Source organism: Pleurodeles waltl, chromosome 7 (assembly GCF_031143425.1).
Source record: "Pleurodeles waltl isolate 20211129_DDA chromosome 7, aPleWal1.hap1.20221129, whole genome shotgun sequence".
NCBI classification, from domain to species: Eukaryota; Metazoa; Chordata; class Amphibia; order Caudata; family Salamandridae; genus Pleurodeles; species Pleurodeles waltl.
This window is the reverse complement of record NC_090446.1, coordinates 1,428,246,025-1,428,390,203: the sequence shown is the minus strand read 5'-3', so window position 1 is coordinate 1,428,390,203 and position 144,179 is coordinate 1,428,246,025. Positions and strand designations below refer to the sequence as shown.

Sequence of the window (144,179 nt, the reverse complement as noted above, 5' to 3'; positions counted from 1 at the left end):
CTGGGTGGGTACTGTGCTGGTGTTTCTTGAGGGGGAGGCTCTATGGTGGTATGGGACTGTGCTTGGGTTACCAACTGTCCGGAGATCCCCGATGGGCCAGGCTGGTCATCCAGATCCAGGCGTCCAGAGCTGATGTCATCATTGTGGGCCTCTTCTGGGGGGGGGCTGGAAGTTGCTGGCACCTCCTCTCCGGTGACGTTGGGTGGGGAACCTGTGGGGATGTAAATGCAGTGTTATTGTTTCTATGTGTGTCATCTTGTGCATGGGTGTGTTGCCCTCTATGGTTGTTATTGCCCTGGCAGCTTTGCCTTGTGTGAGTAGTGATTTTGTGGGCTAGGTGATTCTCTCTATTGTGCATGCTTTAATGATGGGTGTCCATGCATGTCTGTGATGGGGGTCCATGCATTGGTGTTACATGCAGGGCTTGGTATTGGGATGGGTGGGTTATGATGGTGGGGTGTGTGGGAGGTGGTGGAGTGATGGGAGTGAGGGTAAGGGTGGGGGTATGTGATGGCATGCAGGTGGGGTGTGTGAAAGTAGTAAAGAGTTGACTTATCAGTGTCCAGAACTCCTCCTACTCCTGCCAGGCCCTCAGGATGCAATATTGCCAAGACTTGCTCCTCCCATGTTGTTAGTTGTGGGGGAGGAGGTGGGGGTCCACCACCAGTCCTCTGTACATCTTTCTGGTGTCTTGCTGCTGTGGAACGCACCGCCCCCCGTAGATCGTTCAACCTCTTCCTGATGTCATACCTTGTTCTTGAATGCTGTACCACGGCATTGACCCTGTCCACTATTCTCCGCCATAAGTCTATCTTACTTGCAATGGATGTCTGCTGCACCTGTAAGCTGTGCCTCTACCCGGATGATTTCCTCCACCATGACCCTTAGCTCCTCCTCTAAGAACCTGGGGTGTCGTTGCCATGGGTGTATTGTAAGTGGTGTGGGCGAGGGTGTGTGGGGTGCTGTGATGGGGTGTGTGATGTAGGGTGCGTGGATGGTGCATAGGTGATGGTGGTGTGTGTCTGTGGTCTTGCTATCTCTCTTGTGGCACTTGTTTGCAGTGGTAAAGGGGTGTGGGTGCGGTGATAGTATGTCTGTCATGTGTGTGTAGTTTGAATTGTCCAATGTGGTGTAGTTTTATATATGTGCGTGTATTTTGAGCGCAGCGTTATGTACCGCCAATGGTTTAGCGCCATTGAATGTACGCCACGTAATTTGTCGGTCATAATGCTGTGGGTGTAGTTCTGTTGGCATAACGGTGTGGGTTTTGCTCCCACCAGTTTATCACTGACCTTTGGGATGGCAGACTTATGTGTGTGGCTGTATAGTGACGGATTGCTATGTGTGGGTCATAATATGGGTGGCCGTAATCCGCTGCGGCGGCGGTATGTTGGCGCCAGTCAGCATGGCTGTAAGCGATACTTACCACCAATGTCATAATGAGGTCCATAGTCAGGGACTGCGGGGAGGCCTTGAGGCTTCCCCCCTTGGTCCCAGATAGCCCATAAAGGACTAAAAAAAACATCAATAGCTCAAGTGTGAAGGTCACAATGCTTCACACTGAACATTGAGGGTTCAGGACCAGGTATGTTCCTGGTCATTTCCCTTCTTTATTTTAGTTTTTAACTACAAATGTTTAAGGTTCATAATTAAAGGCGATGTTACTCTTTTTAAATGACAAATACATTTTTCATTTCAAATTTTACAGAAACATCTCATTCTACATATATCATTTTACAAAGCCTAACAAACTGTCTCCCCCTCGCTTTTTCTCCCTCTCTCTTTCAATCACTTTCTCCTACTCACACACCCACTCAGACACTTACGCACCCACTCACAGACCCACTCAGATACTCACGCACCCACTCACACACCCAGTCAGACCCTTGTGCACCCACCAAACCCCAGTCAAACTCTCATACACTGACTCACAGACTGTGAGAGGATGGTCCTGACCATCTGGTCTTCCCCGTTTTTTTGATCACATGGTTTTTGACCTTTTACTGTGAGGAAGGCTCATAATCGGGGGCTCACCCAGAGTAAACATATGGTAAAATGGATTGCACATTTTTACCACCGGTGCCGCCTTGTTAAGGAAAGGCTGCGGTGGCACAGCAAGAGTAGGAGGCCCTGGGCTGGTGTCATGTGTGAGGGCTACCCGGGGAGGATTCCTGGTGTGTGCAACCCAAAAACTGCACTTAGGTAGCCTGGTGCAGAAAGAACTATACAGAGTGGGTGATGACCTGGAGTAGACCTCATGTGTGGGGATAGTCAGTGTGCTTACTGTCTTTTCACTGTGGGAGCACTCCATAAAAGAGTGCAAGAGTGGCTTAGGGCTTAACCCAGGTCCCCTAGGGCTCACAGAGACCTTATTCACATCAATTTACACTGCAACCTATATGAAAAGAATGATGCAGTCGGCTACAAAAGCATAGTTGTACAACTTATGGGTCATTCAGGAATGCCCTCTTACTCTGACTCAGTTTTAGGGTCAATTACTGCTCCATCCACCTGCTTGAGCAGGGCCTTGCATCAATCTGCCAGCTGTCAGCCCCTACCAGGAAATAGTTCAGAGATGCCCTGGAAGGAATGTCAGGGAGGGGGAGCTGAGTTTCAGAGCACATTTGGCCCTAGCTCCAGGACAACACCATTTTGAGTTATCCCAGAAGATGCAGGAAGGAGGAGACTGGGCAAGGAAGTGGTGTGGCACTTCTGGATTGGCCAAAGGTTCAGGCCTACTGGACACTTCTGCCCCCACTTAAAAGGTCTTGCACAGGGGAAAGCTCTCTCTTTTGGCTGTGCTTCACTGCTGGATACTGGGACTGCAGACAGGCGTAATGAGTAACTGGTAGGAAGAATCCCTTGGCTGCCCATTGGGGCAGGGACATTGCCCCTTAAGGACTGCAGACCAAGCAAGGTACGTGCCAGGGCCAGGTAAGCTGGCCCCCTTATCCTCCCTGAGAACTAGTTGGGGGAAAGACTTGGCTGGCGCAAGGGGAGCGTGCTGCCCAGAAGAAAAGGAAGGCACCAAGAGGAAAGGCTGGAGCACAGAGTCAGTGAGACTGGATCTCTACCATTTAGGAACCTTCTAGGCCAGGAGGCCTAAAAAACGTTCTTCTGGTGGTCAGGGCTTGCCACCAGGAATAAAACAACAGCAAGATCTTCAAAATCAGGCAGAGAAGATCTATGATCTTTGACCGAATTCAGAGCCGGCGGCAAATCGTATGGAACTTTGCTGCTGCTCTGGTCGATAACCCTGGAGCTGCCCCCAAAAAGAAGTAAGGCTGGGGGATGCTGTTGCACCCCCTGTGAAGATGTGCTGAAGGGCCTCGGACCCCAACCGAGAGCCCCCAAAGAGAAGCCTCCTCTGGGACTGTTGTCACGCTCCCTGTAAAGTTATGGGCAGGGCCCCAGGCCCGAAGTAAATCTAGGGCGCACCATCACGTCCACCTGTGAAGAGGCTGAAAGGAGCCCCGGATCACATCCCGGGGGCCCTACAAGGAAGGTTAATTTGGGGCACACCATTGCTCTTCCTGTGAAAAAGAAAGAAGGGGTCCCAGACCCCATCTCCGGGTTCCGCCATGAAGTGAAGCTGGGGTACGCTGTTCGCCCCTGTGAAGATGCCCACCAGCTGAGGGAGGTGCCAGAGGCTCAAGACCAAGCCAGGGAGCACTGCTGCTTTTCATGTGAAAATACCCACCAGGGCCCCTGAACCCATCCCACGGCTCCACAAGGAGCAGAAAGTTAGCAGCACCATTGCACTCCGTGAAGTTGCACAGAGAACCCCTGGACCCCATCCCCAGGAAGGTAAGGAGGGGCCCTAGACCCCATCCCGGGGCTCGATGCGACTTGAGAGGAGGGGAGACTGCCATCACACTCCCCCAGGTGGCCCGTCCAGCTAAAGCTCACATGTCTGCCCACAGGAGCAGGCAGACACCAAGTACAGGGCTGGCTCCTGCTGCAGCACCTGGAGGTGCTGGTCATGCGGGGAGCTGGTTGGAGTGGTTGGGGGTGAGCTCCCTGAGCCACACCCTGATGTCACTCATCCGAGGGGCTGTCTGAGTAGGATCAAGACCATGTCCACTCACATGAATTCCAGGTTCTGCGGGAGCAAAGAGAATTAAACCCTCACCCCTAAACACTATTCTCTCATATCTGAAATGAACAGGGAAGGAGTGAATAGCCTCCTTGGGAAAAGGATAGGGATAAGGGAATTGGGAAGGGAAGAGAAATAAAACACTAGTTCACTAAGTTGCCTAAGGGTTTTGTGCAGGAATTCTAAGACCAAAAACAAATAAAAAACAACAGAACTACAAATATCACAGAGTCTTTCAACAAAATCACAATAATTATTGCACTCAATTGCTCATTTATTAAGCACGCTTTTGTAACTCACAACAGAATTGTTATTAAATCAAACTTATGAATTTGTCTTTTGTCTTTTGTTATTCGTTTTCACATAATAGAGTCACTCCAAAACAATCAGAATACATGTTTATGTTTGCATAGATATTGAGTGATGCTTTCAGGAGTTCACAACACTTTACCTCAATGCTCCTTTTAAAAATACTTCTCAAACTGTCTTTGGAAAATAGTCTTGTATCACTGGTTCCTCAGAATAGACAAATGTCTTTCATAATGCACCAAAAGGTCATTAACCTCAAGAAGGCTGAAAACAGGGAGATGAGAGGGGAATTACTCACAAGCCTACTTCTCCTGGAATGTTTCGATTATTTGAGGAAGATGGAATACTGCTTATAAATTCCCCGCCGCTGCGAAAGTAATCCGCTCCAGAGAGGGAAGCTTCGATGAAGCCTCACACAAAAAGATGACTCCTGAAAGAATCACAGAACTCCAGCTGAACCAGGAACACCTGTGAGCGAAGGAAGACTCAAAGCCAAGCACAGGAAAGACCTTGGCAGTTCTGTTTATAGACTGGGGATGAGTCATCAGACACATGTCATCTTTTTTTATACATGCTGATTTATTTTGTGAGGGAGTAGCCATAGGCGTGCATGTGTGAGAACAAGTCCTAACAGCTGCTCTTCAACAAGGGTGCAGCATGATGGGCTTGTCTGTGTGGGACCAGACACTACCCCAAAATCAATGGGAAACACGGCGCAAGGCAGCAGAAGATGAAGTGAAGCAGAGTGGCTTTGCCCGGGCACAGCAGGAGAGCCGCTCATTCAATATGCATCCTGGACCACAATGCCTTGCGAGCCACAACGTCTCATAGAGCCCAGTTCTCAGCTCATGGCGGCCACAGGAAGATGGGGCCTTCACTAACGAAGTGCCCATGGACAGGGGGAGCTGTAGAAGTGGCACAGCATCAACCCCAACACAAAGTTTGTGTCCTCACCCTAGGTTTGGTGGGACAACAGAATTATAACCCCCCAAAAGGTTCCAATGCAATCTGTAGTACAAGCTTCTTGCAACTTGTGTTATTTGCTTGTGGGCTGGTGTTTTCTAGGTGTTTTGAATGGTATTACATCAGGGTAATCAAAGGTAAATGGAAAGCAATCTGAAATTAATCTAAATGTAAACCTAATCTTCAAAATTATTTCAACATCTGTCTACATGTTCCTTGTTAAAGTTAGTTTGAGTAATGAGACTGACAGCCCCCTCCTATCACAGTAGATGTACTTAATTGCCAGATTTAGGTGTTCTCACTCCAACTTACACTCAAATATTGCATTGGGATACTAGGAAATGTTGTGCCATGTGGGTTGTCGGATTATATTTCCCATTGGGGGAGACAAGAATGATTACACAATGTCATCTAATGGTAATTCCATCAGTTTGTGTATATTTGTAAATTGTTGCATATTAATGAGTAGTGTGTGTGTAATATATGTACTTTTACTTGATCAAAAGAAAAAGCACAGAGTGGACAATCATTTATTGAGTGTCATGCTTGTGTGCTTGTGAATGGGGATTACTAGCCCACATCACCTCCTTTGCAGAGCAGCCTTGGATTGCTCTGCATTACTACCCTATGAGAGTCACAAGGTACAATCGGGTGTTTGGTTTCCAATGGTGGTCAGGTGCGAACCCATAACTTGTGCAGGCCACACAACTAATGACCCACCCTGCAACACAGATCCACTCAGGCAGTCAGACACCCATTCACAGACCCACTCAGACTCTGATACACCCACTCACAGACATACGGAACCCCTCCTGAACCCACTCACAGACCCGCACACACACACACACACACACACACACACACTGACACACCCATGAAAACACTGATGTATGGACTCTCACAACCACTCTCACCACCAGATACACCCTCTCACACCTATTCTCACACCAAGAGACCCACCACACACGGGCAAAGAGCAATGCTCAGCATGGGGATGGGCTGTTAGGGGTGTTGTCCATGGGGTCTGGTTGTAGGCCAGATCTTGCGGGCAACCTCCACTGCATACTAGTGAAGGTTGTGCATGGTGCAAGGTTGGGCGGTTATATGGGGTTGGCCCCAGTGCCTGGTTGCCTGCCAGGCCCTTCTTGGCAAGCACAGCTGTGCACAGCCAAAGACAGTGCGCACTGGTGGTTGGATTAACGTATAGTAATGAAAATTAGTATATCTTAAAAAAAACATAGGATTTGACTGAAAAAAACAAAGGCCATTATAGATAGGAAATAGAATTCGAAATCCACTTAAAAAAACAAAGATTACAGGAATGTTATAGTTAGACACACATTGTAAACGTACAAAACCATTGAAATTCAGCAGTTATAGTTAAAGTTTTCTCAATTAACTATGACTTGTGCCCCAAGGTAACTATAACTCTGGCCGATGTCAGCCCAGGAAACCCCATACCCTAGGGCCTGCGTTAATAAATATATTTTCTGGAGGCGAGGAACCATGTGGTCCCCCTCCCCCAGGCCAATCTCAGCCCTGGGGACCCCAGGCCCCAGCCTTCTAAAATTTTGGGGTGATTCCCAGTCTATGAGGCCCCCTCACAGTAAAAGGTCAAAAACCAGGTGCTCCAAAAGAAAAAAATCTGGGTCGACCGAGATAGTCAGAACTGCCCTCTCACACTCTCACTTGCTGGAACCATAGTATATTTTGTAGGTGTGACTCATTTTACAAAGCCAAAAACAGTATTACGTGCCACCATAATGACGGATGCCTGACCTACACCACTGAACATAGGGGAATGCCCCTGACTGCCGGCGGAAGTCGATAGGGCGGTAGGCAGTCTCAACCATGGCAGACATAGCCATGGGCTAACTTTGTTGCCTGTGTCCATTGCGTGTCATAAGCTGTGTCTGTCGGCAGTGACGACCGCATACATGGCAAACATGACTGCCATGTTGTGCAAAAATATTTACTTGATTCCTGAAAGTGCTGCAAGCACCACCTCCACTACCTGTGCTGCTGTGTGCAGCCTCTGGGATCAACCATTCCATGTCACACAGTAAGGCACCTAATTCTTACTGGGACCTGATTTAATCATGCTCATTATTCCAATTGCTGAACTTTTTAAAAAGCCATCACTCTTTACATCAAGAGAACACCACAGACCCTGGGCACACATATATGTACAATCTGACACAACATAAACTACAAAACACATATATTACATACATCATTAAAAATAATTCTTGTTCTCTTGGTTCTCCTGAATAGTTTCACTATAGGTGTCTAAATTATAAATCCATAAATTAGTCCACCAGAGAGGTAGTCAACCTAACCAGGAGAACAAAAGAAAAAAAAAAAAACATAACATCTTTCTCCTGTCATCTAAAACCATTTGTGCAAATAAGTTATTTAATTTACCAAAAGAGCCTCTATAATAAGTCAACAAATTTCGGATAATGTTAGGCCTCCTCAAGAGAAAAGAGAAAAGACAAGAGGCACTTTGCCTCATAGAAAATGTAAATATGTATAGTCTTTATCAGAGACATAAACTGCTTTATCACCAACTTTCCGCAATACAAAATGGTGAAAAGGGAGGTGCAAATCACCCAAAACTGTAAAACATGACTGCCATTGCTACCTAATATAATCCACCATTCTCCCACTGTGTGCTGTCCACAGAGAGGATGTAGAAAACGTACATGTTCCTGGAGGAACTATTTATAAATAAATCATCAATACTGTATAATGGTCAACACCAACCAACTATCAGTACATTATGTAATTAATCAATTGACCGTGTATTGTTATTAGAAAAAAGTATCTTGTTTATTTACATACAAAAATCAATCAATATTACATCACCAGCTTTTAAAGTTAATAGCCAGTAAATATAACAGTATATCTATAGAGTCACACTGGCACCCCCTACAGTCCCTAAAAATAGATATATCTATACATAATTCATGGATCAGATTAAGCAGTCAACCCTCCTAACCATACAGATATGAAACTTCACAGTCATACACAATTTTCATCCTCATAATTCCAATGTTCAAAGAGGACTGAAGCAAAATATGCAGTAGTTCTGTCAGTGAGGACACTCTGTCATAGTTACGGTATCACTTAGCCAGAAAGGTCCACAAGACCATCCTCAAGACTCAGGGCCAGAATATGACTTTAGCGAAGGGGATTACTCCATCCTAAATGAGATGGATATCCTGTCCACCGTGTTGCAAGTTACATAGGCTATAACAGAACTTGTAATATGGCGGGCGGAATATCAGTCACCTTTGAGATGGAGTAATCCAGACCGCCAAGGTCGTAATCAGGCCCTCAGTGTCGAAAGGGAACAAATCCTGCAGATGCAGGTACAGACCACAAAAGTCATCCCACATACACAAATGTACTACCAAAACAAACAATTACCAATACACCCAACAAATATGTGCATTGCTTGCCCACAGTTCACCAGTCAATACCACAAAGACATCCTAATAAACACAATACATAATGTGCCATACAAGTCACCAAAGTGCCATGCTAATAATATAGCTGAAAACTTGAAACATGTCCATTCAAAACTCATGTCAGGCAAGTACCTAGTCAGAAATCAATCCAGACAAGGTTCAAAGATACCATATCCATCTGGCCAACAATCTAGAAGAGAGACAAGCACACCGAACTCTTAAACTATCAGGCTTAGCTGTGAATCCAACTCCCTCTACTTACAGAGAGGAGTCGGACCAAATTAGAAAAAAGAGTCCAAAGATGTCTCACACACCACATTCTCTAATGTTACAAAGGGTGTAAAAGAGAGTATGAGATGAAAAAGTCCCATGACACCTTGCAGCTCTATTCTATGTTATCCTATTTTGGGTGATATACAAAGTGCATGGCTACCCAAGGACTTCCCACCACCACCAACCTGAATACAGGAAAATGTCTGTGATACCCTCAGTATATTTAACAAACAGCCATTCTTTTAAGTGCCTCCTGAAGCTATCCTTATTTTAGATTTTGTTGATCCTTAATGGGAGGTCTTTCCACAGTTGTGGAACAAGATATGGGAAAGACCTGCTGCCAGCCCTGGTTTTACTAATTCTAGGTATTGTGAATTGCATTGTATTGGAAGCCCTTAGCATCTTGCGAGAGATATATGGCTGCATTGGGGGTGGAGCAGTTTTTGGGCCACATTTATGGTATGTCCTTCGAGTAATACAGAGGGCCTTGAATTTTATTCTTTGCTCAAATGGCAGAAAGCTGAGTGAGGCCAAAGCACTCACCACTGATTGATGCCTAGGGGTTTTCAGTAAAAGACGTGTGCCATCATTTTGTACTGTCTGCAGTCTTTTTATGACATAATGTTGAGAATCTAGGTAAAGTGAGTTTCCATAGTACAGTTGTGAGAGGACCAATGCCTGTACAGCCATTCATCTGTTGGAGAATGGGCAGAGGCCTAATTTTCCTCAACCTCCTAATCATGCCAGACCTGCTTGATGCAACTGGGGGCTGTCAAATCAAATGACCAGGTTTTTTTATTGACATTTTGGGAGACAGAAGACTTCCTTGTGAGTCTGGCCAGGTAACCTCAGACCAAGCATGAAAGTTATTTCTCATCACCATAAGTTTGTTTTTTTCACCATTAAGTTTCAGGCAGCAGTTTGCCATCCAGTCGGCCACTTGTTTTAAGCATGGTCCCAACTGTGGTTGTTTAGCCTGTTTACCAGGTGTAAGCAACAACACCAATTGTGTATCATCTACACAGATAATAATCAAGTGGCCAAAATAGGAGTACATAAAGGTTGAACAAAGTAGGGCTAATGGAGGAGCCCTGCAGTACCCCACATTTCAGTGGAAGGACCTTCAAACTAGAGAGAAAGTTGCACTACTGACACCTTCTATCCCCAAGGAAAGAGGAGAGCCACTCCAGTACGATATCAATTAATACTGCACTTTTCAATCTCTGTCTGGGAATTGAGTGGGCTCTAAGGACAACACAAAAGGAGTGTCCCTACGTAGAGTTGGGAAAACAGATTATGTGGCTGTAGCTTACCACACCAATATTCCTGAAGCATTCCGCTTAATCAAACATCCTATTTTACTCAGACTGCTGTACAAAGATCTGCCTCTCAAACGGTAGGACATCCTGCTAAAAATGAGCAAACCAGGAACAAATTGATTATGCTGTACATGGAAAAAAACACAAGAGGCCATCTCACATTTCAAACTAATTTGGAAGGTAATTAGATCGGATGGCCAAGGGGTGAATTGCTATGCCAATAACCCACATATCATGTGTGAGGTATCCTTCTTCATAGAAAGTGTGTTGAGAGCGTAGCCTGCTCAAATGACAATTCCCATGAAACTGTGCCTGGCTAGAAGCAACATGGTGGTCATGTCAAAATGTCTGGCCTACTGAAACAGTATAGATAGTGAGTAAAGGTGTACAAACTGAAAAACAGATATAAGCTCAGTAACCCACATATGAAATGAAGTATTCCAACATAAGTAAAGTAGGTGTTGCCATATTACTCTAACATGAATACATGTTCCTCTTCAGAATTATGTGCCATTCACAAAGACCAGTTATGGTATTAACATTTAAAATCATGTGACCCAGAACAACTAGGACTGGAATTTTGTGAATGTATAGTGACTGCTTCTCATTATTATATTGATGCCCTTATTTCTTCCATATTATTCAATCTTGACCTAGCTGTATTAAATTTCTCTATCATTCTTGCTTCCACCTTTGATAATATAATAGACATCGGTAAGCCAATAGACCTGCTTTAGACCACATACAAAACTGCCAAAAACAAATAATTTTCAGAGTGTTTCAAGGATTGATAATCTTCAACCAGGCGTGCTCACTGAGTGCAGTATCTTATTTGTAACCTGCACTGCAAAATACAGGATTTTACTACTTGGGTGGTCCGGCCAATATAGATTGTTTTGCAAGGGCATTTGATTGTTGTTAATGAAATAACATGTGAACAATTTATACACCTAAAGAGTCCCACTATCAGGGGTAGCCCAAGCGAGGGCAATCGTTACTGTGACTTTTCAAAAGATCAAAAAATAAGCTTTAACTAGATGCTGTTGTAAATTCTTCCCTCATCTTAAAAAAGGGTTTTTCTGGATTCTGAAATCTGAAACCAGCCCCTAGTTCTTTTCAATTATGTGTTTCATTTTTTGTGTGGCTTCAGAGTATATGTGAGAATTCATGTGCAAGCCCGTCTGGCCTTATTTGGTCTTTTATAATTTATTTGTAAGGGGACACGTTAGAAGTTCGATGGACTTTTCGACTATGCTTAGAGTGATTCCACCATGTTAACCATCATTACTCATAATCTAATCAACAGCAATATAACATGTGCAACTAATCAAGTTTCAGAAACTTTGAGTCAGTAATCTTCATGCACCATGACCCATATGGCCATGAACAACCACGCCTTTTATTAAAAGTTAAACAGTTTATTTCCCTATAGTAACAATGCTAATATCAGCTAGATTAGTTTTAGAACCAAACAATATGCATATACGAACAACACAAGCTGGTCACAGCATTGAAAGAATTTTAATTTAACTAAAACATTAATGATTAAACATGCAAGAGTTATAGTACAAATTAAAAGCATCAATGAATATACAACAGAAAGAGCATACATCTAGATTTAACAGATGAGCAAAATCATTTCTTTGTTAATATAATTTGTCAGTACATTGGGTTTACTAACTAACCCTCCAATTAGAACAGCATGTTTGGACTTCATGCAAAAACAATAAAGTCAAAACTTAGTTTTGAATTCATCTAACTAGGGTTCTATCAACATTAGCGGTTGGTACCTAGAAGAAAGAACACAATCTACAACATCACAATAACATTTCATAAATATTTTTAAAGGATCAGTAACAGGTGATTTCTTTGTCAGTTGGACATCCTTCTGGTCAGCATCAGCAAAGGGCTGTGAAAGGGGAATGGTTCAGCCATGGTTGGGCTGTAAGTTAACTGAACCCTCTTAGAAAGGACATCAAGCTAAAGAATCAGCATCCACCACTAACAAACTAAGCAATGAAGTTAAAGTTAGAAAATAGAAGACATCAGAAACTGCTCAGCTCCTTGAACGGGACGTGATCAAGACCAGAATAGAAAGAAATGGCTGACTGCTCTGCAAAGTGTAGTCTGGATACAATAAAATTCAGAAAGTATTTTCTCACGCCATCATTGGTCAGAATATTATACGTTATCCGTAGAACCAATAGTCTCTAAACTTTAAATCTAAAATATAACTGAACAGTCTTTTACACGTAGATGATTGTCTCCTCTTCTCGCATTCCAATCGTCAGGTAACTTTTTAGTTGAAATCCTAGCTGAAGTCCATTGTTAGCTCCTGGGAACATCTTCTCATGCATCAAGTCTACAAAGTATCAACTTCTAGTGCAGAACATTTCATCAAGCAATTCTCATGAGAAAGTTTAAGACACTTTCAAATCACTTGGTCATATTCATGTGAAAAATGAATAATATTAATTTCTCTGCTTTTCACAAAATATTTCCGAACATTTATGTATGCCATGCACCGAAACATAAAGCTCTGTTGGCTAGGCCCATACCTCGAAATTTATCAATTATTAACATTAGCTAAACACATACATAGCATCAATTTATTAGTACGATCCACTAATACATTTTATACTACATGTGCACATCATTTAGACTATAAGTGTGAATTCTTCATTAATTCTCGTGCACGTTATTAAGGCCACTCAAGTGAGCATTCTCTAAGACACTATTTTCTCTAAGTTAGCCTAGTTCATATAAATCCATAGCCATTAATCAATGTAAATTCATTAGTAATGAGTTCATCTTTCACACATGTTGAGGGATCATTAGATACTTTCTCTTAGGTATTTGTAAAGTTTCTTGAGGGGTGTGCTATGTGTGCTTATGAGAAGCTCTAACTAGTTCTCCAGGGAACCCCTCTCGATCAGTACATCACATTTCTGAAAATCATGCAAAATTGTGAAAATCATCTTGTCTATATGTACACATTCTCTGCATAGGGCAACTTTTCTTTCAATGGCCTGGGATGTCCACTTATGAAATTAAGTTAAAGTATTGCTATCAGTAGGTTTAGTAGAGACTGACCACCAAATGATTCTCAATTACTCCAATAGATAAGTCAAGAAAATTAATGTTAACCTTAGACTGGGTCATTGTGAACCTCTTATCCTGTCTAAGATGGATTAACCATTCATGAAAGCTATTAAGTGTCGCGAAAGAGCCCTCTCAAATCATAAGGATGTCATTGATATATTAAAACCATTCTTTGATAGAGCGATTAAAGGGATTTTCCACACCATAAATCCATTCTTTTCTTTAAATATGCCATAAATAGTTTTGCCACCACTCGAGAGAAGTTCCAACTCATGGCTACTCCCTTTTTTGTAGATAAAGAATTTGTAAATAAAGCTGTTTCTTGAACCTAAAACACAAATCTTTGAAGCAAATGAAAGCTAAATGGACCAAAAATTCAATGGGTACCAAACGGGGTCGCTCTCTCAAATCAATGACTTCACATGCAACTGCAATGACTTCCTCCTGTGGGATGTTTGTGTGTAGTGACTCTGTTAGAAATGGGGTCTTTGTTGGCAGTCAGGTTACCCCCTGTCCAAGCAAGGACACTCACTCTAGTCAGGGTAAAGGAGAATCATCCTCAATTAACCCCCCCCACCTCCCTCGTAGCTTGGCAAGAACAGGCAGGCATAATTTCAGAAGCAATGTGTAAAGTATTCGTACCAACACAAACAGTAACGCAGTAAAAACACTACAAAATTACACAACACAGGTTTAGAAAAATAGGTAATATTTATCTAAACAAAACAAGACCAAAATGAAAAAAGTCAAGATATGAATTTTCAAAAGAATAAGAGTTTTAGGGCCAGATGTATCAAAGGATTTTACCGATTCTGTGTCTATGGGAAAATGTGTTTGCACATATGGCCCTTAATCCTTAGAAAACAGTGAAAATGCTGTTATTTCACAAAAGTACCTGGGTAGCGTCAAAATAAAGCCACACGGCGAGCATGTGTCGAAAAAGGCCAGTGATGCATCAATTTCTTATCCGCAAGCAAGAACGTGCATTGTTCCACCTTCGTTTGGGTCGGCATGCGTCGTTTCTTCTCTCCCGCTAGAAGGCAATGCATCGATCCGGATGGGTACCTCGGGTCCAGGCAGGCTTTCCATTCATTTTCCGTACCCAGAGATGTTGCGTTGAAAATCCGGTCGCACAGTATCACAGAACTGGGCTGCATGGGGTTTGCGTCGGTAACAGCCTCCCTTAGCGGGTGTTGCACATCATTTCTCCAGCCGCTTTGTGCCGATCTTCCAGCCACGATGCAGGTGGAGCGTTGATTTCAGCCGTGAAACCCGTTTATCAGCTGCATCTTAAAGGATGCATTGAAAATCACCCCACACGTCGGTCTGTACGTGGAGTTTCAGTTGTTGTCTGCCAACTTCACCTTTCAAGGGCCGAGGAACTGGATAGGGCACCACTTGGCAGGGCAGGAGTCTCAGCAGAGAGTCCAGGTGCTGGCAGAGAAAGTCTTTGATGGCCCTGAGACTTCAGAAACAGGAGGCAAGTTCAGTTCAAGCCCTTGGAGATTCTTCTCAAGCAGGAAGCACAACAAAGTCCAGTCTTTGTCCCTTTTCACAGGCAGAAGCATCAACTGCATGATAGTCCAACAAAGCACAGTCACAGGCAGGGGCAACACTTCTCCTCAGCTCTTCAGCTCTTCTCCCTGGCAGAGGTTCCTCTTGATTCCAGAAGGGATCTAACTTTAAGGGGTTTGAGGGGCTCTTCTTATACCCCTTTCTGCCTTTGAAGTAGGCCTACTTCAAAGAGAAGTCTCTGTTGTTTTAAACATCCTGCCTTGCCCAGTCCAGCACCCTGACACCCACCAGGGGATTGGAGACTGCACTGGGTGAGGGCAGGCACGGTCCTTTCAGGTGTGAGTGACCACTCCTCCACTCCCGCCCAGCACAGATGGCTCATCAGGATATGCAGGCTACACCCTAGATCCATTTGTGTCACTGACTAGAGAGAGGTGCAAACAGCCAAACAGACAGAGAATCCACAAACAGGCAGAGTCACAGAATGGTTTAAGCAAGAAAATGACTTACTTTCTAAAAGTGGCATTTTCAAACACACAATCTAAAAACCAACTTCACTGAAAGATGTATTTTTAAATTGTGAGTTCAGAGAACCCAAACTCCACATGTCTTTCTGCCCCCAAAGGGGACCTGAGCTTTAATAATATTTAACGTATGTTATCCTATGAGAGAACAGTGAAAAACGAATTTGGCAGTATTTCACTGTCAGGACATGTAAAACACATTAGCCCATGTCCCACCTTTAACATACACTGCCACCTGCCCAGGGGACTACCTAGGGCCTACCTTAGGGGTACCTTACATGTATAAAAAGGGAAGGTTTAGGCCTGGCAAGTGGGTGCACTTGCCAAGTTGAATTGACAGTTTAAAAGTGCACACACAGACACAACAGAGGCAGGTCTGAGCCTTGTTTACAGGCTACTAATGTGGGTGGAACAACCAGTGCTGTAGGCGCACTTGTAGCATTTAATATACAGGCCCTGGGCACGTCTAGTGCACTTTACTAAGGACTTACTAGTAAAACAAATATGCCAAACATGGAAAACCAATTACACCTAAACTTTACATAGGAGCACTTGCATTTTAGAACTGGATAGCAGTGGTAAAGTTCCCAGAGTAACAAAAACAGCAAAAACAGAGTCCAGCATACATCAACAACCTGGGAAACAGAGGCAAAATGTTAGGGGAGACCACGTCAAGGATGCCAAGTCTAACAGGCTCTATATCAAAAGTAGAGAGGATATGAATATTTTCAATGAGAATCATTCCCTGTATTCTATTGATTAGGACCATACAGTCCCACATAAAAGGTTTAAAAAACACAATTACATATTGTGCTAGAATTTCAAGCAGGGATCCAAAGAGTAGGGGGACTGTCCATACGTTTATGTATTTTGGGGAGAATGTAGATAAATGGCATCCAAGAGTCTTTCTTGTTAGGAAATTCCTACTTATTACTGCATAGCCATCCCTCATCCAAAGCATTGTTATTTCCTGATCCTGGATGGCCTGAACTTGTGATTTTACCTGGTCCGGTATGACCCGATATTCACAGTTGGAGCTTTGTGCTTTTTGATGCTATTTTTACTGAAAAAAGCCTGCATATCTCTGGTTCTACTGACCTGATGTTTTGCATTTTGGTCTTGTTTAATTAATCAAACATTACTTTATTTTTCTAAACTGCTAGGGGGTCTTTTTATGGTTTGTTTTCACTATGTTACTGTTTGAAATGTTGCACAAATTGCTTCTGAGTTAAGCGGTGCCAAGGTACCTGAAGGATGAGCATAGGTTAATTAAGGGTTTGCTTGTGACTTCAACCTGAAAGGAATTGTGGTTGCTGCTTGAGAAGGGCTACACCTCCTTAAAGAGTATCCACATTTCTTACACAAAGGTACAATTGTTTGCGAAAGGGTAAGTGCATGGATTATGCTGAACTGTTGAAAGATGAAAAACAGTATACATAATTTTGAATAAAAACATTTATGTTATTGTAATATTCAAGTAAGAAATGCAGGAGTCAAACTTCTTTTTTTGATTCACATTTTTAAGCATAAAATAGCAATCCATGTACAAGAAAAGGCTGGCATACACCTGATCTATATTGTAGAAATGTGATTTCTAAATATTAAGTTTAACATTCTTGTGGGCTATACAATCTATTTAAGACAAAAGCCGAAAGTTGTATGGTACACAGGTTAATGAATCAGTAGCATAGAAACATCTTGAATTGGTGTCAGAGAAAAAACAAGAGGTACATTTCAATGTAAGTATTTAACTGCAAAAGGCATATATGCACATCTACTATATGCATAGGAGTCTTGTGTTTTGTAGGATGTTAATAGAAAAGAAAATAACCAAAAAAATAATGAAAAAACTGGGAGAGCCAGGGCATATCTTGGGAAGTTTGATACATACTTGGTTAATATGTGCATTTACTTGTATAATATAATTGGGTCCTGGTCAGTGGGGTTGCTAAGTCATTTAAAGTTGGCCATATCATTTGTGAGATTCACTCAATGTATTGGTGAAAATTAGTTGTGAGTATGGGACGGATTAACGCAACATGGTGCAAATAGAAGTGATATAGTAGGGTGAGTATAACCAGTGTTTCAAGTCTTGCCATCAACGGTGGGTGATTGAGTTCTCTAGTGGCCAGTGGTCACCTTGGGCTGCCAAAAAGGCAGTTTGATAGTGTCCTCAGTTTGGTAGTTTACAAACACCTTGTGCATAGTCTAGACTAAGGGTATTATATGCTATTCTGGCACCTTTACCATTCCATGAGAAAGCTGATTGAATTAATAAATGGTGGCAATAAATGATGGTGGAAGGCTCATATGAAGCATGAACATAAGAACCTTTACAATAGGAGTAATTATCATCTTAAGAATTTTTGGGAAATAACAACATTTTTATTAGGAGTGATTATCGTCTTTAGAATTGTCATCCTTTGTTGACCTTTTCTATAGCTTGAGATTTATTATGTTTGACTGATTCAGCTAGGTCATTGCTAACCTATGTTTCTAGGTATTTACTGAATTTGGGCTGCCACTTGAGACCGGAGTCAAGAAGATGAGCAGGTAGACAGTAGGGGTTAAGAGGTAAGACCTCTGTTTTCTCTTTCTTAAGTGTGTGTCTGGTTACTGCGAAAAATTGGTTGATTATAGTAATGATGACTGGTACAGCTTCTGTAACACATTACATCAAAGTACACAGTTCTAAAATAGGAGGTCCCACTAGGTTTACTGACCATAGTCCGGCATACTTTTAAATGCTGAGTTAAAAGGTCTTTAACCACCTAGATTCTTGGTGGGAGCAGTCAAAATGCAGGATATGTAGTGCCATGGTTACCTGTTTATATTAATGAATTTTCAGTAAATAACATTGCACTAAATAGTTGAAGCCTCATTGATGAATACAAAGAGGATAGTATATGGGTCACCATAAGGACTTGGTGAGAGCTGTCGGAAACACCTTGTCTCACTCATGATAGGTGTGAGGGACTGTGCCCCCTCCACATTACTACCTGAGTTACATTTACAAAAGTACTTATAACACCAGACACATTGAATAACACTGAATGCATTGATTCACTATGACACAGTAAAATATGCCAGTTTATGGATACATCTTTTTGAATGTAAACCTTATCTTTGAATTTTTCTCATTATAGTTTTGCAGCAGTCCTACGGCTCGCATTTTCCCACGGAACCCTGTCCTTAACATAGAAGGGCAAGACAACAAAATTTATCTGTGCATGACAACACAGGCCCTGAGATGAGTTTCTGCATGTGTTTTGATGGCAGAAAAACCACACTGATACACCAAGTGTGTGCATGCAATCACTGTGTGTTCACACCATTACTTTTATTTTTACTAATATTGTATTTATGTGTGTTGTACGAATCCTACAAATTTCTCTTTTCTTTCCAAGTCAACCTAAAATTAGGGCTCCTAGGCTCATATTTAAGTTTCCTTTTACATTGTTATACATTACAGACACACTCAGGGTCTCTGTAGTGAGGTCTAGATTTTTGTTTTCTGTCCTGGACAAACAGCACTTGATCCTTCAGTGACTTCCATAGGCGTGAAACATGGCAACCTACACATTGGGATAAAATAAGTTCCTTGTTTCTCTTTTTTCCACATTTTTGTCATGGCGAGTGCACTCCCACCTTCACTTTTAACCTTGTCTTGGCATAGCCCCTTTACGTATTAAATAAACATATATGTTTGAAGGCCTATAGCCAATTTAAACATTCACTTTCCAGTTCTTCACTCCCTTCACTTGTGGGGCCAATCCACTTCTGCACCCAATAAACAGCATATTATTTAAAATATTATTGCAAATTCCTGTCCTTTCCTCTGCGATATCGCACAATGGGCTGCCTAGCACCAATGCAGGCACCCTTGCACAATAGTGCAAGGGTGCCTGCATTGTATTCAGGATTGTTTTTGTGCAGGAAGGGACTCCTTCCTGCACCTCGTGATGCCTCTCCTGGGGAGACATATCTTTTTGACGCATTCCTAGGATTACCAACTTGATAAATCTAGGAACGCTTCAAAATCCATGGGTTTTGCATGAGAACACCGAAGCAACATCCATGAAAACACCTCACTGGTGCAGAGTAATGTAATGCAGCGATTTGCGCTGCATACATTACTTAAGGTTTATGAAGCCACCCAGGGCCACGCAAGGTGGCCTTGCATGGCATCATAAATCCCAAGTAAGGTTTACATCACACTTGCATCACATTGCATGGTGCAAGAGCCATAGAAATCAGGTCATAAATATGGCCTTAAGTGCATTGACCAGTGGAATACATTTTGCATGTTATGATGTGATGCATGACATGATGAAGAGTAGATACAGCTTCACTACACAGTGGGCATGTATTAACTTCATCCCTGTGGATGGAGGATGGAGACCCAGAATTGAAGTGTGGGAGAACGGAGAAAAGGCTATCCAAATAAATTCTGTGAGGTGATTTTTAGAAACAGCTGCTGATTAGTTCATCCTGAGTGATGACATAGGGTAGATAGTAGGACTTTTTTAATAACACGTTATTGGCATTTTCATTGTAATAACTATGAAATTAAAAAGTATAAAATGAAAAGTAACACAGTTCAGTGTCCTCACCCAAACTGGATAGTGCTCAACCTACATGTCCCAGTATGACCCAAGAGATCCCTGTTCTGCTCTGCTCTCGCTGCTTTGTTCAGCAGGTCTCCCTGACTCTGCTGCTCATTACTGTCTTGCCACCCTCTGCTGTCCTGCCTGGTGGCACAGCTTTGTTTATATTGCTGAGTCCTTTCACATTTTTAATTTTATTTGCCTTGCGTTCTTAAAATCGGTGTTAACTATTGGTTACATCATTGTCAATTTTAGACCCTCTTTATGGTGAGTTGTGTTTTCTGTTGCTTAACCTGTAATTTAATTTTATTTAATTTGTTGTTGTTGCCTATTTTTAGTTGATTGCTGTACCGTGCAATTTTTTTGTCGGAGCCAGTCTACCTTAGCGCTTGCTCCTTTCACCCATTTGCAGCTCCTGCTTTTCTGCCACTGAGCGCTCCTCCCCCTCCCAGGACCTACTTAATGGAAGTACTAGCACAACAGTCATTAAGCAGATCCCTGATCCCTGATCTGATGTCCTCTCACTACTCTACTCAGCAGGTCTCCCTGACTCTGCCTCTTGTTGCCCCTTTGCTGCCTTCTGCTGCCTTCTGCTGCCACATCTGGTAGCACTGCTGTGTTTGAATGGCTGAGTTTTTTCTCCTTTGTAAGCTATTGTTTTCATTCTTGTCAATTTTAGTACCTCACCATTTTCATTTGTGTTTTCCGTTGTTTAACCTGTAATTTGTTTTTATTTCTCTCAATGTTTTTGTCTATTTTGAGTTGATTGCTCAATCCTTTTCCTGCCCATTCACCACTCCAGCTTTTCTGACACCCAATGCTCTTCCCCACCCCCCAGGATCTACTTAATGGAGTTATCAGTTCTACCCCATTAAGAAATCCCTGATGTGCTCCCCTCTTGCTGCTTTGTTCTGCAGGTCTCCCTGACTCTGCCGCTCATCCCTACCCCCAGCCGCCCTCTGCTTCTACACTTGGTAGCACTGCTTTGTATGTACTGTTTAGTCCTAACTCCTTTTGAGTTTCGTTTGCCATGTGTTGTTAAAACTGTTGTTAGCTACTGTTTAGACGCTTGTCAAATATAGTAGTGCACCATTGTTAATTGCGTTTTCTGTTGTCTAACACATAATTTAGTTTTATTGTACGTCTTGTTGTTGCCTATTTTTAGTTGATTGCTGTACGACACCATTTTTTCTTTGGAGCTGGCTCGCCTCACTCTTTTTCCCACCCATTCACCTCTCCCACTTTCCTGCCTTCCGGTGCTCCTCTCCCCTTACAGCACCTACTTAATGGAGGCTGTAGAGCAAGAGTGCTGGGAATGCACTGTAGGTGTGCCAAAGACAAGCCTGTCTGCACACTTCCACGTCTTGACCATGCCAGCACCAGGAACACAGGCCCTCCTGCCCCCACAGATACATCCCTAGCTGTGTATGTGGAATTTCCCATGGCCATGCAGCTGTCCAGGCCAGTCTACCACTCCACCTGAGGAGGGACATCCGCCAAAATCCAGGCCGTCGTTACGAGTTTGGCAATCCAAGGACCGGCACAGTGGAGGTGGTGGTTGCACCGCTGTGGGCTCGGCGGAGCAGATCGCCATATTATGACCATGGCGGTGTTAAGGAACACAGCCAAGTCACTGCCAGTACCGCCAGCACAGGCGGGCTGCCACTGCCAGTGGAAGGCATCTCCAGGTCGGCGGGGAGGATGTTTCCGCTGACCATATTATGAGGTTGCACACCGCCAGGATATCCACTATGGTTGCCCTGGCACGAAAAGCTTGGTGGAAACAAACACATACATACACACACTCACACACAAACCCCACACAACAATTCATACATATGCAACACATACAGGTGGAAGAAATCCATGACAAATATGTAACCCTTGACACCATGGGGTCCCTGGTGTGGATATATTGAAGAGCAATCTCAATAATTAATAATAAACAAGAGAGGCTCACTGGCTAGTCCAACTGGAACATGTGCCACAGGCACACAGGGCAATGTCCATGGCCCCAATTTGACTTGTGACTGCAAAGTGGCCTTCACATGACAGAGACATCAATGGGGCATGAAGGCACCTCAGGGACGATGGGGGGCCGAGCTGGGGGCTTGGGATTTGAGGGGGGTCAGTAGTTTGGGTTTGGGGCGGTCCTTTGGTTCGGGTTGGGGTGGGGATTTAGGTCTGGATTTTGATTTTAGGGGAGGGTGCTTGGCTTTTGCTTTGGGAGGGCTATTCTTGGGCTTGGTGTGGGTAGATGTCTTAGATGGAGGAGGAGCATGCCTAGTACCAGGTGGACTATGGGAGGACTGGGAGGTGGAAGGCAGGGGTTTGGGGAGTGGAACAGGGCATTCAGAGGGAACAGGGACTGGGTCAATGGGAAGGAACAGGGAAAAGTCATGCAGCAAATGATTTTTAGGGGTACAAGGTTGGTAATGGGAGAAGCGTTTGGGAGTGGTAGTGAGGTGTATACAGTGAGGTGCCTTGGCTGCAGGTGCAGGCGTGGAGGTCATGTGTGTGCTATGTGACTGTTGGTGTGCAAGTGTGGGCATTTAGGTGAGTGGGAGGAGATGAAGGGAGATGGCAGGGTGGATGTGAGAATTTATGTTGTGATGGTGTCTGCAGGTAAGGTGGATGTGCTGCATGTGAGTTGTGCTGAGTGCGCATGTGGTGTATGGAGAGCATGCATGGGGGTCTGCCATTGTGGTGACAGTGGGAATGAGTGCACTTGTGGCAGGACCTGGGAGTGGTGATGTGGTGACTGCAGGTATGAGTGGTGTAGTGTCTGTGAGGGGGGAAGTGGGGGAGTTTGCGTAGGGAGTGGATGTTGTCTTGTCTGCATGTGTCTGTTGTGTGTGCATGGCGGTGATCTCTTATGTGGTGCTTGTGTCTGTCCATACAATCTGGGTCTGTTGATGTGGATGCATGTTGGTATGAAGGTGTGCCTTGGATGGGTGAGGGGAGAGGGATGTGGGAATGGAAACAGGTAGTTGAAGGGGGGACGGAAGAAGAAGGACCACTGGCTGCCATCAATGAGGAGGCCACAGGCTGAAAGGATCTCTGCAGGGCAGCCACGATGCAGTGAATGCCTTCCAGGTAGGCATTTGGCTGCTGCATCTGTGATGCCAGTCCCTGGATGCATTCACGATGGTTGATTACCCCACAGAGATGATCCTCAGGAGGTCAATAGCCTCCTCATTGAGGGCAGCAGGGTTGACTGGGGCAGAGGTGGCTGCAGTGAAGGAAATGTCTACCCTCCTAGGTAAGTGGGCACAGGCAACTAGCTGGGGAGCGACAGGGAGGGTGGTGCTCATATGCAGGGTGGCAGACAAGAATGGTGCTGGGTTGGTCCCAGATGCGTCCACCACCACCAGGAAGTGTCCATCGAAGGAGGAATCTGAAGATGTAGTCAATGATCCTGTCTCCCCCGTGGAACTCCCCTCGCCCTTCATCCCAATGGTCCCCTCTGCTCTGCTGCTATCAGCCTCCTGGGTCCCGTGGGCTGCAGCTTCCTCACTCGCTGGTGCCCCTTCTCCTTCTCCTGATGATGCTGATGCACACACAGACAGAGGTGGAGAGGGAGGGTGACAGAGGAAGACAAGGTGCAATGGGTTAATACCAACCATACATACACACAGAGTAACAACATCATTATCTGCTGCTATGCCAGGGCAAGCCATGCCCTCACCAATACCTGTTAAAACAGTAGGACACCATGAGGAACTCTTCAGCAATGCTGAAGTAAACCTCTAATGGTGGAACAGTAGCTCTCATGTACTTGATGAGGGACATCTCTGTCACACTTGCCCAGTGCCTGGCACATTCTCATGGTTGTGTGTGGAGACGTTTCCTGTACTCCTTACACAACATCCTGCATTGGTAGGCAGCATGCCCACTAATCCATTTACAAATAGCACAGTGACATCTGGCCCCATTGTACCTATCTACACATACAGTACATGGCAGTTGATTGAGCACTCACTACTTACCTCTGTCAAAGTGGTAGGCTGATACTGATGGCAATGCCCTGACACCTCACGTGTAATAATGCTGATGGTAGGAGCTGGGCTCTTAAACTTTGTTGCGGGTGACCGCATAAATCCCAAATTGGAAGTAAATGCCTTCATAAATCGCTGTCTGCATGGTATGGGCACATATCTTCGTACAAGTCCTGCCGGGGTGGCTGATACCCATAGTCAGCGTGCAATGAACAATGACCTACACTACATCTTTTCACTAGTAGTCAACCCGAAAGCAATACAGGCACTACATCATCGAGGTATGAGTGTGTACTTACCCCCTTGTGGCTGCTGTACTGACCTCAAATGTGAGTGCTATTTTTGCTCTGCTGTTGTCTAGCATCACTAATGCAATTCATTGTCCATGCACTACTTTCCCTGTACTGCTTTACCAACTACAATTGTAGTGCAGAAGATAGTGGTGTCATCAGTGTTGCTATTCATCCTCTCAGTCCACAATGGAAGAATGTGTAACCCAACTGTTACTGACTGTGGAACATGCCTTTGGTTGAGATTTGCCAGCTGTGAGGGAAGGACAATTGGGTATGGATGCTTTGGAAATGTAGATCTGACATGGACATTTGGTTTGTGATTCCACCTGCTAAATCACACTAGGGATTGAGACATTGTACAGCATGTGAGTTGAATGGCCTATACTGACTCCTATGGTGGTAGTTGTCCCTGTCTTGGTCTATTTGCCGGGCATTTGTGTGGTGCAATTCTGGATTTTGCCTTGCCTAGTGGCTTCCTTGACACATGTATCCAGAATATGTCTTCTCTACCATCAGCCTTGCTGCATATTTCTCCCCCTTCTTTCAATCTCACAGACATTTGCAGGACAATGGTTTGACTGTTATGACATATTATTCAAATGAAAATCTCACTTATTACAATAAAGACACGTATGTAGTAGCTGTGCTCAACGGTGTTTAATATTATTCACAACTGCAATGGGTGATGAGTGGGGTCATGATGGGTGTAATCATCAGAGTAGTTGCCCCAGCTGTAGGTAGTCCAGGTCCAGTATCCAAGGGGACATTGGAAAATGGAGACATGGCAGTGGTCAGTAAACATGTTGTGTCAGTGGCAGACAAGGGAGAATGTTCAGCAGAGGGTCACTTCCTGGCAGCGGTCTTGGCATCAGGTCCTGCGAGATGTCTGGAATGGACATCCTCGCTTGCGTGTGGGTTCCTCAGCTACAGGGGGAGGGGTACTGGTGGTCTGTGAGTCCTCTGGCAGGGCCTCCATTCCAATAGCTGCCGCAGAAGTAGTGGGCTCTGTTGGAATGTGGCTAGTGGAAGGGCCCTGCTGGTGGGTGGAGGATGCACACAGGATGGTGGTCAGTTTCTTCAGTACCCTTGCAATGGAGGCCATGGTGGCACTGAGGGTCTGCTACTATTGCATGGCCTCCTGGTGATATTCCCTCTCAGTTTCTGGTTCTCTTGGACTGTTGTGAGGATCTTGCCCATAGTGTCCTGGGACTGGTGGTATGCTCCCAGGCCTTGGGAAATGGCCTCCTGGCCAGTATTTTGTTGTGGGTGTCCCATCCTTTGGCCGACAGGTACCCTCCCTCTGCTTCTGGTCCCCTGTGTCTGTGCTCCTGGCACAGTGTACCCACTCCCATGACTGACCACTGGGGATGGCAGCCATGTCTGCGGTGGTGCCACTGGCTCAGGATGTCGCGGGGCCGCTGGCGGTGCTTGAGGCAGTATCAGTCGCGGCAGTGCTTGAGGTTGTGTCAGTCGCGGCGATGCTTGTGGCGGGCTCTGTGGCAGCTGTGCTGGTGGTGGGCTCTGTGGCAGCAGTGCTGGCGGCAGAAAATGTGGCAGCAGTGCTGGCTGCAGTGCAGGTGGCGGCGCAGGTGGCGGTGCAGGTGGAAGTCTTCTCCGCTGTACAGGTTGGCGTTGACATGGAAAGAAGGTGTGACACTGGTCCCTCAGTCGGTGCCACCATGCCCTCTCCTGACCTGCCCTTCAGTTTCTGGCCCTTCCCCACCTTTGATGATGGCGCAGCTGTCTTGCCACTATCCCCTTTCGTTTTCCCTGACCCCTTGGTGCCAGGTGTTTTCTGGTTCTCCCTCCGGGATGTGGGCACCTTGTTTAGCTTGGCAGGTGGCAGAATGTCCTTGCCCCCACTCAGTGGCAAACTGGCAGCCCCGATGGTAGGCGCACTCCAATAGCCCGCAGTTGCTGGCACCACTGTGCCTAGGGATGTGGTGGCTGATGTGCTGGGTTGGAACCTGGAAAGCCTGTCCCTAGGGGATGGACAGGGGGGGAGGTGTAGGGAAGAGGTCAATATTAGCCAGGAAAAGCTTTTTATACACAGTGGGACAGGTAGATGGAGGGGGTTTGGGAGTGGAGGAAGAGGTAGTGGTTGTAGGAGGTGTAGGTCTGCTGAATTTGGGTGAAGGTGCATGGGCTGGAGGCTGTTGTGAGGTGGATGGCTGTTGGGTGGGTGTGTGCCTGCATTTGTGTACTTTGGGAGGAGGACCCAATGACACACTGGGAGAGGACACAGGGGATGTGTGAATGGTAGTGGGGGTGGTGAGTGCACGTGAGCGGTGTGTGGTGATGGGTGTGCTGGTGATGGAGGTAGTGGCTGAAGATGTAGTGCATGCAGGTGTGAGTGGAGACGAGACTGAGAGGGAGGAGGGAGACGTGGAGGAGGGGGACACAGTGGAGGCAGTGGATGTTGGTATGTCTGCATGGGTATGATTCTTGGTTGAGTGCCTGTGGGATATGTGGTGCTTATGTTCGCCTGAGCCACTTTTGTGCATGCTGGTCTGATGGTGTGCTTGGGATAGGCTGAGGTACAAGGGATTGGGTCTGGGTGGAGGAATGGTAGACTGCCCAACAGTGAGGGATCTCAGGAGGTCAATAGCCTCTCCACTGAGGGCAGCAGGGCTGACTGGGGCAGGGCCTGAGGTGCCTGGGGCGGAGGAGATGCACACCCTCCTGGGTGAGCGGCCACGGGACACACGCTGAGGGGCTGCTGGCAGGGCGGTGCTGGTAGGGGGGTGGCAGCTGTACCTGTTGATGCGGGGGCACAGAGGGGCCCACCACCGCAAGGGAGCTCCCTTCAGAGGAGGAGTTGCTGTCACTGCCGTCACCTCGTGCCCCCTCCGTGGAACTCCCCTTGCCCTCTGTCCCACTGGTGGCTTCAGACTCCGTTGTTTCGCCCTCCAGGTCCAAGTGGGATACAGCTCCGTCCTGCTCCGGTGCCACTGCTCCTCCGCCTGATGATGCTATTGCACACAAGAACATGGATACCACAAAAAGGTGGGGAAAAGACAGAAGAAAGTCATGTTCAGTGCATGCAACACCACTACCGTTGGCGGACACAACAGACACAGCAGTCCTCTGCCCTACGCCATGCACTTATAGTTCCTAGATTATTCACATGCCCATGGGGTACAAGGTCTAAGCCCAATTACTGCACACATGGAAGTCACAGGAGCCTGACTAGGGGTAGATGGCACTAACGACTAGTGGGGTTGGGGTTCCACTGAATCTGCCTCTCAAGGGACCTTACCTACCAAGCTCGCCTTGGCCTAGGGGAACCCACTGCCCACCTCCCCCACCTAGACACCTCGTAATGCACGCAGAATCAGAGGAATGTGACTGTACTCCCCCCTTGTTGCTGCTGTGATGCCCTCAAGCGCCCATCCAACTCCGGATACGCCACCGCCAGGATCCGGAACATCAGGGAGGTCATGGTGCCACCAGCACCCCTCCCACTTTGGGAGGCCATCCCCAGCTGGGCCTCCGCCGTCTTCTTGCTCCGTCGGTGAATTTCCTCCCATCTTTTCCGGCAGTGGGTGCTCCGTCTGTGGTGGACCCCCATGGTCCGGAAGTCTTTGGTGATGGCACGCCAAATATCCTTCTTCTGGTGGAAGCTTAACTAGAGGAATAGTACAGGTGTAAAGGAAGATCTTTACCTGTCCGGACCATCATACTCATTGGCCTAATTTCCCACCCTTGCCCTGACGCACATACACTCACCGTCTGCTCATGCCGGCCTCAGTCCCCCCCCATGTATCTTCCATCCACACAACTCCAAACAGGCATTGCCAATGCAGCATGCTCACAGTGTACTCACCTGTTTGTCTGGAGAACTGTACAGTTGTGTGTACGGGGGACGAACCCATGCACTAATTTCTCCAACTCCTCTGAAGTGAAGGCAGGAGCCCTTTCCCCAGACACATGAGCCATTGTCGCTTCCAGACTGAGGTCACAGCAGCACTTGCAGTGTATGTCCTCTCCTGTTGAAGGTCAGGTATCAGGTGAGAGAACAGACAAAGAATGGTGGTCACGTCCGCGGCGGTGTGTACCGTCACTGCCGGCGTACATCATCATTGGCTCCTCAGACCCATAGGGTCCAATGTTAACCAATGCAGGATTGCACCGCAGTCTTCGACCACCTACAGCAACGGTGTAGAAGGCCAGTGCAGTTACTGCATATCGCCTTGTCCCACCTTACAGGTCAGGCAGCCGCCATTTCAGGAGGCCACATGGCATTAATATTAACTGCATCACACCTATCTAGGCCTTGCATACACACAGTAACAGGCACTTTGCGGATTAATAAATGTGTGCAAATGACATTTTGTGATACCTCAGTGTAGGCTGAATCTCTCCTCGCTGTTCTCCTCAATAGGGCACGTCCGCTGGGGCAGGTGATGGGATGGCGGCATCCCCCGGTGTACAGACCGCTGGTGGACCTGTCGACAATGGAAGAGAGACATGTAATAGTCACCTGCAGACTTGATCGTGCAACAATCCATGAACTTTGTGCCCAGTTGGAGCCAGACCTGATGTCAGCTATCCACCATCCCACAGGGATACCCCCTCTAGTGCAGGTCCTGTCAGTACTCCATTTCCTGCAAAGTGGGTCTTTTCAAACAACAGTGGCCATTGCATCAGGGATGTCCCAGCCAATGTCCTCTAACATGCTGTCCAGAGTGTTGTCTGCCCTGCTGAAACACATGCGCAGCTACATCGTTTTCCCTCAGGTGGAGGATTTGCCTACAATAAAAGGTGACTTCTATGCCCTGGGACATAACCCCAACATCATAGGGCCTTGATACCCCCACGCAGGAGTGAACAGGTGTACAGAAACCGGAAAAGCTATCACTCGATGAATGTGCAGATGGTGTGCTTGGCCGACCAGTACATCTCCAATGTGAATGCCAAATGTCCTGGCTCAGTGCATGACGCTTACATTCTGAGGAATTGCAGCATCCCATATGCGATGGGGCAACTCCAGAGGCACCGTGTGTGGCTAATAGGTCAGGACAAGGACCCTATACAGTGTTAATAGGTGTCTGGGTATAGGGTTGTCCCTATGGGTTAGTGTGTGTCTAACAGTTGTCCCTCGAAATTTGCAGGTGACTCTGGGTACCCCAACCTGTCATGGCTACTGACCCCAGTGAGAAATCCAGGGACAAGGGCAGAGGAACTCTACAATGAGGCACATGGCAAACTAGGAGGGTGATCGAACGGACCTTCGGCCTCCTAAAGGCCAGATTCCGGTGCCTCCACATGAAAGGTGGTTCTCTCTACTACTCAGATCATTGTGGCCTGCTGTATGCTGCACAACCTGGCTTTGCGACGACAGGTGCCTTTTCTGCAGGAGGATGGTCCAGCTGGAGGTCTTGTGGCAGCTCTGGAGCCTGTGGACAGTGAAGAAGAGGAGGCAGAAGAAGAGGATATCGACAACAGAAACAACGTTATGCAGCAATACTTCCGGTGAGACACAGGGAAGAAGATGTCACTGCCTCACACATCTCATACTATTGTTTGAGCTATCAGAAGTCTGTCATTTTCACTCAGTGTATGGACCCTGACTTGTCACTTTGACTTTCCATTGAACAGATGTGGGTCTTCCGCTATATTTCCTCCAGGCCTACAGCTGAGTTTCATCGGTATGTGGACAGTTAAATTGACATTGCTATATCCCATAGTTATTGCAATTACACATTAGTGAAAGCACAGACTGACTCCAGATTGTTTTGTGATTGATGTGTGTGTATTTCTGTGCAAATAAGTGGAGGGGGTTGTAAAATGGGCAGGGGTGATGGGGGAGGAATGTCTATGACAGAGTCCAGTCTATTTGTTTCACAGGTGCAATGTCCAAATGGGCAAAGGAAGTCAAATCAAATCAAATCATAAACATTTATAAAGCGCGCTAGTCACCCGTGCGGGTCTCAAGGTGCTAGGGGGAAGGTGTTACTGCTGTTCGAAAAGCCAGGTCTTGAGTAGTCTCCGGAATGCGGAGTGGTCCTGGGTGGTCCTGAGGATGGTGGGGAGGGAGTTCCATGTCTTGGCCGCCAGGTAGGAGAAGGACCTCCCACCCGCCGTGGAGGGGCGGATGCGAGGGACGGCGGCGAGAGCGAGGCTGGTGGAGCGAAGAAGACGGGTGGGTGTGTAGAAGCTGAGGCGGCGGTTGAGGTATTCGGGTCCCTTGTTGTGGAGGGCTTTGTGTGCGTGGGTGAGGAGTCGGAAGGTGATCCTTTTTCTGACGGGAAGCCAGAGCAGGTGTCTCAAGTGGGCGGAGATGTGGCTGTTGCAGGGTATGTTGAGGATGAGGCGGGCGGAGGCGTTTTGAATTCGTTGCAGACGTTTCTGGAGTTTAGCGGTGGTTCCGGCGTATAGGGTGTTGCCGTAGTCCAGACGGCTCGTGACGAGGGCATGGGTCACGGTCTTTCTGGTGTCGGCGGGGATCCAACGGAAGATCTTTCGGAGCATGCGGAGGGTGAGGAAGCAGGAGGATGATATGGCGTTGACTTGTTTGGTCATGGTGAGAAGTTGGTCCAGGATGAAACCGAGGTTGCATGCGTGGTCTGAGGGGGTCGGTGCGGTGCCAAGTGCCGTGGGCCACCAGGAGTCATCCCAGGAGGTCGGGGTGTTTCCGAGGATGAGGACTTCCGTTTTGTCTGAGTTCAGTTTCAGACGGCTGAGTTTCATCCAGTCTGCGACGTCTTTCATTCCATCTTGCAGGTTGGTCTTGGCGCTGGTGGGGTCCTTGGTGAGGGAAAGTATCAGCTGGGTGTCATCGGTGCAGGAGGTGATGATGATGCTGTGTTTGCGTACGATGTCGGCAAGGGGGCTCATGTAGACATTGAAGAGAGTCGGGCTGAGCGAGGAGCCTTGTGGGACGCCGCAGATAATCTCGGTGGGGTTTGAGCGGAAAGGTGGGAGGTAGACTCTTTGGGAGCGGTTGGAAAGGAAGGAGGTGATCCAGTTTAGGGCCTGTCCTTGGATCCCGATGGAGCGGAGGCGGGTTATTAGGGTGCGGTGGCAGACGGTGTCGAAGGCAGCCGAGAGGTCGAGGAGGATGAGGGCGACTGTTTCACCGTTGTCCATCAGGGTTCTGATGTCATCTGTGACTGAGATGTGGGCGGTTTCTGTGCTGTGGTTGGCTTGGAATCCGGACTGAGAAGAGTCAAGAAGGTTGTTGTCTTCAAGGAAGTTGGTAAGCTGCTTGTTGACGGTCTTCTCTATGACTTTGGCAGGGAAGGGGAGGAGCGAGATGGGGCGGAAGTTCTTCAGGCCGCTTGGGTCCGCCTTAGGTTTCTTCAGTAGGGCGTTGACTTCAGCGTGTTTCCAGCTCTCGGGGAAGGTAGCAGATGAAAAGGAGCTGTTGATGATGGTCTGGAGGTGCGGGGCGATGATGTAGTTGGCTTTGTTGAAGATGAAGTGTGGGCAGGGGTCCGAGGGGGCACCGGAGTGGATGGAGTTCATGGTGGCTTTGGTCTGTTCCGTGTTGATGTGGGTCCAGGCGTTGAGGGTAATGGCTGGGGTTGTGGGTTCTGTGGTGGTCGGCTGGGTCTGGTGTCCAAAGCTGTCGTGTAGGTCGGTGATCTTACGATGGAAGAAGGTGGCGAGGGAGTTGCAAAGGTCTTGTGAGGGAGTGATGGCATTGGCGTTGGGGTTGGAGAGCTCTTTGACAATGTTGAAGAATTCTCTGCTGTTGTGGCTGTTTTTGTCCAGTCTGATTGTGAAGAAATTTCTTTTGGCAGCGCGGATCAGTTGGTGGTAGCGTTCTTGAGGGCAGTCATGTTATCTGCGGTGTGGTCCTTACGCCAGGCTTTCTCGAGAGTGCAGCAGTTTTTTTTTGATTCCTTAAGGGTGTCCGTGAACCAGAGAGGTTTTTTGGTGTTGGTCTGTCTTGGGAGGCGTCTGAGGGGAGCGAGGTTGTCTGCGCAAGGAGAAGTGTAGGAAGGGCAGTTGAAGGATGGACAGGGTGGCAAAGTGGGACAGAAGGGTAACATTCAGGGGGGTCTCATTTCCTGGCGGGGGTACTGACAATGTTCTCTGTCTTGTTCTTGGATCTCAGGGACCGTTTGCAGGGTAGTTCTCCATCTGCAGGGGGTGGGGTGCTGGTGTCGTGGTCCTGTAGCGGTGCCTCCTGTCCACTAGCGCCGGCAGAGGTGGAGGGCTGTTCATCATCCAGGCTAGTGTCAGAGGCCCCTTGTTGTGCCACAGTGTCCCTCCTGGTGTTGACAAGGTCCTTCAGCACCCCTACAATGGTGATCAGGGTGGTGTTAATGGACCTGAGTTCCTCCCTGATCCCCAGATAGTGTTCCTCATGCAGCCGCTGGGTCTCCTGAAAGTTGTCCAGTACCGTTGCCATCGTCTCCTGGAAATGATGGTACCCTCCCATGATGTTGGAGAGGGCCTAGTGGAGAGTGGGTTCCCTGGGCCTGTCCTCCCCCTGTCGCACAGCTGTCCTCCCAGTTCCCCTGTTTTCCTGTTCCTCTGTCCCCTGAACTGTGTGCCCACTGCCATTGCCCCCAGGTCCCTGATTTTCTTGGGGTGGTGGGTTTGTCTGGGTTCCCTGTAGTGGTGGACACACTGCTGCTTGACGTGTCCTGGGGACAGAGGGATGGGCCCGCTGGGTGGGTGCTGTGGTGGTGTTTCCTGAGGGGGGAGGCTCTGTAATGGCTTCTGCCAGTGTCAGGGGAACCGACTGTCCCGAGGTCCCAGGTGGGCCGGGCTGGTCATCTTGATCCAGCTGTGCAGAGCTGCTGTCATCACTGCGGGCCTCTTCTGTGGGGGGACTGGATATGTCTGGAACCTCCTGTCCGGTGACGTTAAGTAGGGGTCTTGCAGGGGTGTAAAGGCACGATTATTGCATCTGTGTGTGCCATTGTGTGCAATCGTTGAGTGACCCTGTACTCCAGTGCTTGCATTCTTGTCTTGCTCCTTGTGTGATATTTGGTTTGGGGTCTGTGTGGGTATCTGTAGTGGACATGCTTTGGTGATAGGTGTCCCTGCTTTGGTGTTGCATGCAGGGCTTGGTGTTGAGATGGGTGGGTTGTGCTAGTGGGACATATGTGAGGTGTTGGAGTGATGGGGTAAGGGTAAGGGTAGGGGTATGTGATGGCATGCAGGTAGGGTGGGGGATATAATAGTTAAGAGTTGACTTGCCAGAGTCCATTCTTCCTCCTACTCCTGTGAGGCCCTCAGGATGCAGTATTGCCAAGACTTGCTCCTCCCATGTTGTTAGTTGTGGGGGAGGAAGTGGGGGTCAACCGCCAGTCCTATGTACTGTAATCTGGTGTCTTGAGACCACGGAACGCACCTTCCCCCGTAGGTCGTTCCACCTCTTCCTGATGTCATCCCTTGTTCTTGGATGCTGTCCCACTGCGTTGACCCTGTCGACGATTCTGCGCCATAGCTCCATCTTCCTAGCAATGGAGGTGTGCTGCACCTGTGATCCGAATAGCTCTGGCTCTACCCGGACGATTTTCTCCACCATGACCCTGAGCTCCTCCTCAGAGAACCTGGGGTGTCGTTGTGGTGCCATGATGTGGTGTGGGTGATGTGTGAGGTGGTGTGTGTTGTGATGTGTGAGGGGATGTGTTGTGTGTTGTTTGAGGTGCGTGGATGTTGCGTGAGTGATGATGTTGTGTGTCTGTGGCTGTTAGTGTTGTTTCTGGTGGTATCTCTCTCTGGCCTTCTTTCGGAATTTTTGGTAGTAAGGATTTGTGGGTGATGTGGGTGTGTGTTTTATATTGGATTGGGTGTGTGGGAGTGGTGTGTGTATGTGTATCAGGTGTGTGTATTTCGAGTTATGGTTGTGTTTTGTAAATGTGTGTGTATTTTGAGCGCGGCAGTGTGTACCGCCAATGGAATACCGCAGTTGAAAGACCGCCGCATGGATTTGTGGGTCGTGATAGTGTGGGCGTATTCCTGTTGACGTGATGGTAGAGGTTTTGTTTTCACCAGTTTATCACTGACCTTTGTTGTTGCACACTTGTGTGGGTGTCTGTATTATGGCGGATTCCAAGCAGTGGGTCGTAATAGCTGTAGCGGAATTCCGCCGCTGCAGTGGTGTGTAATGAGGGCCTAAGAGTCTTACTCCATAGCATAGTAACCAATGGAAATTATGATTTTGCAAAAAGTACCTAATTAGCGTAAAAAATAAAGTGGCACAGGCGAGCCAGCGTGCATTGGAAAAGGCAGCAATGAGTCGATTCCTTCCTCGCAAGGAATGCCGGGCATCGTTTCTTCTCCGGTCACGTCAGTGATGCGTCGTTTCTTCTCACTCACAAGAGAGCGATGCGTTGATTTTTGGACAGGGCACCTTGGATCCACGGGTTAACTTGCCCAGCTATGATGCATGGAAAATCCTGTTGCACAGTGTTACAAAACCACAGGGTGTATCTTACCCTTGCGAAACTGTGGTGAATGGACGGGATGGCCTCACCCCTCTGCTCATGCTGTTAACACTTGCTTTGGTCCTGCCCAGGTCTCACCACTTTCTGGATGGAAATTGTGGTCTATCTGAGCACAGTCCTGTGGGGGCTGCTGCCAAATGATGCCAAATTTACTTTGTTACACATTATATAAGATTTTGAAGGCAATAAGTACAAAATAACCTTATTATGGACAGGACTGGTGGAAGGCAAGAGGGATACCATCAGACACTGGGGCCCTCATTACGGGTTTGGTGGTCTTTTGCCAAGACCGCCACGCTGGCGGCTGCCAAAAGACCTCCAGTAATGGTGGTATAGTGACTGCCATTCTACACCCAAATACAGCCACAAATCTCAAACAGCCAGGCTGGCAGAGGGCAGGAGAGAGACGGTACCAGCACTGGCACCACCGGCACCACCATTCCAACAACTCCCCGCCCTCCATATTACGACCCACAAATCGGCATGGCGGTCATTTGACGGCGGAAAACCATTAGTGGTGCGAATTCGCAGTCAAAAAATCACCTCCACCAGAACCTGATACCACATTGGATAGTCTGAATACCCCACACCTGACACGTACCACACACCTGCTAAATGCACTATATAACACCCCCTCACAAACCCACACAATAATTTGCAACCACAACTACCAACAGAGAGACCGATGAGCACACCAAAGGAGGACACTGCAGATTGATACCATAGGCAGCAACACACTTCCCAACCATCACATACAACACAACTGCACCACCAATACACACATTTCCACTGCACACATATACCACCAGCACACATAACCAAACACTCCCATCCCCAGCCACCCTACACACACATCACACACCCCCAAACACAACCACCATTTCCTGTCAGAAGCACCCACGTTTCACTGATGATGAGTTGAGGGTCATGCTAGATGAAACCATCAGGGTAGAGCCACAAACAGTTCGGAGCGCAGGTCCAGCAAACCTCTATAGCCAGGAAAATGGAGTTATGGTGGAGGATCGTTGAAAGGGTCAACTCAGTAGGCACCCATCCATGCACAATGGAGGACATCAGGAAGAGGTGGAATGACCTACAGGGGAAGGTGCATCCCATGTCATTCAGGCACCAGATTGCCATCAACAAGACGGGCGGTGAGCCCCAACCTCCTCCCCCTGGGTTCACATTGTGGGAGGAGAAGGTCTTGGACATCATGCATTCTGAAGACCTGACTGGAATCATTGGAGGAGTCGACTCTGGTAAGTCAACAAAACTCCTCAGGCACCACCCACTCCTGGACAGTATGCGTCCCCACCACTCCCTAATCCACCCCATCTCACACTTCTACACCCCCCATCACCTCACACCCCTCCCCTGCATGCCACACCACCTCATTGCCACTATCCCCACACAGTCTCTCCATAATGCACAGATATCAATCACAACGCCATGCACCACAACTCCCCCAATGCATCACTCCACAAATTCACATTCCCACTTCACACTGGAACATCTACACGGAAAAGCATAGCACATGCCACACCAACAGGATGTTTCGACTGCGTTCCAGCACATGGGAATGACAGCAATGCTATCCACAATCCCCAACACTCAAAGCAAAATAGAAACAATGCCACAATATGTCAAACACAAGCAATGTCTGCAATGCTGCAGCTGTCATTGCCATCACTGGGAAGCAAGTCAAGCTACACCATGCATTAGACGATAATGCGAACAAGTACATCTCCACAATGTAACACTCTCCCTTTCCATCCACAGGCCCTGCTGCCACTGCCACCCGGCAGCCAATGCCAGAGACAAACAGCCCTCCCCAGGATTAAGGCCCCATACTGATACTACGATGTGCCTGGCCCCTCTGGGACAACTGGCCAGTCCAACACCACAAGCCTAACCCTCAACGTATCAGAGTCCCCTACCCATGTGGCTACCACAACACAGCCAACCCTTCATCCCCAAACACATGTCCAAAGGACAGGTCAATCAGCAGTGTGCCCCACAGTACAGGGACCAGAGTCAAGGCCACACCCCCAAGATCCGAGGCTGGTGGTGAGGTCCAGGAGCCTGGGAACCTTCCATGAAGCATCACTTTCAGTGGAGAAAGGCATCCACTACCTCTGTCCTTGCAGGATGAAGCACTCTGGGCACAAAGTCCCCTCCAGAACCAGTGGAGAGATACATCCACTACCTCTGTCCTTGGCAGGATGATGCACTCTGGGCACAAAGCCCCCTCCAGAACCAGTGGAGAGATACATCCACTACCTCTGTCCTTGGCAGGATGAAGCACTCTGGGCACAAAGCCCCCTCCAGAACCAGTGGAGAGATACATCCACTACCTCCGTCCTTGGCAGGATGAAGCACTCTGGGCACAAAGCCCCCTCCAGAAGCAGTGGAGTATCACATCCACTACTTCTGTCCTTGGCAGGATGAGGCACTCTGGGCACAAAGCCCCCTCCAGAACCAGTGGAGTATCACATCCACTACCTCTGTCCTTGGCAAGATGAAGCACTCTGGGCACAAATCCCCCTCCAGAACCAATGGAGACTGTTATCCACTTGAGAGACTGTGGCTTTGCGCTCCCCAGGATAAAGTAATGGGCAACCCTCCCACTGAAAAGACTTAAGAGACGGTGGCTTTGCACTCCCCAGGATAAAGCAGTGGGCAAAGCACCCACTGGAGAGACTTGAGAGACTGGGGCTTTGCACTCCCCAGGATAAAGCAGTGGGCAAAGCACCCACTGAAAAGACATAAGAGACTGTGGCTTTGCACTCCCCAGGATAAAGCAGTGGGCAACCCACCCACTGTGTTGTAGTTCAGCAGCGATTAGATTAAGCATTAGCAGAAGACATCTGTATTTGTAACTATTGTGAACATTTTGCTGAATCCATTTTGTATTCATGGCAGCCATTTTCTCTGCCACATGCTGCCATGAGCTCACCATGTGCTCTGTCCTACCTTTCTGTTAACTACTCTTGAAATCTGCCTAGTGACAAGTTATATTTAGCATCTCCCACTTTCGCACATGCTCAGTAAGGTCTGCAGCTGTTAGTCCTTGAAAACTGTTAGCCCCTCCTACCTGTCGACTGTGCATTTTCCACATGACCTTACATGTATACAAGTACATATACCCCTGCGTGGGTATAAAAGGACCATGCTCTCTCAGTTCAGTGTGCTACTTCAGACATTACCTAAGGGTGCTGTTTGAACTGTAGTACCACCTCATGAGGTTAATAAACTTTGGGGGTCATTCCGACCCACGGAGGAAGCACCGCCAACAGGCTGGCAGTGCTTCTGGGGCAATTCTGACCGCGGCGGTAAAGCCGCGGTCAGAAAAGGGGAACCGCCAAGCAGCGCCGCCATGGGGATTCTGACCCCCTTCCCGCCAGCCTGGCGGGAACGGGTGTCGTGGGGCCCCTGGGGGCCCCATTAAGATTTTCAGTGTCTGCTTTGCCGACACTGAAAATCGTGACGGGTGCCACTGCACCCGTCGCACCCCTAGAACTCCGCCGGCTCCATTCGGAGCCGGCTTCATCGTTGAAGGGGGTTTCCCGCTGGGCCAGCGGGCGGCCTTCTGGCTGTCGCCTGCCAACCCAGCGGGAAAGCCAGAATGACCGCCGTGGTCTTTTGACCGCGGTGTGGTCATTCGGCGGTTCCCTCCAGGCGGGCGGCTCCCGCCGCCCGCCGGGGTCAGAATGACCCCCTTTGTCTTTTATTTCAGTTCCTGTGCCAACTTCTTCCTATATGGTCTAAGGACTTTGTGCAGAGAAAGGTGAACCCCTTGCACTAGTAGGCCTTGCTGAGGCTTACTTCAACATATTGGCGCCCGAACAGGGACTCATCGGTGACTCGGATGCCCAACGGATTGGTCGCGTCGAAGGATTGGGATCTCGCTGCGGACGATCAATGCCTGAGGAGACCCGAGTCTTGGCAACCACAGCGTTTTTCCCTTTTTTCTGATTTGACCATCCAGGTGGTGCCGGTCCTCGACTGAGATCCTTTTTGTTCATTCATCATGCAGTGACCAGTTGGTCGATTTTAGAACTTGGCAGTTGGAACCTGGACACCCTGTGATTGGTAAGAGCCGTTTTACGGCACATGCTGTGGGTTTTGATGCCTTTGTTTGGTAATGTAGTGTAGCACTACTTACTGTGGCTCTCGTGTTTTGGGTGACTAGTCAATTTGTGTCCTTTGAATTGATATATAAATTGCAATTTATATAGGCAGGTAATGAGGAGAATTTTCTCCAATTTAATTTTGATTTGAACGGCACCTTAAGTGCTACTTTGATTATAATATTGCATATTTTGCACTATTTTTGGCATGCCTGTTTTTAGCGCACTTCGTAGGATGTGTTGCTTTTGTAATGGTACCAATTTGAGACTGGAAGAATCGCAACCGGCACCCCCAGAGGGGACGCCCAATAGAGATATGTATGTTAAACATGGTCTTTCTTCTATAATGTACAGCACATTATGGAATAAATACACTTGTGCGGATCCTGAGTTATGTTGGCCTATGCATGGGTCATTTGATTTGCGAAAGATTGAGTATGTGGAACAATGTATGTGTAAGCGAAAGTCTAGGCAAGATATGTTTGACTTTGTACGAATGTGGGAGAAAGAACTGCATGGACGAGTGAAACGTGAGCAAGCCTTGCTTGAGAAAGAGCAGCGGAAGAATGTATATGTGAAAGCATTGGAAATGAGAAAGAAAGAAATAAATGACTTAAAGGAGCTAGAAGAGAAAGAATGTAAATTACAGGTAACTGGCCACTACACCGTTAGGCAACCTCTCTATCCTATCCTTAATAAACCACATGATGATTTATTGTTACTAGATCGCCTTCCACCTCCGTATGTTGTTCCTTCTGCCCCTCATGAGTTAGCTAAGGTCTCCAGTTCGGAGCAACAGAAGATGCGAGACAGTCTCTCTATGTTGCCTGCTGACCGTGAGTCTGAGCTTAGATCTATTGCTCGTGAAACAATTAGTAGCGTTGTCTCTGCTTCTGAACTTTTAGACAACATGAAAGGGTGGACGGAAAAGGTGCAGCTATATTTTACTGAGGCATTTGGCTCAGAAGTTATTGAACTATATCGGAAATATTCTGATGAGCTACAGCCCGATGATGTAGCAGCTGATCATAAGCAAATGCGTGATGGTCTTTTTGTTTTCTCCCAGGTGGCTGATGCAATCAGGCGGTTGGTGAAATTATGTGTTACGGCAGTCCGCTTGCAAGAGGAGAAAAGGGCTGTGGATGTAGTTGCACGGACATCTCAGACCGGTGGGGTGCAAGCTTCCATCTTCTGAAAAGATAAGACTATGATAGTTCACGCGCAACCCATGCGGGATGCCGCGCCTTTGTATGTTCCTCCTAAAGGATTGGGTACAAGTGATGATAAAACATCTGTTGATGCTAAGGGTTATTTTATTTATAATTGGGTGTACACTCCTTGGAATAGGACAGATGTAATGGCACTTAAAACAGCATTACCTGACCCGCAGAAAAATCCAGCCGCCTTTTATGAGGAAGTTGAGGGAGCAATTAGTTCTTGTACTATGAGTTTGGCTGACATTGATTTATTTTTCGGATTGATATTACCGCCAGGTATGTGGAGAACTGTTCGTAAAATTGATGATCGTGCAGTTTTTGGGGTGTCATGGAAAGAATTAGAACAGATGGACGGGGATAGGGAACCTGCGAAAAAGCCATATCAGTTGATTCTAAATCTTCCTGCAGCCATATTAGCTAAGTTAAAAACGATTATTCCACCTAAAAAGATAGATTGGACTGTTTTGTGTCTTGTAAGCAAAAGGCAGATGAATCGGTCTCTGATTTCTTTACACACTTTGAAGAAGCATTTCATGATTTTAGCGGTCAGTTATTGTCAGATGATACGGGCAGATATTTGTTTGTTGATAAATATGTTGCAAATCTGTTACCAGGAATAGCTAGTCATCTAAAAGCTAGTGAAAGTTCATGGACTACCTCTACTCCGGTTTCTCTTTTGACTATGGCTCAGTATTATGAACGTCAGGAATTAGAAGCAAAAGGTAGTGAGGACAAAAAGATTAAAGAATTAAAGACAAAGGTTATGTTGGCTCAAGCTTATGGTCCGCCTTTTAGAGGTAGTGATAGAGGTGGACGTGGATCTTATGGTTCTTCTTACACTCGTTTGAATTTGTCTGTTGATCAGTGTGCGTATTGTAAGAAACTTGGGCATTGGGCTGCCGATTGTCCAGCACTACGTGTTCAGCAGTGTTCACGTGGTCCGGGACAAATGAGAAATCGCTCAGGATATTCAGGACCTAGAAGAAGCACGAATAATCATGCTAGGGTTGATGCTAATGTACGAGGGCAGGATGGGTTTAACACTTCTGATAGACGGAACCAATACCAGATGTCTAACTATGTGCAGCCTGATTTCCAAGATTCTGCTTATGCATAGGATTTCCTAGGATGGGGTGAGGAATCAGTTGAAGTTCCAGTAGACCAGAGGGGTCCCTATATTACAGCACATGTTTTGGGTTCTACTGATCAGTTTCTGGTTGATACAGGAGCTACTCGTAGCGCCTTGTCTAAACAATTGATTCCAAGGGCTCCCCTGTCTGGCTTAACCATTACATCGATAGGTTTTGATGGAACACCTTCCCCTAGACCATTGTCACAACCACTTGCATTCCATGTTGATAAATTTACTGCTCCATGTCCATTTTTGCTTTCTCCAAATACACCAGACAATATTGTGGGTCTTGATATGCCCAAGTATTTCAGGGCTACAATACGATGCTCTCCTGAAGGGGTGCGTGTTATTTTTAATGATAATCATCCTGTGATGGAAAGAGTTTGTCTTGTTAAAGAGGATATTGCATTAGCTTCACTCCCTAGTACTTTGTGGGCTACTTCAGATACTGATGTGGGACAAATGATTATTCCACCGGTACATATTAGTGTCAAGGAGGGAGCTGTATTGCCACGTTTGCCTCAATACAAAATTTCACAGGAGGGCGAAGAAGCACTCACACGAATTGTGCATGATCTTATTGCAGTTGGAGTTGTTGAGGAAGTTCTGTATAATGTTTGTAACAGTCCGATTCTTCCTATTCTGAAAAAGGATACTGATACTAGAATTTACCGATTCATTATTGATTTACGAGAAGTCAATAAGATTGTGATACAACAATATCCTGTGGTATCTGACATCACAACACTCCTTACTTTGGTTCCCCCAAAAGCAACTACGTTCTCGTGATAGACTTAAAGAATGCTTTCTTTTCGATCCCTATTCATCCTGACAGCCGATATTTGTTTGGTTTTACTTTGAATAAACGATCATTTAGATTTTTGCAGAGTTCCTCAAGGCTATGCGGAGAGTCCAAGTATTTATACTCAAGCGTTAAAACGACAACTTGATTCTTTTGTTTTGCCTGAAGGTGTGGCTCTCATACAATATGTCGATGATATTTTGTTGGCGGCTGATACCCCTGAGCAATGTGAAAAGTGTACTTTGTCCTTACTTTCTTTTCTTGCTTCACACCATCATAAAGTGTCACGAAAGAAATTGCAATATTGTAGACCAAAGGTAACCTATTTAGGTCACCTTTTGTCTAAGGAGGGCCGTGCACCTACATCAGATCATATTCAAACAATTTTAGACACACCAGTACCCTCTACTCAAAAAGATGTTCAGACATTCCTTGGTCTTACTTCTTTTTGTAGGCAATGGATATTAGGGTTTTCACACATTGTCAAACCTTTGCTAGCACTTTTGACTAAAGCTACTCCAATGCCCCTCCAATGGACATATGACTGTGAGACTGCTTTCAGGCAGCTACAACAAGCCCTTTGTTCAGCACCAGTGTTTGGTACTCCAGATTACATGAAGCTATTTGCACTTTACGTACATGAGAAAGATGGATGTGCATTGTCAGTTTTAGTACAGACACATGGCTATTGGCAGCGTCCCTGTGCTTATTTTTCAGCAGTATTTGATCCTGTCACTCGAGCGTTGTCTGGGTGTTTTAATTCAGTTGCCACAACAGCTGTGTCAATACGTCAGAGTGAAGGGATAGTTTTGTCACATAAGCTGTTGGTGTTAGTACCTCATGCGGTTGATGCTCTTTTAAATCAAACAAAGACACAACATTTAACTAGCGCCCGTATAACAGGATATGAGTTGACATTGCTGGCTCGTCACATTACACTGAAGAGATGTACAACACTAAATCCAGCCACTTCGTTGCCATATCCGGTGACTCAGCCTCAGTCACAAGAAAAACATGATTGTATATTCCTTACCGAAGAACAGACAAAGGGTCGTATTGATTTACAAGATACACCCCTTTTAGACGTAGACGGGGAATTGTGGGTTGATGGGTCTTGTTTGAAGTTGCCAGATGGTACGACCTCAGCTGCATATGCAATCACCACGATACACACGGTAGTGGAGACAGCTCGTATACCACAGAAGTCAGCTCAAGCAGCTAAACTAATAGCTTTGACACAAGCATGTGAGCTTAGTACTGAGTTATGTGTGAACATTTATACAGAGAGCCGCTATGCTTTTGGAGTGGCTCATGATTTTGGTTAGCTTTGGAAGGAGAGAGGCTTTCTCACATCACACGGGATGGAGATAATGCACGGAGAATTAGTGCATAACCTCTTGACTGCATTGACATATCCAAAGAAAATAGTTATTGTGAAATGTAGTGCACACAAGAGAGTGACCGATAATATAGGGCAAGGTAATGCCCTTGCGGACCGCGTAGCACGTGATACTGCGATGCAGCAAAGTACTACTTCTATGTATGTAGTGAAGTCACAAGCTGAACGTTGGCATAATGCTAGACAAGACGTATTAGATATACATAAATCTGCTTCTGTGAAAGAACGTGAACAATGGTCTGAAGAAGGAGAATTGGATGATGAGGGCTGTTGGCGGAATAAGAAGATGGATAAATGGAAATTGCCTATAGCTTTTGTACAACCTATGGTTCAGATGGCACATGGGCTGGCACATGTTGGAGCTTCAGCAATAACGAAGTTGCTTACGCAAGTTTGGGAGCATCCAGAAATTTCCAGTACAGCTAAGAGAGTAGTACAGTCTTGTTTGATCTGTTTACAATACAATCCTGGAAAAGGGACACGTACTCCTGCGGGAGGGTTTGCTACACCAACTGCACCTTTCGAAGTTCTACAAATGGATTATATTCAGCTTGAACGCTGCAACAATTTAAAGTATGTCTTGGTGGTGGTTTGTGCCTTCAGTAAATGGATAGAGGTGTACCCCACAAAGGATAATACTGCCATTACCACAGCAAAGGTGCTTTTGAAAGAATTTTTCCCTAGGTTTGGTGTTTGCAGACTTTTATGGAGTGATAACGGACCTCATTTCGTTGGGGAAGTTATTAAGTATGTCCTGAAAGGATTAGGGATCAAACAGAAGTTCCATGCGGTTTTCCACCCACAATCAGCAGGGTTGGTGGAAAGGTATAATGCTACTTTGAAGCTGAAGTTAGCGAAGATACAGGCTTCCACATCCTTAACTTGGCCGGATGCATTACCGTTGGCATTATTGTCTATTAGGTCAGTGCCACACTCCTGACTCGGCCTTAGTTCTTATGAGGTGGTATTTGAGAGGCCAATGAATATTTGGGGAGTTCCTAAGCCAAAATCTGTATATGATATACCTTGTGTCCTGATGAATGATTATTTGGCACAGTTAACAATTTGGGCCCTCATTCTGACCCTGGCGGTCTTTGACCGCCAGGGCGGAGGACCGCGGGAGCACCGCCGACAAGCCGGCGGTGCTTCAATGGGGATTCCGACCGCGGCGGTAAAGCCGCGGTCGGACCGGCACCACTGGCGGGGTCCCGCCAGTGTACCGCGGCCCCATTGAATCCTCCGCGGCGGCGCAGCTTGCTGCACCGCCGCGGGGATTCTGACCCCCCCTACCGCCATCCAGATCCCGGCGGTCGGACCGCCGAGATCCGGATGGCGGTAGGGGGGGTCGCGGGGCCCCTGGGGGCCCCTGCAGTGCCCATGCCACTGGCATGGGCATTGCAGGGCCCCCCGTAAGAGGGCCCCTACATGTATTTCACTGTCTGCTGCGCAGACAGTGAAATACGCGACGGGTGCAACTGCACCCGTCGCACAGCTTCCACTCCGCCGGCTCGATTCCGAGCCGGCTTCATCGTGGAAGCCTCTTTCCCGCTGGGCTGGCTGGCGGTCTGAAGGAGACCGCCCGCCAGCCCAGCGGGAAAGTCAGAATTACCGCCGCGGTCTTTCGACCGCGGAACGGTAACCTGACGGCGGGACTTTGGCGGGCGGCCTCCGCCGCCCGCCAAGGTCAGAATGAGGGCCTTGGTTTCTATTCATCAACAGGTTCGAGAAGCACTTCCTGACAGATCTACAGGTGAAGGCCATGAACTCCGACCTGGTGACCAGGTGATGATTAAGTCTTTTGAAAGATCAAGCAGCTTGGAACCAAGGTGGCGAGGCCCAGAACAGGTGCTCCTTGAGACAAGGACAGCAGTTCGAGTGACGAACCGAAAGAATTGGGTCCATAGTACTCACTGCAAGAGAGTGCTACCTACCTGGGTGGAACCTGCTGTGCTGACTGATCATCAAGAGATTTTGACTACGGAGAAAGGCCATGCTATATCACCTCATGAATCTGCAGAGGTCTTCCCGGACCATACGACTTCTGGAGTATCGCGATATAATTTGAGACCGAGGAAAGAATCTGAAGATTTTTTCAAACAAACTGGTTGAGCTACCGCCCTGGGTTAGTGAAACGGAGAGCTAATGTGGCAAGGGGGGGATCAGCCATGCATTAGAGTAGTGACACCCGTCTTTGCCCGTGGTGAAGAAATCAGTGGCTGGCCAGGGATAAGAGCTACAACGATTGTTTTTAATCCATTTCTGAAAGGGTCGATTATCACTGTTGCTAAAATGAATAACAAACTGATCATTAGTACTATGGGGTTTGTTGTTGTTTTGGTGGTTACAGCAACAATCACCTGATTTGTTGAAAAGAAGGCTCCTGCTCGTGAGTTTTTTGTTGCCACTACTCCAGTACCAGAGGATCACTATTACTTTACGCTTCCCTATCAGGAGCAGAAGCACCGTCAATCGTACTTCAATAATACTTTCATTCAGATGTTGCATCATACTCATAATGCTACAAATACTACTAACTGTTGGGTATGTGGAATGATACCTGCGCATCAAAAGAAAGGAGGAACACCTTTCATTCCTCTTCCTTTTTCATACAATGGTTCTTGTCAAGCTTGGTACATGCTTTTGCTTGCATCTGGAAAACGTACAGAGGGCGGACTTCTTTTTCGCCTTAATAAAGTATGCTACCAAGACAAAGATGGGTATCCCCAAGCCAAAGGAACTAAATGGGAATGGGAAGAGTATCAACCAGACAATGTTTTAATACCATATGTCTTCACAAATATAAGAGACTCTGACTAGAAAGAACAATTTGTCATTTCTGTTACAAAAACTAAAGCAGATTTATGTATACGTAGCATTGTGCGAATTCCAGTAGGGATAAGCGATTGTACCTTGATTTTAACTATTGAGCATGTAAATAATAGTAGTTTCACAGCTTCACATAATACATATTTTGTTTGTGGTAACTATGGACTACCTGTTGGGTTGTCAGGTGTGTGTTATGTATCTTTTCTATTACCCCCTGTGTTTTTGGCCCCTGCATCATATCACCGAGATTTAAAACTGTTCAATGACATCATTAACAATAGATATAAAAGGGAAATAAGTACAAATGAGGTAGACCAAACGGATACTAGCCTGCAACAATATGTTGATTTTAATTTAGGATTGTTCCCCTTTGTGGGTGCTGCGTTAAACAGTAGGAAAGTGAGACGATTGACTAGGGTTGTGGAAGCTGTTACCAATCAGGCAGCTCCGGCACTTGGAAATATTACTGAGGAGCTCCAAATTGCGAGGATTGTAGCGCTCCAAAATCGTATGGTACTAGATGTGATATTAGCTGACTGAGGTGGTGCATGTCGCATCATCGGTAGTAGTTGCTGTGTTTTCATTCCCGATCACTCACCTTCAGTATATGATGCAATATCTAAATTGCATAAAATTGCTGCAGAAATCCACACAGAGACTGGTACTTGGACTTTTTCTGGATGGTTTTGGGCTCTTGTTTCCGCCTGGGGCTGGAAACTACTGACTATCCTGTGTGTAATGATTGCAATATTTTTCATATGCTGTATCTGTATTCAGTGTGGTCCAATGTTCTGCTCCATGTGTATTACTGCTTTTATGCCTACCAAAAGAAATATTACAGAAATGAAAGCACAACATATGTTAGATAAGGAAATAGCTGAAATGATGAGCATAAATATACAAGATGAATATTTAGATTATCCCAGAAAGGCGAATGCTGAAAGGGTTGTCTGTTGTAGTTCAGCAGCAATTAGATTAAGCATTAGCAGAAGACATCTGTATTTGTAACTATTGTGAACATTTCGCGGAATCCATTTTGTATTCATGGCAGCCATTTTCTCTGCCACATGCTGCCATGAGCTCACCAAGTGCTCTGTCCTACCTTTCTGTTAACTACTCTTGAAATCTGCCTAGTGACAGGTTATATTTAGCATCTCCCACTTTCGCACATGCTCAGTAAGGTCTGCAGCTGTTAGTCCTTGAAAACTGTTAGCTCCTCCTACCTGTCGACTGTGCATTTTCCACATGACCTTACATGTATACAAGTCTTGCTTCTATAATTGTACCACCTCCTTTTAGCCCCTGCGTGGGTATAAAAGGACCATGCTCTCTCAGTTCAGTGTGCTACTTCAGACATTACCTAAGGGTGCTGTTTGAACTGTAGTACCACCTCATGAGGTTAATAAACTTTGGGGGTGATTCTAACTCTGGCAGGCAGCGGAGGCCGCCCGCCAGAGTTCCCCCTCCAGAACACAGCTCCGCGGTCAGAAGACCGCCGCGGTGATTCTGTGTTTCCCGCTGGGCTGGCGGGCGACCGCCAGAAGGCCACCCGCCAGCCCAGCGGGAAACCCCTTCCCACGAGAAAGCCGGCTCCGAATGGAGCCGGCGGAGTGGGAAGGGTGTGACGGGTGCAGTTGCACCCGTCGCGAATTTCAGTGTCTGCTAAGCAGACACTGAAATTCTTTGTGGGGCCCCCAGGGGCCCCACGACACCCCATACCGCCATCCTGTTCCTGGCGGCCGAACCGCCAGGAACAGGATGGCGGTATGGGGTGTCGGAATCCCCATGGCGGCGCAGCAAGCTGCGCCGCCATGGAGGATTCCTTAGGGCAGCGGAAAACCGGCGGGAGACCGCCGGTTTTCCCTTTCTGACCCCGGCCAAACCGCCGCGGTCAGAATGCCCTTGAGAGCACCGCCAGCCTGTTGGCGGTGCTCTCGCGGTCGTTGAATGACCCCCTTTGTCTTTTATTTCAATTCCTGTGCCAACTTCTTCCTACATGGTCTAAGGACTTTGTGCAGAGAAAGGTGAACCCCTTGCACTAGTAGGCCTTGCTGAAGCTTACTTCAACAACTGGAGAGTCTTGAGAGATTGAAGCTTTGCACTCCCCAGGATAAAGCAGTGGGCAACCCACCCACTGAAAAGACTTGAGAGACTGTGGCTTTGCACTCCCGAGGATAAAGCAGTGGGCAAACCACCCACTGGAGAGACTTGAGAAACTGTGGCTTTGCACTCCCCAGACTAAAGCAGTGGGCAAACCACCCACTGAAAAGACTTGAGAGACTGTGACTTTGCACTCCCCAGGATAACGCAGTGGTCATCCCACCCACTGAAAAGACTTGAGAGACTGTGGCTTTGCACTCCCCAGGATAGAGCAGTGGGCAACCCACCCACCGAAAAGATTTGAGAGACTGTGGCTTTGCACTCCCCAGAATACATCAATGGGCATGGAGCCCCCTTGTGGAGCAGTGGCGTTGTACGTTCATCAGGCTGAGGTGCACCCCTCCCCTCCCCCTGAAATGCCTGTATATTTTCTGTCTAATGCCCCAGCCGTGTTCTCTCCATTTGGAGTCAGGTGTCTAGTGTGGGCCTCGCCCATGCATTTTGGGCCCAGTGGTCCACGGACAATGATTTGTGCACTATCCGGACTTGTGTAGTTGGTGTACATAATTGTATATACTGGATTTGGAGTTTTGACTACTGGATTTTTATTGATTACAATCGTTCAAATCATTTCCTTTTGCCCTTGCATTATTCAAGGGGGAGTGGGGGTGTAAATGTAATGTTGCAGAATGTATTTGTGTGTATAGTGTTGTGGGTGAGGGTGGGGATGTTACGTGTTGCGTGTGTGTGTCACTCTCTTTGCCCTCCCCCTCCCCTGTGTTGTAGGTGCAGTACTCACAGTGGTGGGCGCCGCGGTCATCGGAGCTCCTGATAGAGGAGCAGGAAGACCATCGTCGGCAGGATCTGCAGTTCTGGCTCCATGGCGTCCTGGTTGCTCGTGGGGTGTGGAGAGGTGAGTGATTTTCCCTTCTGTGTACTGTTTCGGCCATGTTTTTATTCATGTTGGTTCCGCCCCGAAAAAGGTGGCGGATTGGCGGGTTGTGCTAGGGTGGGCGGTACATTGTCTTCAGCCTGTTTGTTGGCAGTTACCGCTGCGCTGTTTATTTGTACCACCGTGGCGGTCAGAGTGTTAAAGTGGCTGTCTATGTTGGCGGTTTCAGCCGTGGTCATGATTCCATTTTTTTATTACCGCTTCTTTAACACCGACCGCCAGGGTTGTAATGAGGGCCTTATTCTTTTGAACATTCATTTTTTCACTTGTGTATGTTGGATTTTTCTCATTTTGGTCTTGTTTATTTAGATTTAGATCAATATGGCCTATTTTTCTAACTGGTATGGTTTCCATTTTGTAGTGTTTGCACTGTATTACTGTTTGTGCTGGTAGAAATACTTTACACTTTGCTTCTGAGGTCTCTCTTCCAGGCCTTACTTAAATTGCAGAAAATGTCTGGGGTGTGTATGACTAGTGATTTGTTTATTGCAAACAACGTATGGTGCATGGGGGTGGGGAATAAGGAGTACCTGAGCCTCCAGACGACTGAACTGAGGGAGTTTGTTTATTTTGAAAAGCTATGGCTGGAGCGCATGTCTGATTGGTAAATAAAAATAGAATTGGGACTTCTGTAAGTCAAACTCCGCTTGTAGGCTTGAGAAGGACTTAATGATTGATCCTGTTGTGATATCTCCCACGGTGGTGATTACATTGGTGCTCAGTCCCTGGATACCTCTAGAGATGACACCTGTGGAAGCCACTGTCTGGTCCACAGCAAAGTTGCCTACATAAGGTGCCTCCCCTAACTTTGTGTATGCCGGCTGTCATTCCAGACTTGGTAGACCAACTGTATTTCCTAGACCTCCATACAGGAAATGGGAGATCAGAGTCCCATGCGTGGCCAACTGCTCTGATGTGTAGGCCAAGCATTCTCTATGTCCATGCCACCATTTATTAAGTACAGCAGGTGTGCAACTCTATAATATGAAGGGAGATCTAGCGTGACCAGGTCTCCTTCAAAGATGGATCTGGGACAGTTAGTGTAACTCTGGGTGGTCAACAATTCCAAAGAAAGTGCTGCAAAGTGTCATCCAGGTACCTGAAGAAGGTCTTGGGTATGGGGTACTGGTAGTTTCTAGATGTTAGGATTACGGGTGGGCCATGTGATTTCCTTGTTAAATGTGTCAAAGTTCCTAAGCAGGGCTGTTCTTTTGTCTGTGCCAGATGACTGTTAGGGAAGGCTGATGGCAGACAGGTGCTGAGATCTGATGCTTCATTGTTTCCTTTTCTTGAATACTTATGCTTGAAGCCAACACTATTGGTAATGCTGTGAGAGCCATCACCTAGCACAAAGGGTGTGTTTGAGCTAAGGCCAGAAAATGATGATTGAAAGAGAATCACAACAAATCACTTCTAAAACCTCAATAGCTGATCCACATCACCTGTTTGGAAAATTAACATTAAAGTTAAACTGTAAAATTATCAATCTGTAGGTCACAAGAATGTTTATTCAGTGTCTTATTTCTTACAATATCTGTAATAAAGTCAATGAATAAAAATCTCTGTGAGTATCTTTTCTTATTTGTCTTTGATGCCTACATGTATTTCCCTGATTTACTGGAAAATTCTTTCATTTTCCAATAACAATCAGTTCAGTTAATTATAGTTCAATTCATTTCCTTGTGGCTCCTCAACGGAATACTTCCTCTGATGGCCTGACAGAGTAGAGGCCATCAAAGAAATGACTTTATAATGTCTAGTCTATTTAGAGTAAAACCTGGCTTTTGTAAAGGACATGTAAAATTAATGATGACTGTGTCACACTAGGGAAAAATTCTCAACATGTGGGGCCATTGGCTTTTTTTTGTTTTTCAGAAACAAACTCATGCTTTGGGACTTTGTTTTTGAAAAATAAACGTGTTTCTAAAAGTTTCCTGGCTGGCCATCGTGTCTGACAATGCTTTCCCTCAAATGTTTCATGCATAGACAGGAACTGCCAGGACAGCAGTTTCTGTCAATGTAGTAAGTCGGTCACAGCACCAGCAGACACCTGTAAATTTGTATTCACCACATCATGACAAAGTTAACTCCATCCTCAGAACTCTAATCGGGTCCATGGATTTTCTTCCTTCTGTCATAAGACTAATAAAGCCTCTTAATTATATTGTGTTGGTCACTTCATATGGGTCTGTATGCTATTGTTTCTATTCTAATAAAACAATCCTAAATATTAGATGCCTCTATGCCTCTGGGATACATTTTCCAGTTCTAGTCTCTGTTTTTCGCATTATTATTTTCAAATGTTTTAGTCTGATTTGCTCATTTGCACTGAATCAGAATCAATAATTCCAGAATTCCCTGATTTTCTGTAGAAAAGAGGTGTTCTGATAACATTGAGCCTTTCTGTAATCCTATATCTGACCCTGGTACAATCCCATGGTATTGTGAGCAAGAGCGAGTAGATAGCTTTAGAAAAGTAAACAGCTTTGACGATTCTTGCAAATCTTCTTATCATCTGTATCATTAGTCACATTTGCAGGTAAATGTAAATAAATAAGTAGGACCATTGGGAAGAATGAGTTAGCTCCATAAAAGGCCTTCCAAGGCACTATGCCTTGACCCTTGCTGTGATGGAGTGGCATTCCATGCCAATCCACTGAAAATAACTTGAACAAATTCAACATTTGCGACCTTTAGACCTATAGGTTAGTGCATGCATCTAAAACAGTTCTAGCACTAAGGACCTCTTGTCACATAATCAGAGTGTTTATGACAACAAAAGTACAAAACCCTTATTATGAGTATGTTTCCTCCCCTTTCCAATTCAGAAAGTACTTATTGATGGTTTCTAACTATAATTGCTTTTGAAAACTATGGATGAGCTAACCACCCCTGAGTTGAGGTGGTAACTAGTTTGCAAAGGGATGAGGTGAAAAAGTACCCTTAAATGCCCTTTCCCTTTGACAATCATGTTGGCAGTCACAGGCAGGAGCAATTTTCCAAAACTGGAAGAATTTTTTAAACCAGCATTAGTCCCTTTAAGGTCCACGCTGCATGAAAAAAAAAATCCATTTTGGAATACTATCATAGAGAAGATGGTTTGCTGTCAATTACAATCCACAATCTCTGTGAGCCAATTAATGAGGGGCACATATTGGGACCTGCCTAATGAATATTAATTAGGCATGTCAGTTTTTGACCCCTTATGATTCAGAATTGTCTGAACCCACAGAACAGTACATATGTCATTTGAGAAACGCTATCCAACTTACAGAAAATACATGCATAATTTACTACCAGTTTTTGTGAAAGAAATAATTATAATTCAGGACCCTAAGTTTCAGAAGGAGTTGGTTGCTAATAGTGTTCATTCCTTGTTTGCAATTCTTGCTGGTGAAATCTCCTTAAGGCAAAATAAAACAAAATGTAAGCTGTTTAGATAGCAGCTGGAAAACAGCGAAGTTCCTCTGTTTTTTGCATGACTACCGGCATCACAGCAGCCACAAGGGGGTTGTCGAAGTAAGCCTCAGCAAGGCCTACTAGTGCAAGGGGTTTGCCCTTCTCTGCAAAAAGTCCTCACACCATATAGGAAGAAGTTGGCAGGGAAACTGAAATAAAAGACACTAAGAGAGCATGGTCCTTTTATACCCACCCAGGGGCTAAAAGGAAGGTGGTACAATTATAGAAGCAAGACTTATGTACATATAAGGTCATATGGAAATGCACAGTCAACAGGTAGGAGGGGCTAACAGTTTTCAAGGACCAGTTGACACATTACTGTTTATTACTAATTACTAACAGCTGCAGATCTTACTGGGCATGTGCGAAAGTGGGAGATGCTAAATATAACTTGTCACTAGACAGATTTTCAAGAGTAGTTGACAGGAAGGTAGGACAGAACACATGGCGAGCACATGGCAGCATGTGGCAGAGATAATGGCTGCCATGAATACAAATGGATTCCGCGAAATGTTCACAATAGTTGTTAAATACAAGATGTCTTCTGCTAATGCTTAATCTAATCGCTACTAAATTACAACAGGGTGAGTACAGTCACATTCATCTGATTCTGCGCGTGTTACGAGCTGTCTGGGTGGGGAAGGTGGCCATTGGGTTCCCCTAGGCCAGGTCGAGCTTGGGAGGCAAGGTCCCATGAGAGGCAGGTTCAGTGGAACACCAACCCCACTAGTGGTTAGTGCCATCTACACCTAGTCAGGCTCCTGTGACTTCCATGTGTGCAGCAATCGGGCTAAGGCCTTGTACCCCATGGGCATGTAAATAATCTAGGAACTATAAGTGCATGGCGTAGTGCAGAGGGCTGCTGTGCCTGTAGTGTCCGCCAACTGTAGTGGTGTTGCATGCACTGTAACATGACTTTTTTCTGTCTGCCCCCCTTTTTGTGGTCTCCCTGTTCTTGTGTGCAATAGCATCACCAGGCGGAGGAGCAGTGGCACCGGAGCAGGAGGGAGCTGCATCCCACTTGGCCCTGGAGGGCGAAACAACGGAGTCTGAAGCCACCAGTGGGACGGAGGGCAAGGGGAGTTCCATGGCGGAAACACGAGGTGACGGCAGTGACAGCGACTCCTCCTCTGAAGGGAGCTCCCTTGCGGTGGCAGGTCCCTCTGTGCCCTCTGCATCAACAGGCCACCACACCCCACCAACACCACCCTCCCAGCAGCCCCTAAGCATTTGTCCCGTGCCCGCTCACTCAGGAGGGTGGGCATCTCCTTCGCCCCAGGCACCTAAGACCCTGCCCCAGTCAGCCCTGCTGCCCTCAGTGAGGAGGCTATTGACCTCCTAAGATCCCTCACTGTTGGGCAGTCTACCATTCTGAATGCCATCCAGGGTGTTGAGAGGCATTTGCAACAAATAAATGCATACCTGGAGGGCATTTATTCTGGCCAGGCAGCCCAACAGAGAGCATTTCAGGCTCTGCCTCAGCACTGATGGCAGCCATTGTCCCTGTGTCCAGCCTCCCCCCTCCAACTTCCTCCACCCAGACCCAATCCCCTGTACCTCAGCCATTCCCAAGCACACCATCAGACCAGCATGCACACACCTCAACACACAAAAGTGGCTCAGGCAAACATAAGCACCACACATCCCACAGGCACTCACACAAGCATCATACTCATGCAGACATACCAACATCCACTGCCCCCACTGTGTCCCCCTCCTCCACGTCTCCCTCCTCCTTCCCAGTCTCGTCTCCACTCACACCTGCATGTACTATATCTTCAGTCACTACCTCCATCACCAGCACGCCCATCACCACACACCGCTCACGTGCACTCACCACCCCCACTTCCATTCACACATCCCCTGTGCCAGCCAAACAGTGCAGAATATCTACTATTAAGCAAGTGGCTGAATAAATAGTGATCTTTTTTTGCTATTTGCATGGCTGCCAGCCAAACAGTGCAGAACCTCCAATATTCAGCCGACACCAGGATAAATAGTGAAGTTCTTTTACATGACTGTCCAACATACAGTTCAGAATCTCAACTATTTAGATAAGAGCCTGGTAAATAGTGAAGTTTTTCTGTTATTTGACCGGGAGCTCTCTACTATTTTAGCTATCAGCCAAGTAAATAGTGAGGTCTCTCTGCTATTTTCAAGGCTTCCGGCTAAATAGTCCATAATTCGTATTATTTAGCTAGTGGCCAAGCAAATAGCAGCAAATATTCACTACTCACCCAGCAGCCAGATAAATAGATGCTTAATTTTAGTTTTCCTTTCCTTTATTTGCTATCATGTCTAGAACATGTATTTTTTTTTCCCTTTCATGACAAAATTCAGCCTGTCGCTTTTTTCAGGAGACATTTTTGTAATGGCCAGCACAACAATCTTTGGAAATAACACAATCTGATTATCAGGTTCTATAGTGTTTTGTTAAATAGCACAACTGCTTGCATTGAAAAGTGACTTTTTTGATTGTCCTATATATTTGGAGTTGCAAAAAACTTCTTGATCAAATGGTGTGAGTGAGAACATTTCAGCTTGTCAGTGGGGGGGGGGCAATAACAGAAGTGGCCCTTAGAAAACTTCTGACCAGATTACAACTAAGCTTGCCTGGAACTAAAATTCACTCATAGGCATCCAGTGGCTTATTATCATATAAACGTATATGCCACTTTTATATACATTTGCTGTACAACAAAGTATTCAACAGGATATTAAGAGAGGGAGTTTTATATGTACTGCCCATTGATAATTAAGAGATTGCAATACAGGACTTGATAACAGTGAGCTGTCTCAAAAAATCTAAAAAATAAATACATCTATTTTTAACAGGGATCATTTTCTTCTATCATCCAAACGCTAGTGCATGAACCAGAACTTTCAGAAAAAACAGCTATGACAGGAAAAGTTCTGTTGCAGCTGCCATTAGATAATACATTGTTCGGTGCCAACTTCGCGCAAAAAAAATGAAAGTGGGTGTTATGGGTCTAAGAGACAATCCTCTAACCCCCAGGCCAGTGGGTGGCCATAGAAGTGCTCCCTTGGCTTGTTGGAACAAATACCTTTTTTCTTGTAGGTTCTTTGGACCCTGTTGCTTTCACAAAGCCAAGCATGCACCCTAGGGCCAGCCAACTTCAGGTAGGGCCTCAGGTTCGTGAACCCAGACCAGAAACTGAAAGCCCCAAAATAATTTTAAAAAATCACAAATCCACAGACAATGAAGCAGTGTGGGAGTTTGAGCTCTGCTAACTATAACTGGTAAATTTCTGTTTTTTTTAGTTCAAAACCTTAATGTTGTCACTGACATAGTCACCTATTTATAATGTTACTGTAACCTTTGTTATTTCAGGGCATTTCAAAGGTTTCTTTTTTAAATAATACAGATCTTTTATCACACTTAACCATAATGTTACTTTAACCTTTGTTTTTTGTAAGTAATTTCTATGTTTTTTTAAATGTAAAGTAATACTTTACTACCATACATGAAGTCAATCCCTAAGCACAAATGGACTTTGGCTGTGGGCAGCATGGGCTTGCCTGTGGGGCCTGGCCTCCCCACAGGCTGCCAACCCTATGCTGTGCAAGTCCTTTGGCCTTGCATAGCAGAGGATTTGAGGCTGGCCGCTTGGCCATCCCGTCCAGAGGCAGTCAACCCACCCCCACAGGCAGCCAACCCCACACTGTTCATGGACTTTAGTTGCGCACGACATGGGGTGGGCCACAGGGCCTGGCTTACAGCGAGGCCCTTCATCCAACTCTCCACAGGCAGCCATCTAGAGACAGCTAACCTCATGCCGTCCATGGCCTTGGCTGTGCGTAGCTTGTGTTTATCTGCAGGGCCTCAATTGCAGCACAGCATTGTGTTCAAATCCAGGCAGACAGCCAACTACATGCTTTGCACAGCCTTAGGCCCTGTGCAGTGGTGGGTTGGTCACAGGGCTAAGCCAACTGCCTGGTCCTGTAGCCGAACCCCCAGTAGCTTGCCAACCCCACAGCACGCACAGCTTTTGGCTAACACAGCATAGGGTTGGCCTCCAGGGTCCAGGGCCCCATCCACTGGGGTCATATTATATTAAAGGAAGGGGGCGTTGCTACTTCCTACCTCACTCTTAATTGGTCCTGGAAACCCCTTCCCATGGAGTAAACATTGTTTAAAGTACTGATGTTTCTACTAATATCAACTTAATTTCTCAATGTAGGTTTAGTGACTGTGAGGCATTTAATACAGATAAAGGCTGACAGCCAACTGCATGCTGTGCACAGCCTTTGGCCATGTGCAGTGGCAGGTTGGTCACAGGGCTCAGCCAACTGCCCGGTCCTGTAGCTGAACCACCAGTAGCCTGCCATCCTCACAGCATGCACAGCCTTTGGCTTGCACAGCATAGGGTTGACCTTCTGGGTCCATGGCCCCATCCCCTGGGGTCATAACATATTAAAGAAGGGGGGTTGCTACTCCCTCACTCTTAATTGGTCTTGGAAACCCCTTCCCATAGAGTAAACTTTGCTTAAAGTACCCACGTTTCTACTAACATCATCTTAATTTCTCAATGTAGGTTTGGTGACTGTGAGGCATTTAATGCAGATAAAGGCTGTCTATAGTAGGTTATTAATTTTAAAAGACACGTTGAGGATCTTGAAGGGCTTGGCTTTTTTTAATACCTGTATACGGATTGCACACTGTGTGCAATTTACTTTTCCTATATATCAGTGGTTGATTGTTATGTGAAATAGGATATCTGTGAAGCGTCAATCTTGCACATAACCCATGCTTGCTACACCCGAGGGATATTTTATCCATGATGGCATTAATGAAGCTCCATATTATTCAGACCTATTTTGTACTTACTTTCAAGCCTATAATGCCATACTAGTTTATACAGCAATGTGTCCAAAAGAAGCTTGGATGATGTCATCAGTGATTTATTCAATTGATTCATTTGAGATATCATCAATGAGTTCATAAATGGTGTCATCGAACATGTCATGCGTGATTTTATATGTGAGGTCATAAGCAGTGCTTGGAGGTGGTGCAAGTTAGAGTTAGAGTTAGATCTGCTAACTATAACTGGTGAATTACTGTGTTTATGTCATAGTGTTAATGTTGTCACTGACATATTCACATAACTGTGACTTTATTTGAAACTTTGGCTTTTTTCTGTGAATACACAGGCACACACACACACATAAGCTTCCTGTAGGATTTAAAATGAGAAACATACATTTTTAGATGTCCTCATTGGTTCCACTTCCACATATCTCCACAAAATATACATCTAAAAACCCAAATTAGATGATTTTTTTTGCATTTTGTACATATACATTGAATGGCACCATAGGTATTAAGAAAACAAAAATAGTTTTCAGTGGAAATGCTGGCCTCATTATAACTACTCACTATCTATCATCAGTATATGGATAATCTTGTGGTAATGAAATTTGGATTTATTCAGAATCTCCGGAAAATAAATCTATCTGAGTGCCTTCAAGGCAAGAGTCAATTATTAAAAGTAGAAAATCTCTAGCAGGATGAGGCAGGAGGCTGTAGCTGCTGAAAGTTCCAGAAGGTGAAAGACCATTAAACAGGATTTGCTGCTCCAGAGAAGAACATATCAGTAGCAGCATCAAAGTCAAGACAACCGTAATGTACCTTGGGGGTATTGACAAGTACTTTGGTCCTGGTCTTCCCTCAGTTTTCAGAGCAGTTTCTAGCCAAACATTTTCTTAGTCCCAGGTTCTGGATTTTGGCTATCTGGACACCTTTTGCACCACCAACAAGGGCCCAGGACTGAAGAGGAACCACTTTGGCGACTAGGACTCACTCAGGCTGGGTCCAGGTGCGAGTTTCAGAGATATTTCTTATTTCTTTTTCTCTATTTTCCATCCTCAGGTAGGCCACCATTTTCAGGCAAACTCATGCTTATTTACCTTAGTAAATATGGGTTTGCATTAAAATACATAGGCCCTCATTCTGACCTTGGCGGGCGGCGGAGGCCGCCCGCCAAAGTCCCGCCGTCAAGTTACCGTTCCGCGGTCGAAAGACCGCGGCGGTAATTCTGACTTTCCCGCTGGGCTGGCGGGCGGTCTCCTTCAGACCGCCAGCCAGCCCAGCGGGAAAGAGGCTTCCACGATGAAGCCGGCTCGGAATCGAGCCGGCGGAGTGGAAGCTGTGCGACGGGTGCAGTTGCACCCGTCGCGTATTTCACTGTCTGCGCAGCAGACAGTGAAATACATGTAGGGGCCCTCTTACGGGGGCCCCTGCAATGCCCATGCCAGTGGCATGGGCACTGCAGGGGCCCCCAGGGGCCCCGCGACCCCCCCCTACCGCCATCCGGATCTCGGCGGTCCGACCGCCGGGATCTGGATGGCGGTAGGGGGGGGTCGGAATCCCCGCGGCGGTGCAGCAAGCTGCGCCGCCGCGGAGGATTCAATGGGGCCGCGGTACACTGGCGGGACCCCGCCAGTGGTGCCGGTCCGACCGCGGCTTTACCGCCGCGGTCGGAATCCCCATTGGAGCACCGCCGGCTTGTCGGCGGTGCTCCCGCGGTCCTCCGCCCTGGCGGTCAAAGACCGCCAGGGTCAGAATGAGGGCCATAGTGCCTTATATAACAGTTCTGTTACCCACCACCACCCAACCGCCAAAGCCAAAAGCTCAACCATGGGCAAGATTTATTGGCTTTGCGAATGCTTGTTAAGAAATGTTTGGTAACTTATCTATTTTAAGCCTTAAAGAGCCAGAAACATTGGTAAAAACTAGAAGCACTACATTTTGGCCAGGTGGGTGAGGTGAAATGAAACAGCCCACTACTCCTTATCTGGTTATGATCACCATCTACTTGGTTTGTTAATGTCCTGTGTGATAAGAAAATGAAGAAAAACATAAAGCCAGTATTTTGATATCTGATCAATATGTACTTTATACAGTAAAGTTAGGGTAAAAGTAGTATATAATGTGGTGTAAAGCTTCCTTAACGATCTGTGACTGTGGTAAGCTAAACAAAGGCAGAAAAGCCATGTTAAAAAGGAATATGGCTGCTTTTATTGTTATAGCAGGCATCCTCTTTCAATAGCATGTTCAGGCCTTTGCAGCCTCTTAAAACATGAACAAACAGAAGTTTATTTTTTATAGTAATGTTATATAGCATGAACTGAGCCGAAGGGCATCAGAGGGATTATATGAGCATCAGTTGCATTATACAAGGTCAAATTCATTTTTATTTTAGGCCTTTGGAAATTAAGTGATTTGCCCAGAATCACAGGATGTTGAGCTCACACTAGGACTCAAACCTATTCACTAGTTCCAAAGTTGGCAAATCTAAATTTATTGTCATATTCTCTCAATTTTCCTCGTTGAGAAAGATGCCTCACAGGGAGGCCCATGGAAACCCCGGTCCACCATGGCTTGAAAGACACTAGGGCTGAGGTGCCAGCAACAGAAAAGCACAGAGCTGCTGCTGCTTCAGTAGGGATGAGGTGATGATGTCCCAAAGGCCACGTCACCTGACCCCAGTAAGGCTGCTGTGCTTTCAACACCCCGTATTAGTTTAACAGCACAACAGGGCAGTAGGACACTACTTCTATGCATCTGTGCCAGTCCCACTGGGGTGCCAAGCTGAAGTCTGCCATGGTCAAAACAATACTAGCCTAGAGACATTACTGTAAGCCCCTACCCACTCCAAGCCTGCCTATGTTTCTGGCCCCACATAACAGTTACTGGTGGGGGCAAGGAAGACAGTAAGGCTCTTTAGGCTGTTTGACAGAGCTTCTGATGGCTACACCTTTTGTTCTATTGTCCCATATTAGCAGCCGATAGGAGAGAGTTAATAATTCCAGTAACTTTGGCTCTGGGGGCGCGGAGTTGCATGGAGACATCCAATCTCTGCTTTTCACATTTGGCTGCTTGGGCCTTGGCTAGAGGTAAAAAATACGTGACAATTCTCAGGCGGCTGCTAGCCCAGTCAGTGGGGGTGGACAGCCTGGTGCATGTGGGGCAAAATGAAACATAAGTGCCTCTTGCTGAAAACGAAGGCAAACACTAACTCCTTCTTAACAGGTTTTTTGTTTTCCTCTTTCATTTCTTTCTTCCTTTCTTTTCAAATGTTACCACATTTTAAAGCAAATATTATCCACTGTGCTTTCTTGTAATGGTTTTAATTAACTGAACAGTAAATTGAAATTTAAAATTAAATTGACAGACCTTGTTAAAAAACACAGCCTACAGGTGACCCTGAAGCACCAGCCCATCGGCCAATGTCCGAATGCCCACCTTCCCAATCCGAAGATGCGTATATGCATGATTTAATGGATATCAAAATGGTTGCCACAAATTGTCAATCCAAAGCACGTATTGCTATGGTCATATTATTTTTTCAGCCACATGTGTGGTCTCACATTGGGCCTTCCTCCTTGTTCCCCCACAGTTTTCACATTCCATGGCATTATGACTTGGGGCCTTCCCTGTTTCCTGCAAAAGTTGGACATCTTTTCCTCAGTCATGACTTCCTACACAGTGAGACCACGATTATTAGTTTCATTGCTTCTTCCTTCTTCTTGTAACAACAGCATAGAACATGCACGTCATCAGGAGCCCAGGCTAGTCAAGTTGTCTCCGTTATTAAGATTAAACTGTGATGCCATACCAGAGGTTGGTCACTGGCTTCTGATGTGAGTTTTGTTGGCAGTTAGGTCATCAAAAGTGCTGTTGTGTTGATATTTTCTAAGCCATTGCAATTGTAGTATCCAATAATGAATATTAACTCATTAAGAAATAGGGTGGATGAAGGAAAGAGAATCTGGCACCTCAAAGATTTAATAGTCAAGACTTCCAAAGGCGCACTTGGGCATTTTTGGAAGCTTCCACTAAATAAATGTCTGTCAGCAGTTAAGTTGTTGAGACAGGACTCGCACCACCTTCAACTGCTTGGACCGAATGGGCGGACGGGAGCTTAATCTCTCCATGATTGGGTGCTCTCTACCACTGCTATTGAGTCTCTGTTTGCGAGCAGGAGAACCCACAGTGCGTGTGGATGGGAGGATTCAGCTGGGCATGGAAAAAGGGGGTAGGGTCCTGATATCACATTTACGTGTGATGTTAATTAGGAAAATGATAAGATAAGCCAAATTATGTTTATTAAACATACAGAGGAATGTGGGGGAGGGGTGTTGGAGAGGTCTGGGAACATTTCTTTACATTTTAGGAAATGCTGAGAGCTGGGAAAGTTGACAGAGCTTTGTGCGAGTGTAAGTAGATCATATATCTAGTAGATCATATATTTATACATACACGTAAGTGCTTAATTTGTGCCAGTGGTTTCCGGTGCGGGGGACCAGCACTTACTTTCTGCCTCAAGCATTTACTGCGAGTAAAAGACACATATGAAAGAGGGAGGAAGTGAAAAACATGTCACCAGGATAGAAAGCAGCAAGAGTGAGCTGAAGGGGCGGGGAGTGGCTGTAAATTGTTTAAAGAGGCCTGATATGGCTTAAGGTTTACGCTGCCTCAGTATTCCGTGCTTGCACAGTTAATTGCAGCAGCTGCATGTTTCAGAGGAGAGCTTTGGGCACCGGAACGTTTGTATTTACAAATTAAGCACTGAACCTGATAGGGAGCACAGAGACAGTAAAACTGAAGGAACAACCTGCGGTAAATGTTTTGCTGCTGAGTATCAGCATGTAGGGTATGTTATTGATGTCTTTAATTTATGTCCCTCCCTAACAAGTGTTTTAGGTCCTTTGCTTGTCGAAATAAATATATAGTATGACATTTTAACTCAGATATAAAATCCCTAGGGCTCAAAATCACAATGATAACTTGAGCTTATGTAATCCCCTCAGTGAAAAGAACCCCATTATTGCTACTTAAGTTGGAGAGTTTTTATATGTAGTGATTTAGTGTGCTTGTGTAATTGACCAGATCTTGAGCACTCAGCAATCATGTCATCAATCAAGTGGCTCAACCAGAACAACCAAATATAAAAGACAAATAACACTGAAGTATGAATGTTCTCACATTCAATAAATCAGTCACACCTACAAGGATGGTGATTCTCCTCATGCCTTCCTGTTACCTTATATATCCATGCCTCGGTTCCCATTGGCACAACCATCCAGTTGCAGATCGGGAGTTGGGAAACTTGAGGTAAGGCAAAGAAACATTTAATTTAACTACAGCAGGTCACGTCCTGGGAAACTGTTAAATATTAGTAATAACAGGCCACTAAGTGCTGGTAAAGAAGTGTGTATTTCTTTAGAAAATAAATAAATACTGGAGTCATTTAAATTTAGGAGTGTGATTACACGTCTAAGCAGATACATCAAGTTGAGAAAAATCTTTCACATCTAAGCTACTTTATAAGATGGCAAACCCCAACAAGAAAAGATAGATCTTACTGCGTGTGAGCACTGTGGTGAACTCAGGTCACGGGCTATACAAGTGTAAAGTATACTCCCCCTCCCCACGCCTTCCCATGCACTGAGCTTTATGATTTGAGTGTGTGTGAAACATGCAAACATGGTGCAAGAATGTTAGATGCTCCAGCTAACTAACATATGTTGTTTCTCCTCGTGTTTTTTCTCCTTCTATGTGTGTTGCATTCAGCAGCATATATGAGAAAGAGGAAAATGTCTACCAAGACTGATTTTGTGTAGATAGGTGCTCCTTTCTGCAGCTTTACAAAAACAATCCTGCATGCAAGGTGAGATCCTTGCATCATGGTGCAAGGTGCCTGAATAGGAGCTAGGCTGCTAAAACAGCACCATCACAGTTTGTAAAAACAGGAATGAGAAGTATGCCATAGGTAATGGGCATTCCTCTCCTTCCCCTTTGAGCCAGGGTACTGCAGTTCTGTGACTTGCTGTGCTGCCCTGCTTCAAAAGCCCATAAATATGGGCCTAAGTGTATATTCCTTGGACAGACATTGACTTAAAAAAGGGCACCCAGATATTCTTGCAGCCTGCACAGTAGTTCAAGAAAGGTCCATTGTTTCTGAGCTGTGCTGAATACTGCTGATGAACTAAGTTAAGTGTAAACATTTTTCCAACAGGCACACAGATCTTCTCTGAGCCAATGCACCTGTTTATAATACGGCCCCTGATTTAATTCTGGTAATAATAGCCACTGCAACATAATGTTCTATGCACAATGCCTTGAGACATATTTATGAGGGACTTGCATCACCGTTGTGTCATTTTAGGAGCAAACCTTTCAACCACATCTATGAGGCCAAGCAAAGCTACGTTGCGTGGCTTTGAATGGCCTCATAGGTATAGAGTAGGGGAAGGCAGCCCAAATTGCTGCCGTGCCTCAGTCTTTACTGGGGAAGTGTCCCATGGGTGTTGAGGTGGGTTTTCCCATGCAACACCCATGGATTTTCATGCATCTTTATTTCTCCTAATTATTTCCACTATGTGTGCTGCAGAGGAAAAAGCCTCTCTGGATTGTTTTAGTGCAGGTAGGTGCCTTTTCCTGCAGATAATGCAGACACCCTCATACCATGGTGCAAGGGTGCTGTGTTCAAAATGGAACCAGCGCAGTTGGAAGGGAAAGGAATGCACGATGTCTCATAGAAACAACCCATTGCTGCCCTTTCCTGTTGAGGAAGGACAGAACAGCAAGATGAGTTGCTGTGTTGCCTTACACCAAATTCTCAGATGTTTAGCCCCATGTCCCCACCAGAGTGCTACGCTTTCAGTACGAAAAGGATTTTTTGGAGACTTTCATGCTATTGTATGTGTATTTGATATCACTTAGAGATGTTACTCTAAGGCAGCTGTCCTACCTCACCTTACAGGATCTCTGGCCCTGGGCACATCTGAAAGGGCACTTATGGTGCTGTACATTGCTGCATGCACTCTCTCCACTATTTTGATCCATAGTGGAAGTGATCACCCTTTTTAATTTGCATTTTTTGTTTAGCCAGTGAGCCAAATGAGTGCGTGAATTGAGCGAGCCCGACTGAACTGAGAAGAGTGTGCTTAGATCGGGGTCAGATTTTGCATTTCAACCTCCTATTTGCCAGTAATTGAAGAAAAAGCTACGAATTTTATTCAGAGGCATGTCTGAATGGATATTCTGTGAGAGTCATTACAGCACTGCCATGCCCATGAGGAGTAGGATTCAGGAATGAAGGGCACATTTACTTTGAAAGTGAGATTTGAAACAGGTGCATGGTAGAGGGGAGTTTGATGGCATTCTGCACCGAAGTAAACCATCCCATTACCACTCTTTGGATGACAGGTTCCGTGAATCTTCTCCTATCCTGTCTGTATTTGTTGAAGTAAGGGCCAGTGTGTGCGAACACATTTATTTATGTTCTACCTCACTTACCAACACTATTTAGAATAGGTAGATTCTAAATCTACTTCACCTGTTGGCATTTTTTCCATGTGTGCAGAATTGATACCTCATATTTAGTAATGTGGCTGCATTTGCTGTTTAGTTTAGGGTCTTACTTGCTATTTGTGGTATGTCCATTTCTGTCGTTCTCACACTAGTTGTGAGGAGGATTGCCCCACAGGATATTTTAAAAAGCAGGAAAATATTTTTTCTTGGACATTCAGTTGGAGCATCGACAAGCCTGATAATAATTCACTCACATTTCTACATTATTCTATTCATTCTACTACAGTAGATATTTAATGGAATAGATGCTGACCCTGAGAAGAAATTAATTAATAATTTTCAGATCTCTCTTAAATTGTAATAGCTTTGATTAGGTACATAATAAGGACTGGCGATTGATGAGAATACAGATGTAACAGAGCACCTGTACATATCATATTAAGTAACATCCCCAAAAATATTTTTAGCATCCATAAAAAAATCTATGATTTTCAAAACAAAAAGTAGAAATCCAACCACAGAAAGTGTTGTTATTTGTTTATTATGGTTCATATTTGTGTGTTTTTTTTAAACATTCAAAAAGTATTAGAAACATGTACCCAGTTAGCCATCAAGCCCTACTAGAGTGCTCATAGTGTATAATTAATGAGACTCCTTGTGTGCAAAAGAAGAAACATGCAGGGAATGATAGTACTTGAGACCTTGTTAAAGGATGATAACCAGGCCCTCACTAGGAAATGCTCATAATCTCTGCTGGACCCAGTAACAAGGGTTACCAGGACCATTTACCCAAAGGGACGCCATTTTCTTAAAGCTGCCTATATCTCCGAGTAAAATTCCAAGTATGAATTATTAATAATCTGTGGAATTATCTGTGTTTAATCCAATTCCACAGATTATTTGCTTTCCGAACTCAGAACATTTTTTCTAAACCCCAGTGATGTTGTTCTAGACATAATGATCTTCCAGGTGCGCTGAATTACCGAATTTATTAAAGGGCCACCCTTAATGAGAGGATTAAATGGAAAAAAAGCATAGAAGCAGCAGTGGACTACTGTGCCTAGTCTAAAACCCACATATATGAATCCCAGCATAACTGAAACTGCCTGAAATCAATGCAAGATGAATAGACACAGTACAGTTGATCTACGTAATAACATCATGTTAGAAATGGGGTCTTTGGTTGGCAGTTAGGTTACCCCCTGCCCAAGCAAGGATCTTCTCTCTAGGCAGGGTAAGTCATACACAATCCAAATTATCCTGTGCCCACCCTCTGGTAGCTTCCCACTGAGCAGTCAGGCTTAACTTAGAAGGCAATGTGTAAAGTATTTGTGCAATAAGTCATGCAATAACACAGTATAAACACCACAAAAATACACCACACAGGTTTAGAAAAATATAGAATATTTATCTGGGTAAAATAAGGACGAAACAATCAATATTTGATAAGGAAACATTGAAATATCACTTTAGAGAATGTTAAAAAGGGTCTTAAGTTCTTAAAAGCAATAAGTGTCTCTTGCAAGCACAAAGTACCTCGGTGTGTCTAAATTATCTGCAAGGGACCGCAGAGGAGGAGATGCATGGAAAACGATGAGGAGTGCATCGGTTTCTCCAAGTGCACACAAACGATGCGTCGATATTTTTCACACAGCCAGGACCTTGCATCGATTTCCAGCGCACAGACTTGGATCCTCTTCCGGTTGCGGGGTATTTGGGCCCCTGGGGACAATGTGGAGAAATCCTAGGCATGCAGGACGATGTCACAGGAGCTGCGTCGATCCGGTTGGTGATGCAGGGAATTTTCTGTTGCACGGCATGCGCTGCATCGAGCCTTCTCGCAGGAAGACAGGCTGCGTTGTTCCGGTTCGGCTATGCGTCAATCCAGTGTGCCGTGTGCCAAAGTTCCAAGCCCTTGGAGAGCACTTCTCAGCACAGCAAGAGGACAGCAAGGTAGCAGGGCCTGACAAGACAGAGTCCGCAGACTGTTTTAAAAGTAGCTCCTTGGCAGTGGTTAATTTTCAAATAAAAACGAGCAGTGACCAAAACTCTTCTCTGAAACACTTGGCTGCTGCAATTCAATGTGCGTGCACAGAAATCGAGGCAGCATAATCCTAAAGGCATCTCCACCCTCTTTCATCCATTTACAGCCACTCCCTGGCCCTTCAGGTCACTCTTGCAGCTTTCTGCCTTCTCCCTCTGGGATGCTTTTCCGTCTTTCTTTTCCTCCGTCTTTCCTGCATGTGTCAAATGTTCACAGTCAATGCCTGATGCAGAAAAATATGTGCCGGCCCTCAGAAATGTGTGCCAGTGCCCTCCACCGGCAACCACAGGCTCAAACTTAGCACTGCTCCATTGAGACCATGAGTGACCAGATGAACATGAATTGATCCACTCTCATTGCCATGACAGCCTTGCTGCTGTGTTGCATGTTTACTCATTGGGAGGGAAGAGGCAGCCAACATTGGCCTCCGACATTCCTACTGCTTTTTTGGCTCTTACTGTAACAACTCCATGTTCCTCTGTGGGCTCAGAGACCTGCATATGGTACTTCTCCACTACTTCTCCAAGCACCTACAACACTAGACAAGTTCTTACGCACAGCGCCTGACTAAAACCAGCCTCACTATCTATCCTTTCAGTCTTGTGTTGTGTCTTTGATTGGCTGACTGAGGGTACGACCCACAGTGATTTACTGTTGCTGTTCATTTGAAAAGTAGGTTATCTAGCCAGAATATTCTCCTGCAGGTACAGCGACTGCCCATACATTTTCCAAACGTGCTCATAGAATCTAGAAAGAAACCAGATGCCCTGCATGGCAGAGATCCAAATGTAAGCAATAAAGAGCACTGTGTATCAAGTGATAAACGAGCGGTATCGGGTCCACGGTGGTGAGTAGCACCAATCCTGCTAGAACTAAGGTCTACACCAGCGACATCACTCCTGGCCAGTGATGGCCCTGAACAAATAATCAGAGGGTGAATTGTCCTAACACATCCTACCAAATGTATTTACTCCCCCAGTGTCTAGCACCCAGTAGTCATATCCTCAGTGAGATTTCTTCATGGTTAGATGGACGGAAACACCTCTCTCTGACTGAGGCCCATTCCACAGGAGAAGATTTTTGCTAAGGGTGCGAAAGTGGGGCTGTCCATGGCGCGCTCAGTTTTGTGGTAATTCCTCTATGTCTTACAAAATAGACTGTTCTTCTACTCTTCCTCTAGACAATACAAGTTGAATAAAAGCTTAGCAAAGCACTGAACTTCAAACAAATCTATTTGAGCTCTACCTTCAACGTCTGTCACTACAGAGTTATGAAGAGTAATTGTGCAGATAAGTGCCTCAAAAATCTATTTTCTTTCTTTGCCAGTGCTATGTTCTGAAAACCTTGTAAACTCTGTCAAGCTAATTCTTAACTTTGTGTCAAATGTATTTACAGTTAAATTTGTTAAAGATTTCCGGAGTGACAGGGATGTTTTCTGTGGACTGCAATTTGGACGAAACAGAAACAGGCCCTCCTTCGAAGCTTAGAGTTGTCAGAGTGCACCCCTGACTTTACAAGTCTTCCCATTGCCCAGTTCTATATATGAGATGGAAACAGACAGAACTGCCGAATTCATTTTATAAGTAGGGCTGTTTCATTTACCCTCCGTCTACTCTATCTGCTGCTTCAAAGACACTCAAACATTCAACAACATGCCATAAGCACTCATTTAAGATTTAAGGTGTATTCCAAACTTTGGTCCAGGTTTAGGAAGGCCTCGCACCACTTAGCATCACATTAGTGTCATTTGTTTGCCGCTAATATGGTGTTAGGTTGGCAAAAACACTGCACCAAATTTACGAAGTGGTGCAATCCTTGCATTGCCCCAATTTGTAAACCCTTGAGCCACATTATGCCTACGCCAGGCATACTGTATGCAAGGGAGGCTTTCCTCCGTTAGGAAGCCCATAAAATGGCTCAGTGGAATCTATGAGAGTCCACTGTGTCATTTTTGTGTGTCATTTTAAATGCCTGCTCAGAGCAGGCGTTTCTATTCCAGCATGGCTATTATAAAGAGACAGATTTTTCTATTTGCATCTTTACATATCATTTGTCTTTTAGTACTTCATGGTAGTGCCTGGCTGTTGTTCTTCTCTTTTTACCTTTTTTATTCCTTCTCATTACTCCAGATCCCGGCTCATTCTTTTCATTCTTCATTTTGTTCCAGATTTCTGCTCGCTCCACAATCCACTGAATGTGTTGCTTTCCCACTGCCTATCTCTTGTCTTTCTTCACACTGCCACTGATCTAATTCTGTTGTCGGGATATTTGTCTCTACTGCTACTCATCTCTTCTTTCTCTTCCTGTTGCTCCAGATTACACCTTGCTCCCTTGTCTTCTGAATATTCTGTTGCACTGCTACGTCTCTCCTCCACCATGATGGTAGCTGCTATTGGCTTTATCAGTACGTGTGGCTTTTACAAATCACTGGCAATTGCAAAGTCCATAGCAGAGATCAGCCATGAAAAAAGCATCGAAAAAATGTCTCTACATATTTTATAGATCACCTCTGCATTGTTATATCAGGCAATACATTAACATATAGAAACAATCAGAATGCACTGTTTTATCCTTGTCACTGAGTTTTGAGATTTTATTGCATCCTGCAACACAGCGGTCATCTTTAAAATAGAGCAAACTATTTTCTTTACGTTTAACACAGCTGGTTGGACACTGGCAAAGTCAGTTGTATCACTTGCTCACCATTGGCAAACAGACCACCTGTCTTTGTTTCTGAGTGTTTTGTGAATGAATGCCTCTGGGCATATGGACCTTGTTCTTACATGCCTTGTGTAATAGTTCTTCAAGGATACATACTGGCCTGTTGATCATAATAGAAACATTTAATTTATAATCCTCAATGGATCAGTGTTGTGCTTGGCCCTCTCTGCAGGGTCTTTCCCCCAAACGTTTTGTCTTCCTCCTTGATTTTCTGCTGATAACATTTTTGCTGTCCTTTGGAATATGTGCACTTTATCACTGCTGACAAGCGTTAAAGCGCTTTCTCCATTAAACATGGTAAAATTGTCTTATGCTGAAATTGGCATATTTAATTTACTCGTACATCCCTAGTCAAGTGATACTGCATTCTGAAAAGTAAATGGTACTAGGGGACCTGCAGCAATGACGTGCCACCTACTTAAGTAGCCCTTTTAGGTTGTCTCAAGCCTGCCATTGCAGCCTACGAGTGTAGTTTTAAACTCAGTAAACAACTGAAGGTGCTGTTCCTAGAAGAAAAGATAGATAGATGTGAGGTTGAATAGAACTGTTATGGAGTTCTTGTACCCATGAATTGGTGCCACCACACACCCAAATTAGTGTCATGCTTTATCATAGAGCATGCTCCTCATCTGACTGGTGCTGCAATGTTCGACAGGCCTGTCGAAAGGGCACTTTTTTGTAGATCTTTTTTAATTATACTTTAATGATGACCTAGTTTGTGAAGGTTTGTTCTGTGTAGGCTGGTGATAAGGTGAGAGACAAAAAAGTGTTAAACCTGTCTAAGGGGTACCTAAATACCATTTAATGTTGTGTTCACCTTAACAGGCTTAAAAACAAAAATGGAATGCTACCCAAAGGGCATAAGGTCCCCAGGTAGCCTTCAGGAGGATTTGGTAGGGTCAATATATTTTGCACCCCTCAGCCTAGCCAGTCCAGCCAGATCATTGGTGCTTCTTCAGGAACACATATCCCTACCCTACACCAAAATGAGCATGTAATGATTAGTGTTTTCTTACTGATAAAATACCTATCTGAGGTATGATCCAACCTGGAGAGAGAAGAAATGTCATCTCAAAGATATGCAGATTCAACATTTTTTCTAACTAGGCGAGATTCACGCTCCATGCAGTAGGTGCCAAAGCGGATGCCAATAGGTGATCAGTGCTAAGAAACACAGCAGGCCAGGCAGGTGACCACACATGGAAACACTGTGAAATCACAGTACATACAGACACACAATAAACACCATAAAAGGGACCGAGGGTCATCATATCCCTTTGGGCGAAGGTGAGGAGTCTCACCCCGTGGGATGTACCTGTTGGGCCCCTTATGTCATAAGCAGAGTAATGTGCACAGCTGCAAAAGAACTATAAGTATGGGAAATGAGAAATGCATGAGAATAAGTAGCACAGGACCCTTAGTGCATGGGGAACCGTATTTTGAAAAGGCACCTTTAATTATTTACTGATGATATTTTGGAACATAGGACATTTATTGGCTCCCTGCTTTTGAGTATGCAATTTTAAATTGCCATGTCGCTTTGGAAAAGTAAACCTTTTGCCAGGCCCAAACTTTCCTTTTCAAAGCATAAAGGAGCCCCATGGCAGGCACCTATTTCTGGGTCACGTTATTAGATGTAGCTGACAATTGGTTTCTGTGTATTGATCTCAGACAGTGAGACAAAATAAATGTAGGTGTTCCCAGGATGGCTACTCTGAGTTGAAGAAGTGCAGGGGCTATCACCGTTCACCCTTGCACATCACAAAGGCTGTGTCTGAGCACACTCACAAAGGGCTTTGACTCCAGTCTACTGCGACCCTAGACAATCAGGAGCAAAGGCTAGGAGGGAGGAAATTCCAAGAACCTCTGAGTGATGGAGACTTCTGGAAAATGCTCCTCTTTCAAAGTAGGCACCAGATATGAATATTGAACCTCTGGCTCCAACTCTTGAGATCACTACAGGGAGAAAGATTGTTCACTTATGAAGTTCTCCCTGATGACATGCTTTGCTGCCCATGGACTGATGTTTCTGCACAAGAACCCTTCTGCTGTGAGCTGCCCAGCTGAAACAACCATCTCTATGTGTCCTAGTATTCAAAGATCTCTGAGATGGTGCACTGCAAGCTCCTACAGATGTTAAATGATGTCGCTGCACGATGCATCTTGGCGCAGGATCTCACATCGTTAGCAATGGTCTCTCTATGCCAGCGCAACTCAACTTAAAGATTTCTCATTGCTCTGCAACCAGGAATTAAGGTACTCTTGTTTAGCAGGCCTAACTGGGTCCCTGTAGAAGGCCTGTGCTCAGTTGCTGTCAGCCTGAACATGTAACTTTGTCCCAGTCTGGCACAACCAAATATCCACAGTTGCTGCTTTGTGCTTTTTGGAGCTATATTCACTGAAATATTTCAAGCTGCGTATCTCTGGTTCAAATGATTAGACTTTTGTTGTTTTTAGTCTTGGCTAATTTATTACATTTCTCTCTATATTTCTGTTTTGGTGTGGTATGTTTCTTGTGTTGTCTTTCACTTTATTACTGTTTGAACTACTGAATAAATTCTTTACACATTGCCTCTAAGTTAATCCAGACTGATTTTGTGCTAAGCTACCAGAGGGTTAAGCATAGGTTAATTTGAGGTTGCTTGTGACTTCAACCTGACAGGGATTTTGGTTGCTGCTACAGCCCTGTTTCAGCCCAGTAACCCAATTTCTTACAATCAATGACCTCAAAGGCTGAGTTTAGATAGCAATACTTTTTCATATTTAAGGCTTTAGGACTTTTTGTGTTTGTGAGTTTATGTGTCTGTGTGGAGGTTAAGTGGCAAAGGTTAGCAGAGGCAACTGTCAATAGGCACAAGCCCTATGTCCCACAACCCAATTCTTGTCCTCTTAGTTGGTCTTATGTTCCTCTGTGCCCAGATGCCAATTTCTCTGCACCCCTTTCTCATGTTTGTTTGCGCAACGTTCAGTAGGAAATTATAAAATTGGGGAAACCAAGCAGCATCTACTGTACATATTATATTCCCATTGCATTAACTTAATAGAGAGTTAAGTCCTAAATTTGTTTACACTGTGGTTAGAGAATGTGTTAACACCCATTCCCCACTGTCCATCAAGGGCAAACGTAAAGAAAATAGAGAGGCTATGGAGCTTAAAATCTCTGATGTGGACCAATATTAGTTTCATCATATAATTCTTCCCCTGTGTAATTTATCTATCTGCTAAAATCTAAATTATTGGCTAAATTATTTAAATTTAATTTTAATTCACCTTTTGTTCACAGATTTATCATCCTCAATGCTCTGACACTTACACAAAAAACCCTGTCCTTAGACTAAAATGATTTTCTAGAAATGCTATAACTAGAGGGTGCAAATTATATGTAACCTGGTCAGATCTCTATGGATCCCATTGTAATATCCTAAGCCAGCATCCACTCCTCTCAAAAGTGCCCTTGCATTGTTCAGGAGCAAAATAGTTGTAGATCATGTTTATCCTCCACAACTGTCACAAAAAACTACAGATTCGGGTGTCCTCTCCAAATAAGTGCTAATTAAGGTAGATCTTCACTGCAATGTTATGCTAGTTTAAAGCACATCAACCACAATTGAAGTTGCTGTCTGAACTGATTTACAGTAAAATGTTCTAAAAATGTTCTTGTTGGACCAGTCAACCAACCAAGAATGTCCTCAAGGCTTTAGAAACCATAGCACCCATGGAAGAGTGAGACCCAAACTGGGACATGTCAGTACCAACAAAAGACATAGCCCATCTGACCAAGAGCCAGAGTACCGGAGGAAAATTGTTTGTAGGTTCATGAAAAGAAATCAGAAGTTGGTGGAGAGAAGACATTCTGAGGTTGATCGCAGTTTCTCATATTCTTTTAACCCCTACGGAGCCTGGGATGAGCTGGTCTCGCCCTCGGCCACGGTTCCCGTGTGCTGGGGACTAGACCAGCTTGTCCTGCACCAGGCCCAGGGGAGCAGAAACCCCACCAGACACCAGGGAATATATTTTTTTTTTTAAAAAGAGGGTGTGGGTATGGCCAGACCCACACCCCAAATAAATAGGGACAAAGTTGTTCTGCTCACCGGTGGGCAGATGGGGCAATTACCCCATATCCACTCCCTGGGAGGGGGGGGGGGGAAAGCCTACTAGATGCCAGGGAATTGAAAAAAACAAAAATAGTGGGCTGGTGACTATCAACCATTATGGGCATGGTTATGCCCCCACCCCAACTGAAGGGGGTAACAGTCTTTCATCTCTCACCTGCACACTAAAACGTGTTGTTCAGCGGCAAGCAAGAAGACATTTGATTATTTTGGGTTTTGGTTTTACATTTGGGCCTGACTAACTCTAAAAATTGGGCCACTTGGAATGGTAAGGGCTGCATTTTTTGGACTTTGGGACACTGCCATGTAGAAAAATCCAAAAGACCCAGACACAACTGAAAACGAAATATCTGGGTGAGTCCAGGGTGGTGTGCTTCACATGCACCCTGTACCATTGTCTTACCCACAATGCCCTGTAAACCACCAACTTTGCTGGAAATCACACATTTTTCCCACATTTTTGTGATGGAACATTCTGGAATCTGCAGGAATCCACAAAATTCCTACCACCAGCATTGTCACATCTATACCGATAAAACTTCTGCCCCACTTGTCAGCCTAAAAATATTTTCTTTTCAAACTGCCCTTTTAGATCCGCTTTGGTTCCCCCTCAAGTTCAACATGTGTTTGACTCAAATTTCAAATTTCAAATCAATCTTTATTCGGATTTTACTCCATAAAAGATAAACGATCTCTTTAAAAATTATAATAGTATACAATAAAATACTTCTAAAAAAAAAAAAAAAAAAAAAACATTACTAATAAATAAATGAATAAAACCTTTGCTACAACAAATTGGGTGATTATTCATTCTCATAACGGAGGTTTTCTAAATACAACAGCTTTTTTCTTAGTTCTATGGCATATTGGGTAAATGTTATCACTGCATCACATTTTTCATTAGTATCCAATGTACATAAATAATTAAAAGCTTCTCTACAATAAAATAATTTGTTAATATGAAATTTACAAGATATAATAAAGTGCATTGTAGATTGTGCTAATCGTCCCACACAGGGGCACTTCGGTAGGCTTTTGCTCCAAATCCTCACCTTTGGGAAAGCTACTAAAAAGTGCAACATTCTAAAGCGCATTTGAGTCAAATAAAATCTATCCTGAGTATTTGCAACTGTCAGTAAGTAATTTGGCATTACCTCGTTAGTTTCAATCATATAAAGTGCCTTTGTTGATTTCCTACATTCTCTATTATCTCTATCACTATCCCTCCATGTCATTAGTTGGTTTTTCAATTCTTTCTTACTAAATTGGAGGATAATACCTGCATTGCCCAAATTTGGAGCTAGATTTATGCCTTTCAACAAACCTTTTAAATGCACGAACCATGGAATTCTATCCCGATATTCTAATGTAAGGCAATCTTTAATAATCTTTTGGGTAAATTGTGTCCCTTCTTTAGACCAGATGCCATGCCAAGTCAACAATGCATTGGTATATATTAGATCTTCCACATAAGGGCAGCCCAGTTCCTTATGTACGATAAATGTGGAGGTGGCATTTGGCACTGCAAGTAGTCTGCTAAAAAATGTGTTCTCTAGCACTTGTAATGAATGGATCTTGGGCATTAAACCCCAAAGGGCAGAACCATACATAATGCTGCCAATTGATTTACTTTTGTAAATTTGCAACATTTCCCTAAGGGGTTTATTACCAATTTTTTTTTTGAAAATCTAAAAACAGCCTCAGTTGTCCTAATATACTTCATCTTGGTAGTTTCTAGATGTTGTTTCCAATGACCCATATTAGAAAACTGTATACCCAGATATGTAAATCTATTCACCTCTTCACATTTATGGCCCTTAATAAAATAAGTTTTCTTCCTGGCCTTTCCCTGTCCACAGGTCATTACAACAGTTTTGCTCATATTCAACAAGATATCTCTTTCCTCCATAAATTCCACAAAGCCCTCGATTAGCCGCTGCAACCCATTTGCAGTTCGTGACAGCAGTACTGCATCATCTGCATATAAAAGGACTGGGATAGGACATTCTCCTATTTTAGGGGTATCAATTTCTATATTTTTTAGGTGGGCATCAACTCCATTTATATAAAGGGAAAATAGAAGGGGTGCCAAAACTCAACCTTGAAGTATTCCTCTCCCTATCCTAAAACCTGGGGTATACTCGCCGTTTCTTCCATATCTCACCCGCGCTGTTAGATGGTTATATAATTGTGCCAAGAAGCTAATTATATCTAAGGGCGCACCCATATCTGTTAAGACTTTCCACAGCTTTGCATGATTCACCAAGTCAAAAGCGCTGCTAAGATCTGCAAAACAAAGGAACACATGACCCTTCCTTGCTATTGTATGTTAACTTATTATTAAATTAAGGTTTATACATTGTTCCACAGTACCAACCCCAGGTCTGAATCCCAATTGAGCCTCTGTGAGTATATGATTGTTGGTTACCCATAATTCTAGTCTTTCTAGGAGTACTCTTCCCAGCAATTTAACAGAGGTATCTAAAAGGGAAATAGGTCGATAGCATTTGGGGTCACCTCTATCTCCCTTTCTAAAAATAGGAACAATTATACTTTCAGTCCATGATGTTAAAATATATCCCTTTGTCACACTCTAAAAAACTTGGGTCAAAATAGGGCACCATAGATGGACATGTGTCAAATAGGCATCTACTGGCAACCTGTTGGGGCCCGGTGCCTTCCCTTTCAAGCATCTTCCCATAGCAGATTTAACTTCCCCTAAACTAACTGGTTTCAAGAAGGGTGGCTTGATCTCAATTATCCCAGTATTCAATAAATGAATTGTCAGATTATCTGGGTTGAAAATTGAGCCAAAATGGGAAAGCCATTCCAATGATGGGATGTGTACAGTTATTTCGAGTGCATCACTATTTGTTAGGAATGGTTGGTTAAATGTTTTCCAAAATAGATTACTATCTCTTAGTGTTGTTGCTTGCTCAAGATTAACCCATGCCCTGGCTCTCAGTTGTGCCTTCCTGGTCTTTAGTGCATGTTTGTAGCTAGAGCGTTTAATATTTACTTCTTCCCTATTTCTTGGTCGAGCCTGCAGGGCTTCTTTTAATTCCTGGCTTGCTAGTGAACAATTATGATCAAACCACCCCACTTTTTCTCTCTTTTTATTCCCCGATGTTCTCACTAAGCTTCCTGCGATGGCGTTTCTAAGCTGGTTAAAAGATCCTAAAATCTCGTATGGACTTTGATTATGGGCCTGACTAACTCTCAAAATTGTCACAGGCACTTGGCCCACCTACACAAGCGTGTTTTAATTTTTATCGGGAGACAGAGGGGAACGTTGGGTGATAGGAAATTTGTCCCGGTGGGCCGATCCCACACAGAAATGTGGGAAAATATGATGTTTTTGCTAAATATGAACATTGCTGAGGATTCTGGGTAAGAAAACACTGAGGGATCCACTCAAGTCACACCTCCCTTGACTCCCTTGGGTGCCTAGTTTTCAGAAATATCTGTGTTTGGCAGGTTTCTCTATATGGCTGCTGAGCCCAGGACCAGAAACGCAGGTGCCCTTGCAAAAACAGGTAGTTTTGTATTTACTCATTTTGACGTGTCCAGATAGTGTTTTGGGGCACTTCCTTTCGTCAGCACTAGTCTTATCTATCCTATATAAATGAGGTACCATTTCTATCAGGAGAATTGGGGGAACGCTGGGTGGAAGGAAATTTGTGGCTCCTCTCAGATTCCAGACCTTTCTAACGGAACATGGTGAGAACCCCACAACTCATCCCATTCTGGATTGCCCTAGGTGTCTAGTTTTTAAAAATGCACATTTTTGGTAGGTTTCCCTAGGTGCCGCCTGAGCTAGAGAACTTTCTGTCACCCTAATATGAGGAAAATCGTTTTTTTGGCCATATTTTGAGGTTTGCAAAGGATTCTGGGTAACAGAACCTTGTGAGAGCCCCACAAGTTACCCAATCTTGGATTCCCCTAGGTGTCTAGTCTTCAAAAATGTATAGGTTTGGTAGGTTTCCCCAGGTGCCGTCTAAGCCAGAAGCCCAAATCCAGAGCTAGGCACTTAGCAAAAAACAGTTCTGTTTTCTTTAGGAAAATGTGATGTGTCCACGTTGTGTTTTGGGGCATTTCCTGTCGTGGGCACGAGGCCTACCCCCGCAAGTGAGGTACCATTTTTATCCGGAGAATTGGGGTAATGCTGGGTGGAAGTTCATTTTTGGCTCCTCTCAGATTCCAGACCTTTCTAACGGAACATGGTGAGAACCCCACAACTCATCCCATTCTAGATTGCCCTAGGTGTCTAGTTTAAAAAAATGCACATGTTTGGTAGGTTTCCCTAGGTGCCGCCTGAGCTAGAGATCAAAGCCCACAGCTAGTCACTTTCCAAACAACACGTCAGTTTTCAATGTAAAAATTTGATGTTTCCATGTTGCGTTTCCGGTCATGGGCATTAGGCCTACCCACCCAAGTGAAGTACCATTTTTATCGGGAGACTTGGGGGAACACAGACTAGCAAAACAAGTGTTACTGACCCTTGTCTTTCCCTACATTTTTTCCTTCTAAATGCAAGACAGTGTGTAAAAATGAAGTCTATTTGAGAAATGCCCTGTAATTCACATGCTAGTATGGGCACCCCGGAATTCAGAGATGTGCAAATACCCACTGCTTCTCAGGACCTTTTCTTGTGCCCATTTTGGAAATACAAAGGTTTCCTTGATATCTATTTTTCAGTCTTTATATTTCAGCAAATGAAATGCTGCATACCTGGTATAAAATGAAAACCCATTGCAAGGTACAGCTCATTTATTGGCTCTTGTGACCTAGGGTTCTTGATGAACCTACAAGCCCTATATATCCCTGCAACCTGAAGCATCCAGGAGATGTAGTGGTATATTGCTTTCAAAAATCTGACATCGCAGGAAAAAGTTACAGGGTAAAACGTGGAGACAAATGACAGTTTTTTTACCTCAATTTCAATATGTTTTTATTTCAGCTGTTATGGTCTGTAGGAAAACCTTATAGTATCTACACAAATTACCCCTTGCTGAATTTAGAATTTTGTCTACTTTTCAGAAACGTTTTGCTTTCCAGGATCCAGCATTGTTTTCATACCCATTTCTGTCACTAACTGGAAGGAGACTAAAAGCACAAAATATAGTTAAAATGGGGTATGTCCCAGTAAAATGCCAACATTGTGTTGAAAAGTGTGGTTATCTGATTCAAGCTGGGAAGATGGTGATTTTAGCTCCACAAATACTTTGTTGATGCCTTTTTAGGGACAAAACCACAAGCCTTCTTCCGAAGCCCTTTTTTCAGATTTTATTTAAAAAATGGAAATGTTCGCTGTATTTTGGCTAATTTCTTGGTCTCCTTCAGGGGAACCCACAAACTATGGGTACCTCTAGAATCCCTAGGATGTTGGATAAAAAAGACACAAATTTGGAGTGCGTAGCTGATGTGGACAAAAATGTATTAGGGCCTAAGCGCAAACTGCCCCAAATAGCCCAAAAAAGTCCTGCCACCTGGGGGGGAAAAGGCCTGGCAGTGAAGGGGTTAAACACACTCCAACACAAAGTTTGAGTTTGTTTGGAAGGTAAGGATACAAGTCAGTTTGTAAGTTGGTTTTAGTTTGTTTGTTAACATAAAACATTACTCCAGTAGGAGTATAGTGATGTGAAGACACAGCTAATGATTCGACATCTGATTTAATAGAAATAAGCCATAACAACATAGTCAATTTTGCTGAAACCATTGTCAACGATAGTGCTGCATTATTAGGCCAATAAATAAATAAATTCAATACCACAGTTACATCCCATAGTTTTGCATACTTTGGAGAAAGAGGTTTGGAGAGTTTTACTCCCTTCAATAGAAAACAGATTGATAGATGTTCTCCCACAGGTTTGCCATTGATACAAGGATTTATGGAAGTTGCTGATCTGTATAAATTGATGATTCTGTAGTACTTACCTGAACTAGCTTCTGCTGCTAGGAAATTAATTATATAGATTATATCCATTGAAAAAGGATTGATACATGTTTCCACACACCAGCTTGACCATAAAGCTCATGCTTATTTATAAACCTTGGTTGTTCCTGGGGCTCAAGTGTTGTTAATGAATTCTGAAGTTTCTGAAAATGCCATGTTGGGAAGACCTGACACTTTCCAAGCCGAGAGTGTTAGGGAATTGTTGATTACAAGGTTGTGGGGAGATCCTGATGGATCTAGAAGAAGATAAGGCATTGACGGAAGAAGGACTGGGAAGTCCATTGTTAGTTTGAGGAGAGGGGGAAACCAGACCTAAGATTGCCAGAAGGGGATCACTATGATTAAGGTTGCTTTTTGACATCTGACTTGGGCTGACAGTTGATCATGATAAAAAAGGAAAAAGCATAATTAATTGTTGAGGACCAATCTTGTAAAAAAAACATCTGTTGCTAGGGCTAGGGGATCTGGCTGCCAACTGAAGAAGCATGGTAACTGGGAATTTAGGCAGGAAGCAAAGAGAGCTGTTTTGAAGGGTCCAAATTTGATCAACAGAATTTGAAATATCGAGAGATGGAGTTTCCAAACGCTGGAGTCTTTGAGATGGTGGAAGTGCCATTCTGCGATTGAGTTTTGAGTACCTGGAAGATACTCTGCTTGGATAGAAATCTTGTTGGAGAGACAGAACTCCCAGGTACTTTGCTAACTCTGCCAAAGGTATTGATTTGGTACCACTGATGTGATTGATGTAACAGACAGCAGAGACGCTGTCGATGAGGAGAAGAATAGAACATTGTGCTTTGTGTTTTGTAATGCTTTTGATTGTAAAGGAACCTGCAAGCATCTGTAAACAATTGACATGCAATTTGGACTCCTCTAAGGACCATGTACCACCAGTTGATATTGGTCCACAATGGGTGCCCCAGCCCGTCTGGCTTTCATCTGATTCTAATACAAGATCAGGTGCTAAGGCAAAGCTTCTCCTGCCGTTCTAGGCATCTAAAAAGGCTTTCCAAGTGAAGGAGTTCTTTTTTTATTAAACTAACCTTTGGATTTGGAAGATGAAGGGTAGCGATAGAGGAATCTACTAAGCAACCTAGGAACTCTATTTGCTGACTGGGAATCATTATTGTTTTTCCAAGTTTTTCACAAAATTCAGATCTGAGAGAAGTGAGCATGTGAGTTGAAGATGGGAGTAAAGCATTTGAACAATTTGACTCATTGGGAGAATATTGTCTAAATATATTGTGAGTCTTATACCTTGAGAGCTGAGATGGGCGACTACAGGCTTCGTTACCTTTGTGGAACACCAGGAAGCCAAAGAAAGCCTGAAAGGAAAGGAGGAAAACTGATAGATTTTTCTCAGCCACTAGAACTGAAGAAATGTCCTGTGAGATGGATGAATGGGTATTGTGAGATAAGCCTCTTGTAGATCTAGTCTTACCATCCAATCATATTATAAAATATTTCTTTGCTGTATTATAGTTTCCGTTTTGAAATGGTGATATACCACAAGATGTTTGAACAGTCTGAGATTGATCACTGGTCTCATCTCTTTCCTTTCTTTTGTACAAGAAAGAGGGAACTTAAGAAACCTATGTGATCCAGACGAGAGAGTTGAATTACACTCTTTTGTAAAAAAGACTGAATTTCTAGTGATATGAGACTGGTCATTGTGATGAAAGCTTTAGAGGGAGAGGAAGGACATTTTGGAATGGAGGAGAATAGAATTCTATGAGGTATTGTATTTAGAACCCAAGGATCTGTTGTAATCATTTGCCATTTTGATAGAAAATACTTGAAGACAGCCCCCTAAGGAAAGGTCAGAAGATAGGCTTACCTTGGGGAATATTGGACTTGAAGTTCTATTGTCCATCCCCTAGTCCTATGAGGGTAGAACTGAGATTTGTACTCCTGGACACTGTAGGTCGTGTTGAAGGAGTCTCTTGATCCCTGGTTGCGGTAGGTATGGCCAGTAAAGTGGCTCCTGCCTCAACTGACCCATGCAAAAGCCTGTAGATTGAAGGCCTTCTTTAAGAATTGTTATGCCTTGTCACTAGACAAAAACATTGTGATGCGGGGGCTAAAGTCTTTGATGAGTCCCCAAAGAGCTGACCTTCTGCTGGTATACCAGGTTCAAGAGTGGCTAGATTGGCGAGGCTCAGGTCCAGCTTTAATAATAAACCTTTTGTTCTTTCATGGATAATAGTCAATAAACAAAAGGCCCTTTGAACCCATAGAGAGAGGTCTGAAGGATTGATTCCCGTATTGTTCAATGTAGCTGATTCAGCCAAATCAAAAATACATGCGAGTGGACCTACCACATTAAATAATTTATCCTGGCAGGTTGACCAGGCTTTGTCGACCCCTCTTTGTGGATCTTTTCCAAATATAGAGAAAAAAGTAGTTATGGATTGGTTGATAGAAGGAATAACAGTGGTGTTGTAAGGTAAAGAAGGTCTAAGGCACTTAGGCCCAGATTTATGCCAAAGTGGCACAGCGCAGTGCTGCACCAAAAAAGGAGCAGCACTGTGCCACTTTTGAAACACAGGGATGCGCCGTATTTACAGGAATACTGTGCATCCCTTCATTTCCCCCTGCACCAGTGTCACATTAAGCTGCCTGGGCCAACGCAGGCATCCGTGCACCATAGTACAAGGGTGTCTGTGTTGAATGGATAGAAAGTTTATGTGCAAGAAGGTGCCCCTTCCTGCACATAAACAATATATAATGGCATTTTAGCACTTCTAAGGGTGCTGTAAAATGTAGCACACATAGACGTACCAAAGCATTCTTTATGAATGATTGTTTATGTGCAGGAAGGGACACTTTCCTGCACATAACCAATCATCCATGGCATTTTGCTTCTTCAATGTGTGCTGCAAAACGCAGCGCGGCTCTTTAATCAGTGCATTAGATTTAAGTTCTGCTTGCATTTGTCTAATTGGAGGCAAAGGTGAGAAGAAATGTATTCTATCATTAGGGTGGTTGGTGACCACTCCATAGAATTAGGGTGGTGAATAAGAGAAGGGTCAAACATCAGAATCCTGTCAGAATCCATAATAGTGTTGGAAAGAAAAGGATCAGGGTTAAAACCTCACTGTTCCATTGTGCATCATCATTAGAGGTAACTTTCTTTTTTTAGGTAAAGATTTTAATTTATGTTTTCTGCTTCCCCCGTCCCCTGGAGAATGGGCCAACAATGTCTTGGACATCATATTTATGGCAGTATTTTCATTGTTCTTAGACATTTTTTCCATTGAAGCCTCAAGGGCTTGCTCCACAGAAAACATTTCATTCTTGTTTATAATCTTCCCCATCATCATTCTTGTCAGGCATTAAAGGGGAGCTATCAATTTCCATTTTTGAGAATTAAGAATTTGTCTGGTAAGGGTTTAATGAAGCCAGAAAGGAGAAAGTGGGGAAAAAATGAAAGAATCACTCCCCTGAGGCATGTACTGCAACAACTGAAGTGCAAGTGAGTCAAGGGCCGCACCCTTCCTGATGAAGCGAAGACAATGAAGATGAGTAAGCTGGAGAACAGAACCGGCAATGTAAGTAGTGAAGCAGGGAAGAAGAGCGTGGATGAGAAATACGGAAGACAAAGTGGTGAGGTGTTGCAGTAGTTGAAACCGCTGCAGATGTGTGAGCCGTTCAGAAAGGGAAATATTGGGCACGAGTCCCGCTGAAAGAGGGAATAAGCAAGAGTTACGTAAAGGAGGCAGAACAAACGGACTCACAGCGTGACTTAGATGGAATGAAAGGAAACATTCCAGGATTAAATTATCATTACCATGTAACTTAACAACACACACAAGTTAAAATACACTATAACCTGCATAAATAATGATTTCTAGAGGAAATAAAAGTACTTATCTTGACTGCGAGATGCAAGAAAAGAGGACTGCGTGCAGTGAAGTGTGCACTCTATTGCCAGTTTGATTACCTTATTGGTGCTTACTATTGTTACATTCTTTTGTCCCATTAGCCAGCCTGCTGCTGAGCTTCTTGGTATTTGTAGTTCTTGACTGCTGCTATATTATTAAAGCAAGATTAGAAGGCATACTAGGAGCCTCTGTTCTTGACATAAAATTCATTCATAATGCTAGTTCCAACTTGAAGCACATTGTGGTGTTTTTCTCAGAAGACAACATATGTTTTTAGCTCAATCTGTACTCTACCAAAGTTCTGGTTGATAATTCCAAGTTTTGAACATTACAAATCTGTATAAAAAGGAAAAGAAATGTGCTAGCATAAGATTTCATGTTTTGTTTTGGAAGAATAATTTATTTTAGGGTTATGGCATAGCCACATCAAAGTGACGCATAACTATGTAAACCTTACTCTTTTTTCCAGATCACCTCAATGCCATCGCTCACAATGGGAAATAAGGACACTATTCTACTGGCGCTCCTCATGGGTGAGGATACGGTGATTCAAATGACCACAGTGTTTATCAGATGCCAAACCAAACATTCACATTGCATGAAGAATATCTATTCATGGCTTCCATTTAAATTGTTTCACATATCTACCTAACACTTCATGATCACTTTCAGTGCACAGCCTACCAGTCCTGTGTTAGGAAATATATAAGCATGAGCTTGACTCAAATATGCTTATATTCTATTTGAGGTACTTTAGGAAGCATATTCTCAGAGTTAACCATATCAAATATTACAACCTGAAAAAAGAAGATTCAAATAGAAAGGGGTTGGGTAGACACAGATCACTTAGCATCTTTTTGAAGATGCTAGGCCATCTTTCACTGTGGCGGCACATACCTGGACTTGTATTTAAATGTGGGTATGGAGTATTCTGTTGGTAGATGCAGTGAGTTACTGCACCTTCCTGCTGGAGGTCGGCTGGGAGGACACTGGGACCACTTCCCACCACTCTATTTGCACTATAGGGCACACCCCCCTACAGCTCCCTTGTCTCTGCATGTACATTGGTGATACTGTATGGGCTCAAAAGTAAAGTGTTTCCTCATTTGTGTGGCCCATTGTCCATGTCCTCATGCAATTGAGCAAGCTCTAGTTCATAGGTGCAGTTGCTAAAAATGTCCTCTGGCACATTCCATATTATAGAAGAGGCTGCATGAACAACCATGGCCTCTTATATGATACCAAAGAGCTCCTTGGGAACAAAGAGTGGGTGAAAATGTTTGTTGTTCTCTCAGGGCACTTACTGTAACACACCCCCTGGAAAGAAAAGTCATAAATGTTCTTAGCCTCTTGGCTACATAAAAATGACAAGTCAATTAACTGAAACAGCAGTGATATATCTCTGAAATTAAATGAGTACAAGCTGAGACAGAGGGAGGAGTTAGACCAAATTGTACCTGGAGGAGAACCTCATGACTTCATGAATCAGTCAACAAAGAATTATCTCCAGTCTTGGCTCAGAAATGTAATTAAATTCACTGGTGAACAGTTTACGGTCAGCAAAAAATGCATTGCCTGATGCATTTGGTGCCAATCTCTTCCATACACCTATTCAACACTCAGGAATTATTCTTCAGACACAAACCTGTGAAACCTGCACCTTATATAACTATTACTAACTGAGCTACAGACGTGGCCTCACCAAAGGACGCCTGAAATTTGGGAAAGTTTGGCCCTGTTTTCAGATAGCTAATTATTATATACAGATGGTACTGAATTCAACAGCGAGGTTCCCCAGAAACTCAGTACATAAAATGGCGTAATTTATGACTGCACGGTTGCAGACTAGATAAAGTGTCTTCCGTGTTTGGCCACTTTCACAGAATATGTAAATATCAGTGTGTGAAAAGTAACCAAGGTCGCACTCATCCAAATTGGCTATGGATGGACTGTGCATGTCCGAATAATCACATAGTTTTGATGGGCATAGATGCAGGTATGTTACTCACAGCATCCATTCAAGAAGGGATTCACCAGGCTCTGCACCACCACCCTATGAGTCCTTCTTTTACACAAACATTGAAAGATGCTGCCTGCCTATATTGTAGACTTCATCTACAAATGAAGCCTGTTTGATTTACCTAGTGGGGGCACTTTTACAGCATTGAAGATAATACTCTGGTTGTAGGTCAGAGCCTGCTGCCTAGAGCTGCCAATGTCCCTTCTCTCATGTAAGTCATGGGAGATAACTCACATGCTTTATTTACCAGAAAACTCTAACTCCTGTAATACCTGATTCTATTCTATCCCTCAGGATTTGCCTTGACGATGGCACCTACTCAAGCATCCCGTAAGTATTATTCTTAATTTTGATGTTGATATGACGCTTGTTATGTTTGCCAACAATAATTGTAAATATGGCGGCAAGAACAGCAGATGTATTAGCATTACTGCTGACATCACCTCTGTATTTAGAGCACTTCCAGTAAAGAATGGTACCATTCAGTTGTAACCTTATTTCTGGCAACTGTCTCATCTTTTCTCTGGCATACTCTTCAATGCAGAAAACAGTACTGACTATTAGAAAAGGTGTGGCAGTATCACTGTCACTCCTTACAGCAAAAAATAGTTTAGTGATATTTTTCACTGCTACCTATTTAGGCCCATATCTATACTTTTTTAGCCCCGCATTTGCGTCATTCTACAAATCAAAAGTGGTGCAAACTTGCAAAATATAATTGTATTTTGTAAGCTTGTGCCGTTTTTACATCAAGAAGCGGAGCGAATGCGACGCTAAAAGAGTATAAATATGGGCCTTAATCCGAAAAGGTGTGGTTAGCAGGAGAAATTAGGAAACCCACTTTTATAAATTGTGCTGGAATTGTATTTTACAAAATGTGGAGAAAAAAGTCACAGCCATCCAAATTTATGGTATAAAATAATAGGTTTGCATATCATCCTGAAATCTGATACACATGTATAACATCGGTAAAAGGTAAGTAGAATGAGTCCACTAATGACATTGGCCGTGGATTGTTTCCTACAGTGTATGATTTGTCCAACAAAATCACTAAGGCCAGTTACAGATCTCTAGAATTCGTTATATATACCTTTCCAGGAGTGCAATATATAAGGAAGGACAATCTCACAAATTTGTCTAAATGTATCCTATAGACTAATGTCGACTATTCAAAATGCACACTATACATAACAAGACAGTGTGCATCCATACGATTATGAACATCGTACAATCCTATTCATATTTTCTACTGCACTATTAACTATGAACATTTTAAAAGTACATGAACATCCTTTGTGCATGCTGTGAGATCTAGACACATTCATGCGCATTCCTAAGGCCTTAGGCTTGAACCAATTTGGTATGTGTTACATGTTAAGATGAATGTGAGAAATGAATGTAATATCCTATTCAAAAGCTCAAACTTGTGATATTTTCCAAGCAGACATCCTTCTTTCCAAAAGTGATGTGCATATTTTACACGTCTTCTGCTATGAAGATCATGCAGAAAGTATATAATGGTACCTTACAATTTCTTTCTAGTCTACATCTGACGTATACATCGGAAGCCCTTGTAGAATAAGCAGTCAGAGGTCATGCTTGAGCTCTTTGACTTGCTCAAATGATTCCTTGCATCTCTTCTTCCAATCTATCAGTTGTATCAGGAGCGGCTTGTGGGGCTTTGAAGGGGCAGGGTGGCATGGGGGGAATTCATTAAATAATGAAAAATACACTTACCTTCACTCACCACCACCACCACCACGCCTCTCCTCTCCTGCAGGCTGCAGGCACAAGCTCCCAGCCTGCCCTGCGGCCAATCCTAGTGCTGCTCAGAGCAGCGTTAGGATTGGCTGGGAGAGCCCAGCCAGGGTGCTCCCAGGCAGACTGAGAGCCTGAGCCTGCTCTCTCCAGCCTGGCAACACAGTGCTGGGCTGGAGAGAGCACAGTGCACATGTGTGTTTGGCCGTTCAGAGACACACGTCCAAACATACGTGCGCACTGAGAAGAGTCCTCTATGCACTCCCCTCTCTGTCTGTCATCCCCAATGCCCCGCACCTTTTACTACAAAATGATAATAAGCATATTTTATTACCATTTTGTAGTAAAAGGTTTGCAGCTACTGCTGCTGGTGGGGGGTGACGGTCCTCTGCCATAGCAGAGGAGCCACCACTGAGTAGTATACATACATCTCACACCCCATTGCCGTATTTAGAAAATGAGCAAGAAACTGAACTAGAATAGATAAGTCAGAAGGTCTTAAATGGTTGGCCACAGTAATATTGGCTTTGCCAAATGTTAAATACATCCTGTCATCCAATTTAAAATGGTATTTCCCCATTATTTTTTATCCTAAATAAAGTATGGCAAATATCATACCAAGATGGCCGCGCTTGTGAGTGCATTCACAGGTGCCCATTTTTTTATGTTTTTTAAATACTTTATAATTCGGCAGACACATCGTCTTCAACAAAAGCACAGACAATGCCAATTTGTCTGGCATTTTCATAAATGAAGATGCTTCTTCAATGGTTGGCAAGTTTGCCTACATGGTTGTGTGTATGGGTGAGTGAGTAAATGTAAGAATTAGTCAATTATTGGATCAATGGATGGATGCATAGGTGCAGGCATGAATGGATAGGTGGATTAATTTGTGCGTGACTGTATAGATGTGGGTTTAAAGAAGTTCTATAGGTTGCAAAGGGAGTAAGTGAGTCAGGTAGAATTGAGGACTAAAGCAATTCAGAGTGCGAGGACAAGGCCAGTGTTTGATAGAAAGGGCATTGTGTGAGGGCGTTGGCACAGACACCTTGCGAGGTGATGGACTTTAAACTGGAGAATGTGAGAATTAGCATTTCAAGCATAATATTCTGTTATGTAAATAAGGCAATGTTTTCTTGCTATTTTGGGGAAATACATTATGCTGGAGCAGATAGGTGTGTGTTGTTAATAGCTTGCATTGCATAGTGGATTTTTTCAAAATATGAGATATATTGGCCCTCATTCTGACCTTGGCGGGCGGCGGAGGCCGCCCGCCAAAGTCCCGCCGTCAGGTTACCGTTCCGCGGTCGAAAGACCGCGGCGGTAATTCTGACTTTCCCGCTGGGTTGGCGGGCGGTCGCCTTCAGACCGCCAGCCAGCCCAGCGGGAAAGAGGCTTCCACGATGAAGCCGGCTCGGAATCGAGCCGGCGGAGTGGAAGCTGTGCGACGGGTGCAGTTGCACCCGTCGCGTATTTCACTGTCTGCGCAGCAGACAGTGAAATACATGTAGGGGCCCTCTTACGGGGGCCCCTGCAATGCCCATGCCAGTGGCATGGGCACTGCAGGGGCCCCCAGGGGCCCCGCGACCCCCCCTACCGCCATCCGGATCTCGGCGGTCCGACCGCCGGGATCTGGATGGCGGTAGGGGGGGTCGGAATCCCCGCGGCGGTGCAGCAAGCTGCGCCGCCGCGGAGGATTCAATGGGGCCGCGGTACACTGGCGGGACCCCGCCAGTGGTGCCGGTCCGACCGCGGCTTTACCGCCGCGGTCGGAATCCCCATTGGAGCACCGCCGGCCTGTCGGCGGTGCTCCCGCGGTCCTCCGCCCTGGCGGTCAAAGACCGCCAGGGTCAGAATGAGGGCCATTGTGTTTTTCACGCAACACTTACAAATGAAGGTTTTGCAGTTTCTAGGCACTGTAAATACAGAGTGCTACATACTAATTTTACGGGACTACATGTAGAGGCATCAGTAAGGTAAACTCCTGAGTGGGTCTGGCTGTGTTCAAAACCTTAAATCACAAGTCACTGCAGAAGTCAGCAGCATGCAACTAGTTAACACAAAACAGAGAACAGAAGCACACTGACACCCATTCATAAAAAAGTACTCATATTTTCTCAGTTAATGCCTAAATACAGACAAACACCAGGAAGCACAACAGCACAAGAACATAGCCGACTTGCATCGAGACAGATACATTAAAAGAAGCATGCCAACACATATAACCAAACCCCAACAAAGACATGAACGGTTAAGCACAAACTTTAACATAGACAGGAACACTTACACTGAAACAAATCCACACACACATAAACAACCTTGTGCAAAATAGAACATGGTATCACACAAAGCAATGGAGAGGCACAGACAAATACATAGAGACATATAGGCAGAACAGCTAACATATATGATTTCTGAACTCTTCTCATGTTACAAATGAGATACACATTTCTTAAGCCATCCACAATGATCATCAGCAGGTAGACAGAGTGTGATTTGTACCAAATAAGGTGTGTTTACTAAAAAGGGAATAACAGCAGGTATAAGACGAATAACAGTCATCTTAATAAATTATTCCTTCTACTTCGAACTTTCCCTTGATACAGAATCTTAAACAAAACAAATAGAAAGAAAATGAGGGATCTTAAATAAAAAGAGAGAAGGGCAGTGAAAGATTGAACGAATGAATGGATGGAGTTGGTGGAGAAGGACAACATTCCAATCATGTGTGCCTGTGCAAGTCTACAACATTGGAGGAGTTACATAATAAACAAGCATCTGCAATGCAATGGGTCTTGTGTTTACTCGAGTTGAAGCTATTAGCGTTGTAAACTCCCAACTGGACTTTTCTTGCCACATAAACTGAAAAATAAAACAATTACACATAAGCAAGCCGATGGCTGAAACTAGCGCAAAGCAAACACACAAAAGGAAACAGAAATTCGCTCACAGTGAAACATATCAGCAAAAGTGCAATTATCCATGTAACCGCAAAATTGTAATTAACCATGTAGCCGGCAAAAGTGCAAATATCCATGTAACAGGTTCGATGTCATGCAATGCACTCTACTACTGCCCAGCGAGATTGCACTGCCTTCAAAATAATGTAGAAACCATATGGAAAACATGTAGCCTCGTATGTTTTCAGTAGTTGGACGGTACGCTTGAGATGGGCTAAACACCGGAAAAGCCTGGACAAATGCATGCCTTTCACTAATTAAATCAAGCTAATTTTAAAAGGCAATCCTACAAACCAACCAGACTGATGGGCTTGACATGGGTGTGGTTAAAAGCCCACAGAGAGATTACACCAGGGACAGAGCGCTTTGCGTTCGACCCTAAAAAGGAAGAGTGAGGGGGAAGTAAATGGCACAGCATCACTTTTCAACCAGAAAAGCAATATAAAATATGCTATTGTCAAAAATGCAGACCATTTTGAGAAGTGATAAGGAAACGTTTTAAATTAGGTGGCTGAGATCAATCCCAATATCTGATGTGTCTTCTCACGAGGGAAACAACCTCACTCTAGTCACAGCGGTATAGATACCATAGGAGTAAAGTACTCCCGCCGTACATTGTAAGGATATTGCTAGTCCCCAAGTAGTTCCATGAACATGTAGAGGAACAAAGTTGACTATAAGTCACCTCTGAAGTAGACTTTACTAGCTCTAAGGCAGGGTATATTTGAAAGGAGGACATGTGTAAATGTAATATATACCTTCTGTCTTCCTAATCAGGCTGGCTCAAACCCCAGTGGGAGAGAAGCTGCCACAGACCTGGTTTACAGTGACCTGAGGGAGTGTTTGTCCATTTCCATAGCTGCACCTCTGTGTGGGCACAGGGAACTCTGCACAGAGGAAGAAAGGGTAAGCCATGTTGGTTTTGGATAGTACAGCATGGGACTGTTTGCTGCCAGGCAGACAGGAACTACTGCAAAAGTTGGTAGAGTTGCCCCAGGGAACACTTTTCCAAATTTGATTAGGTAGGGGTCAGGAGTGCCTCCCCACTCACACAATAGTACCAGGTATAAATGGGGCATCCTGGGGCATCCTGGGTAGCTTCTTCAGAACACTACTAGACCTCTGCAAGACACAAGAAGGACTCTGCTTGCTGTTGAGTCCTATGAGAAGAACCCATATGGCTGGACATATTCCCCCTTGCAACCAGGACAACATTCACACAAAATGTTTTGCAGGGAAAGGGAACATTAAACAAAACTATAATTGCAAGACATGGAAACTATATTGACCTATTATCTGGGTCAATTATCACCTTTCAAGAAATCATAATAACATACAGCAACTTTCAAAATATTGTATTTTTCAAAAAAAGAAAAGAGAAAAGGAAAGAAAGGTGCTCCAAGTGACGGCACAGTGAACCATTGAAGAACAGTGAACCATAACATGAATAATATATATACAAAATATACAACATACCCAACCTCCCTCGGATTACTAGATTCAGGGATTTCAACCTAATATCATAGAATATAAAAGTCCTGTGTCCAACAAAAAAGGTTGAGGGTGGGCTAAAAATGAAGTTGCCGTTTGGACCCAAAATTAGGATTATTCCCCTGGGGTCATCATCAGACCAGAGTAAAGGTAGACCCCTTTAGGGTAGGGAATAAAAGACATGCTTGCTCATTAGCAAGAATCAAACCCAAATAGAAAAGAAAGAGTATAGAGGAACATATAGAAAGACGAAGGAGAAAAGAAGACAAAAAATGATCATCGTGTTAAAATTATCCACAAAAGAGCTGAGAAAGCGTGATAGAAAAGGTGAATGTGCATATGAAGGAAGTGATGACATCATCTCCATGCACCACATAGTCACCACCTCTTGGAACAGAATAGGTCATTGGCAGACAGATGATGTGAATCCACTTAAAATACTGTGTAACCACCACCTCTGAAAACAGAGAGTGGCACTAACCTATAGAAAAACAGAAAAAACAAATAAAAACCCAAATTTCCAGGAAATGAAAACCACCTTGGTAGAAGAAACTCTCTGAGAAGATCAAAAAAACAATAAAAACACCTCATTAATTCATACCACAAGAAACAAATCCAAACAAAGGAGGGAATCCTTCACCATACGCATCTAGCCAGCTGTGTGTCCCTGACCTAAGGTGAAATTGGAGGATCGATTAGGGAGCAAGGGAAAGCATGAGAACACCAAAACTAGTGGCCAATGCCTTGCTGCCACTGTGAAAGCAGTCTGTGAGAATCAACAAAACTACATAACACAGGGTGTCACATCAGTGTTCTCCAAGGACAGATCAAGACGAAGGAGGGGAATCCTTCTCCCCACGCTTCTAATCAGCTGTCCATCCCCAACAGGAAGTGAAGTTGCCAGTGATGGATCATGAACCTTTTGGTAAGACATTCTGTTTTACTGCTAGAAGAGAGCATAAACCTCACACCAGAAGTGAGGAAAAAAGCAAAACTCCACTTAAGTATTAAAAATTATTAACACCTGGAGTACTGAGCTCATGTAAATAGTATCAAAATAACTGAATTGTAATAAGTGAAGTAAGAATCCCCATGGCTAGCCCATGAGGCATGCTTACATATGCTCACAAACAAATGGCCACAAAGGTGTCCAAACTATTTTGGAGGGTGTTAGACTTTCATACTTGTTGTAGTCTCCCTTAACTGTTTGCCTCTGTTTCCCATGTTGTTGATGTGTGCTGGACTCTGTTTTTGCTGTTTTTGTTACTCTAGGCACTCTGCCACTGCTAACCAGTGCTAAAGTGCAGGTGCTCCTATTCAAAATGTGTATGTAATTGGTTCATCCATGATTGGCATATTTGATTTACTAGTAAGTCCCTAGTACAGTGCACTAGAGGTGCCCAGGGCCTGTAAATCAAATGCTACTAGTGGGCCTGCAGCACTGGTTGTGCCACCCACATAAGTAGCTCTGTAATCATGGCTCAGACCTGCCACTGCAGTGTCTGTGTGTGCAGTTTTAAATGTAAATTCGACTTAGCAAGTATACCTACTTGCCAGGCCTAAACCTTCCCTTGTCTTACATGTAAAACACCCCTAAGGTAGGCCCTAGGTAGCCCCAAGGGCAGGGTGCAGTGTATGGTTAAGGTAGGACATATAGTAATGTGTTTTGAATGTCCTGACAGTGAAATACTGCTATATTTCTTTTTCACTGTTGTAAGGCCTGTCCCTCTAAAGATTAACATGGAGGCTACCTTTAAATATGATTAAAGTGTAGATTATATTTGTGAGCGGATAGACATGTGGAATTTGGGGTCTCAGTTCACAATTTAAAAATACATCTTTTAGTAAAGTTGATTTTAAGATTGTGTGTTTGAAAATGCCACTTTTAGAAAGTGAGAATTTTCTTGCATATACCATTTCTGTGACTCTGCCTGTTTATGGATTCCCTGTCTGGGTCAGTTTGACAGTTGGGCTGGTTGCACCTCTCTCTAGACAGTGACACAAAGGGAGCTGGGGTGTAGTCTGCATTTCTTGATGAGACATCTGTGCTAGGAGGGAGGAGTGGGCACTGACACCTGAAAGGGCTGTACCTGCCCTCACACAATGAGTCTCCAACCCCCTGGTGAGTGTCTAGGGCCTGGACTGTGCAAGTCAGGATTTCAAAATCAAGAGAGACTGTTCATTGAAATAAGCCTACTTCAAAGGGCAAAATGGGTATAAGAAGGGCACCCAAAACCACAGATTTTAGAACATTTCTGGAAACCAAGAGGAACCTCTGCCTGGAGAAGAGATGAAGAGCTGCCCTGCCTGTGACTGTGCTTTGTGGACCTATCCTGCAGTTGCTGCTTCTGCCTGTGCTAGAGGACAAAGACTGAACTTTGTTTTGCCTTCCTTCTTGTGAAGATCTCCAAGGGCTTGATTTAGAGCTTGCCTCCTGTTGTTTGAAGTCTCAGGGACAGCAAAGACTTCTCTCTGCCTGCACCTGGAGTCTCTGGGGAGACTCATACCCTGCCAAGTGGTGCCCATCCAGTTCCTGCGACCCTGAAAGGAGAAGCTGGCGTGCGGGGAAAAGATCAATGCAAATCCGATCTGCATCTGAAAAATCGATGCGCCGCCGACTTCACGGCTGAAAATCGACTCTAGCCTGCAACGCGTCCCGAAGATCAACACCCGGGGCTGAAGAAACAACACACAGCATCGCTGACGGAGGCTGGTGATATCGCAACCCGCGCTGCGTGGTTTTCAGATCATCGCCCAGCTGGATTGCTGATGCAAACACCGCTGGGCAAGTAAAAACAGCGCAGGCTTGCCCCGACAGTTCTGACCGGATTGACGCATCGCTCTCCTGCGGAGAGAAGAAACAATGCACGCCAACCCGACTAAAGGAGAAACGACGCAAATCAATGCGTCGCCAGCCCTTTTTGATGCACACTCGCCCGTGTAGGGTTATTTTTGATGCACCCAAGGTACATTTTCACGCTAACATCGTTAGCATTGTGTTTAAAATTACATGAAGAATCTTTTTGCATTTTTAGTGATAACTTGACTTGTGTAGTGTGGGTTTTTGTTGTTGTGGTCTTGTTTTGTTCAGATAAATATTTTCTTTTTTCCTAAACCTGTGTTGTGTCATTTTGTAGTGCTTTCATTAAGTTACTGTGTATGTTGGGACAAATACCTCACACCTAGCACTCTGAAGTTAAGCCTACTGCTCGTGCCAAGCTACCAAGGAGGTGAGCAGGGATTAGCTGAGGGTGATTCTCTTTTACCCTGACTAGACTGAGGGTCCTTGCTTGGACAGGGAGTAACCTGACTGCCAACGAAAGACCCCATTTCTAACAGAGGGCACCTGAAGAGACTAAAAAAGTAGGGAAGGACAAAGCATTAGAATGCAATATTATATTCAATAACGTTATCTCTGCCAAAGCAACAACTACAAAATGAATTATTTGAAGACACCTGAAGAAATGTACACTTTCCTTGCCTAAAGCCTTGGGCGTCCATTTGCCTGAGCTTCACAGGTCATCTGGCAGCTGACCAGCCCCAGTGATGAGGCATGAAGACATTCCTCAGAGCAGGACAAAGGTCTGTGGTATGAGGATATTATGCTGTTGCCTTGACAGGATGGCAAGTGGGCCATGCCCAGGAACTTGATTAACTTTAAAGAGGCTTATTGTGTCACATCAAATGTTAGCTGATATGTGGGCAGGCCCTTCCTTTGTTTCCCCAGCCAGGCAGGCAGGCACCAATCCCAGTGAGAGAGGAGATACCTCCATAACAGGTTGAAAGTGACCATAGAGAAGGGGTTGCTCATTTTTCTGGCCACAAGCCTACGGTGTGCAATGAGCTCCGCACAGAGGAAGAAAAGGTCTGCCACCTTGAATTTAGGCAGGGAAAGATTATTTGCAATAGGGCACTCAGGAAATGCCACAAAGGTTGGTAATTTTCTCCCTGGGAACTTTTACCCCATTGGTTAGGGAGGAGCCAGGAATCTTCTCCACTGGCACTAGAAATTAATTTGGCACCAACAGTAACCTTCTCAACATAACTCTCTAACTGTAGAAGGATAAAAGAGGACTGACTGCCCATCTGTGACCTGAGAATAGCCCAGAAAGCTGGACCTATTCTCTATTTGTTCTTGGGACAAAGTAGAAGATTCCAAACGACATAAGGCTGATCTCGTATTCAATCTATAGGGACACAATAAGCTGCAAGAGACCTTCTCATGCAAATACCTAGCTGACCAATTCCTACTGGACCTGCCCTAGAGCCTGGTGCTCACCACTGCTGGACTGTGCCTTGACCCCCAAGTGCTGTCCTCAAGGACCGTGACCCTTGGCTGATATCAACATGTACACCTCTCAATATAAGTTGAAACCTGGCACTTGAAAACATTTTAGCTCCACAGGCTTCCACAGGACCAGAACCAACCTGCCTTGCCAATCTAACAAAGTGTGTTGCTGCTGGGTGAAAGAGTCAGGTTGTTCCTACTCAGAGCTTTCTTTGCAGCAACAAATCAAATTCTGCTGGACCTTCTGAAGAAGGTGTCTGTCCATTTTGGCTACAGCATGGCTACAGCATGTACCCTCAATGTGCTGTAATAATCTGAGCACCAGATAGAAATCTTCTATGGACAAACCTGCTGAAAAGTATTCCACCTGTGAGGGACCTTCTCTGGGCATGAAGTTCCATTTTTCCTGCTCTGAACTTTTCTGACAAAAAGAAGGAGGTATTTGGTAACCCCCTTAATTAATACCCAACTTTATAATGTATATCTTGTCAAATGAAGGAATATATGAAATATGACATACAATATAGACACTTTGGGCCTGATTCTAACTTTGGAGGACGGTGTTAAACCGTCCCAAAAGTGGCGGATATACCACCTACCGTATTACGAGTCCATTATATCCTATGGAACTCGTAATACGGTAGGTGGTATATCCGCCACTTTTGGGACGGTTTAACACCGTCCTCCAAAGTTAGAATCAGGCCCTTTATTACTGCAAAACAACAGCATGGCAGAAAGTACGAACAAAAGCAACCATCTAAATGGCCACTACATTTAACATAAATGTATGCAAAGTTGCCCATAGTGTATTAAAGCCACATCAGAGTATAATGAATGATACTAGTGGCTTCACTTCATTCCAACTTTTGAATTGATGAAAACCACACAGCAATCTAACCCTATGGTGGACAAAATGTTTAAATAAAAAAAAGTGAAGAAACAAAAACATACAAAAAAGAGTTGGAGAATAAAAGACAATTTGAAAAAAAAAACATGTGGTCAGGGTGAAATAACAAGTATCACGTAGAAAAAGTCTACACAAATACAGACCATTCAAAACAATAGGTTCAAGTAACAGGCCAAGAATAGAATTGGGTGAAAGAGAAAAGTGGATTGTATGAAAAGTAATGGTATATAAGAAGAAAGGCCAGAACGAAAAAAAAGATGAGTGCAGAGAAGGTGATGAGTGCAGAGAAGGCAATGAAATTCCTCACACTAGCCATTACTGTGCAGTACTGCACATAGAGTTTGAGGCAGCAGGATGGTAAACAGCAGCGTCTTGAGACTACTTCAAAGGCACCCACCGGTGATCACATTACTAGACCACAGAGACCAAGATGTGAATGCAGAGCACCAACAAAATGGAAGGACTGTTTATGGAATTGATTTGTGCCCTCACCCCTTCATAGAATTTATTTTTTGTATTAAGTGATGTGTGTAAGGATATTTTCCATTTCCTGTCATGTTGCATGCAATTTCACTCTGTAATATTTCAAGGTTCATGGAATGGTCATGGATCATGAGCGTGAGATGGCACATGACACATCAGTACAACTGTTGAGGGCACTGACTCTTCCAGGGTGTGTAGCCAGTCTCCTCATATGTACCCATTACTTAGTTTACCAATTGCATGGGGCATATGATTGTTCCAGGCTGGTGCTTGCCTTGTGGCTACTTGCATGCCAGAGTCTATAAAGCATCCCATTAAGCATAAATAAAAGGAAAGACAAGCTCTGGCACTGAAGCAGACTATTTTTAGGTGGATTTACACACTTTGTGACAAGCAAAATGCCATCACACCCAATGGAAGAGACCAATGGTTTCAGAAGGCTTACCCACTGCACCATGCTATATGCTGTGAATGGTGAAATCAAAGGGAAATTGCCAGTTAAAGTGGTGACCGAATGAAGTGGGATATCCCACTTTCTATTTGAATATCAAACGTTTGACAGTGTTTTCAAAGCTCTTATTTCACAGAAAAGATGTCAATGGATGTTTAACACAACATTTCTTATTTCTTCCAGTTTCCTGGTCACAAAAACACTTTGGACCAGATTCACAAAGGTACAATTAGACCAAAAGTTTAACTAGTAATCTTAAAATTACTGGTAGCAAAGTTACTAGTAATAATAACTTACCTTTGTAACTACTGAAAAGTAACAAAGTTAGACTATTAGCCTAAGTTAGAGTTTTGACTACAGACGCGCACAGCGGGGTGCCACTAGCACACAGAAGGAGCACCATCTGCAAAGTCCATGACTTTCTGGGACCAGCCACTATATCTGTAAACTCATTTATATCCCTGGGGACCTAAGAAATCTTTACTGTGGAAGCTATCAAATAGACACTCCTTTGCTATTTAAGCTAGATAAATTTGCCATAATTAATCAGAATTCAGAGGTGATTCCACTGAATAATCAGACTCCTACTAAGAATATCCTTGCTGGTTCTCAGCCTTCTTTGATGCCTATTACTAAAATTGCTTTGTGCTGAATAATAAGAACTTAAACTCTCTCAAAATCATCTACCTTAATGCTGGCTCACTGATTAAGTATCAATTTGAGATATTTGATTTACTGATCTCAGACTCTCCAGACATATTATTCATGACAGAATCCTGGCTTACCGATGAATCAGTGCCAGATATACTAGCTGCCCTCCCCAAGTATTTTCATTTAATTAATACCGATAGACCGCATAGGAAAAAAGGTGGAAGGTTTTGGGAATCCATGCTTTATATGAATTTATTGGAGCTACATACAATGACCCTTGATCAGCTCCTGATCCCCAGGCAACTGTCTGCCTGCTCATCTTTTAGGAATCTTCATTTCAGATTCCAAAAGTGGAAGCATCCAGGTTGCCTAGGAACAACATCACTGAACCAAGGTAAAACACATTACATAAAATCTTGCACCACTGTATTACTTACATACATAAGCCATGGAATATAATGCCTCCTCTTTCCATAATAACAATCCTCTGAATAGACTAGTAGCCACATAATATAGTTCAGTCACAAATGTAACCTAGCAATTTGGGCTTAGCTTTTATTCTGATGGTAGCTTTTGATTTTTTTTTTTCTCTTGAGACCTCAACATTTCTTACACTTCAGCCTTCACTTTAAACCATGCTTGTTGTTCTCTTTCATTGCAAATCTATATTTTCCTCGTATTCCACCATTTCACATCTGACAACATGACATTGTTCCCTTTCACCTTCAACAATTCCTTGGGAAAAGGAAAGTTGGAGCAACCTTTTCTTGCTTTATTGTCAAGAGGTACTCTCATAAACATTCCTAGCACAATTTGTTTGATTTTTTTCTTCATCCCTTTTCTATGTCTCTGTCCATAACATATATTTCCTACAGCAGCTTGCTGAATACTTTCCCCAAATTCTCGGTCACATTTCTTTATTTGACCATTCCCTCTGGGATGGTATACTGGGGTTTTGTAATGTTTGATTCCCCACATCTTGAACAATTGATCAAACTCCTTGGACACAGATGGAGGACCATTGTCTGTAAACGTTACTGCTGGGCATCTCTCTTTTCGAAACAGATTCTCACAAAATGTAATTACACTACTTTGAATAGTAAGTACTTCTTTTGTTATGATTTTTCAATGTTCCAAAAAAATTTATTCTTTTTGTGCGTAATTAAGCACCATAGGAATGAATGGGAAAATCATTTAAAAAATGCATATTAAATCAGACAATGTTCTCACAAGTGTCACTTTTTTTTAGGTTGAGCGTTAGCGTTCAGCCTGCTGTATACTTAAGTATACAATAGAGTGAGTTTCAGTGTTCTGATTTGTTAGTTGCAGTGTCCTTCAAAATTCCTTGCTTGCTAGTGCTCAGTTTGCCTCTTTGTCCTGCCTTTTTTCACTTTGAGAGCAGCACAAAGTACTGTGTAATATTGCAAATGTCCTGTTCATCTCTTCTGTAAAGGACTTTTCTTTGGCATTTGCCTGTTTCACCTCAACACTGTGGGTGTGTGTTCAGCCCCTCCTCCCCACCAGCGCCCTCTGAAAATATAACCAACAGCAGAGGAAGATCTTCCAGGGCCAGCTCACCCTTGCTCTCCTCTTGTTATTTTCAGTCTGTGTGGCAATAAAAGTCCAGTCAGTAATATACAACGCTGTGAGCTCTAACTCGAGCAAACACAAGATTGTTGCATTCCAAATGTGTGTTTTCAGTTGGAATCATTTAATGGAATGGGCTGTTTTAACACTGCATGTCAAAAGAAATGTTCTTTGCTGTTTCAGGTTTAGGCGGAGTGCTTTCACAAAGGTGTTATTGGAGTCAACCCGAAGATTTATAGTTTTATTTCTGCAGAGTGCCTGTTGGGGTCCGCGTGCCACAGGTTGGTCGTGAGGTAAACTTTCTTCGTGAAAGTGGTGTTAGCGGAGGTCACTCTTTTGGGTTTGTTTCGGCGAAACCTTTTATCATCACATGTTTGTGGTGGGGCGTAAGGGGTAGACTCTAAAAATGCTTTTTCGAGAGGAAACTAGCATGAGTGCCTGGAAAAGGGCTGTGTGGCTGATAATATGGGTGCCTTCTACTGTGTTTTGTACTGCTGTGTGTGACAAAGCCCCTCTTACAAAGATAGTGTTTTGGGGTGGTCTCGGGCCTTCTTTTGCCTGCCAGGGGTGGGGCATGTCTTTTGATGTGTGGGCTTTGGTCTTTGCATCATGCTGTGAGCACGGTCAGAGCAGATGGAGCATTTAGTGACTGAGTGGGACTCCACACCATGCCCCTGGGGAGGAAGAGCCTGGTGCGTCACCCGTGGGTGTGAAAACTGTCCTTATTGAACCCCACTCTTCTAGACTGCAAGGAAGAATTGTTCTTCCCGCCACAGGGTCCCTCTACAGCTGATGGCTTTCACACTCATGCGATCTTGTGGAGACTGGCGGGTGCGCCGGAAGACCGGGTTGTGTTGTGTTCCCATGGGAGACTGGCCAGAGATTGAGGAAGACTGGCCTCTCTTATTGGCTGTGTAACGGCTGCACCCAAACACGCCCTCTAAATCACTTTGTTTCCGAAGGGGGGGTGGGGTTGGGGAAGTGCAGACAGTAAGCTACAGATAGTTTGATGTTCGTTGTTTAAGACCTCTAGCTAGGGAACTCCTCTGGGCCAGGAAGCGCGGCTGTCATTTGGGTTTGTGTGGGCACTGCGCAGAGATAGACTAACTCTAAGAGAATATCATTGGAACAGGGCTGTATTCCATGAAATATTTAAGGGAAGTTTCGGACAGACTACCATAGGACCTGAGAGTCTTACCTGTATTCTGAGGGGGTCAGTGCCCCCCTTCCAGGCTGGAAGAAGCAGGGCTGTAATGTAAATATCTGTTTAAGTGGGGTATATGCTGGTGTGCAGCCAATGGGCCTTACTGGCTCTGCGTCCACCTTTCTCTCTACAGCTGGATGCACAGCCACTTGTAACACAGCCGCCCTGACCGTACAGCCCGGTGCCCTGTCACGCCAGCAGTGCATCCTGCACTCTGTTGCTGTACTTCTGTCACACCCACGACAGAACCTGCCTTCTGTGGCCCTATTGCATAAGCTGTGCAGCCAGGCTTCCCCCATGCTGACTGCAGCATAATTCATACAGGTCACGCTGGCTCCCTTGAGGCACTCGCGGGCTGTCGTTACTCAGGTAACAAGCTCGTAAAGCATCTCTGCATCCATGGATATCGAACAGCATCTCAGTATCTAGAATGACAGCAAGACGCAGATCAGCTTAAGAGCTGAAGACACACCTCTAACGAACAGCACATCACAATGCAGTAACAATCCAATAACCAGCTACCACTCTGCATCTGGACTGTGTCCTTGCCCTTAGCAGTGCTCCCCACCTCTTTGGCTAGGTTCATGCTACAGAATGTATACATGCAAAGTGTTGTGGCTTGAGCGTGTCCTGGCGCTGAACTCGAATACAGTGGATTGGGGGTTCACAACAAATTAATAAAAACGTGAGGGTTTCAGTTTTTGTGGAAGGTGAAATAGCTTGTATTGGCTAAAAATTTAGGACTCTATTCCTTGGCCCTCACAGGGCATCCGCCGGGCCTCCTAAGGACCTTACAATGTGCACAGGCCTGTAAAGTTAACAACAAGATCAAATGTTTTGAGTGCTAGGTTTGGGAACTGCTTTGTTCTCCTAATAGGGATTGAGAGGCTGTGAGTTTTAGTACAGGAAGCCAGTGTAGTTTGGAAATATATATCCCCATTCTTTAATAAGAGCTACTTATGTTCAATGAAAACCATAACAAGCTATTTTTGGTATTGGTTTAGTGACCACATTAGGCAAGATTACATTAGTAGCCACCGTATAACAATTTACTGTAATTAATTATCTTAGTCCATCAGGCATGGTTGCCAGCAGTAATGTAAAAAAAAATAAAAAATGCTTTGTCAATACAAAATGTCTCTACATTGGTAATTCATACACTTGACACCAAGACCATGATGTTAGAAATAAGTCTCCTCAAAACACTGAATAATTTCATTCAAATATTACGTTTAAGTATATTTTGTAAATGTAACCATTTTTCCCAAACATCAGTTGTGAAAATATATACCTTTTTGTCTTTACACACTTTTTAATTTAGTTATATGAATACATTCAACCAAGCAAAAGCTTCTAATTTAGTGGGCTGGGCTTCGTAAGAAGAGCCAGTTACAGGTAGGTGCAGAGCTACCAGTAGCTCATGAGCTACTCGTTGGAGAAGCCTGATGTGGAGCATGTTAAGCCAGTTTTGTGAAAAGAATGACCATAGTGCAAATAAGGGACTAAAGCAGCTTCAATCACTATCCTTTTGCCAGGAAAGGCTGCACCATTCTTGAGATCTTAAGCAGATCAAAGTAAGTGGATGCAATGTGGTTGATAAGTGACACAGAAGAAATGGAGGGATCATGCCACTCCTAGATTCATAACCTTAGTCGCAGGACCAGGTGTTCGGCTAGGCGGAGAAGGCCACCAATTTAGACTAGACAGAAGGCTGTCTGCAGAGATAGAAGACTTTGGTTCACTTGAGTTCAGTTTGACTCAACTTCATCCAGGAGCGGACAGGGCTCATTGCAAGCCTGAAATGTGTCACTGCATCTGGGCAGTTGCTTATGAAGCAGATCAGTAGTTGCTTGCCAACGTTAGAGAGACCAAAAGGGATCGAAATTCGGATAACCTTTGAAATCCAAAATTATTCGGATTTAGTCTGGGGCTGCTATTAGAACCAATTCCTTACTGTATAGTGGGCAGAACAAGGCTGAGGGGAGATTAAAGGAGGCTAGAAATTTGGAACAGGTTTTTCTATAAATGTGTGTGTGTGGGGCCAGCAAATTGGTTCATGGGTGTCTGTGTCTGATACTGTTTGAAAATTATCTTCCCTATCACGCTGGCTATATTGCATGGCCTGCTGTCACACTGGCTGCAGAGCCTGGCTTTCGGTGCCACGCGTGCTGAAATCGGGGTTCCCCTCAAGACTGGTTGCATATCCAGGCCTGTTGGCTCCTCTCTCATGTCACAACCTGGCCTCTAGCCGACCACTGCCTGCAGCACAGCTGGCGTCTCGGTGTCCGCCAGTTACACGAGCGGCACGGCCTGGCCTCTTTTCACTTTGATAGCACAGTTTAGCATCTTAGGGTCAGATGTATCAAAGGGTTTTACCCATTCTGTGTCTATGGGAAAATGCTTTAGTACATATGACCCTTTGTATCTTTCTATCAATCAAGCTGCGCAACCTAGCTCCCTATGACGGTGGCCTTACACAGCCGGGCCCCCTCCCTCGCTGGTGCGCGGCCTTGCATCCAGGCCTCAGTCGGTATCATTGGCCGACCAGCTATCACCGTCTGTAGAGCTTAGCTCCCGGGTCACTGGCCTTTTACACTGGGCCACTTATGGCACATTTGGCCTCCTCTGACATTGGTGGTACACAGCCTGGGCATCCATAGCTCTGGTTGCAGAGCCTGGATTGTGCTCTGTCCCAGACGGGGCCCAGTCATGCCTCTTGGTCTGGTTCTGTCGCACTGGCAGCAGTCTGTCCTATCTTTTCTCTAAAAGACCCGCAGGAGAATAGTACTTTTTGTAACATCTCTCGATTGGTTTAAGGGAATCCCTTCTCTGTTCTGTTTCCTGTTTGCTTCTGTTGGGTTTTTAACTTACGCTTGATAGGGGATTCGAGTCGTGTTGTTCAATGCTTTTATCAGCTGGAGCAGCCTGTAGTTGTCGTGAAGGGGAGGGGTGGGGAATCCAGTGTGTGCTTTTAATAAGACTGCCACAAAGAAAGATGTTTCTTCTTTTGATGTTCTTCATAGGCTTAGTGATCATGATCTGTAATGTGAGGATGTGGTCTGCGGTGTATGTATTGGGAGGTATTCATTCTGGTCTTGAGTGAATCATTCTTGTTTGGTCATAAATTCCAAAATCCTCTGTTGGATAATGCTGTAAAAAGGCTTTACAAATACTGCTGCTGGCTACAAGTACTCTTAAGTGGCATGATTTGATACTAGGCCACATCCAGGGTGTTTCTTGTTCACAACTGCACCCCCCGGCCAATGCCTTGCAAATCCTCCCCACGTGCACACTTCTAACCCACGGCCACCAACATGACAAGGCACTTGAGTGTATGTCATGGGTGTATACGGTTTTCTTTATGGCACTGTTACATTTCAATTCGTACCCAACTAGTGAGTCTATGTTATCACTCTACTGGAGTTCTAGTTCAAATGCTACGGTTTTGTAAATACAGATTGGTAGTTGTCAGCCTGTTTCTGTAAACCTCACAGTGCCTGGCTCTTGTAGTCAAGTCCTTGAAGGCTACTTTATCATTAAACAGGTCGTCCAATGGGATTCTTGTTCTAGGGAGATTTACTGAAAGTTTCTGTCTTGTTTGAGGTTTTCACCCTGAATTTCTTAACACCTCGTGGTGTTTTTGATTTGTCACACGTCTTTTATTTGTAGGTGAAGTATTTGTTCCACGTGTACTCGAAAACCTTGCTCTTGGTGGTTTCCTTTCTGCATTGTTCTTTTTACTTTAATTAATATAGTTGTCACTCTTTTTTTTAATTCTGGACTTTTCTTTGGTTGTTACCTGGGCGTTTTCTCGTAAGTCAATCATGAGTCCTCCATAATGATATTTTGGCTGTTTTTACCGCTCTCAGCCAGGTGGGTCTTATAGCATTAATGGGTTGAAACAAGACCAGTAAGTATTATTAGTTGTGTTGTTGAGTTTTCTGTAGTTTGTCTCCTCAGTATGTTGGCTTTAGTTATCTGGACGAAAGCCATGCTGTTCATTATTTGCATGCTGTTTGTAGTGAGTTGTCCATTTCCTGCACTGGACTTCAGAAATATGGGTCTACTTGGATGTTTTTTGCTAATATGTAATGCCTCAATTCAGAGCTGTAGTTTTTTTTGCGTGAAGCTTGGTGGTGAAGATCTTATTTAAGAGTGAGTTGTGTGTCACCTCGGACACCATGATTGATAAAACCTACCTGAGGGCTGAATGAAAACTTGGCCACGGAACAGCTGAGCATGCAACACAGCTACTAGAGTTAAAAATCAAGTGAACTTTGATCCTAGTACTGCTACAAGAACTGGACCAAAGAGAGACAAATTGGATGCCAACACTTTGGAGAGTGTGTGGTCGCCCATACTGCTTTAGAAGACGGAACAGCGGAATCAAATGAACTTGGATACCCTACTGGACAGGCAAAGTGAGCAAATCAGCGCAATAGTTCAAGAATGCACAAAACAATGCTGCCATTGCTAGTGGTGAATAAAGGGGGGCTTAGGTACAACAGGAGGGAGTGGGGAAGAGTCACTCGGAGAAGCCAGGGACACGCCAGGCTCCCCTAACAGGAAGGCTCCTTCACCGGCCATGAGGTGGGCAAACAAGGGTGTCCAGCACCAGAGAGGGTGGAGTTGAAGATGACAGGAGCAAGAACTGAGGCTCTACCCATGCAGGAATCACACTCGTTTTTTATTTCTTCCCCATTTAATGACGCAAGAAAAGTCCGGTTGGGAGTTTACAACTGCTTATAGCTCTAACTCGGAGAAATGCGAGACCTGTTGCATTGCAAATGCTTGTTTTTAGGTTGAGGTCATCGAGATGTCCTGTGAATACGCTGAGGAGTTCAGGGAGTTCCCGGCTCGAACGGGAGCAGCGGTGAAAGTCTTAGAGCTGGTGCACAACAGAGGAGGGAACAACCTGGAATCAATCTGCGCAGATGCACTTAAAGTTACGTCCAGTAGGTCCCCTTGAGCTGTAGAGGTCGCAAGGGGTTAAAGACCCCTAAAGCACAGTGTTGCAAGAGTCAAGGAGGCTGGGTGCAGTGCAGATAGGTCAGCCAAGAATAGTGCATCAGGAAGTCCTTGGAGCCAGGTATTACTTACATTCACAAGCCATGCACAAGGTGCACTTGGAGGGTAGATTGCAGGTCATCAGGGTGACTATGGGGGTGGTTCTTGGGTGACCTGATGTCCCTTGACTGGTGCTTGCTTCTGGTCCTCACAGAGTCTGGAGTGAACTTTGCTTCTGGGTATCCATGTTGGAGGTCCAGTACCCAGGGCAATGGAATATCTCAGGGCCTGAAAGTAACAATGCCACCAAATTTGGCACACTGGTTGATTTTGTCCTTCTGCCCTGTCATGAGGATATGGGTCAGGCAGCTTAGTCCAGTTCATTGGTCAGTGGCCAGTCAGTGGACTGGACTTCACTGGTTCCTTGCTTGTAGGTTGCAGGAGAGTGATACCTTCACTCTAAGGGAGGTACTGGGTAATTTGCAGAAGGCTGGTGGTGCTGTGTGGGGTTTTAGAGTCCTTTAGGTTTCCAGGTGATGCCTCAGCAGCGATGGTCGAGTCCTAGGAGCAGCAGGCAGGGTCTGGCACCTTTTTCGTCTTGCAGCAGAGCTTCTGTTCTCATGCCTCGGCTCTTCTTTGTTTCTGGTCTTCTTGTGTCCATCAAGTCTGCTCTGCATGTCCATGAATTCCCTCTAAGTACTGTTCTTAGTGGGTGCTAGGGGGAGTACCAGGTAGTGGCCAGTGAGCCATCAACGTTAGGGTGGCTACACCCACTACATCACCACTTCCTGTGGGAAGGGGTCACATCCGTAACCCTGATTAGCTATTTTCCTGCCTTCCAGGATAGAGGAAAATTAAATGGTGAAGTCACTTCACCTGCCACACCTGAGGCATGGTACAGGTTGATGAGGGCCACTTCTCCTATTCTGGCTACGTATTCCTGCCAGTTTCCCTGCTCAAATTGGGGGGAGAACTGTTGGGTGGCTATCTGCTTCTAGCAGCAGAGGTTTGGGTTAGATTGTAAAGGTGATAAGGCCTTTGAAGCTGACCTCAGGTGCAGGATGGCTGCCTGGGGGAGGAGATATAACACATACAGCCAGGAAAAGCTTTGTGCTTTAGCTCTTGAGAGCAGAGGCTGTTACCCCAGGAGTCCAGACTTCTGGGCCTGATTCTAACTTTGGAGGACGGTGTTAAACCGTCCCAAAAGTGGCGGATATACCACCTACCGTATTACGAGTCCATTATATCCTATGGAACTCGTAATACGGTAGGTGGTATATCCGCCACTTTTGGGACGGTTTAACACCGTCCTCCAAAGTTAGAATCAGGCCCTCTGTCTGGTGGTGGGACACTGGCTAAGACCAGTCAGCAACCATGCCACGGTTGTTAGGTTTTGCGGGGGACACATCTAAGGTTCTCTCTGGATACAATTTGTAATAAATCCAGCCATGGCATTGGTGTGGGCTTATTATTCTGAATTGTTTGATATCAAACAACCCAGTATTCAGAGAGGCCATCATGTAGCTCGGGAACTCGTAATGACCAGTGTCCAACACATGTATTTCCTGTGGCTTCCCTGTACACATGCTACGTCTTAAAGTTTTGCAAAGACACAGTAGGGACATATTTGCTCATGCACACATATGCCTGCACATGCATTATAGTGTACCCTTCCTTAGGGCTGGAAGACCTGCCAGAGGGGTGACTTACCTATATTGCATTTAATGCTAGTGGGCATAGCACTCTTGGTGAGTGCCATGTTGAGTTTTCAACTATTAAATACACCTTGTCATGCACTTGCAATGGCAGTCTCTATGAGGCGTGGGGCCTCTCAGAGTGGCAAAATTGGTGCTGCAGCTCTGGGGGATCCTTTTCAGTACCCATGTCCTAGGTATCAGGGGTACCATTTACTAGCGACTTACAAGGGTGGTTGAAGTGTGACACAAAGTACACTTTTGGAGAAAGAAATCTGACCCTGGCAACCTGTTTAGAAGGACCCAGGGCACTTACAATTTGAAACCATATAATTGTCCAGGCAAATTGTAGGGAGCTACCTTGTCAAAAGAGGCCCTTTCTCACACCTCAAGGAGCTAATAATGGCCCTTGGGACTGCCACTCCCCGGGTTTGGCTCCTCCTATGTCCTGGGGTTGCCTACCCCCGGGACATAGCTGTTTGCTTTTGCTTGGTGGGAGCTTGCATTTGCTTGGTGGGAGCTAACAATTCCCAACAAGCAAAAGCAAACAAAGCCCGCTTTCTGACAGCGGGAGCTGTCAAACATCCCACGCTGTCAGAAAGCAGAGTTTCATTTGTTCCCCTGCATTCAAACGTGTGCAGGGAAACAGATGTAAACATTGCTCCCCTAAGCAGAGAGCTACTATTTAAAGCAGCTCCCTGCTTGTGGGAATGAATGGCAGCTACTACATGATGCTGAAAGATGGCTAGGACCCCGGACACCTTCAAGCTCCTCCAGCAGCCCTGTAGAGAGAAAGAGAGGGAGAGAGATTGTCATTGCAATGGTCTTTATAACTTGCACCTTCGCCATGCACAGTTTTTTCATCAAAGAAATTACTGAAAATATTATTATTGATATTATCAATGCACCCTCGCCATGCACAGTTCCTTCATCAAAAAAATTACTTAAAATATTACAGTGATATTATCAATGATGTTATCAAAGGTGTCATGAGTGCCATAAGTTATGGGGTAATTAGCAATACTATGCGAGGTAGTAAGTTATAGTTACCTTATGGTATGAGTTATAGTTACTTGAGATATCTCTAATTATAAGAGATGAATTTCTTTGGTTTCGTACATTTAAAATGTGAACCTAACTATAACATTATTGTAACCTTAAAATGAATTTCTATGTTTTTTAAATTCTATTTCCTAACTATAACATCCCTGTAAACTTAGGCCCTCATTCTGACCCTGGCGGTCGGCGGAGAGACGGCGGTCGGACCGCGAACAGACCGGCGGTATTAAAAATGGCATTCTGACCGCGGCGGTCCCCGCCGCGACCGACCGCTACTTCTCCACTCCGACCGCCGCGGCGGTCATGACCGCGGGGCTGGAGTTTGCGCACTCCGGCCCGGCGGTCGTCCCAAGACCGCCAAGGGTATTATGACCCTGCCTACCGCCGCGGTTTCTTGCGGGCGGGAACCGCCGTGCAAACCATGGCGGTAAGCACTATCGGGGCCAGGGAATTCCTTCCCTGGCACTGATAGGGGTCTCCCCCACCCCCCACTACCCACCCGAGTTCTCCCCCCACACCCTCCACCCCCCTGCCACCCCCCAGAGGTGGTACGAACCCCCTCCCCACCCCCACCCCGACATGCACATACATGTACCCCGACATGCACACACCCCCAACATGCACATATACACACCCCCTACACACACATACACAACGGGGACACATACCCGCACACATACATGCCGACATGCGCACCTGCCGAACAGCACACATTACCCATAGACACAGCAGCACCCCCCGCCCGCATACACGCACTCACACACCCCCTCTACACACTCACACGCACACCCCCATGCACGCCCACATCACACAACACCCCCCCACCCCCTCCCCTCACGGACGATCAACTTACCTTGTGCGTTGGTCCTCCGGGAGGCGACGGGAGCCATAGGGACGTGACCGCCAACAGAAGACCGCCAACAGAAGACCGCCACACGGAAATGTGGGTCGTAATTCTGTGGGCGGTGTTCTGCTGGCGTGGCGGTGGAGGTTGACCAGTCTCCACTTTCCCGCCGACCGCCAGTGTGGCTGCTGGCGGTTTTCCGGCGGAACGCTCCCAGCGGTCAGAATGCGCACAGCGGCACACCGCCGCGGTCGGCGGTCTTCACCGCGGCGGTAACTCAGCGGTCTTGCGAAAAGACCGCCAAGGTCAGAATGAGGGCCTTAGTTTTTTCAGTGAATTTCTATGTTTTTTACATAAACTAATTTTCATTACTATATGTTAATCCAACCACCACTGTGCATGGCCTTTGGCTGTGCATGGTGACGGTTAGCCACAGGAACTAACAACCTAACCCCACAATGCACACAGCCTTTGGCCATGGTCAGTGGATTTTTGCGGCAGGGTCTGACCTGTAGCCAAGACCTGCAGCCAACCCCTATAACCACCCAAACCTGCGCAGTGCATGGCCTTTGGCCATATGCAGTGGAGCTTGGCCACAGGGTCTGGCTTGTGGCCAGATACTGTGGCCAACACCCCTAAGTACCCCTTTTGTCATTCACAGTGGGAGTTGGCCACAGCCTTTCTCTCTCGTTGTGAGATTAGGTGTGACAAGGTGTATCTGGGTGGCTGTGAGAGTTAGTGCATCAATGTCTGTATGAGCCTGTGAGTGGGTGGGTGAGAGTCTGAGTGAGTCTGTGAGTGTGTGTGTGAGGGCTGAGTGCAAATCTGAGTGGCTGCACAAGGGTCTGAGTGAGTCTGTGAGTGGGTATGTGATTGTCTAAGAGGGTTTCTGAGTTGGTGCGTAAGGGTCTGAGTGAGCGAGTGCATTTGAAAAAGAGATTGAAAGAGAGAGGGAGACAAAGAGTGTGAGAGAGAGATAGAGATGGAGAGTTTTTTAGGTTTTGTTGAGTCATATACTTAAAATGAGACATTTCTGGACAAATTGAAAAGAAAAATGTATTTGTCAATTAAAAAGTGTGAGATCACGTTTCAGTATGAGCCTTAAACATTTGCAGTTGAAAATGAATTAAAGGAGGGAAATGATTATGGATACACCTGGAGTCAAACCCTCAACTTCGACCATTAGGCCACAGGTTACCCCTGACTGTTCTATGTCAAGATATACCTCTGACATGCAACCCCCAGATTGTGACAGCAAATAGACATGAATGTTACATCACCAGGAAATGTTACCAGTTAAGACACTAGTAAATAAAGAGACACACAGCCATGACATATCAGAATTTAAACCTTCTAGCTGTGAGTGAGAATCAAAGAGCTTTACCAGTAGGGCAGAAGTGATCCTGGTCTGTGCTGCATCAAAACATAATAATAACAGTCAAACCAAAGATCTTGCTAGTCTGGCTCATTGAAGTATTTGTATTGAGGGACAATTGCAATAACAATCTCTCGCTCATCCAATTATGGGATGGATGAGAGAGTGACAAGACTGTGGGGAGAGCCTCAAGATCCCGTCGGTCCGAGCCAATTCCCCACATCTTGTAGGAGTCACCATTCATGCCACAAGCAGGGAGCTGCTTTTAATTGCATCTACCTGCTTGTGGGAGCAATGTTTTTATCTGCCTTCCCAGCAGACAAAATTACATGAAGGGAAGACAGATGAAAACTTCACTTTTTGACAGAAAGCAGACTTTGTTTGCTTTTGCTTGGTGGAAGCAGTCAGGGGCATTGATGCTTTTCCAGTCAACAAGGGCTTTGCGATGATTTCCGGTGTGCAGACTTGGATCCTCTTTGGGTTGTGGGGTATTCAGACAACCCGGGGACGATGCAGAGAAATCCTGGGCATGAAGGAGCTGCGTTGATCCGGTGGGCGATGTGGGGAAATTTCTGTCGCACAGCAGCTGCTGTGTCGATTCTTCTCGCAGGAAGTCAGGTTGCGTTGTTCCGGGTCGGCGATGCTTTGGTCCAGTGGGCTGTGCATTAAAGTTCTGGTCACAATGCTGGCACTGTGTCGATCTCCATTCGGGGAGCCAGGCTGCGTTGTTCCGGTTCAGCGTGAGATTATTTTGTCACCGCAGGGCAGGCTGTGCGTCGATTCCGTCAGGCTGTGCATGGATTTTTCACCACACAAGGAGTTCTTTGCAGAGATAAAGTCTTTGTTGGCTCTGAGACTTCAGAAAACAGGAGGTAAACTCAGACCAAGCCCTTGGAGAGCACTTCTCAGCAGAGCCAGAGGGCAGCAAAGCAGCAGGGCAACAGCACGGCAGCAGTCCTTCACAGCAAAGCAGTTAGGTGAGTCCTATGGGCAGCCAGGCAGCTTCTCTTGGCAGTTTGCAGGTTCTGGTTCAGAGTTACTTCCTGAGTAGATATCTTGTCCAGAAGTGTCTGAGTTGGTAGTGTCAGAGACCCGTTTTAAATACCCAAATGTGCCTTTGAAGTGGGGGATACTTCAAAAAGTGGCTTAGAAGTACACAAGGTCCCCTTTCAGTTCCATCCTGTCTGCCAGGGTCCCAGTAGGGGGGGTTGGCAGTCCATTGTGTGAGGGCAGGCCACTGTCGTTTGACAAGTAAGTGTCAGGCCCTCAGTATATGAGGGTAGCTATAATGCTATTCTATGAAAGGAGCAGGCCTCACTGCAGTGTAAAACGAATTTAGGAGTTTTACACTACCAGGACATATAGAACACACATGTTCAAGTCCTTTCTTTTACCTAAATAGCACCCTGCCCTATGGGCTACCTATGGCCTACCTTAAGGGTGACTTATATGTATAAAAAGCGGAGTTTAAGGCTTGGCAATTACTTTTAAATGCCAAGTCGAAGTGGCAGGGAAACTGCACACACAGGCCTTGCAGTGGCAGGCCTGAGACATGGTTAAGGGCTACTTATGTGGGTGGTACAACTAATGCTGCAGGCCCACTAATAGTATTTAATTACAGGCCCTGGGCACATGTAGTGCACTTTGCTAGGGACTTACAAGTAAATTAAATATGCCAATTGGGTATGAGCCAATGTCACCATGTTTTAGGGAGAGAGCATATGAACTTTAGCACTGATTAGCAGTGGTAAAGTGCGCAAAGTCCTAGAGCCAGCAAAAATGAGGTCAGAAAAAGAGAAGCAGGAAGGCAAAAAAATTGGGGGGACCCTGCAGAAAGGCCATTTCCAAGATACACACACACACAAATATGTATTTATATGTAGACTTTCACTTAAACCAAAAAACAAAGATTACAAGGACGTTGTAGTAGGTTTTGAATTTGCACACACAAAAACAGAGAATTTGAGCAGTTATTGTTACGGTTATATCAAGTAACTATAACTTGTGCCCTAAGGTAACTATAACTTGTGCCATCACCATGCACAGGTGTTTCCTCAATAATGTTACTGCAAATATTATGTTGATATTATCAAACATGCCATAGTTATCATGAGTGTTGCAATATGTGGGGTAATTAACAGTGCATGGCAAGAGTGCGAGTTTTAGTTACCTTAGGACACGGTTGTAGTCTTCCCCCCAGGTGGGGGTTGGCCTACCCCTATATTCACCCCACTCACGCTGGGGGTTGGCCAGAGGCCCTGTAGTCACTCCCTATAACCACCCAACCCCAGTCGTCCAGGTAAACTCTATTAGCCATTTGCGCTGGGGGTTGTCCACAGGGCCTGGCCTGCAGCCAAGTCCTGCGAACGAACCCCTATAGCCACCCAACACCCACCCCACAAAAGAGTGAGAGCACATTTCAGTATGTACCTGAAAAATTCGAAATTGAAAAGAAATTAAAGCAAGAAAATGACCACTGACACATCAAAACTGAAAAGCTCTGCCTTCATTGTGAGGGTCAGAGACCTTAACAACTAGGCCACAGGAAACTGCTTACTGTGTATTGTCCAGACAAATCCATGACATTCAAAGCAAAGATGGTGATGAAAAAAGATGTAAATGTTCACACTAGCAATTTTTAGCATTTGAAACACAAGTAAAAAAAAACACACTGCCATAAAATAGCAGGATTTGAATCTTCATCCTTCTGAGCAACCGTCCAAGAGCTTTAACAGAAGGTCAGAACTGACTCTGCTCTGCTGTGCATCAAATGTAACTCTAACATTTGACTCAAACATTGTGCTAGTGTGACGCTTTGAAGTCATTGTATTGCAAGACCACTGCAATAACAATATCTGTCTCTCTCTTTCATGCCATATTGTCAGCAAACCACAACAAACATGAAACAGGGTCCTCAAAGAAGAAGAATTTGCTTTATTTATTGGTAAAATAGTAGAGAATACAACGCCTGATACGTTTCGGTCCTCCTGGACCTTTATCCCAACATTTGTGGGAGGTCAGCAACATAAAATATTTTAGTTACAATATAAATCATTTGTGTGTGGTACCATACTCATTTTAGAAATTGTGATGTGTTCTAATGTGATTTTATCCTGTGAAAAACGCTGACCTTCTGCTGGGATTTCATGAAATATTGAGAAAAAACTGTTTTTAAATTATTTTCTCATAGAGGTTATGGAAGGTTCTCCAGACCCAAAACTGAGCGCATAATATCTGGAAATTTACAGTAGCTTTCTCAGCCATGTGAGAAAAAAGCCTGACATTCTCAGTAAAACATGTACTTCCAAAGGCAGCAGCCTGTCAGTGGATTCCTCTGTATTCTATTGCAGCCTCCCATCGTGTTCGAAAGAACAACTAAAGTGCTTATGGTCTTACTTATGACTAAAGAGTGGCACACCAGAAGCCATTTCGATTGAATCAAACTAGTAAAACTTAAAACAATTCATTTAGAAATAAATACAATGAGCGGGTTCATTGTGTCATAGAAATAATGGGTAGAGCTGTAGAAAACAACATTAGGACACATTTTGAATGACTTCTTGAATATCTTACTTATATTTCAATAAATCATTCAGACATGCAGACTGAAATGTACTTTTCACACCACCAGCAGACTGCCAGTTAACTCCCTGGTGATCAGCAGCTTTACAATAGTGTTCTAATGAGCAACTTGAGTGCTAACATTCTGAATATATGCCAAAGTGTGGCACATCTGAACACCATCTTGATACTGCTGTAAATAAGAAAATTAGGGAGCTTCATGACCAAAAAGTCTCCCAAGATGGCGACCAGAGTCAAATCAGCCCACATGTAGAAAAAGCTCACCCAAATGTAGCCCAAGTACAGCCCAATGACAAAAGTGTGCGAAACACTTTTTTTTTCAGTTTTATATAGCGTGGACTTTCCATGAGCATCAGCTTCTTTATACAATGACACATTCAATTTGCTTTTAAGCATGGGGAGATTAAGTGAGTTGCCCAGAATCACAGGATGTTGAGCTGACACCCAAACTTGTGCCTAGTTTACCAGTTACAAAGTCTGCTATGGTAATAACGCCCCACCCTTTCCCCTAAGAGAAACAAATGAATTAAGTGTTCATTTGGATACAAAAAAAACATAAACATAGCAAATAATTTAAAAATGCTGTGTCACTATTTGAGAACTCAGAAAATGTGGCCTCATTTTAGGTTTTTTTAGAGCACTAACCATCATTTCTGTTGGACAAAGACCCCCTCATTTTTGTAATTTCTAACTGGAATACTTTAGGAATTACAGTTTTGATTACATCAAGATAACTTCAAGTTTACCACAGTTTTGTAATACATGTAGAATATTAGCAATCTAGTTGTTCATTAGAACACTATGGGGAAACAGAGGTCAGGAGCATGGACTCGGAGAGTTGAGGGCAGGGACGAGGGTGCAGAGGCAGCAAGTTGGCATGCTGGGCAGGCGAGAGGGGCAGTGGCATCACAACAGACCATTGAGGGAAGGAGAAGGGGGGCAGAGGCAAAAAAAAACAACCATGCAGGGCAGACAAGAGAGGCTGTGGCAAAACAACAGACTATTGAGGGATGAAGGAAGAATCAGTGGCAGTACACACATACATGTCAACAGACTGTTGTTTTTAAGTCCAAAAGGCCTTTATTTTAGCTGTCTTCAGCCTAAAACCTCCTCCTTTTTGATGAAGTCAATGGGTAAAATCAATTCCTCAGATTTCTTTTTTACTTTCCCTCTTACTAAAATACTGACATGCATGGCACATTAGATGATGAAAGGCAGGAGTGGAGTAGGGACAAGGACTCAGACAATAGAGGGAAGGAGGGAGGTGGGCAGTGGCACCACACTGACCTTACAGGGTTGCAGCATCACAATACACGACACAGGGAAAGTGGGCAGTGCAGCACAATAGGCCATGGAAAGCAATAGGGAAGGGACAGGGCCATTCATATTGACAACAAAGAGCTGAGAGGAAAGGGGCAAGGGCAACAAGATGACCATACCAGACAGACAAGAGGGGAAGTTGCAGCACAACGGACCATGAAGGGGGCAGTGGCATGCCAATAGACCAGGGAAGGCAGGAGGGGTGGCATAGGGGAACATACATTGAAAACAGAGGCCAGGGAGAAAGGAGGCAGGGCAGGAGCAGCAAGCTAACCTTGCAGGGTAGGCGTGGATGGGCATTGGAAGCCCAACACATCACGGAGGGCAACAGGGAGACCGTAATGGCAGGCACACAGACAACAGAGGGAAACTGAAAGTGGGTCAGGCAGCAAGTTGATAAGAGAGGGCAGGTGGGAAAAGCAGTGACAGCACAAAAAAACATGCATAGCCGGTGAACGTGTTAGTGGCAGCACAACGTCCATGGTGGGCAAAAGGGAGTGGGCAGGGACATGCACAAAGCGGATGTATGATGGAACAATGCATGCACTTACAAAGCATGCCTTTACAACGGAGTAAGTACAATGCATGGTCATTACCACGCATGCACTTACCACAAAATGTTTTTACAATGCATATGCTTTTACCACAAATGTCTTTACCACAAACATTTCATAGTAAAGTCATAGTTGGGAAAGGCATATTAGTTGATAAACTTCTCTATATGTGTGTGTATATATTTACATATATATACCCATCGTAAAACCTAAAAATGCCCTTACCACCCCAAAACCCATGCCCATCCTAAAACCTAAAAAAGCCCCTACTACCCCAAAACCCATGCCCACCCTAAAACCTAAAAATACCCTTACCACCGTAAAACCCATGCCCGCCCTAAAACATAAAAATGCCCTTACCACCCCAAAACCCATGCCCATCCTAAAACCAAAAAAATCCCTTACCACCCCAAAACCCATACCCACCCTAAAACCTAAAAATGCCCTTATTACCCCAAAACCCATGCCCACACTAAAGCCTAAAAATGCCCTTACCACCCCAAAACCCATACCCACCCTAAAACCTAAAAATGCCCTTACCACCCCAAAACCCATGCCCTCCCTAAACCCTAAAAATGCCCTTACCACGCCAAAACCCATGCCCACCCTAAAACCTAAGAATGACTTGCCTCCCCAAAACCCATGCCCACCCTAAAACCTAAAAATGCAATTACCACCAATAACTGTTATCTACCCTAAACACTATTTATATATATATATATATATCTATATATATATATATATTTTTTTTTAAAATATATATATATATATATATATATATATATATATATATATATATATATCACTCAACCCACTTAATACTTTTAATACTTACCTGTACTTACCTAACCTATAAAACCTTCACCACGCATACACCTTTACCATTCATGCTTTTACAACAAAATATGTTTGTGGTAAAGGCATGCGTGGTAAAAGCATGCGTGGTAAACACATATGTCTTGTAAATGCATTGTGGTAAATGCATTTGGTTGCATTCACCGCAATGTAAGTGAGGTTTCCCGCCCAAAGGAGCCTAGAGGGCAGAAAGAAGGGGTAGGGGCTGGAAACAGGCAGGAGAGGGTAGGGGAAGAGTTTAGGGACTTCACAACAGACCACACAGGGCAGGCCGGAGGAGTACTTGCAGCACAACAGAACATGGAGGGCACAAGGGAGTGACAGCAAAATGGGTCATGGAGGACAGAAGGAAGGGGATAGGGCATGAGCATGAAACTTAGACAATGTAAGGCAGGGTGGAGGGGGCTGGGGCGGGCAGCAGCCATCTGACCATGCTGGGCAGACAGAAGGGGCTGCAGCAGCTCAAAATAACACTCAAATTAGAGAGGTAAGCTTTGGCAGGTCCATAGATCATGGTGGGCAAAAGGGAGGAAACAGGCATGCACACAAGCATCTGAGGATGGGGGAAGGAGTTTAGGGGCAGCAAGCTTAGCAAAATGGCAATGATGGGGCATAGACTCTGAAGAGGCACACAGGGCTAAACAAGGGGTCAGGATTACAGACTTGGACAATGGAGGGCAAGGAGGAGGAAGGACAGGGCAGCTTGCTTGGAAGGGGGCAGCACAATTGACTATGCCAGGCCAGACTCTGCGTCCACCTCCCCACCATGCATTACTATGACCATCTTACTTTATGTTAAATATAATCATCAAAATTCACACAAAAAAAAAAACAAAGTTTAATAAGATGGTATAGTTAGGTCAAAATGACATGAAAACAAACCATTTGAAACTATCAAAACCAATTTTTCCACATGTGGTTTCCCTGAATAGGAAGCTTTTTGCCTCTGGGCTTTTTCTTCCTCTGGGACTCCTTCTGGAATGGACCATCAACTAAGGTGCCTCCAAGTGTTGGTGCATTGTTGCTACTGGAAGGAGCTGCCCCTACCTCAGGTAGACAAAGACAGGACACCCTGAACTTCATGGGTAAATAACAGTTAGAGGATGCCCTCTAAACAACCAACACCCAACAAACCTGACAGTTTCCATCTACTCTTAAAGACACCTAAATCATACTGGACCTGCCACTGGATGCCCTATTGCATATCTGTGAGAAAGTAGCCTCTTTCTAGCTTTGTTACCCCCACTTTTGGCCTGTTTGTGAGTACATGTCAGGGTGTTTTCACTGTCTCACTGGGATCCTGCTAGCCAGGGCCCAGTGTTCATAGTGAAAGCCCTATGTTGTAGTGTGGTTGTTATGTGTCACTGGGATCTTGCTAGCCAGGACCCCAGTGCTCATAAGTTTGTGGCCTATATGTATGTGTTCCCTGTGTGATGCCTCACTGTCTCACTGAGGCTCTGCTAACCAGAACCTCAGTGGTTATGCTCTCTCCTCTTTCCAAATTGTCACTAACAGGCTAGTGACCAATTTCACCAATTCACATTGGCATACTGGTACACCCATATAATTCACTAGTATATGGTATTGAGGTACCCAGGGTATTGGGGTACCAGGAGATCCCTATGGGCTGCAGCATTTATTTTGCCACCCATAGGAAGATCTGACAATTCTTACACAGGCCTGCCAGTGCAGTCTGAGTGAAAGAACGTCCACGTTATTTCACAGCCATTTACCATTGCACTTGAGTAACTTATAAGTCACCTATATGTCTAACCTTCACCTGGTGAAGGCTGGGTGCAAAGTCACTTAGTGTGAGGGCACCCTGGCACTAGCCAAGGTGCCCCCACATCGTTCAGGGCAAATTCCCTGGACTTTGTGAGTGCGGGGACACCATTACACACGTGCACTATACATAGGTCACTACCTATGTATAGCGTCACAATGGTAACTCTGAACATGGCCATGTAACAATTCTAAGATCATGGAATTGTCACCCCAATGCCATTCTGGCACTAGGGAGACAATTCCATGATCCCCCGGGTCTCTAGCACAGAACCCGGGTACTGCCAAACTGCCTTTCCGGGGTCTCCACTGCAGGTGCTGCTGCTGCCAACCCCTCAGACAGGTTTCTGTCCTCCTGGGGTCCAGGCAGCCCTGGCCCAGGAAGGCAGAACAAAGGATTTCCTCAGAGAGAGGGTGTGACAACCTCTCCCTTTGGAAATAGGTGTGATGGCTGGGGAGGAGTAGCCTCCCCCAGCCTCTGGAAATGCTTTGATGGGCACAGATGCTGCCCATCTCTGCATAAGCCAGTCTACACCATTTTAGGGATCCCCCAGCCCTGCTCTGGCGTGAAACTGGACAAAGGAAAGGGGAGTGACCACTCCCCTGACCTGCACCTCCCAGGGAGGTGCCTAGAGCTCCTCCAGTGTGCCCCAGACCTCTGCCATCTTGGAAACAGAGGTGTTTCTTGCACACTGGACTGCTCTGAGTGGCCAGTGCAATCAGGTGACGTCAGAGATTCCTTCTGACAGGCTCTTACCTTTCTTACTAGCCTATCCTCCTTCCTAGGTAGCCAAACCTCCTTTTTCTGGCTATTTAGGGTCTCTGCTTTGGGGAATTCTTTGGATACCGAATGCAAGAGCTCACCAGAGTTCCTCTGCATCTCCCTCTTCACCTTCTGCCAAAGGATCGACCGCTGACTGCTCAGGACGCCTGCAAAACTGTAACAAAGTAGCAAAGACGACTACTGCAACCTTGTATCGCTTCATTCTGCCGGCTTTCTCAACTGTTTCCTGGTGGTGCATGCTCTGGGGGTAGCCTGCCTCCTTTCTGCACCAGGAGCTCTGAAGAAATCTCCTGTGGGTCGACTGAATCTTCCCCCTGCAACTGCAGGCAACAAAAGACTGCATCACCGGTCCTCTGGGTCCCCTCTCAGCACGACAAGCGTGGTCCCTGGAACTCAGCAACTCTGTCCAAGTGACTCCCACAGTCCAGTGACTCTTCAGTTCAAGTTTGGTGGAGGTAAGTCCTTGCCACCCCACGCTAGACTGCATTGCTGGGTACCACATGATTTGTAGCTGCTCCGGCTCCTGTGCACTCTTCCAGGATTTCCTTCATGCACAGCCAAGCCGGGGTCCCCGACACTCTAACCTACAGTGCACAGCCTTCTGAGTTGTCCCACGGCGTCGTGGGACTTTTCTGACTTCGGGTGGACTCCGGTTCACTCCTCTTCCAAGTGCCTGATACGGTACTTTTGCGGGTGCTGCCTGCTTCTGTGAGGGCTCCCTGACTTGCTGGGCGCCCCCTCTGTCTCCTCATCCAAATGGCGACATCCTGGTCCCTCCTGGGCCACAGCAGCTTCCAAAAACCCTAACCGCAACCCTTGCAGCTAGCAAGGATTGTTTGCGGTCTTTCTGCGTGGGAACACCTCTGCAAGCTTCTTCACGACGTGGGACATCCATCCTCCAAAGGGGAAGTTCCTAGTCCTCTTCGTGCTTGCAAAACACCAAGCTTCTTCCATCCGGTGGCAACTTTCTTGCATCCTCAGCTGGCATTTCCTGGGCTCCTGCCTACTCTTGACACTGTTGCGACTCTTGGACTTGGTCCCCTTGTCTTACAGGTACTCAGGTCCGGAAATCCACTGTTGGTGCATTGCTGATGTTGGTTTTCCTTGCAGAATCCCCCTATCACGATTTCTGTGCTCTCTGGGGGTTTTAGGTGCACTTTACACCTACCTTACAGGGTCTTGGGGTGGGCTATTTTTCTAACCCTCACTGTTTTCTTACAGTCCCAGTGACCCTCTACAAGCTCACATAGGTTTGGGGTCCATTCGTGGTTCGCATTCAACTTTTGGAGTATATGGTTTGTGTTGCCCCCATACCTATGTGCTCCTATTGCAATCTATTGTAACTTTACACTGCTTGCATGACTTCCTTTTGCTATTACTGCATAATTTTGGTATCGTGTACATATATCTTGTGTATATTTGGCATCCTCATACTGAGGGTACTCACTCAGATACTTTTGGCATATTGTCATAAAAATAAAGTACCTTTATTTTTAGTATATCTGTGTATTGTGTTTTATTATGATATTGTGCATATGACACCAGTGGCATAGTAGGAGCTTTGCATGTCTCCTAGTCCAGCCTAAGTTGCTCTGCTATAGCTACCTTCTATCAGCCTAAGCTGCTAGAAACACCTCTTCTACACTAATAAGGGATAACTGGACCTGGCGCAAGGTGTAAGTACCTCTGGTACCCACTACAAGCCAGGCCAGCCTCCTGCAATATCCTAAGTTTCCAGGGAAATGTTTCTTAAGTGATGAAAGGCTGTCAACTTGTATTTCAGTTCAATGGCCACTTTTGCAAGGCAGTTTGATGGTAATTTCCTTAGAGTTCTTGGGGTTGAAGTGTTAGTCATCTTTTACTTTACCTTCACATTTGCAACTACCCTTCGAAATTGTCCGCTCTTTACTTCAAGTTGAATCTTGTTATTATCTAGTGCTCCAACATATTTATGTCGGGTTGTTTGGGTATTCATAATTTTTTGTATTTAGAGTGTTATAAACCGCCCTCCTATTTTCTGTAATTTACTAAGCTGAATAAAATGCAAAATCAGGCTGTTTAAGTTCCATTGGTGTAGGGATATCTGACCAATAATATTTATTCATATGGTATGTAACTATATCACAGTTGATAATATCGGTCTACAGTAATATTTAATTTCCAACATTGCCTATCACTACAATTTAAGTGTATAATAACCAGTGACAGCTGGTGATCTCGGAAAGCGGTAGAGCATAATATCTGCCACGGGTTCACCTCCTTGCTTTGAAAATGTGCCGTAGTGCACTCACAGATGAATGTACCGATATGCTCGCACTCACTGTTTCTTCCCAAAAATATACTTGCATACACTCACACTCTCACAATCACTAACTTTCAGTCACAACTACTGTTGGACAGAGACTTTGATTTGAACTCCTGGGGTTTTAATAGTGCAGCAGCTGCAGTTGCACCAGTACTTATGCATCCTGTTGCACCATTGCAAGAGGCACCGCTGACTCACTACCACTCCCTCTCACACCCTCCACCTCACTAACTTATTTTAACTCACTCGCACTGCTCAGTGTTTGCTTTACACTCATTCTCATTGATTCCCCCAAATTCATAAAACTAACAGTCACTCTCAATCAATCTAATTGTCTCCCACAAACACACTTTAACTCACACATTAACAAAGAAACAGCACTGTTGTTTTTTACTTAACCCCTTGGGTGCCAAAGACGAGGTGGTTACGTCTGGTGGCACGGCGCTCAGGCGGCCCAGGGGAGGGGAGCCACTGTTATGAAATTGGCATAAGGGGAGAGACCCCTTAGGCAAGTGTCACTCCCAGGGGGGCAATTATTTTTATTAGGCCTTTTCTGCCCACTCTGGGGGCAGATTGGCCTATATTAATTAGGCCGATAGTGCCCCCAGGGGGGGCAGAAGCCACTAGACACCAGAGATTTGTTTTACATTTCTATTGATAAAGGCAAGGGTCGCTCCCGGGGGAGGGGGGGTACTTGTTTTAGGCCAGCATATTTCTATTAGGTCACTCTGCCCCTGAGGGGGGGGGCAGAAACCATTTAGGCATCAGGGTTTGGTGTGTGTGTCTGTGTGTGTTTTGTTTGGGGGAACCACCCCTTGGGTAAGGGTCGCTCCCCATGGGTGTACATTTCTGTTGGCCATATCTGCCCCACTTAGGGACAGTTTGGCCTATTTTTGGAAGGCCCATCTGCCCCCAGGGGGGCAGAAATGCCACCAGAGACTACAGAAGATTTTTTATTTCAAAATAAGAGGTTGGGGGTATTGCCATACCCCCACCCCAAATAAATGGGGACAAAGTTGTTCTGCCCACCAGTGGGCAGATGTGGCAATTACCCCCGATCCACACCTCAGGGGCAGAAAGTCTACTAGATGCCAGGGAATTAAAAAAAATATATAGTGTGATGGTGGTGTCTACCAACTAGTACGGGCATGGTTATGCCCCCACCCTAACTGATGGGGTAACAGTCTTTCACCTCTCCCCTGCACACTAAAACATCTTATCCCACGGCAAGAGGACATTTGAATATTTGGGGTTTTGTTTTTACATTTGGGCCATGACAGCTTGGCTAACTCTCAAAATCCACAAAACCTAGACACATCTGAAAACTACACATCTGGGTGAGTCAAGGATGGTGTGCTTCACATGAACTGCACCATTTTCTTACCCACAATGCTCTGCAAACCTCCAACTTTGCTGGAAATCACACACTTTTTCCACATATTTGTGATGGAACCTTCCAGGAATCTGCAGGAATCCCAAAAATTCCTACCACTCAGCATTGTCTCATCTATACCGATAAAAAGTCTGTCCCACTTGTCAGCCTAAATTTTTTTTTTTCAAACTGCCCTTTTGGACCCGTTTTGGTTCCCTCCCAATTCTGACATGTTTTTGGCTCTTCCCTGTTACAGGCACTTGGCCCACCTACACAAGTGAGGTATAATTTCTATCGGGAGACTGAGGGGAACGTTGGGTGGTAGGAAATTGGTCCCGGTACAATCATCCCACACAGAAATACGGGAAAAATTTATTTTTTTAGCTAAATTTGAGGTTTGCTGAGGATTCTGGGTGAGAAAACACTGGGGGATCCACGCAAGTCACACCTCCCTGGACTCCCTCGGGTGTCTAGTTTTCAGAAATGTCTGGGTTTGGTAGGTTTCCCTGCATGGCTGCTGAGACCAGGACCAAAATGCAGGTCCACTCTGCCTCTGCAAAAACAGGTAGTTTTGTATTTGATATTTGATGGAATTTTGATGTAGCCAAATAGTGTTTTGGGGCATTTCCTTTCACGGGCACTAGGCCTACCCACACAAGTGTGGTACCATTTTTATTAGGAGACTTGGGGGAACGCTGGGTGGAAGGAAATTTGTGGCTCCTCTCAGATTCCAGAACTTTCTGTCACCAAATTGTGATGAAAAAGTGTTTTGGGCCAAATTTTGAAGTTTGCAAAGGATTCTGTTGACAGCCTCACAAGTCTCCCCATCTTGGATTCCTCTAGGTATCTAGTTTTCCAAAATGCACAGGTTTGGTAGGATTCCTTAGGTGCCGGCTGAGCTAGAGGCCAAAATCCACAGCTAGGCACTTTCCAAAAAACACGTCAGATTTCAATGTAAAAATGTGATGTGTCCTTGTTGCATTTCCTGTCGCAAGCATTAGCCCTACCAATGCAAGTGAGGTACCATTTTTATCGGGAGACTTGGGGAAATACAGAATAGCAAAATAAGTGTTATTGCCCCTTGTCTTTCTCTACATTTTTTCTTTCCAAATGTATGATAGTGTGTAAAAAAAAATCTATCTGAAAAATGCCCTGTAATTCACATGCTAGTATGGGGACCCTAGAATTCATAGATGTGCATATAACCACTGCTTCTCAACACCTTATCTTGTGCCAATTTGAGAAATACAAAGGTTTTTTTATACCTATTTTTCACTCTTTATATTTCACCTAATGAATTGTTGTATACCCAGTTTTGAATGAAAACCCATTGCAAGGTGCAGATCATTTATTGGCTCTGGGTACCTAGGGTTCTTGATGAACCTACAAGCCCTATATATCACCACATCCAGAAGAGTCCAGCAGATGTAATGGTATATTGCTTTCAAAAATCTGACAGTGCAGGAAAACGTTCCAGAGTAAAACGTGGAGAAAAATTTCTGTTTTATTCACCTCAATTTCAATATATTGTTTTATTTCAGCTGTTATTTTCTGTAGGAAAACCTTGTAGGATCCACACAAATGACCCCTTTCTAAATTGAGAATTGTATCTACTTTTTAAGAAGTTTTTAGCTTTCTGGGATCCAGCATTGGTATCACACCCATTTCTGTCACTAACTGGAAGGAGGCTGAAAGCACAACAAATAGAAAAATGGGGTATGTCCCGGTAAAATGCCAAATTTGTGTTGAAAAATGTGGTTTTCTGATTCAAGTCTGCCTGTTCCTGAAAGCTGGGAAGATGGTGATTTTAGCACCGCAAACCCTTTGTTGAGGCCATTTTCAGGGGAAAAAACCAAAAGCCTTCTTCTGCAGCCGTTTTGTCCCATTTTTTTTAAACTAATGAAATTTTCTCTGTATTATTGCTAATTTCTTGGTCTCCTTCAGGGGGACCCACAAACTCTGGGTACTGCTGGAATTGTTAGTTTGTTTGAAAAAAGGATGCAAATTTGGCGTGGGTAGCTTATGTGGACAAAAAGTTATGAGGGCCTAAACATGAACTGCCCCAAATAGCCAAAAAAAGGCCTGGCAATGGGGGGACAAGGCTTGGCAGCGAAGGGGTTAACATTCTTCCTTGTATGGCACCTCAAAGGCTACATGGCAGCAGAAGAGCAAGAAACAAGTGCTGAACATGGGAACCAGCAAGCAACGATTACTAGCGAGAAGCAAGACAGAGAAGCAGGGCCATGTTTCAGAGGACGACCTATGTCATGCCCTCTCCTAGCTTTTTGATAGGACTGGAAGAAATAGTCCTATCAGAAGATTGGAGAGGTCTGGGGGTCCTGCTTCTGTGTGTGGCTCCTTATTGGGTTCAGGGATGCACTGATGTGCACCCTGACAGCCATATGTCACCGGATATACGGTTCTGCCTGAGGCATGTGCAGTATGTCTCCTAAATAAATGGATTGTGCTTGTGTGAGAGGATTGTGGTTGAACCACACACCTGAGACATGTGCAATCCAGGCACCCCGCTATTTCTAAAATACACCCTGTAGGAGGTCATCACCCCCCCCAGCAGCCCCCCACACCCTGCTCTTCCTCGTCCTACCATCAGGGGCCTGGTAGAGAGGCTGAGAAGGCTGACCTGCACATTTAGAGATCATGCAAATACCAAGGTGGTGTTTGCATGAACATTGCTAAATAATTTTTTTTAAAGTGTAATTATTTAACTTAGCTGTTGCTCCTTGTCCTCGCAGGCGGTAGGACTAAGACCTGGAACATTTGAAGAGGAGCCACTTATCTTAACTTCACCTGTATTTCCTCAGGAGTTCAGAATAGGTGGAGATCGCACGTAATATAGGGCCTGATACCTTCATTCATATGCCCGGAGTGTTCGGATTTCAGTTAGATGTTTCCTGCAACAGGTGTCAAACTCTTCCTGAAATAGTTGTAGTTTGGATTCTGCACTGAGACACTGGTGCAGTGAGCTCAGCAGTTTCAGATTGTCAGAAGTCTGTCCACAACCTTCCTGCTCCCAGGAGGCCCGTACAGAGGCCCCCGTGCAAAGAGCTGGTCATTACCAGCAACGTCTGTGCCGAATGAACTGTAGCATGCAGCGGCGCAGCAGAGAGACATACACCCAAGAACAAGTATTTGTGAAACTTGGAATGAAAGGAGATTAAAGAAATAGTAGGGATACCAGAAAACCAATGAAGGAAGGAAGAGAGAGAACGAAATAGAGAGAGATAATGATGGCACGAGTTAAAAAATAGAGATACATATAGGCTAAAGGAGACAAAGAGACAGGAAATGTAAGATAATTCTGGAGCGAGAGAGCGTGATAGAGACAGAGGGGGAGAGAGTGGCTTCTTTGCTTGCAGATTAATATATATATATTTATGACTTGCCTCTTGATGTTTTTCCTACGTAGGTACATGCCCAGCAAATATGCATTTTAACAACTGTAGTACTGCTTGTCCAATGACCTGCCAGCGTCGGGGTAGGTTTTTCCCTTGCATGAGGCAGTGTGTTCCAAGGTGTGTCTGCAACGATCGCTACGTCCTGAATGACACGAGCAGCGACAGATGTATACCCGAGAAGCAGTGTTGATCCTGCAGGAACAGGAACGGCGTCTACACTCCCTGCGGCACGGCCTGCCCCATGAACTGTCAGAATTACCTACATGTAATCACTAAATGTACCAATGACTGGGTTGAGGGGTGTATCTACAAGAAAGGGCTCATCTTCAGCAAGCGGCAAGGAGGCACGTGTGTGCGACCCTTCCAGTGTTTCAAACTAATAGAGGAGTAAGCACGGATGTGAAAATCTGGAAATAAACAGTCTCTTGCTCACTGACTGCCATTGTATTATTTTCTACAGAAATCTTGTTACAATGATTGGAAGCCGTACATTATCTGTCACCTCTTAACTGGTATCAAATACTGCTAGTCTAGCATCCACCCCAAGCTATAGCTGTACATATAAAAAACAATACATTTCTACAGTTTTAGAGTTTTGTGTTAATAGATCTTGCTTTTCTAAACCACAAGTCACTCATAGTCCCGCTTCACAGTCTAATATAACCCTAAAACACAAGCACCTAGGAGATTGCGCTGCAAGGAAAGTAGAAGCTACCTTGATAATTCCTTCTTCCGAGTTTCAATGCACTGTCCACCTTCCTTCATTTGGTAACTCACATTGAAATCATGCTCAGTGAATGTGTGTACACTGTCTGAAAGATGGATTGTATATTCATGCTGCTGGGACTTCAGACCATACCAGAAAGGACCATTATGTACTGTTTTAGGACAAATAAGGTACTTCCGCATGAACTAGAGAAGCACCAAGTGTTGTCTTGCTGTAGCATCCATCTGACCCTCCTGCATTAGGGGATAAAACCTGCACACAGTACATCTATTTGTATACATCTACCTTGTGGCAAGACATTAAAGAGGGGAATATTTTTAATAAGGGAATTATGGATATTGCTAGTGCGCCTGGTCCTTCTTAAACTTACAAGGGGACGCGCATAGGTCGATGAACCTTTTGATTCGCATGGAGTATCCTAGCTAGGGTATGGTCGGTGTTTCCCAATAGTCATTACACAAAAACTCAATCAACATTAGTCCTCATTAATAAGAATCAATAAACACCACACCATGACCTTTAAGTCATTGAATAACCACAACTAATTATACGTTTTAGTGATTTTATTTCCATATTAGTTACAATACTGTCATGAGATTAATTCAAACGCAATTCAATTCAAAATCCGTATTAATTTATTAAAAGGCGCCAAAAACATGATCTAATCAAAACTTGCATCAAACTGTATTTTAAAGCATTAGCATAGGTCAACAGAAGGCAATAGATCTTTTCTAATCATAGAGTTCAGCAAAACAGTCCGTCAACCATTTGTCTCTGAATCTGTCAATGTCATGTAAGGAAAACCTCATCTAACCCAGATTAGCATCAACATGTGGGACTTTATGCAAAACAATTTAGAACAGGAATATAGAAAACATCTATCTAAGAGTACTATTTAGACAGTGCAGTTGGTACCTAGAAAGGAAAGGCACAAAAATATAATTCAGTCACATTGTCATGGCTACCTATCATCAGTATGGATAAGCAAGAAAGTCAATCTTCATCCTCAGGTCATCAGTCGATCAGCATCACATCAGGCTCTCAAAGAGTATGAGCCCAATGACAGAATCTTGAATCACCTCTGCGATCACGTAGTCTCTCTCCCTTAGCATCTAACATATCCCATCTAACATCTGTCTTCTCGTCTCTCTGTCACGTTGTTATGGAAGTTACCCAGACTATCCCCCAATTTCCAATTGGTCAATTAATCACAAGTTATGACTCTACCCAATAGTTGTACTATTCCAAATCTATGTATTCCAATATTTCACAGTTCACATGTCATTGATTGGTCCGTTTTACAATGTCCTCATCATCCGGCTCATCAGGTATCAAAAATGTTGCTTCTTCTTCTACAGTCAGTGCCTTCATTGTTGGAGTCCTGGGAAAGTACATCTCATGCACGTTATACATTATTGGTTACATTTACTTGAACATTATCTGTTGTCCGTCGGTTCTCACAGAAGGTCTAGTTAAGCATTTTATTAAAACAATGAGCAGTTCATGGTCAGTTCATCTCGTCAGCATTTTTCTATTAGACACTAAGAAATTCAGCTCTCTGCATGAGGCCTGGCAAGACTAGGCCAAGACACTTGCTAAGTTAAGGCCTACAATTATTGCAAGACATAGGTTATAACTCTCAATATGACATATTACTACATAATTCTAATACATTTTCAACATTTCATGTATATGTTAATCATTCTTTTAGTACATTTCGTGAAAACTGGTGGCCATTCTCCGAGGTCACAACTTCAAACGTGCACATTACTTTTCTACGTTAATCATTTTATATTAAGTTCATTAATAATTTTTAATTAAGTCATTTGCGTTAAAAATATCAAACCATGTTTTAAAATGTAAAACCTTTTACCTGAAACTACAGAAACTGAGCCCGAAAAACACACAGAAGTGCACTGCAACACACAATATGCTACTTATTTAAGAAATTAAAATATCATCTTTAAATAGCACAACCCTCAATTGCATCTGTTACAAACAATGTGTACACTCTTCCACCAGTTCTCCTAGTCCCGCACAATGTTTTATGGCTGCAATTACCAAGTTGTTCAATGAAAAATTTCACTTAATTCCACAAACCTTTTTTTTCCCATTATTTTAGCAAACTGACTTAGGGGGTCATTCTGACCCTGGCGGTCTTTGACCGCCAGGGCGGAGGACCGCGGGAGCACCGCCGACAGGCCGGCGGTGCTCCAATGGGGATTCCGACCGCGGCGGTAAAGCCGCGGTCGGACCGGCACCACTGGCGGGGTCCCGCCAGTGTACCGCGGCCCCATTGAATCCTCCGCGGCGGCGCAGCTTGCTGCACCGCCGCGGGGATTCCGACCCCCCCTACCGCCATCCAGATCCCGGCGGTCGGACCGCCGAGATCCGGATGGCGGTAGGGGGGGTCGCGGGGCCCCTGGGGGCCCCTGCAGTGCCCATGCCACTGGCATGGGCACTGCAGGGGCCCCCGTAAGAGGGCCCCTAAATGTATTTCACTGTCTGCTGCGCAGACAGTGAAATACGCGACGGGTGCAACTGCACCCGTCGCACAGCTTCCACTCCGCCGGCTCGATTCCGAGCCGGCTTCATCGTGGAAGCCTCTTTCCCGCTGGGCTGGCTGGCGGTCTGAAGGCGACCGCCCGCCAGCCCAGCGGGAAAGTCAGAATTACCGCCGCGGTCTTTCGACCGCGGAACGGTAACCTGACGGCGGGACTTTGGCGGTCGGCCTCCGCCGCCCGCCAAGGTCAGAATGAGGGCCTTAGTCTCTCTCACCTATACAAAATCATACACCTCCCATTATATCAATTACTCGTCCACCGATTTGCACGCTCACTCTCATCATTTCACTAACGTGTCAATAATGTGTGCAATCATGTACTCTTATTAATAGCAACATCACGTAACCTTATTACTCGAAAAACTGCCCTGCAGTTTGCCTGCCTATGTCTGTGATTTCCCTGGCAAGGAACGTCATGTGTGGAAAAGGGTAGTAGGTGTGGAATGCAGGGGCATAGGGTTTCAGGGACAGGACAGGACAAAAGGCCTGAGCAAGTTATTTCCTTGTTAAAATACCACTTTAGAAAGACATGAGGTCTCAGGCCTACCTGTGTGGTGCATTTCTGTTAAATTAAAAGATGAAGGACTGCTGAGCAAGTGTGAGTTGGGAGATATAGTTATGTATGCCATGTGGGTCGAAACCTCGCATTAGCCTTTTTCCACGACATTGAACATCCTGCCCTTTGTTACATACTGCACCTACACCAGCCTTCAGGAACATAGTCAACTATTTATGAGGCCTCTAGTGCCACCTTGGGCCATTTTTGCATAATTTTTTTATACAAATGTGGTGTTAATGTGGCATTTCCCACATGCTATATTTACAAAGTGGCACAATGCCACCGTTGCACTATTTTATAAACCCTTGCGACACATTATGCCTGTGCCAGGCATATTGTATGCATATTGTATGCAAGGTGGCATTCTGGTACTGGGGGGCCCGCAAAATGGTGCAGTATGATTTAAAAGATTTCACTGCCCCATTTTCTGCGTCATTTTTAACACCTGCTCAGAGCAGGCACTAAAATGGCGCACCCATAGTAACCTTTGGGCCTTCTTGCACTTTGCTGCCCTAGCGTCAATCTTTTTGAAGCTAGTGAAGCAAAGCACCACAGTAACATCATAAACTACCGCCATAGTGCACACTGTATGATAAATACGGTGCAACCAAGGTGTCATTAGGCGCCGGTAAGGGGTGTAAGAATAGTGCCTTAGCATGGCTTAAATAAAAGAGAAGTGGAAATGGAATATGTTAAAAATAGCCACATACTTCTGTGTATAAAACAACAAATGCATATTGTTAATTGTTTGTTAGTCTTACAAATATCCAAGACTGAAATATCAACCTGTACATATACTGAATCTAAAAAAATTCTCACTGTAACTACACTGTAAAGTACATCACAGCTGTGTAACCTTAGATTCACTATTGAAAGTCAAAATCTTAATCTTCACAATATAGTGTAAATCAGTCTCATGGCATGGATACCTTCAAGGTGATACTGAAAATTAATTATTTTGGTAAGATCCAGTAGATCTTTGAGGAGACGTTTCCTGTTAAAAAAAAACAAAAAACAATTGTTAGACCACAACAGCGGCGATAAGAAGGCTGCACATCTCTTCCTCATTCTTCATACATATAAGGATAATTAATCTTGAAGGATGGGTTGGGTAGGAGACCACAGCTCTGCTGAGCGGGAATTAGATGTAGTGTCAGGAAGATTATTAATGCTCCAGACATTTACAAGCTCTCTGATTCTTCACCATATCATGTCTGTGAAAACAAATCCAGAGACTAAAAAGATGAGTTCTCTTGTAGCCCTTCTAGTTATCTGAAATGCCAATTCTGCTGCAGGCTAAAGTGTTACATAATCTTGGGAGCTGGAGTCACTGGCATTATCAGTGACTAAATTTACACTTTTTATTGAGAATCCACAACTGCAGTCCTTCTCTCTCTGCACCAAAGTCACATGCATGTTCATCCCTGCAGGCGGCATGTACTGCCCTTGAATAGCGTAAACCTGCTGTTCAAAGTTTTTACCAAAGTTCATATAAATGAGGACTTTTCTTGAAACATGTGAAGAGGTTTATTTTGAGTTATTCACTTCTCTGCTGTACTCCATTTTCTTTATCACTTACTCCCTCTTTAAATACATTTTGATCACAATGCTCTTTCATTGTATGAGTGTATCATTTTTCCTCTTGATGTGGGAGATTTACAAAAATGTCTAAGATGTAGTAAGTCTCTGGACCAGGTTTAGAAGGCCATATCCCCACCAGAGCATCACATTTTGAGACGCTTCGGTGGCGCTAACCACTTCTTCATATTTACAAGGAGGTGTAACACCACTTTTTGTGGTTTTACGCCTCCTTGTGAAGATGGGCCACTCCGACTCAGTTTTCTATATGAGACGGGCATGTACTGAGTGTTGCAGTGGGCGTTCCACTGCTTTTGATACTGCCCCAAATTTAGGAGAAATCGTAAATCTGTGGCAGCGGCAAAAACTACGGCCACCCCAGGGGTTTTATTCCTCATGATTTTTTTATTTTTCTGTATTCTGCAGCACACATGGAGGAAGCAAAATTCCATGGATGATTGTTCATGTTCAGGGATGTGTCGCTTCCTGCACATAAACAATCATTCAAAAATGACACATTTGTACTTCTATGTGTGCTGCATACTCAGGACACATAGGGGGTTATTACAACTTTGGAGGAGGTGTTAATCCGTCCCAAAAGTGACAGTAAAGTAACGGATATACCACCAGCCGTATTACGAGTCCATTATATCCTATGGAACTCGTAATACGGCTGGTGGTATATCCGTCACTTTACCGTCACTTTTGGGACGGATTAACACCTCCTCCAAAGTTGTAATAACCCCCATAGAAGTGCCAAATCACCATTGTAGATTGTTGATGTGCAGGAAGGAACACCTTTCTGCACATAAACAATCACTCCCTTCAGCGCAGAATCCCTTGCATTATGGTGCAAGGATGCCTGTACCCAGCACAGGGGGAAACGCAAAGCTGTATCGTATTCTTGTAAATACAGCGCAGCCCTGTGTTTCAAAACAGTTGCAGTGCGGCACTGCTGATTTTGGTGCAGCACCGAGCTGTGCCAGTTTCGAGTAAATCTGGCCCTTTGCGTTGTTCTTGTATAGCAAAGTTGCAATGTAAGGACAAGGCAATGGCTTCTGTAGGATTTACGAAGCCACACACGGGGAGATTTGCACCACCTAGCATGGCTTTGTAAAGAAATGTAGCACAACACAGTACCTTGAGCTGTGTTGCGTTACATTTGGAGCTGGATGGTGTTGAAAAAGAAATGAGGAGGAGTCAATAAGAAGAGGTATGTCCAGCTTCATTCCAGATACAATATCTGTGTCTTCAGACTCACCACTGACAGGAGCCTTTGTGATATCTAGTGAAGCTGGTGGATGTCACAAGCTGCACATGAAGCACAAGCTGCTCAGGAGCTGAAGGTTCCATGAGAATGTGGAAGGGAGCATGGGTACCAGTGACAGTTGGTGTGAGACTGAACGCCAGCTGGTGTGTTTATTAAAGCACTCTCTTCTGCAAGCCTTATGTGTTCAGTGTGGTGAATTACATTGTCACGTTGGTGACAGAGGACAGGATTTGTTTTTGGAGAGTGTAACACCTCAACAGACAGTAAGGATCGCTCGTTGGTTAGCCACAGGTGAGGAGGTTGTGGGGGCTGTGAGAGGAAGGAGCACTGCAGCATCAAGTACAACACTAGCCTCATTGGTTGGTGAGGCCCGATCAGTGTGTGGCCGTCTCCGCTGCAGCAGGAATTATGTGCTGGACCATTTTCATCCTTCACAGGAATCAATGCTTCACTTCTGATCAATAGATCTTTGGACCCTGCAATAGAATGTGGTAGAATCATAAAACTCAATTTTCAATACAGACCAATTAAGTTCCACAGTATGACCAATATGGCCATACAAAAAAAAATCCAGTCATGACAAAAGAGATTTATTTCAAACTCAAGCTTAGTGTTCTGTAGAAAGTTTACAAAACCAAGTTATAAAGATACAGAATCACCAAGGGTTGTTCAAGGGGATGAAATAAGTGCAGGCAAACTAGCATTAATAGATCTAAGAACTCTATAAGAATGATGCAAAACATTAACAAGAAAATCTGACATACAGAAAATAAACGCTGCTCGGCTATGACAAGCATTAATGCTATTCAAATCATCATAAAGTTCAGTTTAGCTGGCCACAGGGAAACCCCTACTATTAACCAAGTTAAGGGATAATGTGCGGGTCAGAACATATATGGACAAAAGACAAAAGGGACACAAACAATTTGGAAAAGGTTAATCTCGGGCAACAGGGTACTAACTAAGTTGGGAAAAAGATTGTTGTTAGAAATGGAGTCTCTAGTTAGCAGGGGTATGCACCCTTGTCCACGAATGGACAAAATTATCCTGTTCCCACCCTCCGGTAGCTTGGCACTGAGCTGTCAGGCTTAACATAGAAGGCAATGTGTAAAGTATCTGTGATATGTGCAATAGCTCATACAATAACCCAGTGAAAACACCACAAAAATACACCATACAGGTTTAGAAAAATAGAGAATATTTATCTGAATAAAATAAGGTTGGAACAATGAAAATCCAACGTTCACAAGCACAATTATGAGTTTTTAAAGATTAAATCCCACTAAAGTGCTTAAAAACACAACTGGGGCTATCACATCATAGTTGATGGATCCGGCGCAACGGGTCCTGATCACAGAATAGCACTGACCCCCAAGTACAGTACCTTTGAATGGACCTCACAGGGAGTCGTGGAGGTGAGGCATCGCTGAGGCCGGTGTGGCATCAGTCCCTTATGGTGTTTGAGGAGATGAGGCATCGGTTCTGTACTGCAAGGCAGGGGAGGCGAGGTGTTGGTTCTATCTAGTTGCAGGGGGAGCTGGTTGCGCCATCGGTGGTGAAGCATCGGTTCCTTGTGGCCGGGTGGGTTGATGGATCCAGACAGTCAAGACGTGGTGTGTCAGACTTTCATTGCAGGCTGTTGTTGTTACATGCAGCGAGGTCCACGCGGGTGGAGCAGGGTGCAACGCCGGCGCTGGCGTCGCTGAAGTCATTACTGGCGTTGCTGAATTCAAGAACTAGCTAAAAGTCTTTGCTGGCCCTGAGACTTCAGAACAGGAGTCAAGCTCAATCCAAGCTGTTGGAGAGCACATTTGGGGGAAGGCAGAGACCTTCCAGCACAGACAGTGGCCAGCAGGCATCAGGGCAACAAGCAGGGCAGCAATCCTTCCCATCAAAGCAGTTCAGATGAGTTCAGGTGTAGATCCAGAAGTGTTTGGTTTGGTGGGGCCTGAGACCCAGAGTATGTACCCAAACATGCCTTTGAAGTAAGGGAAACTTGAAAGAGTGGTTTCGAATTGCACAGGTTCTGTCTGCCAAGATCCCTGTGGGAAGTTATAAGTCCTTTGTGTGAGGTCAGGCCACTGGCCTTTGAAATGTAAGAGAGAGCCCCTCCACCCTTGCTGCCCAGGGAGACCCATTCAGTATGCAGATGAATTTAGATGGGACTAAGGGGGTTATTACAACTTTGGAGGAGGTGTTAATCCGTCCGAAAAGTGATGGTAAAGTGACGGATATACCACCAGCCGTATTACGAGTCCATTATATCCTATGGAACTCGTAATACGGCTGGTGGTATATCCATCACATGTAGGACGGATTAACACCTCCTCCAAAGTTGTAATAACCCCCTAAGTGTCCTGTGTTTATGATTAACTGGGTGGAATGCACAAGGGGAGCTATCAACCAGCACAGACTATAGGTGGACTGGAAACAGCCTGTAAGGCACAGATGGCAGTAAGTGCAGAGAAATGCCCACTTTCTAAAACAGGCATTTCTAAAATAGTAATTCTAAATGCAACTTAACCAATGAGCAGGATTTTCTATTACCATTCTTGCCATACTAAACATAACAGGGCTACTCCTTCCAGATCAGAATCTGGAAGAATCTTAAAAGTATACGAGGTCAGTTCTAATGCTAATCTGTGAGAGGAGCAATGAGTTTTCTACTACCAGGACATGTGATACACATGAGTAAATGCCCTGACTTTTACTTACATAGCGCCCTGCCCTATGGGTTACCTAGGTCCTACCTTAGGGGTGACTAATAAGAAAAAAGGGGAATTTAAGGCTTGGCAAGTAGTTTTGAATGCCAAGTTGAAGTAGCAGTGAAACTGCGCACACAGGCCTTGCAATGGCAGGCCTGAGACATGGTTAAGGAGCTGCTTATGGGGTGACACAATCAGTGCTTCCGGCCTGTTAGTAGCATTTAATTTAAAGGCCCTTGACACATGTAGTGCACTTTACTAGAGACTTAAGGTAAATCAAATATGTCCATTGGGTAGAAACCAGTGTTACCATGTTTAGGGGAGAGAACACATGCACTTTAGCACTGGTTTACAGTGGTAATGTGTGCAGTCCTAAAACCAGCAAAAACAGTCTCAGAGAAATGGAAGGAGGCAGGCGAAAGTTGGAGGATGACCACCCCAAGGATGTCATATCTAAAAATAGAGTTAGAAAGTAGGTTATTAGTAGTGATAAGTAGGGACCTACTACTAGTAAGAAGTCTAAAAACACGATAAATGGTTCAGTTATGGTCTCAGTAAATTAATCCTTTGCTCAATCTCTGGTAGCTGGCAACAAGCAGGCAGGTTTAACTTAAGAAAAAACACCAAGGCACTTCCCAAGAAGCTGTAATGTTCAGTTTTATTCCTCGTATTGTCTTTGAATAAGAACAATGGCCTGTGGCCTAAGCTGACATCTTGGAACCAGAATCGAAGATGGAAACATAAATCCTTGTTCAAGTGTACAAGTCCAAATAATATATAACAGCCGTGGACAGCAGTCCAAATACAGGGAGTGCAGAATTATTAGGCAAATGAGTATTTTGACCACATCATCCTCTTTATGCATGTTGTCTTACTCCAAGCTGTATAGGCTCGAAAGCCTACTACCAATTAAGCATATTAGGTGATGTGCATCTCTGTAATGAGAAGGGGTGTGGTCTAATGACATCAACACCCTATATCAGGTGTGCATAATTATTAGGCAACTTCCTTTCCTTTGGCAAAATGGGTCAAAAGAAGGACTTGACAGGCTCAGAAAAGTAAAAAATAGTGAGATATCTTGCAGAGGGATGCAGCACTCTTAAAATTGCAAAGCTTCTGAAGCGTGATCATCGAACAATCAAGCGTTTCATTCAAAATAGTCAACAGGGTCGCAAGAAGCGTGTGGAAAAACCAAGGCGCAAAATAACTGCCCATGAACTGAGAAAAGTCAAGCGTGCAGCTGCCACGATGCCACTTGCCACCAGTTTGGCCATATTTCAGAGCTGCAACATCACTGGAGTGCCCAAAAGCACAAGGTGTGCAATACTCAGAGACATGGCCAAGGTAAGAAAGGCTGAAAGACGACCACCACTGAACAAGACACACAAGCTGAAACGTCAAGACTGGGCCAAGAAATATCTTAAGACTGATTTTTATAAGGTTTTATGGACTGATGAAATGAGAGTGAGTCTTGATGGGCCAGATGGATGGGCCCGTGGCTGGATTGGTAAAGGGCAGAGAGCTCCAGTCCGACTCAGACGCCAGCAAGGTGGAGGTGGAGTACTGGTTTGGGCTGGTATCATCAAAGATGAGCTTGTGGGGCCTTTTCGGGTTGAGGATGGAGTCAAGCTCAACTCCCAGTCCTACTGCCAGTTCCTGGAAGACACCTTCTTCAAGCAGTGGTACAGGAAGAAGTCTGCATCCTTCAAGAAAAACATGATTTTCATGCAGGACAATGCTCCATCACACGCGTCCAAGTACTCCACAGCGTGGCTGGCAAGAAAGGGTATAAAAGAAGGAAATCTAATGACATGGCCTCCTTGTTCACCTGATCTGAACCCCATTGAGAACCTGTGGTCCATCATCAAATGTGAGATTTGCAAGGAGGGAAAACAGTACACCTCTCTGAACAGTGTCTGGGAGGCTGTGGTTGCTGCTGCACGCAATGTTGATGGTGAACAGATCAAAACACTGACAGAATCCATGGATGGCAGGCTTTTGAGTGTCCTTGCAAAGAAAGGTGGCTATATTGGTCACTGATTTGTTTTTGTTTTGTTTTTGAATGTCAGAAATGTATATTTGTGAATGTTGAGATGTTATATTGGTTTCACTGGTAATAATAAATAATTGAAATGGGTATATATTTTTTTTTGTTAAGTTGCCTAATAATTATGCACAGTAATAGTCACCTGCACACACAGATATCCCCCTAACATAGCTAAAACTAAAAACAAACTAAAAACTACTTCCAAAAATATTCAGCTTTGATATTAATGAGTTTTTTGGGTTCATTGAGAACATGGTTGTTGTTCAATAATAAAATTAATCCTCAAAAATACAACTTGCCTAATAATTCTGCACTCCCTGTAGTATACAAACAGCCGACACGTGTTTCGTCTGGATAGACTTTATCAAGGCTGTGGATATACGCAAAGAAATAACATATCAAAATTTAGAAAATAATTTTTTCTAAAAGAAGTTTACTACTAGAGAAGAGACATAAATAAAAAATGAGAGAAAAAGGAAGCCCAATTATTAGTCATGAATGTGTGAACCAGAATTGGAGATGCCGTGGTGACTCTCAGTATTAATTTGTGATATGAATCACCCAAAACAGTGTTAAAGTAAAAGAAAAAAAGTGATAGGAAGTAGATGTGTCCCATTAGAAGCTTTAGTGTGGAAGACAAGGAAAAGAAATGGAAAATATAATTGATTGAACAATCCAATAATAGAGCGACATACCTATAGTAAGGATAATATCTCGAAATTCCAAATTGTTAGAAACAAATTAATGTCGTATGTGATGAAAAAACGATCGAAGAAGGTAAAATACGAGGACCATGATAAGCCTGGAAAATGAAAAAGCATAAAACTAGTAAGGGCGGTCCATGACAGCCATATAGAGCCTTTCATATGGTGATTATACAACTTATAAAAGTTGAAGCATCATAGATTATAATGTAATGGATTTAGATGTAATAAGTGTGGTGATCACAGCCCGAGGGGTTAAAGTGCAAATCACCGAAATGAAAATATAATTCATACAATGGTTAATGATATGAAGCCGAATTTCGGCAAAACTAGAAAAGAAAAAAGCCCATAAATAAAAAACGCTGCGTTTAAATGCATTCTACAAGACTGTATTGAGTAGCAGACACAATTAAGGCAACGTATAAAATCAGCAAAAAGACTCAAAATGAGAATCCGGCTATGTCGCATATTTCGAGTATGGGCTAAACGAGATTGTCAAACGAAGTGTAACAGCCGCAGAGCTACCATCGGGTGCCGGCATATCCCGCCGCACTACCATCACAAAAATGCCCATGCCTAAAGTATCTTAAAGCGCTAATCTCTACATCGTATTAACGGTGCTGCAAATAATAATTGCGCGCCGAGGGTGAAATCCCTCTATTTAGAGCCGAAATAGGAGTGGAAATTAAAAAGCCCATACCTCGAATATCTTCAAGCGTTTCCCTCTACGTCATGTTGGTGGCGCTACAAATAATAATTGCGCGCCGAAGATGAAACCCCCCTATTTAGAGCCGAAATGGGAGTAGAAATAAAAATAGGACTACCACACTAGAGCGGTGATAAATTAAGATGGAAAACGGGTGCCATATTGGAATGTCAAAAAGAAAAATAAAGTAAAAGAAGACAGAAATAGATAGAGGATACAAAGGCCATAACCAACAAGAATATTAACTGAAACAGTCTGTAAGTAGACCCATTTGTACAGTAAAGAACACTAGTGCATAATGACAGTTACGAGCAACATGGAATATTTGAAAATGCAACTATGTAACTTACAGTACACCAAGAAAACAATGAAACTTATACACATTACAAGAAATCGAGAGGGAATCGTAGGACAATCCGATATAATGGCACATGACATATCATAAAATATCAAGTGTACTAGACATGGAAAAGTGATACAGAATATGAAGGCAAGTCCATAGGTACAACACATACTATAGAAAGACATGTAAGTCCTTATCTGAATTTAAACCCATCTCCACTGCTCGTAATTTTATAATCCACCTGCTTTCCAATTGCCTTAGCTGAAGAGTTTTGTTGCCACCCCTAGGGCAGCCGCCCAGAGTGGCAATTCCAAAAGTATGTACATTGAGCCTCTCCTGTAGTGGATGTTGCTTGTTGAAATGAGCTGCAAGAGGGTAAGCAGTGTTGTTATTTCTGATTGCCCTGACGTGCTCCTGTAATCTTTCCTTAAATGGTCTAATGGTACTTCCAATGTATATTTTCTTACAAGTGCAGACAATACAGTATACAATGTACTTAGGCCCGTATTTATACTCCGTTTGCGCCGAATTTGCGTCGTTTTTTTCGACGCAAATTCGGCGCAAAACTAACGCCATATTTATACTTTGGCGTTAGACGCGTCTAGCGCCAAAGTATGGGCAAAGAGCGTCATTTTTTAGCGTGAATGCCTTCCTTGCGTTAATGAGATGCAAGGAAGGCGTTCCCGTCTAAAAAAATGACGGCGACGCAAATGCGTCGTATTTATACTCCCGGGCAAAAATCACGGCCGGGAGGTGGCGGGTCAAAAAACCCCGCATTTGCGCCACTTTTTAACGCCTGGGTCAGGGTAGGTGTTAAGGGGCCTGTGGGCTCAAAATGAGCCCACAGGTGCCCTCCCCTGCCCCCAGGGACCCCCCCTGCCACCCTTGCCCACCCCAGGAGGACACCCAAGGATGGAGGGACCCACCCCAGGGACATTCAGGTAAGTTCACGTAAGTATAATTTTTTATATTTTTCAATTTTTTTTGGGTGGCATAGGGGGGCCTTATTTGTGCCCCCCTACATGCCACTATGCCCAATGACCATGCCCAGGGGACATAAGTCCCCTGGGCATGGCCATTGGGCAAGGGGGCATGACTCCTGTCTTTACTAAGACAGGAGTCATTTAAATGGCGTCTGGGCGGCGAAAAAATGGCGCAAATCGGGTTAAGGCGATTTTTTAGCGTCAACCCGACTTGCGCCATTTTAAGACGCCCTAGCGCCATTTTCCCCCTACGCCGGCGCTGCCTGGTGTACGTGGTTTTTTTCCACGCACACCAGGCAGCGCCGGTCTGCTTGCGCCGGCTAACGCCATTCCATAAATACGGCGCCCGCATGGTGCTTCGGAATGGCGTTAGACGGCGCTAAATTTTTTGACGCTAAACTGCATTAGCGCAGTTTAGCGTCAAAAAGTATAAATATGGGCCTTAGTGTTACAGTTCATGAACTGTTTAATAGTGTGTGTAACATTGGTGTTATACATGAACTTTTTGGTTTTGTCTTGTACATATTCACAGATGCTACAGTGTCCACATTTGTAGAAACCCATTGGTGGAGGCGGAAGCCAATTGCCTTTGGTGATAGTAGGCAGGAAGCTATGGCAAAGTTGGTCCCTCAAGGTGCGACCTCTACGGTAAGTCATGTCAGGTTGTGTCCGGAGACTCTTCTCCAATATTGAGTCGGATGTAAGAATCATCCAATGTTTTCTTAGAATTTTGAAAACATCAGCACTTGCACAGCTGTAAGTAGTTATAAAGGATGGTGGCTTTCTAGTGCCATCCTGTCTATGTGGTTTTTTGGAAAGTAACGCAGTTCTGTTAACTTTCATGATTCGATCACGCGTATCACTAAGCAGTTTATTAGGGTATCCGCGTTTGGCAAAGCGGTGTTCCAAGATTTTAAGTTGTGTCACGAATTCTTGGTCATCTTGACAGTTCCGTCTCACTCTGGTGGCCTCCCCATATGGGATGGCTCTAATCTGTGAGTGTGGATGTGAACTGCTGGCATGAAGGAGCGAGTTAGTTGCCGTTGGTTTCCTATATAGTTTAGAGAGAATACAGGTGTCTTTGATGTACAGGGTTATATCAAGGAAATCCACAGAACTCATGCTGAAATGACTAGTGAACTGTATGTTATAACAGTTGTTGTTTAAGTACTGTATGAATATGTCTAGAGTGTTGGAGTCACCAGACCAAAAAAGAAGAACATCATCAATATAGCGACCCCAGTAAATAATGTGTTGTGTAAATTCTGGTGGGCCGCTCCTCCATAAATGATGGTGTTCATAATAACCCATGTAGAGGTTTGCAAAAGATGGTGAAAATTTGGCTCCCATGGCTACACCCTGTTTCTGTCTATACCAGGTGCCTTCATGTAGGAAGATATTATTGTCCATGGTAAGCTCCATTAAATCCATTAACATGTGGGAGTGTTGTAAAAAACTTGCATCCCTCTTATCCAAGAAGTATTGTATGGCCAACATACCCTTGTCTTTGGGTATACAGGTGTATAGAGAAGTAACATCTAGTGTTGCAAGGATGTGGCCACTTGTCCATTCAAAGTCAGCAATGATGCTGAGAAGATGGGAAGTGTCCCTGATGTACGAGGGCAAATTACATACAAAGGGTTGTAAATAGGAGTCAATGTGTTCAGACAGGTTTTCTGTGGGGGAATTGATACCAGAGATAATAGGTCTTCCAGGAGGAAAAGCTGCCTGTTTGTGTATCTTTGGGAGAGTATATATACATGGAAAACTGGGTGTGGGATTGTATAGATATTTGTACTCTAGGTCCGTGAGAAGACCCCTGTCTCTCCAGTGACACAGCTTTGTCTCAATAGTCTGAGTAATCATTACAATAGGGTTGTTCTGTAATTTACAATAGGCGTGTGGGTCTTCCAATTGTCTGTCAATTTCTCTGATATAGTCCGAACGATTCATAATGACTATATTGCCACCTTTATCGGCTTCTTTTAGTACTACGTCCTCGTTGAGTTGCAAGGTGTATAAGGCCCTGTGCTCCTGTGGGGTCAAGTTATGTGTGAGGGTTTTGCGTCCCAATGTATATTGGTCTTCCAGATGATAAAGTTCCTTAGTGACCAGTTTTTGGAAAACATCAATTGAATTATCTGGTGGTAATAGTGGAGTAAATTTGGAGGAGGGTCTAAGACCACTGTCACAGGTTGCTGAGTGAGTCATGCCTAGGTCAGCCAAAATATCTTCACAGGTGGGTGTTGTGTTGATATGACTGTTGCCCTCTAGGGAAAGAAGGGTT

The 144,179-nt window shown here is 44.7% G+C and overlaps 1 protein-coding gene across 1 annotated transcript; it reads left to right on the top strand.

Annotated features, from left to right (window-relative positions):
* The first annotated feature begins 62,952 nt into the window (after positions 1-62,952).
* On the top strand, positions 62,953-128,143 carry LOC138247424 (mucin-5B-like). The gene is made up of 4 exons (XM_069202057.1): positions 62,953-63,039; positions 84,428-84,491; positions 86,273-86,308; positions 127,719-128,143. The coding sequence occupies exons 1-4, from the start codon at positions 62,980-62,982 to the stop codon at positions 127,895-127,897; spliced, it is 339 nt and encodes a 112-aa protein (XP_069058158.1). The 5' UTR covers positions 62,953-62,979; the 3' UTR covers positions 127,898-128,143.
* Positions 128,144-144,179: the final 16,036 nt, after the last annotated feature.

Bases quoted from the DNA above. Each gene is read 5' to 3' on its own strand.
- LOC138247424 (XM_069202057.1), top strand. From the start codon at position 62,980: ATGCCTCGGTTCCCATTGGCACAACCATCCAGTTGCAGATCGGGAGTT. The intron at 84,492-86,272 runs GTGAGGATACGG...TCTATCCCTCAG, and splicing joins TCTACTGGCGCTCCTCATGG to GATTTGCCTTGACGATGGCA. The intron at 86,309-127,718 runs GTAAGTATTATT...TTTCCTACGTAG, and splicing joins GGCACCTACTCAAGCATCCC to GTACATGCCCAGCAAATATG.